General features: G+C 42.6%; 7 protein-coding genes across 14 annotated transcripts in view; 4 read left to right on the top strand and 3 right to left on the bottom strand.

Moving 5' to 3' along the window:
* pde4ba (phosphodiesterase 4B, cAMP-specific a) overlaps positions 1-15,932 on the top strand; it is a 221,403-nt gene extending 205,471 nt beyond the window's left edge. For 3 of the 5 annotated variants that reach the window (XM_079575595.1, XM_079575596.1, XM_079575597.1), the window contains 8 exons: positions 7,906-7,999; positions 10,598-10,890; positions 12,458-12,622; positions 13,116-13,215; positions 13,305-13,459; positions 13,548-13,670; positions 13,971-14,153; positions 14,272-15,932. In XM_079575595.1, coding sequence (XP_079431721.1) covers positions 7,906-7,999; positions 10,598-10,890; positions 12,458-12,622; positions 13,116-13,215; positions 13,305-13,459; positions 13,548-13,670; positions 13,971-14,153; positions 14,272-14,682 — 1,524 coding nt within the window. In that variant the 3' untranslated portion in view covers positions 14,683-15,932. Of the gene's footprint in view, positions 1-437; positions 584-6,806; positions 7,129-7,905; positions 8,000-10,597; positions 10,891-12,457; positions 12,623-13,115; positions 13,216-13,304; positions 13,460-13,547; positions 13,671-13,970; positions 14,154-14,271 lie in introns of those variants that run through there. The other 2 variants (XM_079575598.1, XM_079575599.1) reach the window with 2 other exon arrangements.
* Positions 15,933-46,145: 30,213 nt separating this feature from the next.
* On the top strand, positions 46,146-95,847 carry sgip1a (SH3GL interacting endocytic adaptor 1a). Of its 4 annotated transcripts, XM_079575587.1 has the most exons (24): positions 46,146-46,306; positions 47,090-47,134; positions 70,864-70,927; positions 71,973-71,994; positions 72,503-72,565; positions 72,831-72,894; positions 73,192-73,367; positions 77,238-77,249; positions 78,636-78,657; positions 78,768-78,855; positions 79,003-79,085; positions 80,370-80,450; positions 81,295-81,363; positions 81,654-82,355; positions 82,599-82,720; positions 83,180-83,327; positions 89,047-89,106; positions 90,793-90,904; positions 92,069-92,224; positions 93,736-93,871; positions 94,796-94,998; positions 95,097-95,161; positions 95,374-95,538; positions 95,676-95,847. In XM_079575587.1, exons 2-24 carry the CDS (start codon positions 47,125-47,127, stop codon positions 95,696-95,698), a joined length of 2,646 nt encoding a protein of 881 aa, XP_079431713.1. In that variant the 5' UTR covers positions 46,146-46,306; positions 47,090-47,124; the 3' UTR covers positions 95,699-95,847. The 4 variants fall into 4 exon arrangements, with proteins under 4 accessions (XP_079431713.1, XP_079431714.1, XP_079431712.1 ...); XM_079575588.1 differs by lacking the exon at positions 77,238-77,249; XM_079575586.1 differs by lacking the exon at positions 77,238-77,249 and having other exon boundaries at positions 73,192-73,379.
* A 7,262-nt stretch (positions 95,848-103,109) lies between these two features.
* On the bottom strand, positions 103,110-106,176 carry insl5a (insulin-like 5a; the record flags this gene model as incomplete). Its single annotated transcript, XM_079574420.1, has 2 exons — positions 103,110-103,249; positions 105,999-106,176. The coding sequence occupies 2 exons, from the start codon at positions 106,174-106,176 to the stop codon at positions 103,110-103,112; spliced, it is 318 nt and encodes a 105-aa protein (XP_079430546.1).
* A 5,608-nt stretch (positions 106,177-111,784) lies between these two features.
* On the top strand, positions 111,785-115,808 carry pars2 (prolyl-tRNA synthetase 2, mitochondrial). The gene is made up of 4 exons (XM_079575135.1): positions 111,785-111,908; positions 112,316-112,628; positions 113,762-114,007; positions 114,891-115,808. The coding sequence occupies exons 2-4, from the start codon at positions 112,329-112,331 to the stop codon at positions 115,770-115,772; spliced, it is 1,428 nt and encodes a 475-aa protein (XP_079431261.1). The 5' UTR covers positions 111,785-111,908; positions 112,316-112,328; the 3' UTR covers positions 115,773-115,808.
* Positions 115,809-117,403: 1,595 nt separating this feature from the next.
* ttc4 (tetratricopeptide repeat domain 4) lies at positions 117,404-121,437 on the top strand. Its single transcript, XM_079575071.1, has 10 exons — positions 117,404-117,641; positions 117,771-117,891; positions 118,175-118,336; positions 118,430-118,507; positions 119,783-119,907; positions 119,991-120,077; positions 120,166-120,410; positions 120,836-120,920; positions 120,990-121,072; positions 121,293-121,437. Exons 1-10 carry the CDS (start codon positions 117,543-117,545, stop codon positions 121,390-121,392), a joined length of 1,185 nt encoding a protein of 394 aa, XP_079431197.1. The 5' UTR covers positions 117,404-117,542; the 3' UTR covers positions 121,393-121,437.
* A 1,924-nt stretch (positions 121,438-123,361) lies between these two features.
* Positions 123,362-124,206, bottom strand: LOC306976487 (cornifelin-like; the record flags this gene model as incomplete). Its single annotated transcript, XM_079574419.1, has 3 exons — positions 124,111-124,206; positions 123,838-124,025; positions 123,362-123,556 (listed from the first exon to the last, which is right to left on the bottom strand). Exons 1-3 carry the CDS (start codon positions 124,184-124,186, stop codon positions 123,362-123,364), a joined length of 459 nt encoding a protein of 152 aa, XP_079430545.1. The 5' UTR covers positions 124,187-124,206.
* A 2,048-nt stretch (positions 124,207-126,254) lies between these two features.
* LOC306976486 (cornifelin-like) lies at positions 126,255-131,953 on the bottom strand (the record flags this gene model as incomplete). Its single annotated transcript, XM_079574418.1, has 4 exons — positions 126,255-126,320; positions 130,176-130,361; positions 131,605-131,792; positions 131,878-131,953. The coding sequence occupies 4 exons, from the start codon at positions 131,951-131,953 to the stop codon at positions 126,255-126,257; spliced, it is 516 nt and encodes a 171-aa protein (XP_079430544.1).
* Between the last annotated feature and the right edge of the window lie 12,226 nt (positions 131,954-144,179).

Here is a 144,179-nt window from a genome sequence, read left to right as displayed (position 1 = left end):
ATATAAAAAAATCGTCTTACAGTTGTGCATGTTGGTACTTTTTTCATCAGTGTCAAGTCTGGGGTGAATTCCACCTGTTTGGCCTCGATACCAAAAGGTACAGCATTATCAGCCACAGTGAAGCAACACTGCTCGCACAATCTACCAGCGCAAAATATGCTTCTTTTGTCACGCCTAAACTTTCACCCAGATCCTTTCTATATTTCTCCTCACACTCCTGCCTGGAAACCCTCCACAGCTACGCTCCGAGATTCAGGAAGCACCAGCATCTCTGCAAACGAGCTATTGACAGTGCACACACACACACACGCGCGCTGCAGACGTGCAACAGGCGGGCGTCCCATCACTGAGGGGAGGGCGGAGCTTACCCCCACGAGGCCCGTTTCTTTTTGGACCGCCCCCCTGGCTCACAAGTCAAAGCGCAGGGGGACGGAGTTAGTCAGTGTGGCTCTAGCACTTGGTCCTGGCTTTGTGTTTTTCAGACCCATGTGGTGATAAGAGGTTTGAACTTTTTTCCAACATGGGAGCCTGCTGTTTTGACAAGAAAGAGAGGAAACTAGGGAAGCTCAATGGCTGGAGAAAGGTAGGTTTGAAATGTTGCACAATAATATATATATATATGTTTTACTTTGCCATGTGGTTGTTGTGCAGTTTGGTGAATCGGCGAAACGATCCCAGAACTTTGCTCTATAGTTTGGGGAAAGGATTCTGTCCTGGGACAAGTTGTGTGTTGTGACTTTGAAGCGCGTTTTATGGACAATCACTGTATTTGAACATGCATTTTTATATTCCGGGTTTTGAAGTGTCACTATGGGCTCACTAAAGTGTGGTTGGACGGTCAAACTTTTCAGTAGGGTAAACTTTTGTTGGAACTTTGAAGCACTTTTATAGCAATTTCGGCGTATTGTGAGAATGCTGCGGACCATGCTTTGAACACTCAACTTTGATGAGTTGAGAATAGGGGAAACTGATGGTTGGAGGTCATTTCCTGGGTTTACTGTAAGAAATTGTCGTTTTCGTTAACCTTTTGGCAAAACTGCATTTTTTGCATTTCATTTACTTCCAATGTTTGACTTAAAAATAATGCAGGAAGTGTTTGTCTTTCGGGAGTAATAGTGCAAACAGTGGTCTGAATTCTCTTGGGTTTGTAAAACTGGGCAACCAACTGTCAATCTGAATCCAGAGAAAGAGAAAGATATAGAACAGCACCAGCCTACAGGCCCTCAGGTATGAATCATACTGTACAGAAACATTAGCGCGCTCGTCTCCTTTTTCTTTTCTTTTTTTCTGGTTTTGCCTTATTGCAGAGGTGAAGGCGCACAGACAGGGTGTGAGTCACAGGGAGAGCGGTCTTAATGCCGTTTCAGTAAAGATATAACTATATAGACTTTAAAGAGTCAGCCGACATACGCACAATGCATGCGCAGCTTTCCAGATCTGTACCCGGCCATGTCATTCAAGGCCCCGGTATTACTTTCGAGGGACGTCACCAAGGTGAGCTCGGACTGGAGCGCCAGCTGCCGACCAAGTTATGAGTTTAATTTGAGTATATGTAAAGAAAAAAGCATAGAAGAAGCTTGTTGTTTAGGTACTCAGTTTCCCCTGTGCAAAGGTTTTACATGGTTGTAGTGGCAGAGAACTTGTTTCAACCCAATTGGAAAAGAACATTGCTTCCTGATATATAGTCCAACATATCACTAGGTCATTTTTGACAAGGCAACTTTGTGAAAAATGTGTAAAACCTCAACTAAAATTAACTTTGATCATTTACTGATGCTTCTCATTTGATTCATTTCATTGTTTCTGTGTAGTTTTGTTGCCTGAGAAAAGTATTTTTTCAAAAAGCACAGCAAAATACAGAAATGAAGAGTCAATACGCCGGCGGCGGTCGATATCTATTTGAAAAGGTCCATGTGTGGGACAAAGAGATTCCAGTTGGAGTTCTGCGCTCAGAGTCGGGGGTTAAGCGGGTCAGCCCTGCAGTCTCGCTCGCTCGCGACTGAGCAGGGAGCGCCCACTAGTGGCCCCAACGCAGCATAAAGCTTTCACCCACCTCCGCATCCCTGCACAGGCATGTTTTTTTTATTTTGCATGTGTGATATCGACAACGTCACATGTTCCAGTCTTTCATGATTCAGTCCCATGATGTCACTGAATTAGCTTGGGATAATAATGAATAAACAGGAAAACTTGCTCTACATTTACATAGAAAAGTGCGGGAGGTGTTATGGCAAAGAGAGGAGTACTTTCTTGACAGTTTGTAGCCAAGCTTCATCGTATTGGCTTAAAGGCTCCAAAACGGTGCTCATCGCTCAATCATCTGTGTGTCCTCCTCAGTGTGCACATGTGCCAGCCTGTGCTTGTGTCAGAAAAGCCCTCTCCTCCTCCTGCTGCTGCTGCTGCTAGTGCTGCATGTGAGCCGTTTCTCCCGCCTCTGGGGAACCTCTCTTCCAGCACGGCGCGCAGACATCCCCCGCTGCCGTCGGGTTTTCTGCTTTTTTTTTATGTTTTATGCAGCTAACTCTTATATAAAACCCCGCCCCTCTCCATGTCTCCTCGAACTTCCCATCTTCTGACTTGTTCCTTCTTGTGGGAGGATCCTCTGATGTCTGCCCTCCCCACGTTTAAAAAAAAAAGAGAGAGAGAGAGAGAGGGAGGGAGAAAAATATTGGTTCCCACATTGAGCTGCATGATGTTTACAGTTTCCCATGGATGCCACTGCGGATTTTGCGCGTTAGGTGGTTAGAGCTCACGCCCACTCAGTGAATTTGTGTTGCTGTTTTGCATCGTCCGCGCGAGCCGAGCATGGTAAACATAGGGGCTCACTGAGTGGGACATCTTTGCTAAACTGACTGTGGTGTGGGACACATTTATGGACAGTGCTTTGTAACCAGCATAAGCTTACATATCCATATTTTACCCGCTGCTTACATGAGAGACTTCCTCAAACATTGCCGGGTTTGGGACTTAAAGCCACACTGCGCAACATTCCAAGAAACATATGCAAAACTCTTTTTTTTTTGACTTGGTTATCAGATTATGAATCTAAACCCCATGTTTGGCCACTTGTGGTCAAAGCAAAGCTGCAATGTCTCCACGGAGATGAGCTGGTGACGTCCCGCTCCCGGCAAATGAATCATTTAAGACACATGATTTTAGATACATTTCACCGATAGATGCACCTGTCAGGAAAGTCATTTGGGTGTTTATATTTTGAAACGTTACACAGCATGGCTTTAACTGACCATCAGTTTGTTTACATGGCGGAAAATGCTTACACTGCAAAAAGTCATTTTGAAATAAATACAATTTTCTTGAAATAAGTTAATGCGTCCTTGATTTGAGCAATTGATTTGAAGAAAAAGGTGTTATTGCACTCTAAATCAGATTTTTATTTTTTTTTCATAAATTTTCTTGAAATTTAACAGATGTAGTTATTTCTCAAACACTCAAATAAAGGACACATTGATTTATTTCAAGAAAATTTCACTTATTTCTAGATTACTTTATGCAATCAATCCAATCGAATAGGCTTTTTACTCACACTGTCAATAAGTAGCATTGTTAATCATCAGGAAATACATATAAAATTATGAAGTCATTTTAAATTGTTATGATTTATGCATAGACCTAATTTGTTTTCTTGCTTATATAAATATGCCGTATTTTAAAGCTCGTGCTAATGTAACAGTCTTACCCTATAGTCCTCTTATACAGCATCTCTTCAAATCATCACACACTGAGGCTGTTTTCATAGTCGAGCCGCATTGTCTGGCATGGGGGAGGGGGGGGGGGGGGGGGGATCCCACCAAACCAAACCTGCGTCGTGACTGCGCTGCCCGAGCGTCAGGGCGGCGCGCATCCCACCGACTGTACTCGCAGCGACGGGGGCTACCTCGCAGCGCCGCCGCCAGGTCGGCCTAGCCCCGCGCCGCCTCAAGGACGACCCATTGATCGCGGCCGCGCTCGCAGACAGGCAGGGGGATTGATGACAGTGTTGGCGATCGTAGCGGGGCCGGGGGGGGAGAAATTGACATGTAAGTGGCAGGGAGAGATAGCGGAGGGAGAGGAGAGGAGGGTGGGAAGCGGAGGGGGGGGTGAGGGGGGACAAGAGGAGGGGAGGTGGGCGACTGCAGCACTGGGCCGATGCGAGCGGTGGCGGCGGAGTGTGGCGCATCCTCGTGACAGCGCGGGCGACCCACGGCACATGTCTGCCTGGGAACAACAGAGGGGGGGGGGGACGCCGCTTTGCTCACTTCCAGCTGCAGCTCTTAGATCTATTTTACAGAGTGTGCGATGGGTCTGCTTGAAAACTGTTTCATAAATAACATTTAATAACGCTTCATCATGCATCTTATGAGGATGGCCTTTTCATTCATGGCATCAACAAACAACACACACTTAGTGGATTGTTCATGATGAATTAAGTGTTAACTCATCATTTATTAAGGCTCAATAAGGTGTTGTTATAATAAAGTCTTGCATAGGCCTTTCATATGATCAAATACAGGAAAATAGAGCAACTTTCGTCTCATTTAAGAACCCAATCGACTCCTAACTAAGGGTATGCAGATGACGTCACAGTACGGCAACTGAAACAAAATGAGTCCAGAGCATTGAGGGTTTTGTTTAGGGTGTCGGGGGGTCTCATTCTACTGAAGTTTTCGACTTTTTTTTTGGGGGGGGCCATGTAGTCAGAAACTCCCTGTCCTGTGGAGCTGTGAGCACCTTCCGCGGACCCTGCCCCAGATCTCGGTCTCTCGGTACATGAGCTCGTTGTGCATGTTTTATTCTCACTGCCCGATGAATAGGCAGGATTCCCACTCCATGCGACCATAACTTTACCGCACAGGAAGACTGGTGCTGTTGCTATGGCGCCCGGTACGAGGCACAATTCATATCCCCTCTCTCCCTCTCTCTCTCTCTCTCTCTCTCTCTCTCTCTCTCTCTTTTACTTCGATTGAGAAAAAATAAAAACAATGAACACAATTATCTCCAGTGTCTCTCTCCGCCTTTCATTCTTGCTTCTTCTTCTTCTTTTCCCTCCCTCCCATGCCCGTGTGTGTGTGCGCCTTGGCGTTTAAAAATAGCCCTGCGCAGACACCCTGACAGCGTCTAATATTGTTGTGGGAAGAAGATAATGAACAGGCTTATGAGTTCTCTCCGCCATGGAAGGCGATAGAAGACTCCGGAGAGGGGAGCGCGGGAGCGAGGGCGGCGAGGGGCGGACGGGTAATAGATATAATGGCGATAAAAATGCCGTTTCGGAGAGCAGGCACGGCGCTCCAAATGGGCTCCCCGTTTACGCCCGCCCCGCTATTGTTTTATGGAGGGGGAGAAGAGCTGCACGGCTCAATGGCATTCCGCCACAATGGTGCATAAAAAGACGAGGGATTACAGAAGAAGAAGAAGCAGCAGCGGTGGAGAAGGAAGACTCGAGCTGGAGGACGTTGCAATCAAAAAATAAAAGTAGATTATGGTTTGATGGGCTGAACATGCAAAAGGAAGGAATTCCCTTTTCGGAGCATGTCGGCGTAGTGTTATGTAACATAAAGGCACATGCTTCATATGCTTACAGTAAATCCCACCTAAGCATAGCCCAACATGATACAAAGAAGCCCCCAACTCTAGTTTATTTATAAGAAATCTAATCAATTTTGTAAGGAATCAGGGCTGCACAACATGAGGGGGAAAAAGTACGCACAAAAACCGCCATTCCAATTTGCGTAATGCATTCGAACGGTGTTTCCTACCAGCAGCTCACGGGCGCAGTCGATGCGATTCGAGGCCGTATGCGAGCTTTCTCACGTCGATGCATCACGCCGTCAGTGTGTCGCCAGAGCAGCTGCAGGAGGTTACGGAAATGCGCAAACGCTTGATCCTTTTAACAGACCGGCTAATTCGCATCGAGCGTTCCTAAGCATTCGTACAGTAGTGTGGGAACTTAACAGATGTCGGAAAGACTGTCTGTGGCAGCACTGTTTTTGTCCACGTGTGTAGATTTTGTCCCAGTTATCAAGTATAAGTTGCAGAAATATACTGAAATGACTGACACTGCAGGTGAACAGGAGGAAAAAAAAGACATCAAATTCAGAGATATCAAACCTTTGCTGTAGATTACTGTCACAAACATGAGGGAAAAGAAATGCATTGCAAGTTTCCTTCATTTGTTGTTGCTTATATTTTGCGGACAAAATCCGAATAATGAACAGAGCCAAGTTTGAGTTCAAGGCATTATTTTGTATATCTTGTTTAGTTTTTGAACGAGTCATTATAGAAAACATCCATAAAAATTGAAATCGAAACTGTTTTTTTGTGTGGTTCTAAGTCCATTAAGTCAGGTTGGGTATTACACATTGAAAACTGGTCAAAGATCTGAAAATGGAGCATATGTAGTTTCCCCCTTGTGTCATTGTAAAGCCATCCCACAAGCCATAAAACATGCCAAATGGTGAACTAGAACCAACCCCTCCCAAACACACAATCACAATCCCAAAACAACGGCAGCAGGAAAAAGCAGAGAAACCCTGTCGAATGTATTGGGTTCAGGCTGGTGCGGCAGCGGAGCTTGAGGAACCCCCCCCCTGCAGATAAACATCACTGCCCTCCCCTCTGCCTCTCCTCCTCCTCCTCCTCCTCCTCTTCTCTGCCTCTCTCTGGCTTTCTCCATTTTTCATCAGTGCGCTCCGAGCCTGCCGCGGTTCCAGTCCAGCTGCCGCTTCCTCGGCCCCTTATCCACCGAGCCGAAAGCCGCCGCTGGCCGGACCGCCCCGACACCGCCACCGTCACCGTCCGCCGCAGGGGCAGGAGACGACCGCCGAAAGAAGAAGAAGAAGAAACAGCCATGGAGCTTCAAAGACACCATTCCAGTTTATTTCCCAGCGCGGAGATGCAGCCGATGGCACGCGATCGCTCGGTTCACTGCTGAAGAGGGGGCATTTTATTTATTTATCCATTTTTGTCTTTTGCCGTTGAAGAATCTTTTCTTTTTTTTTTTCTTTTTCGTTTGCGGTTTCCGGTTTTGGACCTCATTGGATTACAGTTCTGGCTTTGGTTAGGAATCAACGAACGGGGTCCAAAATGCCTGAAGCAAATTACCTGCTGTCCGTTTCGTGGGGCTACATCAAGGTACATCTATGTCCTATTTCGGGATCCCCTTCACCCCCCCCCCCCCCTTCCCACTTATCTATTCATTATCTGTCTATCTTTTCATCTATCCAGCTCTTTGCCTTAACTCCTCTGATTGCCGCGTTTTCTCGGTCTTGATAATGATGATGATGGGGTACGGGGGGGGGTAGTGTTTTGTGGTTTTGGTCTCCATCTTGAGCCCTCCGCCTGAGCGCCCCGTGTGTGCGTATGTGCACGCGCTCGCATCCCAGTCATAAACAGATGCTGCAATGTCTGGTCCACTGTGCACTGTCAAATGCATCTGGTTCCTTCACGTCTCTTCTGAATCCCCTCCTTCGCACGGTCACAGGCGTCAGAGGGATTTCATGATGTCGGGACGGAGTGTGAGCAGTGACAAATTTAAGGGAATTTCTTTTTTTTGCCAATGACGCAGCCTCCCCAGCGCCGAGTGTTTGGCTCATTGTGCTGTTTAAACGCTCGCAAAGAGGGGAGTGCGGTGCATGTGTGCGAAAGGTGACAGCCCCCCCCCCAATGTTAACACAAATAATTACGCACGCTAATGGGTTTAATGGAGCGCAATGTACGGGGGCCCCCCCACTGACTCTGTGCTGTAATTATGGAAATGCTCGCTGCGCACTCTTGTGTTTTCCATGAAACGTGGTCACGTAATGTCTCCCAAGTCCCAAACTGACGGCCCGTGTCCCCCCCCCCCCCCCCTTCTTCTCCCTCTCTACCACCCCCCCCCCATCCTCCCCACCTTCTGCTTGTGTCTTACAGTTCAAGAGAATGTTGAACCGGGAGCTGACGCACCTCTCGGAGATGAGTCGGTCGGGGAACCAGGTCTCCGAATTCATCTCCAACACCTTCCTAGGTAAAGAAGCGAGCGAGTCACACGCACATGCACGTGAAAGACAAGCTCACTGTTGCCCTCACATAACACACCACAAATGCTCCAAACTCGACCACAAAACTCATCACACTCATCAGGTTGGATGTTGGGGTTCCGTTTTTCGCATTGCCGTGCGAGTTGCTCCCGTTGGTGTGGGGGCGTACGGTAAAATACTGCGCCATCGAGCTCTTTCTAGAAGCTCGAGGCGAATGGTTGAGGGGGGGGGGGGATTGTCAAAATGCGATCAAAATGTCAAAGAAATGTCAAATGTGTTCAAAAAGTTGCGTTTTCCGTGACTGTTTCGTGGACGTGATTGACGGGCGAGTTGGTTGTCCTGAATCGGAGGAGTGGCCTGGGACAGCGCTGCGAAAATGGGAGTTCTTGAAGAGAAAATACTGGACAATCCGCCAAAGAGCGTCGACGATTGTTGGTGCAAATGCGGGGTATCCTCTAGAAGGTTGATTCCCCACCCCCCCACCCCTCCAACCTGCGACGAGATCCCGGGCTAACGAACCCAGGGGGAGGACGTGCAGGCACAAAGCAGCAGCGAGCCCTCACAGTCTATTTTTAGGCCCCTGGGATCGATCGGCCACCCTGCTCTCCTGGCTGTCGCCGATCCCTTGTCCCTCGCAGCTCGGAGAGGCGAGAGTTTGTTTTTTTTTTTTTTTTGGGGCACTGGCAGCTGAGCAGAGCGGGTGACTCATCCCAATGTTAATGTATGTCTATCAGGCAGGGATACCGCGGAGTTACCCCCCCCCTTTTCCCCCGTGAAAAGGCAAACCCCGGGAACCACTGATTGACATCGCAGAGATAAGCCCGCCGTTAAGTGTTGGATATACAGATAGTGTAGGACGGAGAAGTCCAGGGGGGTCTTAGTCTAGTCTTATACCAACCACTGTATCATGTTCAGCAAGAAGAGCAACGTGCGGGGTCATGAGGACATATTTGTACACTCATACTGGCTTTTTTAGCATTTTAAAAAATATTTAGCAATCTGCCTTTAACCTCATGCTTAATAATTCTGTAAAATACCCCAAAATTAAACGAAAATGCAAACTATGTGATATCCCATGCCCCAACTATTTGGCACCATGTTGCTACCATGAAAGGTTTGTGGAGCTACTAATAGGAAAGAAACGATTAAGCTCTATTTTGATCATACTGCAAATGGTAAATGGTCTCAACTTATATAGCGCTTTTCCACCTACATTAGGCACTCAAAGCGCTTTACAGCAAGGATCCACTCACCCATTCATACACCAATGTACGCAGACACTGGGGGCAATGTGGGTGAAGTGTCTTGCCCAAGGACACAACGACAGTGTGCACTTTCAGGAGGTGGGATTCGAACCCCTGACCTTCCGATCATGAGACGACCCTCTCTACCATCTGCGCCACTGTCGCCCAAATGACTTTGTAGCGTTTTTCAAGTGCCCTCTAAATGTTGCATGCCGTATTCAATCTTCAAAAGGAATTAGGGAAGATGAGGCGTTTATATATTTGAAATGATTAGTATCACACAGTCCGTATAAGATTGTATTGAAGTACATACAATCACACTGTAAAAGCTACATCAAAATCAATAAATCATACAGGATTAAAGTAGGGGCAGGGAGGGCCAATTCAACATTTCCAGCTGTCAGACACACATTTGAACAGAACCGTTTTCATCCCAGGTTTGAGCATTGTCAGAGCAGAGGCCTTGTCTCACATCTAGATGGGTCATTTGTCTTCAGCATAATTAAATCTGGAAAAAAAAAAACCTGCTGTTTTGACCAAATATGGCCTTTTTCTCACGTGTCTCTGACGGCCCTGCATAATCCGGCTGTAATTGTCTTTGATGGGCCAGTAGTAGCAGCAGCAGCAGAAAAATAAAATCGGAAAGAAACCATTCTTCTCTGGCAGCGCATCTGCATCACACAAGAGGCCATATGGAGGAGGATGAAAGGGTTGGGCAGGGCACAGCTGAGAGGAGACAGAATAAGCAGAACCTCAAAAAGAGCCAAAAGTATTAGCGAGAAAGACGAGCGTAGACACAGCTGAAAACTTAAGAGGAAAGGAGAAAGTAGTGGAAGAGGGCGTAGCTCTGCACAATACATAGCAATGTATATCAAGCTATTCCAACCAGAGAGTTTCCAGTTCAAATCCCTGTTGTTGTTGTTGTGTGTCCTTGGGCACGAGTCGACACACATCTTAGTCAAGAACAGCAAAAAGTTGGTGGGAAAATGGCTGCTCTGTTTGGGTTTTTGAAGGTCTGGCGGTCACAGCTGCACATTATGTCTCTAAATGTGCCACCAGCTGAGCGCAAGAAATCATAGCAGACATTGGAGGGAAGGCGGGAGTGGGGGGGGGGGGCGAATGAATGAAAGCTCGCAAACACGCGGGACACATGATGAATGGACGGTTGCTCTTCCCCAGAGGAAGTCACCCGCCACGCTTCATTTTTTACGGTGCACCTGGGATCCGGCCTTTTTACGAGCACCTTTTTAACAAAGCACACACATGTTTGTTTGTTTGTGTTTTTTTTTTTCTTTTATAACAGCCTCTAACTCATACACCCCCTCCTTTCCCCCCCGGCAGACAAGCAGAATGAGGTGGAGATCCCGTCGCCGACCTCCAAAACGCGGGAGAAGAAGAAGCAGCAGCAGCAGCAGAAGCAGCAGCTGATGACCCAGATCAGCGGGGTGAAAAAGGTGTCCCACGGGCCGTCCCTGTCCAGCAGCAGCATCGCGCGCTTCGGGGTCAAGACGGACAAGGAGGAGCTGCTGTCCAAAGAGCTGGAGGACCTCAACAAGTGGGGCCTGAACATCTTCACCGTGTCCGAGTACTCCCACAGCCGGCCGCTCACCTGCATCATGTACGCCATCTTCCAGGTAAAAAAGAAACCTATGCATGTCCTACACACAGACGGCCTGTTGCGGGTGTTTGTGGCTGCACGGTCGCCAGTTTATATCTGTAGCGCTATGTTAAGAAGCCACAACTTGTCACAAATTCACTGACTGGTTTTTGCAGTGTAAAACAAATTGAATTAAAAAAGAAAAAGCTCTATTTTAGTCATGATTTTCCCAAGTTACTTCAGCTTTAGCCTTAAATCGGTCCTGACGTAGTTTTTTTTTTTTTTTCCCCAATACACTGCGGTGTTAATTTCGTCGACTAAAATATTTAGTCTTCATTTTAGTCAAAGTGATATTTTTGACGACAAAAATTGGACTAAAACTAAATTAAAAGTTTTTCATGAGACTAAAACTATGACTAAAATGTCCAGATATTTTAGTCGACTAAAATAAGACTAAATAAAAATGAAAAGGAGAGACTAAAATCATCCAAACTTCTATTGAGCGTCTGAAAAAGCCTCATATCATTTACAATCACTGCCGAAGGATCAGCTCTGAGCTTTGTTCACGTGGAGCAGCTCCATGAAGCAGAGGAACAAGATTAAATATGATTATAATGAATATTATCAGTGCAAAGTCGACTACATTTAAGAATTTAGTCGACTAAATTTACTTGCAATTTTAGTCGACTAAAACTAGACTAAAATTAAAAGATATTTTTTTGACTAAAACCAGACTAAAATCGAATTACATTTTTGTCAAAAGACTAAAACTAAATTAAAATATGTTGTCAAAATTAACACTGATACACTGGTCTACGGAATGTTCCATAGCAACATGATGCTAACTTTCTAGGGTAATGACAGTTTCCTCTCTTCGTTTATTCCTCTGGAGAGTTAGCCATGTCGCGCTTAATACAATTTGTATTCAAACAGTACATGGCGGAAAAGTAGTTTTTGTATGGACAACTTTACTCAGGATGGAAATACTTCACATGTAAGTGTTTTAGCCTCGACGCTAAAGCCTCACGTTAATTTACCGCCAATCAATAGAAGGAAGGTATAGAAGGTATAGAATAGAAGGTAGAATAGCTTCAACGTCTGAACACATTTTTTATGATACACATTTGGCTTGGCGTTTAAGTTTTATTTAGAAATTCCGTTAAAATCTTGACAGGAAGTAGCCTTTACCCCACATTGGCCAACAGGAAGTTAGCCAAAAACACTAGTTAGCTGTTCGCTTACGATATTAGCTTGACATTTAGTTGAATTTTTTGATAGTCACAGATTGAAGCTACGTTTTCTGAGGAGATACTTGGTTGGAACAAAAGAGCAACAGTTTGAATCATGCCTCCTACTGGCTGCATCTTACACATTTCTACCTTTCTACCTTTTCTAACTACACATGGACCTACTTTGCCAGATCCTACATACTACATCCTTCATCTCGTGTACTTTCATGCGACACATTGTACAGTCCAACTTTACTCACTGCTTCCTACTACCTCCTACATACAGTGTTACCGCATCCTACTAAACACACTACCCACATTATACTGTACACTCTAACCTTTGTTTTCTTTCTTTTTTTTTTCTTCGTCTTTTAGGAACGAGACTTGCTAAAGACCTTCAAGATCCCAACGGACACGTTTGTGGCCTACATGATGACGCTAGAAGATCACTACCACGCGGATGTGGCCTACCATAACAGCCTCCACGCCGCTGATGTAGCCCAGTCCACGCACATCCTCCTCTCCACCCCTGCCCTAGACGTAAGCATCCCCCACCGCCGAAGCTGTTTAAACCTTAGTAAGGGAAACGGGCGAAAGGAATAGTTCCATTTATGCCTGACGTGCTGCTTGTAGAACTCCCCCTTTGCCTGTCTCCTGCACGCATCAACGCGACTGGGGGAAACTTTAATTCCGGTTGTTAAATGATTTCCTGGATTGTAACGGAGCTTCCATAGGATTTTCCACATTCTGTCTACCGTTTGCGTGACGAAATGTCTTGATATTTTTATTAGATTTTCCTCTTGCAGTTTTCTCCCTGTGTTGCAAATTTGACTGGAGTTAAATAAAACAATATGTCTAAATTACGGGCTCAGCAGTACTGCCTTAAAAAAACCTCTTTTCGATTTGCTAATCATCTGCGCAGTCCAATGAACCAAGCTAGAAATCTGCGGCGCGTTTCACCACTGACACAAAATTCTTGGCCGTCTAGCATTACCTGGCACGGATTAACCGTTCCGCTTTCCTCTCCGCACAGGCCGTCTTCACAGATTTAGAGATTTTGGCAGCCATCTTCGCCGCAGCGATCCACGATGTCGACCATCCTGGAGTATCGAACCAGTTCCTGATCAATACCAGTGAGTCGAAGACGTACACGATGAGCTTCGGTTTGTCTGCCTGGCTTCGGCCCGTGCTAAAACCCGTACGTCTGCTGCTTCCCCTGCAGATTCCGAGCTGGCGTTGATGTACAATGACGAGTCGGTGCTGGAGAACCACCACTTGGCCGTGGGTTTCAAGCTGCTACAAGAAGACAACTGCGATATCTTCCAAAATCTGACCAAAAAGCAAAGGCAGTCGCTGAGGAAAATGGTCATTGATATGGTGCGATATCAGACACTTTACTTGATTTTCGTAAGCATTGTTATTTTGCAGCTTCTTAATTTTTGGAATATCTTGGGTTTTTTTTTAGGTTTTAGCCACTGACATGTCCAAACATATGAGTCTGCTGGCCGATCTGAAGACAATGGTGGAAACGAAGAAGGTGACGAGTTCGGGCGTGCTGCTGCTGGATAACTACACGGACAGAATACAGGTATGCGCACTATAGAGTGTGGGGGCGATGCATAAAATGAGCCCTTCAGTGCTTTAGCTGTTTAAACGGTTTTCAACGATGTGATCAACACTCGCTGTTGATGGCTCCAAGGGCAAAGGTCATCAGCCCTCCTCCACCTCCCACATGAATGACCTCTGCTCTCCTGTCACTGTTTCCCCTCACCTCATCCATCACTTTCTACGTGGACCTAAACTCTCTACTAACTACTAACACCATGGATAGACACTAGCTGCATGTAAGCCCTATCAGCTGTATCTAAAGAGGTTTTTTTTTTTCTAGGTGCTTCGAAACATGGTGCACTGCGCAGATCTGAGCAACCCCACCAAGTCCCTGGAGCTGTACCGACAGTGGACGGACCGCATCATGGAGGAGTTCTTTCACCAGGGCGACCGAGAGAGGGAGAGGGGCATGGAGATCAGCCCCATGTGTGACAAGCACACAGCTTCAGTGGAAAAGAGCCAGGTATGCACAGCCTCCTTCAGCTGGCACAGAGATGGATGACGTGGCCAAATATACTGCACATATGGTTGGTTTGTGACTAAAAACGGCTAACGAACTGTGTGACCTTGTTCTATTCCAGGTGGGCTTCATCGACTATATCGTGCACCCGCTGTGGGAGACATGGGCCGACCTGGTGCATCCTGATGCCCAGGACATCCTGGACACGCTGGAGGACAACAGGAACTGGTACCAAAGCATGATCCCGCAGAGCCCGTCCCCGCCCTTCTACGATCAGGGCTCACATGGACTGCCCCAGGGGGTACAGGGAGGGGGCGAGAAGTTCCAGTTTGAGCTGACACTGGAGGAAGAGGACTTGGATGGGATGGATAAGGACGGGGAGCCAGAGGAGGAGGAGGAAGAGGAGGAAGAGGACAGCCTGTCCCGCTCTCCTCCTCTGGACTATCTGGACAGTCAGGAGCAGGAGGATAACATGGAGCCTACCACTGCAATAGAGATCGTGACACACGAGGCGTCTCCCACCGACACATAGGGCCCACAGCCTCCTCGTGGCTCTGAAAGGTTTTAGAAAAAGAGGGTGGATCCTCTTGCAGTTGAGCTTTTAACAAGCCCACAAAGGCAAGGCCTTAGTTTTAGCCCACACGTGGTCGTCTTGCACTTGGGTGTTTGGAGCCGGATTGGAACGGACTGTCTTAGAATGGCGGCTTCAGAGTTCTCAGGAAATACTTACTGCGAACATTTGGTCTGGGTGGACAGAAGACTGATGGCGAAATTGAAGGATTTTGGCCAGTTTGGGAAATGGTTATTTTTCTTTTCTGGACTGGCATTAATGGACATTGACACTACTGAGAGATGTTTTGTACTTTAAGACTTTTGTACGGACACAATATGATCTAGAAGTAGCATATAGTAAGATCTACTGATGGAGAAGTTTGTATAGCAAGAGAAGTGTTTACTTTTTCCTGTACCATTTGTCAAAGGACTTTTGTGTGCCTTTTTTACTATTGTCTTTATAATAGTTTTTTATTTATTGAACACTCTAGTTTGTCTGTGAAATGTTTTCTTTTCTTATCCGAGAGAGCAGAATCTTTTTGTATGTTAAATACCAGTCTTCCATGTATTGGGCAATAGAGAAATCCAAACAACATCGACAAACAACGTTAGGACAAATCCATTGAACAGACAAACCATCGGCATGTGTGTCATCGTATGTTTTCAGTCGAGCACAGTGTTTTTGTGGTAGATGAACTGCAGTCACGGTGTTCGCTTTCATCTGAACCTCATGTAGTTGTGTTTGTTATAAGGTCTGCAACCACCGGTGCTTCCAGCCTTTTCACACCGAAACTCAATCTTTGATGCAAACTTCAGAGCAAAGTAATAATCCATAACTTCAGCACCATGTTTTTGTATATCTGCTGCATAGAACAAACCACAAGTGAATGTGAATTTTCTTTCCTTTTGGTGTGAAACGGGGGGAAGGCCATTTCAAACATTTACTTTTCAAGCCAATATGTTAATATATAGTATGCGCAGCTGTGAAGAGCATCCGAGCTTTAACCCAAATCACCGCTGAGGCCTGAAGGTCAAAGGCACACGACATGAGCGAGTATTTTTAGCCCACACGTATATGCTGCACTTTGAATAATCCTGTTAGATGTAGGGCCCCGCAATGAGAGGTGCTCTTCCAGCTGCTGTGTGCGTGTGGCTGCGGCCCTCATCAGTGAAGCCCACATGGTTTACAGACCCCCCCCCCCCCCCGGGCCCCACGCACACCGACCCCAAGACAATCAGGACAGCTATTTCTTCCACAGCAGAAAAATCCCTCAAGTGCTGCTTTTGCCCGATGACGTCAATAGAAGTTCCCCTCCTCCGTTCATCAGTATCAGGTTTCCAGGACAGTGGAGTTTTTGGGATCAGGCACAAAAGTACACAACATGCTGCATTCAGCACACTTTGACCTGCATGTTACAAAAGATGTTGCACTAATCTAAAGCAGAATTCATTTGAGAGTGAAAAGAAAAGTGTTTGAAATGGTGTGCAGACCTCCCAGCTGGTCGTGTTCATGTTGGTTTACTGGGTAACTCTAAGGTACTCCATAGTTCAGATCCGCATGCTTCAGTCTTATTGATACCATGTGAATGCTGTCATCTGAGTGTTCAGTGTGTCTGACGTTTCAGCCTTACCCATCACTCCACCTCTTGTCTATACTGTTTGTCGCTAGGAGCTCAAGTTGGTCCTTTTTGCTGTTTATAACAGTGTGTATTTATTCTATACTTTAAGCTTGTAAATAAGAAATACTGGTTCAGTGTAAGATCTATTTTAATTTATATGCACTTGCATTACCTGGAAGTGGTGGTGTCTAATGTGTAGAAGACTCTAAATGAGTCTTTTTATATATGTATTATATATTGTTTTTATATATAAATATATAATTCTAAGTATATTCACACAATATTTTTGAGTGCCCAGCAGAGCAGCAGCTAAACACTGTGCTGCTGCCATGTCAACACTTGCTCCACAAACTTCAAGTTGTCATCTTTTTATCTGTACACTTATCTCTGTGTATGTAAACCAAAACCCTACTATGTTAAGAAACATTATTTATTGATATGGACATCTGAGCTAATTGCCAAAGTTTACTTCAGTGGACCAATTCTTCTTTTGGAGCTCCAGAGTGTGGATGTGACAGCAGCGCCGTGATAACCCAGAGGCAACATAGAGGACATGTTAAACTGCATAGACTTGGATAGAACTCACTGCAGATCTGTCAAGCTTTCTGCCTAGTGTTACACTTACGTAGTTTATTTTGTCACAACCTAAGCTTCCTCATCCAACAGTTTGATTGCAGATTGCTAATATACGAGGCCAGACACAGTTCGACAGACACATCCTTCACTTAAGGCACTTCATGTAAAAGTAGTCAACACAGCGGCGTGTTGGTAGCATGCTACAATGCGCCCGGCACTAACGTGAATGAACAACTAAATCGTATGTATCTGATTGTGCTAATGTGTGAACTATCTGACCAAACTTGTTAGCAGTTTTGAAATTCAAATTTGTCAGTATTAACATTGTTTATCTATGTTTAAGCTTTTTTCGGTCCTAGTTGTGTCCAAATGGTTAGCCCGATTTAGCACTATCTGCATGAAAGACGGGGTTTTTATTGTCAATAATATGTTCAAATCCGCCAGGTGGGTTCTTCAATGTTTCACACAATGTATGGTAATATATTGTATATTGTGTCCAAAATAAATCTGAAATACTTTTTCTATGAAGTGATTAAAAGCATGAATCTACTTCTGTGTTTTGGCCTTTTCTTTTCCTTTCTTGAGAAGTTCTCATAACGCTTGGTTGAACAAAAAAAAACTGGGTCAGCGTGCTTTTTCTTCTGGCACTTGTCTCATCATTTAGCAATTACAGTGCAGCGTCTAAAGCAGAATTCACTTTTTCTTGTTCATTAAGCAGTTAAATATTCAAAAGATTCAGTTGCGTTTCAGGGTCAAAATAAATGTAATAAAAAAAAGAAAGAATTCCACTTAGAAAAAGTCATGAATCAGCAAACTTATAAGCAAGGTAAACAGTATGAGTCCAAAGCTGAGACCTGTGGAACCCCTCTTACCAATGTGTTTACCAATGTTATTGCACTTTCTTTGACCCAAATATCTGCATAATCAGTCAAACTATACAGCATCTCCATATTGCATGGCTAATAAGCTACATTTGTAGAAAAGCAACATGGCTATATGCTGCTGTGTGGATAAAAGAGGGTCATCTGTAAAGATATCACAGCGACCAATCGGTCACAGTGACTCAGCAGCACACAAAAGGACTTGAAAGGCTTGGTTATGCTCAGGCGCAGCGAGTGCACTTCTTTTAATCGATGATAATGCGCCTGATGGATGGGTTAGTTAAATGGGCTGTTGCCATGAGAACTGCATTCATGTGTTTGCCACGACCCTGGAGAGTTTGACGGTCACTGAGGTATTATTGATCAATGATTGAATGTCATTTGGTGCCAATGCAGTGACGTCCTCAAGAATGGATTTTTCCTATATTACAATCACTTTGCAAATTATAAAACACATTTCCTTACAAAATATGGATCTGGTTTTGCTTATGATACTTTTTAGAGTCCTTCTTTTTAGGCTATTTTTATGGTACCATTTACAGTGTAGAAAATTGCACATGGACGCCGCCTCATCATATTTCCACTGGGAAAGAATTCTGATGCCCGAGTTCCCAACATGAGATAACCTTTGACCTTTCATTACAACTTGTTCCCTGCATCTTGGCCAGGACACTCTTGAAAAAGAGTTTTTTAATCTCAATGAGTTTTATCCTTGGTAAATAAAGGACAAATAAAAACCACAGAGAACAGCGATAAGATGTTTTCGTGACTTTGTTATGAAGCCGATACACTATGCATTTAGCTACTCAATTTTGATATTGTGTATTTTTCCACTTATCGTCACGTAAAACAGCATTATTATAAGTTTTACCAAACAAAGCAGATGCAAAGTAACTGTAGATGATTTTCTCTGGTGAATGTTTTTGTTTATGGTGTGTTCTTGTGGGTTTTTCTACGATCCACTTTGCTACGACACAAAAGTGCTTGAATTCAGTGCACTCATAATTTCCTCTTCATAACTGGAAAGGATCTTCTTTACCAGAAAGCAGCATAATGCTAAGAATCAAACTTGTTAGTCTAGACCTGTGAGGGCCCTTCGCAAAACAACCTTTTTGTATAAACACTACACTATAAACAAAAATGTATTTTTATGATCATTATCACAATTAGCCTATTATTTTGGTTTTGGGTTTAATGTGGTGAGCAGATGTCCTCTTAATCAGTGTTCCCTCTTTCCTATTGAAGGTGAAGGGCTGGATTTCACTCCACGAGAAAGGCATGTCTTTAAAGGAAGAGGCCACAGTATCTGCAAACTGAGATATGTTTTGACCTCAGCGTTGACGAGTTGATGCGTACCTGTCTGTTTTTTATGCGTGCGCTCAGGCACACAAAAAGACCAAAGATGTTGTTAGCATTCTCTCCTCTCCACTATGGGGCTAAAAGGGGGTGAAGTTAGAAGCGACCAAGCTCTTCCATGTTTCCCCTATTCCCCCGCTGTAATATCTTCACTTTACTGTGCGGACGTCGAAGTGCTCCTAAGGTGTAGAACCCCTTTTATTCGCTTAGAAAATCCATGTTTAATTTTGTGTAAGTATACTTGGATCGTGTAACTACTTACGTAACCGTATTTAAATAGGGACAACGTGGACTAACTTCACCCCCTTTTAGCCCCATAGAGGAGAGGAGGAGAGAATGCTAACAACATCTTTGGTCTTTTTGCGTGACTGAGCGTACTCACAAAGACCAGACAAGTACGCATTAACTCGTCTAAGCTCAGGTAAGAACATATCTCTGTATGGTCCAATGTATGTGTGTGGGAAAACCATCATGCTACGTTTTTGAAAGCTTTTATATTGACTCAAAGCAAAGGCTCTTAACAAAATATAGACAATATTTATACAGGGAGAGATTTTTCTTTTAACAAAATGTGTGTGTCCACTGCACCACAGTGAGTCACCTGGGTGAATGTAGAGGACTGTTGGTCATGACCGAGCATGCATCATCGCAGCTCCATCTCTGTTCTGCTGAGAAGGGAACGCAGTGTAACATGGGCTCAGTGGTGCAGCAGCCCACACATGAGCTGACAGGGCTGTCCCGTTGTGACATAACCTTCACACCACAGCACATACAAAGCACCGACATGTTGTCAGAATGTACGCACGCTCCACACCATGCACTGCACATATGGAAGACATTAGCTGAAGCTTAGTTTAATGGAGGACCTCACTCCCTAAGGAGGAATATTCGTATTAAAACTCCATAGATCCCAGTGGATTCGTTCCATTACTCAAAAACTTCCTGTTTTGGTTCCCACAAGGGCTCATGCAGAGTACGCAAACTGTACTGTTTGAAACTACTGTTTTCAGGCTCATTAGTGCACCCATTTTCTTGTTTGTTTAAAGAGAGCAGTGTGTCTTGGCTGTCTTTTAGGTCATCACAGGCTGCATAAAGACAGTACGAGTATATTTTAAAGGGATCAGACCGGGTTTAGTTTACTTTACAAGAGAGTGAATCAACCTGCTGATAAAACTTCTATAATGTAACCTCGCTCTTGGGTATCCAGTGTTTTGCCTGGCACACCTCCTGTGGCCATTTCCCTGTTTCTCTAACTACAGCGGATACAGCCGCTGAGCTCCCAGCGTTTTATTGGAGCATTATTAACTCTGGTTATTAAACGTGCGGGACGGCTCACAGGAACAAATACCTAATGAAGCTCTCAGGAATTTTGCTATTAAACCAGTCACCAAGAATGCTCCCGCTGTGACTCTCGCTTTAACTATGGAAATGTCCTGGAGAAGTTTAAGGAGTGTGCTCTGGGTTATTGGCCTTTTACAACAGCTTGACAAAAGCATAAAAAAAAACCTGCAAAGACGTCACAGGTGTTAGATAGAGTCAAAAGAGATTGGGTCCCACAATCAGTCCGTCTTTGAACCTCGTCGTCCACAAAGAAACGTGGACTCGGGCAGGACTAAGTTGACCTGTGGGTCAGATATACAGCACCACAGTTGGCAATGACCATGTTAAACCCCAGATCCACACTGTCAAAGTGACCTTGCATAAAAATGATGTCCACTTCTACTTCTAAGGAGATCGTTATTGTATTCTCTGCCCCCCAAAATAACACGACAAGAGGCTTGTGTAATAACCCTCCACGGCCTTTGATTATCCAGTTTCATAGTAAGAGGCTCGGGGGCTGTCTGCCCTTGAGCCGACTCCGATCACACACTCTGTAACAAAAGGATTTATGTCAGCAGGGCCAGGCATACTTGTGCTTTTTAATACTGAAGCTCGACGGCCATTTTACAGTTTGTGGGGCAGAAATAGCTCAGTTGAAGAAGAAGAACTTTATTTAGTTGCTAAGTAGTCTCCAAGCGATGGGAGTGTCTTGGGATTACAAAACTGTGGCATGAAATGGCCAGTAAGCAGTGAAAAGAACCAATGCCGTGAAACTTCCCCAAAACTTTGGTCTTAAAGGTTGACTAAAGCTCTCCAATGCTTTTCATTTTTTTTGCAAGTGTGCAGAGGTGTTCCAGGCATGTCCTAGTGGGACAAGGCCTCGTGGAAGGCAGGACACTCTGGTGGGACTATGTCTCCGAGCAGGGGCGGACTGGGACTGAAAAACAGCCCTGGACTCTGACCAGCCTGGCCCAAATTAGCGTAATTGTGCACTTCCACAAATACATATTTTAACCTCTTACCACCCGCCTAAACCAAATGCATTCTGTCCTCTTTTGGCTGTGTAACACCTCATTTGAAAGCTAAGACCCACAAAACTGACCTTTTTCCTCGCGTTGTTGCTATGTTGTGTCACCTTTTGGGTTTTTTTAACTTATTTTTTTTTTCATTTTTGTCACATTTTTGTTGCATTTTTCCCCAAGAATCTTTTTGATTAGGGTAAAGCCAAACTGGAGAAAAGGGGATCCGTTCAGGCGGGAGTTAAGAGGTTAACCTCTTACCTCCCGCCTTAACACTAACGAGTGCATTTTCCCCAGTTCGGCTTTTTATCATTATTTTTTGGATTGGTATCATCTGTTGTTTTTTTAATTACTTTTTCTATCATTTTTTGTTGTGTTTTTTGTAAGTGTTTTTCTCATGTTTTCATCCTCTTTTTCTCGCTATTTTGATGCTTTTCTTTTTAGCTTTTAGATTTGCCAGTGGCCCTTCTGTGCTCTTCCAGAATGGACATATGGCCAGTCCGCCCCTGTCTCCGAGCTGGCCTGGTGTCGCCTCCGGGTCCCCCCAGAACAGCTGGAGGAGGTGTGTGTGGATCGGGAAGTTTGGGCGTCTCTGCTGAGACTGCTGCCCCCGCGACCCGGCCCCGGATAAAGCGTAAGAAAATGGATGGATGGATGGAGTGTGCAGTGACATATAAACAACTTTTTTTTTCTTGGAAATCTCATGCTCTACGGTCCCAGTGGAAGGCCGGCTGTTGTATTACTCAAAAACTTCCTGTTTCCCACAACTGCCCAAAGAAAAGCCCTTCACTTTTTGAGGCTGATCTACCACATTGTGTTCGTTTGTTTGTTTGTTTAATATGCAGAGCAGCATGTCCTTCCTGGGCCTCCATAGGCGGTCATAAAGGACATTGAGGTGTGGAGACAAAAAAAGCAAAAACATGCACTGATCAAATTTCATAACAACGTCGTGCTTTGCCTTATTTACCGGCTATATTCTGAAAAAACATGACCTCCAAATCTTCTCATGACCTCCTTGTCTCCAATCGAAAAAAACCTCTAAAGGCTTCAGAACTCTAAATCATGAATGTGAAATACCTTAGTTAAATGGGACACATAATTCAATAGTTACACAACACTCTCGTACCATAATGAAGAGAGGACACTGACCCGCATCGTGTAGTAGTCCTTCGCTGAATACATTTCAGTTCAGCTGGCTCTGGAAGTATAATACCGCCCCTTGTATATGTTATCACAGTACCATCTGCCTTTGAAAATGTTCCAGCTTTTTATTCTTTATTCCGAGTGAATCATAGACTCCCGTGTTTGGTAAAGGGATATTAGCAATGAATTTCTTTCTCATGCCCCCTGTCAAAAAGCCTCTGCAATGTCAAAAGATTCATTTTTTTATACCAAGATCTTGTCTCGATGGGAGAGTGTGGTCACTGCGAAAAGCCTTCTCCAGCACACCTCAGAGTTTCTCAATGGGGTTAAGATCTGGACTCTAAGATGGCCAATCCATGTGTGAAAATGATGTCTCGTGCTCCCTGAACCACCCTCCCACAATGTGTACCCGACAAATCCTATTGGAATCCATGGATGGATTAACCTGGTCATTTGTAATGTTTCAAATGATCTCATTCTTTGGAACACACTTTGCTGAACCTGGACCTGACCAACTGCGGCGACCCCAGATCAGAACAGTTCAAAACGACCTTTCCTTTTTGTTCAGGCAGTGCGCATAACCAGCTCTGCCTCGCTTCCGAGTTTCACTTCAGACTTGACCTCCACCTCTCCTTGACTCCTTCTATTCATCCTTCTCGTCTAACGCGCCGCTTCCTCCTCGCGCTCATATTCCCTTCGGCGGAAGTCTCCCCTGTCCTGCCTCTGAAACCGCTGTAACATGCACGGGAGATTTGATGGCCCAGTGACGACAGTATGAAACCAACACTGATACCGAGAGATTTGAATCCGGGACAGTAATGCTCCCTCGACACATTATTTTGCAGAGGAGTACAGAAGTTATCAAATAGAGTTCAAATCCAGGCAAGCAAGGTGACACCCGTTTTTCAGCTATAGGATTATGCGCAAATTCAAGGTCGACCAAACTCTGATAATCGTCTCGGATACAATGTTATGAACTGAACATCATAGACAGGTAATAGATACACTGTATGTAGATATATCATTTGAAATTTCCATTGGTTTAACATAACACTAACTGAATATGTAATGCAATCCCAAATTCTGTGGGCCCAATCGCAGCCGTAATGGACCCGAACAGTCCCGCCCACTAAAATCGATCGCAAATCAATGTTATAGTGGGTGGATGCCTGCAGGGATCATTGGACCTTTTCAAGAAGCGTGAAATCAGACATTTTTTGTTTTGTTTTGCCTGCTCTCAATGGGTTGGAAGTGGACCAAGTGTGCCCACAGCGAGAAGGGGCCACAGCCCACACCGCCAGGAGCCTTCCCCGGGCAAATGATCTCCATAAGAGGGGGGCGTAAACTGGCCTGCGTGCTCGCCTGATTGAGGTAGTATCATTTCAAGTTATCTAAATTCCCGTTCGTGATGATTGTCCACAAACACTTGAAGACCTACAGAATAATGTCTGAACCAAAAGCGCTTATATATATACGGTCAATATGCTGGAAAGAATATGGGCCAAAATTTAAAAGATATTCTTTTAAAAACTGGGCCCAAGTAACTCTCCAATGTTGTGTGACAGACAAAAAATAGGAATTTTGAAATGTGAACAGCTTTGTTAAATTTAATTTTCACGAGGGAGACGCCACACCCCACCCTGCACAATGAAAATATATAAACCCATTAAGTTTTGGGAATTTTCTTTCATTTAAAAATATTTATGCAATGTTTAATACTCGCTACCAGGTTAGAATTAGTCAAAATGTCAATGTAAGAAATGAATAAAAATGTGACTACTGGAACCGGAGAGGGGTTTGGCATATTATGATGCAATGAGCTTTCAAATCTGTTTAGGATTTTACTCCTAAATGCATTGAAAGACGTTGAAAGACTCCATTGTAGCGAAGTAAAGTGACCTAAACACTAACAGCATGTAGCCTAGAAATGACCCTGGTGACACCACTTGAGATGAACAAAATGAAGACCATGCACCTCAGAGATCATTGCAAATGTGTTTAAAGCTTAAAATAACGAGGAAAACTGCTCCTGGAGTTGGGGAATTAGCACGATTACCTCTTCTTGAATTGCTTTGGACAGAAATCTTTTGGAGAACAGGAACAAAGGCAGTGGCTGATGAGACAACCTGAACGGAGCTGAGTGGGCCAAGAGCTCATTGAGAGGCTGAGTAACTGAATTCAAATCGATCCAGGCCATGTGTATTGTCTAAAACAAGGACTAAAACTGAGTCCAAACTGAACCCATTGCCTGACCGTGTCATAATAAGCACGGCGGCTCAGCAGTGACTGTCGTTCTCCCACTGAATTTGCGCTAACATTGCAAGACACACTACTTTTTATGTTCTGTTAAATACATATATGACGTGTATTAAAATGTATTTGTGTACAATACATACAAATACCATAGAAATGACAAAAAGGCCTTCAGCCATCTGAGCCTGTTCCTACAAACGCGCATATTTTATTGGCTGTCAAATCCCCGATACCTGTTTAAACTTCCCCATACAAATAAATAGGGAAGCACCGCCCATGCTCACGTGTAGGTATGTTTGTCCTTTTCATGCCATTTTCATAATTTCTACGATTTATCTTTATTCGTATCCGACCTCACAAAAAGCAGAAAACTTAGTTTGCATTTAGAGGACACTTTCATACGCTAATCAGTATCTTAAAAGATCTGTACATTCATGACTCGTGTTTTTCCTCACTGTATATGTGGTCGATGGGTTGACAACAGCTGAAAACATCTGGATCGTTCATTTGTTTTTTTATTTTTTCAAACTTTATTTATTAAACTTTTTTAATATAACCCGACATACAGTTGCAAGATTGTAAATATAGTGTGTCACATTTCTTAGAAATTAACTGCATGTAAAAAAAAACTCCACCCACCCTCCTCCCCAACCAAAGGCCAATCAACCAATCACACAAAACATATACACACACACACACACACACACACACACACACACACACACACACACACACACACACACACACACACACACACACACACACACACACACACACACACACACACACACACACACACACACACACACACACAAACACAAACAAAAACACACTTCCTTAAAAATACAGAATTTAAATTGAATCTAGAAAAAGAGGGGAAAAAATATATATAAAACAGAAAGAAATAAAATAAGTAAATAAATAAAAATAAAATAAATACCAAAATGAAAAAAAAAAAAAAACTATATGTAGGTACGTACACACATTCTAATCATCCTCAAAAGGAATATTCAAAGAGTCAATGTGTCGCAAAAAGGGATCCCATGTGTCGTAGAATGACTTTACTGCTCTATTGAGCGAAAACCTCAGCTTTTCAAGCTTCAGATTATACAATACCTCTCGTATCCAACGAACATGTGATGGGGGACAGGGAAGCGTTCATTTGTTTTGGTAGCTAATGCTGGCTACTGGACTCTGAAAAGTATCCCGGACGAGCCTACTTCTATAACGAAGCCTCTGAAAATGGCCATGGACACAGTGCTTTGGAGAAGAGAGGCACAAAGGAAGTGGCTGATCTAACTGCCTCTATATCGAGCTGAACGGCCCAGACGCTCATTGAGATGTTGAGTAATTGAATTCCACAGCTCTCCGGCTCAGGTCTTATTTCCCAGCTTTCACACAAAAAGAGTTCTTGGAAGGCGCTCTCTGTTATTGTTATTGTGAGCGGCGGGCGCTGCAGGTTCGCTGTTTGTTGCAACCGGAGCCCGGCCGCTTGAATCAAACTTTGGGTGTCGACGCAGTCATTGCATAATAGCGTGTGCGTCAGCGGTAACTCGGTCGCCATGTTTCCCGGGGGTTGGTCAAAAGGCTCAGATTACACAAGATCATCTTTTCACAAACTTTCTTGCACTGTTCGATAGTTTTGAGTGACACATTCAAACAAACTTAGGCAAGGGGGGGCGATTTCGACAGAACATCGGCGTATAGAATTCTTGGCTTAGTTACGTCACTGTAGTTTTACGGCCGCTCTAAGGTCAGCCGGGTCACATACTGTGGCGCTCTCAAGGGAAACATGCGACGGCCTTTCAGAAGCACTAAATAGCTCGTCGTACACGGTCGGGAAACACAATCAATCTCAGACGTCTGCATTTTTTTTGACCATAAAGTAGAACACAGTGTCAAAATGGCCTGTCCGCCTGTCAGGAGGGAGAGCGTGCCCACGTGGACGCATTAACCTTGAAACAAATCAGCCCCGCCATGGAAATGCAAGGCTATTTTTATCCCCCGGACCAATTAGAAGAGATAATGAATTAGAGGGTAAAGTGAAAAGCCTGGCACACCCTGTTTCGCACGTACGTCATTCATAAAGTGTAGTGATGGGATTTGTGGCGATTACAGAGCGAAGGGCGCTGTCGGGGTGCGCAATTAAAAGCAACCCAATCAAGGTTTGAATGGTTGCATTGGCAAAGACTGTCATTATTTACGCAACACAATATATACAGTGTAGTTTAGGCCTCATGCTCCGAAACGTGTGAAACTTTTGCTCATTTTGGCCTTCTCTCACATGTTATTGCTCGTGGACATGTTTGAATGTGCTCTATCTGAAAACATGAATCACAAATCAAATTGTAAATGTCAATTTTTTTCCATTTTTTAAGGCGCACTCTGCAACTTTTTTTTTTCAACTTTTCTTTTAGTGCGTATTTGACCTTTCAGTGACCCAGCAGCTGTATGGGTGGTTAGCTTGGCGCCTTTACTTTCCGTCTCGGTGGCGCCTTCAGGATCAATTTTATTTTTCGTTTTTTTTTTTTTTACCATTTCTACTAGGTTTTCGGACTGTAATGTGTATGTAACCATGGATACACTTCAATTAGCAGTGAAAACCTAAAAAAAAAAAAAAGATCCTGGAGCGCCCTACAGGCCATCGGGATGGTAAGGAAAGGCGCTATGTTAACCATCCAAGCATCCGTTGGGCCACCGTTAATATCAACAAGTTGCATAGTGCACCTTTAAATTCTGCCCTACTCAGAGGTTATAGCAATTGTCCACGGCTCTAAAGATCACTGTTGAGTTCTTGGGCAAGACACCTGACTGATGTGAGAGTCAGAGATAGTGGTGGTAGAAGGGGCTGATGCATTAAAACTAATGAAAAAATATATATATATTGTGTGAAAAGAGACCAATATCCGTCACAATATGGACTATGAGCTACTTTCATTCTTTAGCAGCATTGGTGTTTAAAAGCTGTTATGTCCTAAATCATGGGATATGATGTAGAGAAACAATAATCTCCCAGGTTAGGTGTATTGTAATATTGTATTAGCATGTTCTTGTGGTGTTCAGTAATGGGATTTTAAATGATGTATTTGTACATGTAATGATGTTTTGTGATATTTTAAATGTAGCATTTTCATGGGATCCATTAATAAATAACCAACTGACTGCACAGTTCATTTAAATATGATTTTTTGTTTTAAGCTGGTTCCTCTAGGCCAGGGGTCACCAACCTTATTTCAGCTGAGGGCTACTTTAAGAGCATTAAGTTGTTCGAGGGCTACCAGTTAAAAACAAATCCTGAAGACTTAAACGTACACTGTTCACTTATAGGATATTGACCCCATATTATATTAAAATAGCTTTATTTTAAACTCATACTGAGTCACAAGAACCGAAATAACTGTAATTTTAAGAATTAGATTCAAGAAAATGAAGTGTTTTACACTTTAGAAAAAGTCCCAATGGCTACTGGACATGCCCCAAAGGGCCCCTGGGTGCCCACGGGCACCACGTTGGTGACCCCTGCTCTAGGCCATGTCATATTTTCAGTTGGAGCAGGACCCTATGCATCTCAATGGGATAAAAAGTTTTGGGAAGAAATCTCCAAACAGATAATCCCCAAAGGTTTTCCCTTATAATCATTTGGAAGTGACCTGCCACATTCCTCTTTTGGTTGAAAGTCCTTTTTATCGGACCAACATGAAGCACATGTAGTACTTTTCTTTTACTATACAGTCACCACTTTTGGACACCTTCATAATACATTCATTTGATCTCAAACTTTAAGATTGTTTCATGTGGATAGGAGGCATCATCAATAAAACAAGTTGAAAATTCAGCACCTGGACAGTTACTTACAACAACGTGATTTATTGTGACGTACGCAACCTATTGCAACAGGTATATGACCCTTTTTTATAAACAACCCTTAAGGTTGTGTGGTTCTATCATTAGAGTATATTTTTAACAGTGCGGTGCTGTAACAAGCTGTGGTGCAAAAAACACATGGCTGCGTGTTCAGTCTGACAAAAACGTGTTCCTCACGATCGCTCACGTGATCTCTATTTCCGAGGCACTTATGACAGACCCCCCTCCCACTGCAACCTACACAAAATCGATTTCCTCAGCAAAGTCAAAAATATGTGTACTTCACTCTTTTTTCTTTAGTTCGTAAAGAGCTAAAAACAACCTGTTTGCTTGAAGATATCGAACTCTCTAAATGCAATTAGCCGCTCAGGTGGACTGTCTTTGAACCAAGTGGCGGCGCATGTGAGCGTGTGCAGGGCTACACGTGCAGAAGAAGCCAGCGCAGAGGTAAATTAGAAGTTCAACTAGGTCCTCCCTCACATGGCATCAGAGGGACCACCGAGCCCTCCGTCGATGCGGTTTCCCTGGTAACGGCGGCAAAGCGGAGACACGTTCCTGAGGCATTTCTCGGTACTGTGTAACATCTTAACTGACATGCAGCTATGGCTCACGTAGCAGGGGTCAACTGTGAGGAGAACAACATGTGCGGGCCAAGTTAGTCGTGAGGCTCGTTAAAAAAGTCCAGCCGTACACAAGAAAAACAAGTCAGGAAATGTTCAAAATAACAAGACATTTGACCTAAAGTCTAATCAACCCTGACTTTCAATTAAGAAATGAACAAAAAAAAAAACAGTAACCTGCAAAGTTTAGTCTAAACAAACCCTCATGCTGGTAGAGAACGTGATGGGGGCCACACACACATCTGGAAAAGGCTGAGATTCATAAAACTTGAAGACTCTTGTACTTGCAAACCAAAAGGTCAAATAAAAGACAGGATTAAAGAGAGGAACTTTGGGAGACATGTGACCCTACAGCCAAAGAAGAGTCCTACAGAGACTATCTCTCGTCTATGAAAAAGAAATATGGTTCTGGGTTACACAGAATGTCCAGAATGTGATAAAAACCAACATAAATGAAATGGTATGAACATGCAAACCCGAGCAACTGTAAAGGCTTATGCAATTAACAGCATTATTTATAATTGATAATAATCCAATGTTAAAAGTGAGAGAGTTTGAAACTGTTCTCCGATCATGCACTATAAAATGTTTTTGAGGTTTTAAATGACTGGAATTTTTGAACTCGTAGTAAAAAGTAGCCAATCATGTCCGGCGATGTGTGCCAAATCAATAAGAAGCCCGAGGGCCACCAAAAGCTGGTCTGAGGGCCGCATTTGGCCTCCGGGCCCCACTTTGGGCCTCCCTGACTGAAATGGTTGTTCTGCTTAAAAAAAAGTAAGGAATTGACACATTTCTAGAGTAGCCTACTTCAACAGGCATTTCATCTGTGGTTTGTGTAATAATATTCCTCAAAATCACCTTGTGGGCCACAGGTTCGATGATGGAGGGCCATAGACTGTAAAAATAATGGACGTCTTCTGCTCACTCCTCCCCGTTTACGATAATGACCACGGTCGAGGGGGGATTCATGGAGGATTTACAGACTCCCCCCCCCCCAGCTCGGACGAAGCATGTTCCTAAAAAGGACATACGGGCGGGGTTTTACTCGGCCCTTGCGTGACGTGTAGCTCGCGCTGCTCCAATGCTAACAGTCCGACCCTCATTAAGTACAAGATTTCAAAAATTCATATTACGAAAACCAGCCTGGTTTCATATATTGTGACTAACCCAGCGTCATCTCAGGAGGAAGATCTAGCCTAGTCTAGTGTTGAAAACATTGAAACCAGGCGTTAAAGTTGTTTTTAAGGCGTCTAAACTCCAATGCTTTTCAATGGGAGCCTAGTGGCGATATGGAGGTACTACAGCAATGGCGGAGCAATGGCGGCCCCAACGTTCGTGGTCAAAAAGGCCTGACGTCTTCTTGATAATGAATAGGTTTAAATAAAGTATCAACAAATATGTCAAATACACAAATTGCTACATATATTTCTGGCTGAAACTAAATAGGATGACATAAAAAATGGTCTCTTTAGAAAGTTTAGATGACCTCTTAACCCGGTCAATTAAGGAACACGTCACTTCCGGTCGGCTCAACCAAAACCGAACAACAAGCAGCGTGAGTTTTCTTTCCCGTCGATTTCACGCAAACTGTTTCAAATAACGCAATACTTCCGGAGAAATGGTACGTTTTGTTTTGTCCTTTCAACCAACGCAATGACACGACATGTCCTGCCGCGTTTTCCCCGCGCACGAATCGCGAATTTACAAACTTGCTTTTTCTTCACCAGATTCTATTTTTTGTTTTTTGTTTTACTCCTCTACACCGCATATGTCTGACTAGGCCTGCGGAGCTGATATTCCTATTTTCACCTGGCCATGATACAAAAAAAAAAAAAAAAAACACCTGCCACATACGATGCTTTATTTATCACGACCGTGTTATTCTCGGATCTGTCCTGATCTTCTCTGGAATTTACCAATGTCCCCGTTACCATGGAGACGCGAGCAGGAAGAGAGGGGCGCATCCGAGAAATCCAACTTTCCCCTAAGTCAAGTTACAACACACACACTAGACACCACTTCTTATCTATAAATAATAACTCGGGTTTGAACAGGAAGTGGCGGAGAGCTTTCATTATGCAACAACTTTTCTGAAATCTGGAAAAACCAATCTCCCAAACTAGAAACCAACGAGGCCAAATAGTAGAGCTCGGTTTTCATTGTGACTGTGCGGTGTCCCGCCTTTACTGAGCACATTTTCTCCAGTTTGGCCAAACCTAAAAGCTTCTTGGAATAAAGCGTTGAAATAGTGACAAACAAAAAGAGAGACATAACTGAGGATGAGGACGCTGTAAGAAAAAGCATAAAAACAATGACAAAAACAGGCAATGAAAAAGTGATGAAAGAGCAACAAAAGAGCAACAAAAAAGAATAAAAACGCAGCAAAACAGGCGACGAAAAAGCAACCAAAAAATAAGGCTGAAACAAGTAATCGATTAATCGACAACTAATCGATTACTAAAATAGTTGTCAACTATTTCAGTAATCGATTAATCGTTTTCTAGTGAACACAGACTAAAATAGAGCAACCTACTTTATTTTTAAAGTGAGGGTCTGCAGTGTTTTGTACATTGTAAATTTCATAAATATCTGTCTTTGCCTCGTCCAATCAGAAAGCAGAATTAGCACAAAGAGCCTCCTACAAATGTTTACTTTAAGTTTACTCCATCAACATGTCCTCAAGCGCCGCCACTTTAGCTTTATGTGGTCAAAAAATTGAAAAAATACAATTTCCGTGCACCTTTCACAGCCAAGCGATTAATTGTGAAAATGATAGGTAGATAAATCGATTATCAAAATAATCGTTAGCTGCAGCCCTACAAAAAAAACCATAAAAGCATCAAAAACGCAGCAAAACAACAACATAGAAGTAATGAAACAGAAGAGCATAAAAAAAAGGAACCAACGCAACAAAACAGGCGACTATAAAGTGATGAAAGAGCAACAAAAGAGCAACAAAAAAGCATGAAAATGCAACAAAAACGGGCGACGAAAAAGCAACAAAAACAGCGTCAAAAAAGCAGCAGAACCGCAACAAAAGAGTGGCAAGAAAGCATTAAAAAACGCAGCAAAACAGGCGACTAAAAAGTGACGAAAAGCATCAAAAACGGCGACTGACGACTACACAGCAGCAATGTGAGGAACAATCTTTTAGTAGCTTTTAGATTTGGGTAAAGCCAAACTGGAGAAAATGTGCTCCGTTAAGAGGTTAAGCTATTTCAAACTTAAAGAGGGGGTATTATGCTTTTTTCAATCCCATAGCACCAGTCTATATCACACTACAATGATGACCAAACCTTCTGTCGGTCTGTAAATGCAGTAAATTAGAATAACTGCCTTGTATAAAATGTCTCTCTCAAAATGGCTGTAGTGAATGTCTTGAAATAGGCCTCTGTCTCTTTAAGAACCTCTGAGCCTTTAGACACGCCCCCTCCACGCACTGTCTGTGGCATCAGTGGGGAGGGGGTTCTGCTGAGGAGCAGTGGTTGGCTACTCGGCTGGTGACGAAAGCTCGGAGGCGTCTCCAGGAGGTGGGGGCGTTCCTAGGAGGACTCAGGCAAACCTATCCCTAAAATGGCCGCCATCAGAGTTTTTACAGATAACTCAAAAATACGTGAATGTGCCAAGGCAACACTTCAGGCATGTTTTTAATGAGGGAATGACTTCATAACATGATGTAAAGCTTGAAAAAGTCGATTTTGCATAAGACCCCCCCTTTAACAATTATATATCACTAGGGGTGTAACGGTACGCTAAAATTGTATTCGGTTCGGTTCACGGTTTTGGAGGGTTCGGTTCGGTTAATTTTCGGTACAAATAAATAAGAACTAACAAAATTTTTCTTTTGAAAAGCTGCCAATACACAATAGAATTCTTGCATAAAATAAATAAAAGTGACCCATTTGGGTGATATTTTAAATAAATTGCACTCTCATGAGAACCATGTGGATTCAACTCAACAAAAAGGCCACAGTGAACGGCTTTTTACTCTCGTCTACTCGCCAAACTACTGTCCTGATACTCTAGACTCACCAGACACAGTAAGAAGAGGGTTTAAATGAGAGTGAGGCCCAGAGTCTGCGCAGAGAAAACATGAGAGCTGCGCCCGGGACACAGGTGACATGATGCAGCCGCGGAGGAGCCGCGCATGAGGCGAAGCGAGCACCGGGAGACAGACGGCCGAGCGGGACACGAGCGGAGAAGCACTCGCGCTTTGGATGTGACAGGGGGAAGGCGGTCGGTCTCTCCGGCTCATTCACTTCACCAGACTGCTCCGTTTTGGTGTTATATGTGGCGAAGTAGGCGGAGAGTGAGTGCGCGCTGGAAGAGCCTGTCCCCGTAACAACGCGTTGATTAATCAGTGAAGCAACACTACGCACCTTGCGTAGTTTGCGTATAGGAAGAACCGGCTCTGAGCGCTGGTGTAACTTTTTGGCTGAAGTGCGGACGTGATGGGATATTGTAGCGAGGCTCAAGACTTTTAATCAAATACTTAAAGCCAGCGCCTTCAACGACTGTAGTTTCTCTCGGCTACTCATGCAGCTTCAATGTACGTCACTCAATAGCGTCCGTGCGGAAACTCGCGTAGGAACTTTGTTCCGCGGCACTTAATATGACGCTAATAATAAATTTACATTATTTAATGAAAATAATACACCGAAACGGTACGCAAGTGGACCGAACCGAACAGGCCGAACCGAACGGTTCAATACATCCCCGTGAACCGTTACACCCCTATATATCACAGTTTTTTTTACGCTGGATGAGCAGTTCACATGTACACAATGGGGATGAATGTGCGTGCCCTTTGCTTGAGCCTTAAAGGCGCATTATGCAACTTTTTTACGTGGAAAAATAAAGTTGATATTTGTGGGTGTTTGACCCTGTAGTGACCCGGCGGCTGTGAGTGGTCAGCGTGGCGCCTTTCCTTTTCATCACGGTGGTCTCTAGAACGCTCCAAGACCAATTGTTTGGATGGTTTTCACTGCGGACGGACCCTCTCCCCAGAAAACTGACAAAACAATTCATCCTGGAGGCAACCGGGATTGGAAAGTAAAGGCGTCTTGCCGACCACTCACACAGCCACTGGGTCACAACAAGGTCAAATACGCAAAAAAAATATCAACTTTTTTTCCCCACATAAAAAGTTGCATAATGCGCCTTTAAGGCTCAAGCAAAGGGCACGCACATTCATCCCCATTGTGTACATGTGAACTAAAAAAACTCTGATATATAATTGTCAAGTTTGAAATAGCTCAACCTCTTAATGGAGCACATTTTCTCCAGTTTGGCTTTACCCAAATCTAAAAGCTACTAAAAGATTGTTCCTCACATTGCTGCTGTGTAGTCGTCAGTCGCCGTTTTTGATGCTTTTCGTCACTTTTTAGTCGCCTGTTTTGCAGCGTTTTTTTATGCTTTCTTGCCACTCTTTTGTTGCGGTTCTGCTGCTTTTTTTACGCCGTTTTTGTTGCTTTTTCGTCGCCCGTTTTGCTGCATTTTCATGCTTTTTTGTTGCTCTTTTGTTGCTCTTTCATCACTTTATAGTCGCCTGTTTTGTTACGTGGGTTCCTTTTTTTATGCTCTTCTGTTTCATTACTTCTATGTTGTTGTTTTGCTGCGTTTTTGATGCTTTTATGTTTTTTTTTGTAGGGCTGTAGCTAACGATTATTTTGATAATCGATTTATCTACCGATTATTTTATATAATAAAACACCAGCCGCTCCAAGCAAGCAAGCCACAGAAAAAGAAAGAAAAAAAATCCTATCAATTTGTGAAAACCTTTTATATAACTCACTGAGCGCGAAAGTTGTTTACTTTGCCCGGAACAGCTCGTAATAAATGTTTCGGGAAGGGGTAAAACAAACATGTACAAGAGCTATAAATGGCCCAGTAGCGTGGTCGTGCCTGGTGGAATACCAACAGTGTAGCCGCTGCTGGGAAGGCCGTGACTCACTCACTGCTTGTCCTGTACACAGGGGAAGCCGACTGAGCGTGTGCGGAGGAGCGGAGAGTTTCCTGTCTGCATGAGGTAAAAAAAACAAAACACCAAACACGCTCCCACCTCTCCACCTGTCCACTGCTGAGTAATCATCCACTGGGCCTGCACCATATGCGGGAAAATATTTGTGTTACGTCTTTGCCTTTTCTGATCAAGGGGAGACACTACAGGCAAAACTCAATTTTGGGCCAAATTGGTCTCTGAACATATAAGCTTTCTCCCGGAAACAGAAAATATGCCTAATCTTCGCAATAACATTTTTAAATATTGCGCTGATTCAATGTTCCCCCATAGACTTATATGGGACAATGCAATTTCAAGGGCCTTTTTCTCAAAACACATTTTTCTGACATTGTAGCGACACCATCTCCACGTCAGTCGGACCTAAAGACTTCACATTTTCCAGCCTTGGACTGAACAATATTTGGAAGATTTTTTCAGAGGAATTTTTTATTATTTAATCCCTTAAGCCCCATGTATTGAGTTTTGAATGTCAAAAAATAATAATAAATTATTTTAAAACTAAACAAGAAATCCTAAATCCCCTCTGAAAAAGTCTTGGCAACTCATTTATCAATAAAATGGAACCATAAATTTGAATGTAGCTCTATCCATTATTCAGATTTCGTCGCCGAAAAGATGGGAAATTTGGGGCATTTTTAGGCATAAAACACCTTGTTCTTATATGAAAAGATAAAATGACAGAAAACTTGCAATGTATTTTTTTCTCACATTTATGCCAGTGATTGACAGCAAAAGTTTCAAATTGATATCTGTAAATATACATTTTTTCCCCATTCACCTGCAGTGTCTCGCCGTTTTTACATACTGAGATATGTTCTTACCTTAGCTTTGACGAGTTCTTTAGGACCTGTCTGATCTTCACCCGTGCCTTCAGTCACGTAAACACAGCACAGACGGCGTTAGCATTTAGCCTCTCCCTCTCTCCTCTATAGCTCCAAAACAGGTCAAGATAGAAGCTACCAAGCTCTTCCACGTTTTCCCTATTTAAATATGTTTACGTGAAGTGTTCCACTACAAAGTATAATTACACAAAATTAAACAATGTGGATTTTCTAAGCGGATTTTCTAACGCCGTCTGCGCTGTGTTTACGTGACTGAAGGCACGGGTGAAGACCAGACAGGTCCTAAAGAACTCGTCAAACCTAAGGTAAGAACATATCTCAGTATGTAAAAACGCTAGCCTATTCCTTTTAAGGCTAATTTCTGTTTCTTTCACCGTCATTTTTGCAGTTTCCGAATGATGTAGCCAAACACCGTCCCTCTAGCTTCTCAGCCTACACGCATGGTATACAAGAAGGTGAGAACACAAAGGTCATATACGACACACATGTTTTTGTTATTCACATTCGAAATAACATAAAAAACATTTAAAGACACTGCCCTCTTCTTCCTGTCTGTTTCTCATGGACTACCACTGCAGTGTTCCCTCTCTGCTCTTTTCAGATTGGGAGTTTTCCAGAAGCTTCCGCACGGGTAGGATTCGGATGAGCTGAGTCTGCGTGGGAGAGCCGAGGCTTGCTGTGAGGGGAAAGAAGCAGTACCCTGCGCTCTCATATTTGACGGCTTTTTTTTTTTTTTAAAACAGGTGAGAAACGAACCAAGCAAGTCTTTTTTTTCGCCAAGTCTAATCCAAACTTGCTCAGATGTCACGAGGAGAAACATATGTTGTGGTAATTAGGATGAGCCAAGGAGACGGGACGGTTTGAGGGGGGTGATGGAGGCTGTCTTTTGGGAAAAGAGCCTGCTACTGAACATATCGGCGGTACACACTTGATTAACACCTTTTTTTTTAAATGTAAATTGGATTAATGAAATTGCCTGGTCCTATCTGAAAACAGTCATTTCGAAAAATACTCATTTCAAAGAGAAGTGGCCCGTTATGTTTTGGCAAAAGAACAGTTTGTGATAAAAGCGTGAAACTTGGTGCCAATGAAAAAAGGTTAGTGCTAGATCGTATGCTCCGGAGGGACGGTCTGCTGTGAGTTTGTATAGATCTGTGAGTTGGTTTGTCTAAAAGTACAAATAATCCTAATCCTTAAAGTTAACCCCTTAACTCCCACCTGAACCGAGCACATTTTCTCCAGTTTGGCTTTACCCCAATCCAAAAGCTTCTGGAAAAAAGCTGTGAAAATAGCAACAAAACAAGGATGGAAATGTGACAAAAAAGTGACGAAAACATTGACAAAAAAGTGACGAAAAATTTATGAAAAAGTGGCAAAAATGTCACAAGAAATTGACAAAAAAATGACACAAATGTGACAAAAAATGTGACGAAAAATTGACGAAAAAATGACAAAAATGTGATAAAAATGACAAAAAAAAACAAAAAAGTGACAAAAAATGTGACAAAAAATGGACGGAAAGAGTGACAAAAATGTGACAAAAAATTGATTAAAAATTGACGAAAAAAGTGACGAAAAAATGACAAAAATGTGATTAAAAATGACAAAAAATTTACAAAAATGAGTTGAACACCCAACAAAAAAATGTTGGAAAAAAAAAGTGATGACGTGAGGAAAAAGATCCTCTCGGTTCAGGCGGGAGTTAAGAGGTTAACCATTTCCCTGGCCCTAACCTTAATTTGTGTCATGATATCTCACGTTTTCACAGCAGACTGTCCCTCCGGAGCAGACGATCTAGCACTAACCATAAAAAAATGTACTGTTCCACTTGGAATTCTGTGGCGGCCATTTTCCGGACGGCCAAGATAAAACAGAATGCAGCGCAGTCTGACTCTGACGTTTGAGATGGATTGTGTGGATTGTATGTTTGCGAGAGACTTGCTTTCTTGAGAGAAGTGTTTGCATGGAAATGTTTTTGTTTTCCTTTCTGTCGAGAGTCAGTGGAAGCATTTGGGTAGCATGGTGGCACAGCGGTTAGGGCTTTCGTCAGACAGTGTTTTGTGTAGGTTTTCCGTTTTGCCTGAAAAAGAGACTCTTAAAATCTCAGTGGGACTTTTCTGGTCAAGTGAAGGTAAAACTATATGTTAATAATATAATAAACCAAGTGAGGACTGATCATTAAAGACACATTGAGCTATAAATCTAATAAAGTGAAGGCTTATATGAGCCCCATATGTTGGCCGAATGTACGGTAATAAATAATAATCGCATACTAGCCTTTTACATCTGTCTGTGCCCTTGTGCTGTGCTGAGGGCTTTATATGAGGATTTCATTACTAGATTCGTTGTCTGCAGGCAGAGCCTCTCCATCCTCGTTCTAAAGCAGCTCCCAAATGCTTTTAAAACTGGAGCATGTATTGAAAAGTGGCCAGTAGAAGGACAGGATAACCATTTCTAACTGGCCTGAATCACAGTCATGCTCGGGAGTTGCGTACACACTCCAATCACTTCCTGTTGCTCTTGACTCACGACTTATGTGACCGCATTGGAGGGTTTCATTGTTCGAACTACTCCATCTTTTCAAGCCCCAAACTAAAAGTCTGCTCTCCTATTTTGGGCCTCCTCATGAATTATGGGTATAGTATTGAAATGCGTCACAGGGAGGCCTTTCCGGGCTCCCACCAGCACGTCACAGCGCTCACACACGTAACCTACATTAGCAACAGTGTTGTGGGTGTCCAGCTACTGAAGTGAGCAAGTGAGCAGCCGTGGGCATGCCTCCTTACTGGCATTTAGGCCAAAAACAAGCCAGGATTGTTTTGTTTTGTGTGTTTTTTGGTGATATGAGCTCACAAGAACAGAATATAAGCTTATAATGTGTGGTTGGTTTATGTTGGTGTGCGTGTGTGTAACGTTACTTGCTTTCATTGTGTTCAAACTCATTCTCCACTTTCCCGAACACATCCCAATTCTTCACGGGGATGAGTCCATTTCACAACTTTCAGGGTCACTTTTGTTTTTGTACTACCGTCTTAGTTGTAGCACACCTTGTAGTGAAAAAGTAGCCCTGGTAGAAAGAGCAGTGGGGGGCGTACAGTATATTTGTTCAATTTATGTCAAGAGAGCATCAACATGTCTTCATGCAAGTGCTATTTTAGTGTCTTTAAACTGCTCCTTTGGAAGTCCCAGCAGTGAGCTCATCCGGCTCCATTCTGTCATCTCGGCCCGGCCGTCCGAGCTACGTGCCGTCCTCCTGGGAGTGGCCTAATTTAAACGGCCTCTCTGTTTGTAGATGGGAGCCGATAGCTGTGTTGGGAGTGTCTATTTAGGCCTGCGCCCTGTGTAGAAATGGTAATTGGTGTGAGAAAGAGGGGGCAGATTGGACCGGTGTTGACATCCAGAAGACCATTAGGGAGCCGGAGTCCGAGCGGGCCAGGGCCAGAGGAGTGAGCTCATCTTTTCCACAAGGCTGAGGTGACTTGGGGTTGAAGTCGCTGCTAAATACACAAATAAGTTGAATAAATATGAATGTCTTATCACTGGTCTCAGACTCTTAAGCTGCTCATGTCACTCAGTGCGTTTACATGGAGTATTCAGAGTAGGCTCGCTGTCTGACGCCTCTGCAGGGAAGTGGTCAGATAACTCTCATGGAGGCGTTCTACATGCAGAAACACACATTTGTAGCCCAGGATAGTTTCAGTGTGTGTGTGGTGAATATTTCATTGGTTATCATTTAGTATTATGGATTGTTTCCCAGTGCTAAAGCTTTGTAACCCCAAATGCAACGAAATCTGGTTTATGTGCTGAGTGAGGGTTGCAAAGGAGCGGAAAATTACAGATATTTTTTTTTCCCTCAGAAAATTACAGAAACTGTCATTTGGAACTTTAGCTTGGAGAATCTGGGAATTTTCAAAAATGTCAAAATGTTTAAATAAACATGATATTTTTGCGTACTATTACCTACCCATGTATTATATTTTTTGGACCATAAAACAGACACTTTTCTAAACCTATATTCTGCTGAATTCTCTTTCTAATGAGTGCAGCAAAGTTTTCTATAATTATTTTGTTCGATCGTATTGTGAATGGTTGAATTCTTTCTCTAGCTCGGATCGTGACTAATGCTGATCATTACTGTGCGAGGAGCAAGTTGCCATTTTTAAAACCTATTCATTTTCCGTGAGAGTAAATACTCCGCTGACAGAAAAGGCGAAAGGAGAGAGGGATATTGTGCATCCAATGACACAATGTAAATGATTTTTTTCCACTCCAACTTGGCTGTTTATACTGTTTACGTGGCGCCAGCCTGCAGTTAGCTTTGCCCGTTAGCCTGTTAGCTTCTTTTTTTTCAAGAGTGTCCTGGCCAAGATGCAGGGGGACAGCACACACAAGTTACATTTGTACACAGATGATCATAAATAAACATTGCATCTGTGACAGACTTTGTTTCTAGATTTGTCAATAATGATTTATTTGTTTTTTATACGTGAAACTCCTTTAGTTGATTCCAAGAGTGCGGTGCAGCAAATCTAAAGGCCTAGTAATCAGGAGAAGGGATCAAATCACACCGCCGCTTCAGCCAGACGGTGTTTTCCTGTCTTGGAGCGCGCCCCCCCCCCATGAGTCGAGCTGTCCCGGTAATAACAACGGCTGGCTTTTTGGACTTGGGGCATCATGAGTGGCTGACTGGCACGTAGGCACTGGCCCTGGCATGCCGCCATAGCCCCGCCCTCCGCGTCTGAGTGGAATTTTGTTTTGGTCTGGCCTGCGCTCTCCCTCTCCGCCGCCTAATCGGTGGGTGGATGATTGCAAGGCTAAAGTTAATGGCAAGCTAATCAGTGTCCCTCATCAGGACGTGCAGAAGGCGAGGAGGGGAGGGGGGTTATGGGTGCACGGAGCAGGGGGTTTGTTTGCTTTCTGTTGCTGATGCGGGACTGTAGACGTCCCATTTATGGACATGACACAGCACACAATCAAAACGTGATGTTGCTGTGATGCTGTGATGTGTCTGGTCAGTTGATTTCATGATATTTTGGAGGAAAAAGTTGATCTGCCCCTTGTCCTTATTAAGAGTCCTGTGGCCACGTTTCCATATCTCCATCCCGCACTCCTTGATCACATGTATCGAATTGTAGCCATCGTATTTTTATATATATATTATTTCGGATTTGCACTTACACTCAAAACACCCACAACCACCATCTGAGCACCCTTCTTTCTTAGTTATAGAAAACAAAAAAAGGTGTGACTTTAAGGTACATAGCCATACAGTTTGAGGACACTTGTTTCCAATGGGAAATGCCTCAATAGGTTAAATTGGTCTCCTCACGTGCGCCCAGGCTTCCCGAGCTTCTTTCTGCCCTCAATTCTTGTTGATGTAAATGGAAAAAATCTTCTGTGCACATTTGTCAAGCCAAAATGGTGCCACTGCTCTGCTTCTAGGGCATATTTTTGGCTGTTACTTTTTGTACATCATGTACATCTTTAAAAAAAGCAACTTGTTTCTCTGTACCAACACCTCAGCTAAGGCAGGATCATGATACTTTTTACTGTTAACCTCTTTCCACCCCACCTTAACCGAGCGCATTTTCTCCAGTTCAGTTTTACCCAAATCTAAAAGGTTACAGCCTATAGGCCGCTTCATTTGAAAGCTAAGACCTGCAAAACTGATCTAAATGGATCTTTTTCCTTGCGTTGTAACTTGTTGCCGTGTTGTCATTGGATTTTGCCACTTTTTCATTGCTCTTTTGTTGCTTTTTTTTTAGCTCCTTTCATTGCTTTTTCAACCAATTTTTAATTTAATTTGGTCACTTTTTTGTGGAATTTTTTTTATCGCATTTTTGTCACTTTTTGTCACGTCTTTGCCACTTTTTTGTTGCTCTTTTGTTGTAGATTTGGGTAATGCCAAACTGGAGAAAAAGTGCTCGGTTCAGGTGTAATGGATTCAAATCTAAATAAAAAACCAAGCCAACAGCTGTTTGGTTAAACCAGCACCATTTCCAGCCAGCCTCTCTGCAGCACTTGCCAGCAGTTCTGTTTTGTACCTCAGCTATATCCAGTGCCCTGCCCAGTGCATTTGTGCAACGTTGCTATATTTGTGGTGGAAGAAGGGAGGATGAAACTGGAACGCATTTGATAAATGTTGAGTGATTCCGGAGCCAAAAGTGGCCTTTCCATAGCTCATCCCGCGCTCCCAGTGGCTCCGTGGCTGCCAGCGCAGTCACCTTGTAGATGAATGCCGTTCTGTGCCACACAGCCGCATCTGCAGCAGAGCTGAAGGATGCCCCACTTTAATGGACCTGCTGTTGGCAGGCACAGGAACGCTTTGTAGCAGATGTTGATCAGAGCCAGAGCGCCACCTGCTGGAGAGAAAATAGTGTGGAGAAACTAGGTCAGACAGAAGTGCTCAGGGAGGAGGTGGGAGATTAGAGACTGCTCTTGAGTGATGACCTACAGTTCTTATGAAGCATCAGTCATCAAATACTTCTGTCGCAGCGAACAGAGATCGATTAAAGCATAATTAAGGCTTTTTAAGGAATGTGTTGAGGCAGAGGAAGTCATTAAATGACACTCATTAAATCAAACCTGCTGTGAATGGCTGTTACCGTACGGAAGAACATTACAGCCTGTAGCTAATTAAAGTTACAGAGGCTAACCACTGGGGTGTAACCATGCACCGTGCCACAAAAATCTGACAATATGCACCGTACGAAAGTGGCGGTGCAAGTTTTAGTCTGTATTTCTCAAAATGTAAGCTCTGGCATGTGTGTCATCATCACTTACCGCTAAACTGAAGGCTGTAGACTTCCACACCTGTACCTGTTCTCCTGCACTTTGTAATCGTTTCTCCTGACCAGGCTGCAGTGAATGATAGATCTAGTGCACTGTGCATCGTCAGAGGCACGGACAAATGCGGAAAGTCAGATACATACATAGTCTGGCTAAAAATGTTTTGTCTCCAAAAAAGTACAAGCATAATGTTGTCCAACAACATCCAAAACACCAGCCGGGAATCAAACGTGCTGCTCGGTGAGTGCTTTGGCTCCGTCTAATGAAAGCAAAATTGAAACTTATCAATGAATAATTGCATGGCCTACATTTTTTATTCTTTTTTTTAAGTTGTTAGAGCACAACCATTTTGTTTTGTTTTGCAGAGGCCCATTTTATTATAAAGCAGCTTTGAAAGCTTTGACAATTTTATTCTGAGATTACAAATACTGTTTTGAGATGGAATATTTAGGCTGTTTTGTTTCAAAACTATCTTATTGCTTTTTATATTGTACTTGCACCGTGATGCATCGAACCATGTGTCCTGCACTGTGAACCGTTACAGCCGTACTAACCACTGCTTCACTTATGACTGCGAAGTATCATCACACTGGTTATTACAGAAAACATTACAGGTCAAGTCATGTCTTTCTCTCTAGTTTTTAGATGATATAAATTATCATTTTATCATCTATCATAAATAAATATGGTTCAATCAGTGGTTTCCAGATGGCCCACAAAAATCATATTTTTTGCACATTTGTGTTATTGATCACACTCTGTAACTTTGAGCCTTTGTTGAAGTACACCAGCTAAAGTTACAGGTAGTGTTCACCAAAACACACACATGCATTTAGACAATAGAAGGAACAAAGGAAGAACAAAGGTAAATCAGGGAGGATGTGTAAGGGTTATGGGCCTAATCCACTTTTATCAGTGCTGTGAAACTGGCTTGACACTAATAATGTAATAGTATTATTGCATTTTCAGAATGAATAAAGGGTACATGCTGTATTAAAGGAAACAAATCCCTGCACAAACCAACAAGCGCATGAGATAACTTACTGATTGAGCACTAATCAAAACCAGCAGTAGATGGCGCCAACATCCTGTGTATTCATTGGTCTTCTATCAACATGTAGAGCCTATATGGAAATGTGTTTTCATTCGTCCCATCCTCAAACCAGCGCCTCAGAAAAACCCGTTAGGAGCAGTGGTGAACAGCAGTGCAAACTTTCCAGATTAATAAAGGTTGTATTGTGACTTTCTACTTGGGCCGCAATGTTGCTTTTGCCAAGTGAAGAACATTCACGTTTTCAGCAACTTGCATCACAATGGCTTTGTAGAAGTGAGCAGCAAACATCATTATTACATCACTTCATGCATTTGTGATCTGCATTAACCATAAGGTCATGCCCGTTCACCGGGGTCACTCTCCCACGTTACTCCTCAGCTCGTGCTGTGCTCTCGTCTGCAAACACGCTTGGCTTAATGCGGCTTCCTCTGTTGAAAAGTCGCCCTTCCTCTGCAGTCACACATCGTCCTCATTTTATCTTTTTTCCCTTTTTTTCGGCAGGAAAAAAAAAAACCCTGTCCCTGTTTGGACCCTTACTCCTCTCACGGGCTTGCGTTGCATGGGTGAAGATTCAGGACGTGGCCCACGGGATGGTCTCACGTTGTTGCAGGTATGTGATACTTATCCTCAACCTTGCTTTACTTTTGAGATTGTGAAATGGACCGTAGCTGTCATCTGTGGTCAATGTAACATTACAATATAGAAGACAAACAAACAAACAAACCAAAAAGATTGTTGTTCCAAAATTGGCGCCGGCTGATACTCCCACAGGGTTTATGCTACTTTTGTTCTAAACTTATGGCCACTGACTGACCACTCCGAAAGCTAACTGAATAGTTCTCTAAAGCTGTAATACAAGCGTGGTACACTAGAGGGCAGTGCAGGAGAACATGAGGTCTGCATAGAAATGGAGTTAGATAAGACCCTAGCAGCATGAGCAGGTGTAGCACATAGAGCAGCGCTTGAGTGCCATGAGAGATGAAAGACTGGCATGGGGAGGGTCTCTAAAGTCATAAAACGGGCAGACCAGGGGGGCTCGGCCTGGGGGGGAGGGCAGTCAGAGCTGGGGGGTGCGGGTCAGAGCCTCTTTCTGGAGCATCTGCTGAGTGTAAGTGTGGGAGTAAAACGACATGAGCATGAAAAGAGGGAGGAGGCCAGTGACAGAGGCAGCCACATGGAGACTGAGCAACAAAACAGCGCAGTACAGCCCGAGCCGAGGACCATGTGATAAATGAAGAAATCATTTAGCAGGGGAGTCGCCACGGCACGGCTTTTAGGGTGAATCTAAAGGAGCAATAGGGCACCATTTAAAGCATGAAAAACACATTAGCCAAGCAGTTTTCCCACACTTTTACCGACAGATGCATGTTTCTTGTTGTTGCGATAAACACACAGACACACATTGACCATGATTTTGTTGATTTAGTTCGTCACTAAGCTAATTCAACTTTTCCAGCCCATTGTTTTTTTTTCCAAATTCCAAAACAAATGATATGCAATTGTTTATAGTATTAACAAGCACTCTTGATCCTCCATGTCCTCATTTGAAGAAAGTGTCAAAGTTATGAACCAGAAAAGTAACTTATCTTATTTGATAATGTTTTAGATCAACCCCAAAAAGCTGAACACTGCATTGTAAGCCTCATAGTGCAGTGTAGTGATCAGTAACTTATCCAAAACCAAACAAAGTGACCTTTTTTTTACTTTTCTAGCCATAAGAATCGATCCCCACAGAGTAATGTTTGTATTTGCCCACCTCCTCACTACTTGTTTTGGCATCTCCCCCCTCATTAATATTCCTCTCAGGGCTTTGTTTTGCCCACATAAATTGTCACCCACTGCTCTGTGCCTGCCTGGCCAGCCTCTCGCTTGAAAAAAGGACCCCAGCACCACCCTCCTGTCGGGGGCTGGTCCCGCCGCTGCCTCCGTCCCTGTCCTGTCCTGTCCTGTCCTGTGCGCGCGTGTGCAGGGGTCGACGTCACGGCAGTCGATCGCAGCGAGAAAGCGCAGGGACGGGGGGTTGGGGGTGGGGACCGAGGCAGAGGGGGCGGAGCTCAGAGTGCAGGCTCAGAGAAGGCAGCGGCCACTAAACAGAAATAGTCTGTGTGTGGAGGAGAGCGCGCAGACACTCCTGCACGAGCAGAAATAAGAAGAACAAAAATGGCCCGGGACTGCTGCAGGATTTTTCTTCCGCACGGGATTTACTAATGTCATCCACTCCCACGCCGGCCCTGCGCTGACTTAAGGTACGCTTCCAAAAAGCCCATGCCCTGTCTGTCATTTAGCTTATCCCACGCCCCGTCTGGCCCGAGCGCCGGAACCGGCCCGGTAAGTCTCCGCGCGCACAGTCACTCGCCTCAACCCGAGCGTGCTGTTCCAGTGTGTCTCCCAGGCAATGGTGTCAGGAGATTTCAAGCTGCATGCCATGTGACTCTGCCCGGGCCCGCTCCGGTTGGCTAAGCCCCCGTGTGACCTCATCAGACAGCCTCCGCCCCCTTTTCCCCCCCTCCCCTCCCCTCCCCGCTCTCCCATCCCTCTGGCTTTTCTGTTATTTATTTATTTGATTGCCTCCCTCCCCTCCCCTCCGCCACCACCACCACCACCACCTCCTCTCCTCAGCATCCTCAGCTGAATGAGGACCTCGCTCGGAGCCGCAGCAGCAGCAGCAGCAGCGTCGGTGGCAGGCCGGGGAGCATCCATGGCTTAAGCCCCCTTCAGTTTGGACATCGGGTCGGAGAGGCTACAGCACAGGCGTACCCCCCCCCGTTACTCCCCCTTCTCGCCCTTCTTCCGTCTCTACCTCTCCTGGGCCGGTTGACAGGCGACGTCTGGGGGGGCGTCACACACACGGGGGGGCACCGCTAGCCAGGGCGTTAGCCGTACACGCACGTTCTACTACACCCAGCGGCTCTGCACGTCCCCAGCTCACCGGGGGCTGCTTGATTTTTGTCTTCCTCACCCCCCCCCCCCCCTCCACCGGCCTTCGCTACATCTTTCTTCTTCTTTTTTTTTTTTTGTTTGAATTCCAGGCTCCTTGGAGACAGAGGAATGCAAAGCCGCAACCATGATGGAAGGTAAGATGACTGCTTCTGGATGTCTCCCCACCTTTTTAAAAAAAAATTCAGCATAATCCCTCTTTTTGTCCTTGCTGTAACGGGGGGGGGGGGATTTGACGGCGGCTCGTGCGCACATGTGGGGGGGTTCAAGTGTCATAAGCCGCATTGCTATTTTGAGGGCTTTACGTTCGGGTGACTTGCGAGTTGTGGGAAAAAGAAAAGGAGAGAGAGAGAGGGCCCCGGCAGTCACTTGACGTCTCTCGCGGCGCTCCAAAGGCAAGGCTAATTGAAGTGTACCTTTGTGGCCCTGTCCGCACACCCCCCCCCTCCACCTTCTTCTTTTCCCGCTCCCCCCCCACCCCACCCCAAGGATTATTTGGATTTATTGTGCACTAGGGCTTATGTGCCCAGCTGGCTCGCTCGTATCAATTGTCTTTGTATTTTAAAAAAACGCATAAGCACACTTGACATTGCTATGTGCGGGCTCACGGCGGGATTGCCAAGACACCCAGGCGTTCACATATGGATGACATGGCCCCCCCCGTGGTTTGGCGGATGCTGAGGCAAAGGATCGGGCCGATGCACCTCCATGTAAAGTGATAAGGGAACAGGAAAAGGCAATAGTCTAGTGGTTGTCCCTTTAATTGATGACATCAGCAGGACGAGGCCAGTGATGGAGCGATGACTCTCTTTGCAGCTGCAGCTTGGTAGCAACTCTTTCCCCCCTATTTGTTTGACTTCGTTTGACCTTTCGTTTTTCTAGCAGTTTGGCAGGCGTTTGTGCAGATGGATGGCAGGGTTGAAATAGAGCGTTTAGGAATGAAGAAAAGATTTAACAAGCTCTGTGTGTGTCTAAACGTGTGCATGATAAACTTCAGACCAGAACAGTAAACGAGTCTGGTGATTCCCTATTCAGTTCAAAATTCAACAAACTCCTTTAAACCAGCTGAATATTCGTAATTTACCTGACCTTTTTTTTTTTTTTTTTTTTTTAACTGCAGGCTATTACTTTTAAAGAGGCAATTGAAAATCGCAATGCTTTCTTACTTTTGAAGACTCATTGAGCAGCAATAAGATGTCAAGCTAGCAAAGTTTGGACTGCTTTGTGACATTTCTCATAATAAGGTACTTCATTTGTGAGCTACTCTCTCAAAAAAATCCTGAATGTTAATGATGTTTATTCTGGAGAATTTTGGAAACAAGCTGATGCCAGTTTGTCTGCTGCCAAGGAAGAAACCCATTAGCTTGTTATCTCCTCTTGATTGTGCTGTTGTTGGTTGTACAGAAGCCAGTTTGACATGATGTTTTGATATAGGGTGGCACACTTTGGAGAAAATATCTGTTTGCTGTTTTTCTGACAAGCTTTGCAATTACTCAATAATCACAGTTGGGTTTAAAACGGAATATTTTCTACAGGCTTCTTACACATTGCTGAATTAAATTGATCAAATATCTGAAAGTGGGCTGTAACGGTGATAGATAGTGCTGTGTTGTGGCAATGGTGGAAAACAATGTCTGTCTGCATTAGCATGGCTAGCACAGGCTTAGCACGGGCTGTGTGAGGCCAGGATTACAGGCAGGTGTTAAAATTGGACTCTAATCCTGGTGAGCACTACTTTTAGAAGCTTCCGTGCCGTGGACGGCGTGGGTGTCTTTTCTTGGTAACACGCTGTAATTACTCTCCTCAAACAGACCAAGGAAACTAGAAAGAGAAAGGATGCCTAAAATCAAGCCATGCTGTGTAGCAAAGAAATAGAAAAAATACAAGCCTTTTTCTTTTTTTGATGATTATTATACCTATAAAAAGCATCTTTACTCTGAGTGGGCTTTACTCTGAGTGTTTTCAGCCGAAATGAGTTTCCTTCGCAGGTTGGCTGGGCGCATCCTTAGAGATAGGGTGAGGAGCTCGGAGTAGAGCTGCTGCTCCCTGACGTTGAGAGGAGCCATCTGATTTGGCTCGGGCATCTGTTCCAAATGCCTCCTGGTCACCTCCCTTAGGAGGTGTTCCCGGCATGTCCTATTGGGAGGAGGCCCCTTGGAAGACCCAGGACACACTGGAGGGACCATGTCTCTGACCTGGCCTGGTGTCGCCTCGGGGTCCCCCCACAACAGCTGGATCAGACTGATGTCTCCTTGACCCGGCCCCGGATAAAGCGGAAAAAAATGGATGGATGGACATTTGACTCAATAATAATGCTCAATTCAAAGAATATTTACTCTAACTATGTAGACAATTTAGATACTGAAATGGCAGTTCTTTTGTGGAGCATTTTGTGTTTTATGTTTCTATGTCATGTCTAGACTGTGGCATTCTGTAATTAAAGGAGAATATAATTCATGAGTACATTATAATCCTTGGGGAGTATTTTGAACAAAACTTGCTTGCTTTGCCTTTGAATAGTTTTGTGGTGAAAATATGGAATCTTAACATGTCTGTCATGTCTGAACAAATTTGCTTTTGAAATTGCCACAAGAAGAAAAGATATGTGGAAAATGCCCTTGTAGTAGAGTGTAAAGACTGCTCGAATTAGTAAGTCCAATACTTTCCACAATAGAACTTTGCATTGAAAGTACTTCCACCCTTGCAATGTGGCTGAAGTGTCTTGCCTAAGGACACAGTAACAGTCGGGGGTTTGACTTGGTTTTTACCATGACTGCAGATTGGTGAGGCATTTGTAACGCGTTCAAACCTAGTGCTGATAAACTGAAAACCCTTGCATGCTCCAGCTCAACTCCCAGATGGGCTGACGCGCCATATGGTTTCCCGGGTAACAAGCGTGTGCCTGAGTCATGCCTGTGTTAGTAATGATGAGATGACCCCTGAAGCTGGCAAGTGCCCCCGACCGCCATATTCTTTATTCCAGCCTAAATGGGTTCTTTCTCTCTCTCTCTCTCTCTGTCCAGGCGCTTTTCAAAATACATTTCCTCCTCTGTACATGCTGTTCAAGGACTTGCGGATCTTCTGAGCAGATTGTCTTTCCGGAGGTGGAGCTGCTATACCTGCAATCATTTATTTGAACTGTGAGCTCGGAGCTGAACTGCTAAACTAATACAAGAATCGCTTCAGTGCAGTATAGCTGAATTATCGTTATTACAGGAAGCCACAATATACACTTACTCAGCCTAAGAAAAAATATACTAAAGCCTTGTTGTTGAAATGATTCTGTATAATAACAAACTGGCCTTCCCTTGGCTTAAGGAATACAGGCGGTTTTGCTAATTGCGCCGATCAAATTGCAGTTTTATTTGCAGTTGCAGTTAATCTTTTAGCCCTACTACTTATCATCTCATATTTATTCAAGACAAAGAAAGAGGAGCTGACAGGCAAGGCTTGTGTGTGAAGCGTGAGTCATAGCTTTCCTCTCTAGCATCATCATCATAATGTGTGCATGTGGGCCGACTCGCCGATAGACTGCAATGTCAAAAGCTTGTGTGCTAATCTATATATAAAAATGGCTATGTTGATTTTTGGTCACACTCTGCACAATGGGACGGGGCGCTTTGTGGACACGCTTGAATGCAAGTTTGTCAAGATGACTGAAGGCCAAAACACACAAACCAATGAACACAGGGGTAAAGGAAGTCCATAAATGGTCTGTTTTCTTTGCAGTTGTGGTTTGACCTTAGTGATATGTCAAGTCACGGGGGCTCTTTAGATTCCACTCACAAGCTTACGTAATGATGCAAGAGATACAGAGGCAGATAAACCCACATGTTTGTGTAATCCAGTAGCCTCCGGGAAATAACAAGCCTTCACAACAGCGTGGTCAAGCCTGATTTTCTGAATGGCGTTGTGAGGAGGAAGCAGGGCTGCACACTTTTGGGAAAAACGCGGTTCATAGTGCACGTTTGAAACATGTTCTGAAGCCTTCGTGTTTGAGAGACGAGCCGAAGTCTGAACTGCCAAGCGATTTCAAGAATTTCACGCATTTCGAAACATGCTGGAGGAAGTTATGTGAAGTATTTCTTTTTTACCAGTAGGGGTCAATGGGATGTTAATAGTGCATGTTAATGAAAAGATCCTTAAGTGTAACGCATTTCACCACACAAACCCCTGCCTTTAACACAACAAGCCACATTACTGTGACTAGAGTCAGCAATGAGGTGATGTGACTTACCAAAGAAAACACGAGCATTCATTTCATCAAGACAAATACGAAAGTTTGAAATTCTAGGATTGCTTCAACTGCGAGATGTAAGTAAAGCAATTCAGCAGCGTCAGCGTTGAGCTTTTCACGGCTTTCCTCTTGACCAGGGGTGCCCAAACTTTTTGTCTCCGAGGGCCAAAATGAAAAAGTGGCTCTGAGTCGCGGGCCAAACACGGCGATGTCAAGCACGAAAAACACATATAACTGCAAATTATAAAGTTTCTTTATTTTATTTTTTCGATAGCCTACATTTGCATTTGTTTCTATCCATGTAAATAACATGCTATATTAAAACAAATGGTAACTATGGCAAAAGCCTAATTTTAGTAAAATAGTTGTTACTATTGTAACAATTTAGTGCAAAAAACCCCCCAACAAAACCTGTATCTACAGCACCTACAGTAACTTTACCTCATTTGTTAACTGAAAGATAATGCCACACTAGATTATTTTGAAAGTGTCAGTTCAGCATCAATTCTTTTATCAGTCAGTTTTTAACATATACTGTTGTTGACGTCAACAACCTTTGCAATAAAAAACTGAAAAACTGTGAGAGTTGATGCTACAACGCTCTGTAATTGATAAATACCAAGACACCACAACAGTGTTTCCTTAACTTTGTGAAAGGAGTGAAACAGCGCCCCCAATTTGACGCTCGTGGTCAAAAAGTGTACTGCATCCAAATTTACCATTGAGAATGAATGGAAGAGAGTTAGTATTAACCACAGGCAGCGCAAAAGTAGGTCACTCTCTGGCGGGCCAACAGAATTGTTTCGGCGGGCCAAATTTGGCCCGCGGGCCCCACTTTGGGCACCCCTGCTCTTGACTCTGCTCCATTACCAGAGGAAATCTGGGGAGATCAAGCCCTCGGGGGAGTTGGACGTTGTATGGTGATATCCAATATTGATGATATACAATGGATTCATTCCCAAGACGGCTGTTAATGTTTATCAATTAAACAATGCACAAACGTGAATCCAAGTCTGTAGATCACTTTGACCAATCGCATGAATTTGGTTCATTTTGGTTTGGTTCATGCAATACGAATAGAAATGGGCAGATCAAGGCCGTGGGAACCCAGGGTGCTGAGGGCGCCGCAGCACCCCCTGGTGGATAGTTTGTGAACTGCAGGCAATATCAACCCCTTAACTCCCGCCTGAACCGAGCACATTTTCTCCAGCTACACCCCAATCCAAAAAGCTTCTGGAAAAAAGGTGTGAAAATAGCGACAAAACTGAGACGAAAACAAGGATGAAAATGTGAAAAAAGTGAGAAAAAAATGACGAAAAAGTGACAAAAAAATTTAAAAAAATGACAAAAAAGTGAGAAAAATTTGACAAAAAATGGACGAAAAAGTGATAAGAATTTGACAAAAAATGCGAAGAATTTGACGAAAAATTGAGAAAAAATGGACGAAAATTTGACAAAAATGAGACGACTTCCCAACAAAAAAAAGTGATAAAAAAAAAATCTGATGTGAGGAAAAAGATCCATTTAGTTTTGTAGGCCTTAGCTTTCAAATGAGGTGTTACACTGGCCTACAGGATTTGGGTAAAGCTGAACTGGAGAAAATGCTCTCGGTTCAGGCGGGAGTTAAGAGGTTAATAAATAGGATTTATGCACAGAAAAAGTATTTTGGGGGTAAATTTTGTCCCTCAGCGCCCCCTAACTAAAATATCTTCCCACGGCTCTGGGGCAGATTAAATAGAAAATATCAAAATTGAGATTGATGTGTTGCTCAGAAAGATAATTGATTTGAATAAACTCCAAAATGTGGGAACATATTATACCTTCTTTTTTTTTTTTCAAACATTTTGATATCATCTTATAGGCAGTGTATTGTCTCCAATAGTTGTAATTGTCCAGTAATTGTCTCCACATTCAAAATCTTATGACTGACCCAATGGAAATGTATTTGTTGCACATCTATCAAATGTGGAATACACTTTAACTCAAATATTACTCATCGCAAACGTACAACCTCTCCCACATCGAATTAACAGATTGTAGCTTGTTCTGAAAAAGGTTTGAGAACCACTTTGTACCCCTCCATTGGAAACACCTGTGACCAGCGTTCTGCTTTTTCCCCACAGCCTGAGCTCCTCACGTGTGTTTTTGCCCCTGCGCGGCCCCGACCCAGAGCAGTGCAAACAGCTGTCCGCTCGAATCAGCGGAGGATGCACCCGCACAGTGACGCCGGGGAAGAGATTAGCGGCGTTTAGATTGATGATGCCGGCCGCGTTGGCACAAGGAGGGACCGGACCGGAGTGGTTTTTGGAAGAACCGGAGATGCGGTGATTCATGGACGGGTGGGAGGGTCCCGGGGCGGGGAAGAGCAGCCGCGGTTGAAAAATGTTTACGACGGACTTGTGTGACGAAAGCGCCGGGATTTAGCGTACGTGTACTTTACTGTACGTCGGCTCGCGGTTTGTGTCGGGACATGTTCGGAGAGGCAGACACAATAACATTCTTATTCAGCTGCCTCATATTGAGTTTTAACCCTTTGCCAGCACTAGGGTGAGAGATTGAAGTCCTCCCACCTCTTGCTCGCCTTTGCTGTGCAGCTGTTTTAATAAAAGAGAAGGAGGAAAAAATGGCTATGTCAAGCTATGTCAAGTGCTTTTACTCTACGGTAAAAGGAAGGATTAAAGGGATGTTTCAGGATTTTTGACACAAGGCCTAATTTTCTAGTTATCCAGAGTGTTTTTTTTTTATTCAGTCATTTATATTTGAAGAGTTTAGTGGTGCTAGGCTAATGCTAGGCTAGCTCTTTTCTACATTCACAGCTAGCCTGCATTAAAAGTCTGACCCAAGCACAGTGCACCTGAGGCAAATCACTTATGACGCCAGACTACCGATATAAATGTCTGTGTTGACGGAATAATTTTAACCATTTTGCATTTAAAAGAACTTACATTTGATCGACATCAGCTTCGTGGTTGTAAGCGAGTGATCTGCTCGAAAATAGTCCGTCAAAATGCGGTTATTCTCGGGACGTTTTTTTAAAGCAGGCAAGCTTTAATCTCCAGAAATCAACACCACTCTGGATAACTAGGAAATGAGGCCCCTATGTCAAAAATCCTGAAATATCCCTTTAAGCTTCGCGAGTGATTGAGAATTGAGGCAAACATTTCCTGGATGCATCGGTCCTCAAGAGGAGCATTTTGGAAACGAGAGCTTTTTGTGTGCTAGAAAACCCATTGCAAACATTGTAGCAGGGTAGAAAGCTCTGAAATGTTGATTTTTTTGTGTACCTTTTAAAAGATATGGCACCTCTGAAGCTCTCCATGTTATAGGAGTTGACAGACTAGTCTATTTAAATGCTTTCCAAAACAATTGCGCGATGTACATATTCCACTGCACAAATAGCTTCATTTGTTGCGTAACTGTTTTGTGGTTGATTGCAAAAGATGCTGAGGAAGGGCCCCGTCCCGCAGCGCCTCTGAACCGGTGACTCATGGCAGATGGGATTTCATTAGCTGATATCAGATAGAGCTGCCATTGATTTTGACCCAAGCAGCAGGGAAACGCACAACCGGAGACCCAGGAGCGGGGAGCAAGCAAGGAGCCATCTACACGGGAGCTCGAGGCACGCCGAAGACGAGGGAAAGTGCACATCAGTAAAACTTAAACCTCGAGGCTCGGAGCAGCTGTCATCCCTCTGGTACCTCTCTGGAAAGCACTTTTAGTCAGTAATGTACTTAACGGCGATTGCAGCGGAAAGGCGCTCTAGGACCTCCCGTTTGTCGGTGATTTGTTTTGGAGTTGCTAATATTGTAATGTGCTGTGTTTGTGATTGACCCTCTACATGTCGTCCGGCCCACGCTTTTGCCCTTTTGGATTGGATTGGGGGAAATGCAGCATCAGAAACCCTTCCCGAATTGTGTCTTGCCAGTAGCTACCTTTTCTCTCCAAATCTTGACCATTGACGACTGGTGAAAGTGTGCTGAATTATGTGAATAGACGGGTCAATTCCAGACACCCATCTCCAACAGCAACAGGACATTTGAACCCTTTGCAGCTTGGACCAATTCAAGAAGACAAGTTGTAGTACAGGAAGTCCTTTTCTAAACGTACTGTAGTCAACCACTGTAATTTGTGAAATTGCGCACCAATTTGAATACTTCCCGTTCGTCAGTTTCTATAAAAGACCGGTTTCTCAAGCTTGATCCAACTGAGCTTGTCTTGACATTCTCTGGGGCCAGTGCTAATGTGCTCTGAAGGAAAACGCACTGTCTAACAGGCTCCTCTGTACACAGGCTGAGGGCTGTTTGCAAAACAATCACAAGTTTGTCTTCGTCGTTAGGCTTTTTGCAAAAGTTTTTGTTGCGCACATCTCTGTTTGTCCTTAAAGCTAAGAAGTAATGGAATTAACAGTTGGCTTTGCTGAAGGCCCAAACTATGCAATCATCACTTATTTGTATAGTGTTTAAGTTATGTCGAAACCCTTTTGATAGTGATAATGGTTTTATTTGCTTTTGCTTTGAGAACTTGATTTGCCGAGGGTTTGGTTTGGTCGTTTTTCTTGACGGATTCTCCATGTGAGCCTAAATGAACCGATTCTTCATCGCTTGAATTGGCTTGGTTGACCTTAGCGGAAACACTTTCTATGAAAAGTTTTTTACTTCCATCCTTTCTCCTTGCGAGTTTCCCCTCTTCTTATGTTTTGCTTTTCCAAACAAGGCCTCCACTGGCAGCTCTTGAGCTGCTGTCCCCCTGCATTATGTAACGCCAAGAACAATGCATGCGTTTGGGCACTTTTTGTGGCGCTCAAACAACACACGCACTTAATCTTAGCAACGAGTTTGCCTGTGACATGAGTGTACTACCAGATAAAGTCACGAAATGCTTGAGCTGGCACCACAGAGAAGAACAATGCTCCGTGACTCATGCACTCATCAACAGAGCAGATGCACGTGGACAGGCTTGTGTTTTGCCTACTATATATATTTTCAGGCATAATGACTGTAATGAACTCTTGGACTAAACATCTTTTCACAGACATTCTTCTCAAGCGTGCGAATTCGATAGATTGACATGACTTTTTCCAGTTGGTTTTGCCTGTCAAAAATCAATCTTCTGTTCTAGCGTCAGAATATCTTTGGTTAACTTTTGTGCGTAGAGTTGTGGCCACCCGGGATAGCTTGTGTTGGTATTAGGGTGGTCTGTAATTTACCCGAAAGTGGTTTGTTACGGCAGAATGATTTAGAGGGTGACGTTGGAATTTCGGTGGGTTCCCTCAAAGTGCTTCCATATCTTGTACATTGCGGTTTTCTCACCATTTCCCGGTGCTCTATACCCTCTTCCCGTCACCTCGCCTCGCACGCCTGCTTTTCCATTCACTCCCCACGCCGACCACACTTAACCTTTTGCGTGTTCAGAGTCCAGCGGGCGGGAGGAGAGGCTATGGAGATTTACATCGTAATTGTATGGAGGATTCAGTCTTTGTAAAAGCTAAAATTGCCCCGAGACCTGTAATCTGGGTGTGAACAAGGGAGGGGTGGCCCGGGCCTAAACCAGACTGAGATTAGATGCTACGGAGCGGGAGGCAGTCGGGGAGAGACGTAATCCACAAGAATTTGGGACAGCTTTTGAGGATCCTGTCGAAATTAAAAGCCACTAAGTAGAATTGCCTTTGTCTCAGAGTTGGTCTTTATCTTCTGCCGTCTCGTCCTCCCCCTCGCCCGTCCTCGTTTTCATAATTGTCCATTTCGACAAACAGAGTCATTTCCCGTTTTCCCCACGGGAGCAGGGTTGGAAGATGTTGCCAGGCTGCATGTGAACAACTGATATCAATCTTCTGTTCACAAACGGCATACGGTGCTTCTTACAAGGGCAGCCGACATGATACTCTTGCTTTAATACTGGAAGGCTTGATTAGCTTTTGCAGGTTCCATCTGGCTCCGGTCCAGCAGGCGTGATTAGGGCTGGGTACCGGTGTGTATATATATATTTTTCCGATACCGGTACTTTAACGACACTTGGTTTCAGGGGCGGACTGGCCACATGTCCATTCTGGAAGAGCACAGAAGGGCCACTGGCTCTAGGGCCACCGGTCTGGCCCCTCACTTTACCTTACCCTTACCCCCGGGCGAAACCGAGCTTTACCCAAATCTAAAAGCTTAAAAGGAAAGCATCCAAAAACAAAAATGTGCTGGAAAAGCAACAAAAAAGTGACAAAAACACAACAAAATGTGACGAAAATTATAAGACAATGTGTTCCTCATGCTCCTATTCAGCATTGAAGACTTTGCTGTTGCTGTTGTTGTTATTATTGTGTCTGTAATAACGCCATGGCTGAATAAAACATTTGAACTGAACTGAACTGAAAATGGAAAAAAAGTAAAAATCTAAAATAAAATAAAAAATAAAAAAAAACGTGATGACAAAGCAATGAAAAAAGCGGTGGAAAAAACAACAAAAACATGACCAAAAAACCCTGAAAGACAAGAGACGAAAACACAACGAAAAAGTGACGAAAACACGCCAAAAAGCCACAAAAAAGTAATGAAAAAGCAGCAAAAAGCAACCAAAACAAACAACAACAAACAAAAATGGAGCGACAACGTGACAAAAATCACTTTTCTAGATTTTAGCTTTCAAATGAGGCGTTACAGTGTTGCTCTCCAGTCAAGAAGCTTTTAGATTTGGGCAAAGCCGAACTGGAGAAAATGCTCTCGGTTAAGGCGGGGGGTAAGAGGTTAACGTATGTATTTGTGGAAGTGTCTCATGTCCGCTAATTTGGGCCAGGCTGTCCAGAGTCCAGGGCTGTTTTTCAGTCCCAGTCCGCCCCTGCTTGGTTTTCAATACCGATACCTGAACGATACTAAAATATTTCTCGTGTAAAACCGGAAAACAAAACAGTAATGCGTGGAAGATCTGCAAATTCACAATATCGGGTCCGCCTCCAATGGAAAACTGGGAGAAATTGTGGCAAAAATGAGGAAAAAATTGTGTTAAAAATGAAAATATTAGTCATTAAAAGAAATTAGCCAAAATTAGGGGGAAATATTGGGAAAATGGGGCAAACATGATTTTCTTAATGTACAAAGATGCCTGAAAGATGCATTATAAGTTAGTCTTTTAGGACAGTCTTTATTGATCTGTCTTAAACCTTATCCGCAGGGGGAACATAATCCGTGTTATTTACCTGGGATTTTGCTTCTTTCATAGAACAGATTATGCCGTGCCGGGTTTCATGGCTCTGGGTGGCTTCTCAGTAATGCTGTTTGTTTTCTCTCTCATACTTTTTAGATGGATGGAAAAAGCAGCAATTTGGTCCGAGTCCATAATGTTCCCTCATACAGGACTTTAGTAGATTTGTGTCGTGTGTAGTTTAACAAATCTATATTAATAATTACATTCTACTGTAACGGAGAGATTATCAATCCATGTATCAACGTCAGTGGAACCATAGAGTTTGATCTTGCATGTAGAAGCTCAGTTTACTTCCACAGTTTACTGTCCAGACTGAAGGGGAATAGACACTAAGAAAATAACTCTGTGTCGATAGTTTTAACGTGCAAAAATAAATGCTGGATATGAGGTGTATAGTTTTAATGACTCAGCATATTTACTCGTGTAGGCGTCTGGGATGTTTCGCTACAAACATCGAGGTGTTGAGGGTCAACACCGCCGTTAGAACATTTGATTTCATGCAGTTGTATTTGTGCAATGATCCGCTTCTTTTCCTTCTCATCCATCTTTTGTCCAAACTTTCTTCAGTGACACTGCCATTTCATATTTAATTCCGTAACAAATCGGAGCTTTGTTAAAATGTATGCTTCAATTACTTGGGCGCACACCCATTTTCTATAGTAGTAGAATGAAATGGGTTTTTTGCTTCAGTAAAATGTTATTAAAATTAGAGCTGCACAATAAATCGGAATCAAAAACGTATCGCGATATTAGGTGATTCAATCTCCGTATCGCAAGAAGCCACAATATATCGCAACGTCACTAAAGTCTTCATCTGACTGAGATCGACAAATTCAGCCAAAAACAAACAATGCATTGAACTTCTAAATGTGTGGAAGTTGAGTTTTAGTGAAACATGTCCTAGTTTTAGTCTTGTTTTGACACAATTTGCTGAAAAACTAGTTACAATTTGTGCTAGGTCAGAATTGTGTTGAAATGGCAAGATATCGCAATAATATCGTAATCAATATATTGCACAGCCGTATTGCAAGTTAGTTCAATAGCCCAACTTCAATTATACCTTGTGTGTGCGGTGCATCCGATTCTAAAGCCTCTTATCCATTGTGAAACTGCAGTCTGTCTATTTCTGTGACAGTAAAGCTCAGACTTTCTCCATCAGAGTTGTGAAAGGTCCTTAATAATCCATCCTCGTGAAGAATTGGGATGAATACTATAGATATCCAAAAGTATAAGTCGCCTGCCTTGACTCGCATGTAAACTAAAGTGATGTCCATGAGGTTTAAAATGATATAAAATGTACCTTTTTAACTGTTTTCTAACGTTGCAGTTTGTCCTTGCCAATCGAATCTCAAGTGAAGGCACACATAGACACATTTTTGTTTCGAGGAGCATGACGGTGATGCTATTGGAGTGTTTTTGTCAATCTTCTTCGGTCAATATATGATGATATAAGGCTGTTGTTTGTGGAGTTACTGCTGTTAACTCTTTCTTTTGGCTTTGTGGCAGGTCCATTGACAGCATAGTCCTTGAATGTGTTATTTGGAGCCTGAGGATTGGGGTGGGGAGTGGGGGGGGGGCTATAAGAGGTGACTATTGACACAAGATGGGAATGACTGGGAGGAAATGGAGTGGAAGAGACGAGAGCTGTAAAATAAGTCTGCTCCCAATAGACGGCAGGATGCATTTGCTGTAGTTTAAAGCCACATTTTCACCAGCTGGTTTGGTTTTCGGTTTGGCAGCTTGAAAGATATCTCTTGAAAAAGAGGGGGCAGAAAATGGTTTTGTCATCTTCACCCGTTCTTTCATAAGCGTAGGCAGGATCCATGGGTTTTGCAGTGTCTTTCCCAAAGTCCGATTCACACATAAACCCTCCTCAGGACAATATCAGGACTATGTTAGGAGATTTTCCCCTATTGGCTGATCTCTACCAAAAAACGCTGACTAATGCTACAACAGGCCAGCAAAGTTGCAGATGAAATATTCGTTGAAGAATCCGTTAATGCATTTCAAGTGCATAATGTTGCAGTATGGGGTAGTTAGATTGACAGGAGGGCCTATTCACGGTGTCACTCTGACATTGTCCAACCTCTTCTATTCATCCCAGCACCAGCAGCCCATCCACTGCATTATGATATCTGGCTCTGACCCACTTTCTCCCGCTGCTGACGTCACTCCGCTGAACCGTCTTTTTCAATCCCATGCACGCAGACCAACCGCTTCCCCTCTTCCGATGCTTTGGCGCCTTTCGCTCCTCGTATCTCCGGACACATACTCGCAGGCTGAATTGCTGAATTTGCCGTTGATGCCAAACAGTACAACCACCTGGACAGAATCGGCAAGGGTCTAAATTTAGCCACAAGCAGAAGCTGACATGGTCTCTTTAGTCTTTTCTGTGCCACGCTAATAGTACGGGTAATGGCCGACGCGGGGGATTTTCAAGGTTTTCCTCCACGTTTCTCTTACCACTGCCTCGTGGTTTCTATCAGTGCTGCCATTTGATGAGTCAGAGGACATTTCCACATTAAGTGCTTTGTCCCAAGCAGGTTATCTCCATTATTAGCCAAGGGAAGAGATGGGTACTTGGATTATTCGAGGCCACTGTTTCTCAGGAGATTGTACTGCCTAGATAAATGCAACCATTCAAATTGTGATCATGATTCCATTCATTGCACAGCCCTGTGTGTAAAAAATCTGTTAAGTCACCATGTATAGAGCGCCCTTCTGCATCCAAAGTGTCACTCTTGCTAGACTTGATCTGCGTTAATGTTTATTCTTCACTTGCATTATTTCTCATACGTACATGCACTGTGTGTGTCTTGGCAAATATTTACATTTTACATCGTTTGCAGGCGTATGATCATAAGCAACGGTATGGGCTTCATTACCCAAATAAAATATATTTCTTACATACAATGCAAAATACTGTGTTTTTGCCACAAATAATAATCGCATTTTCCGAACTGTAAGTCGCATTTTTTTTTAATCAAAGTTTGGCTGGGGGTGTGACTTATACGCAGGTGCGACTTATATGTCAAAATATTTAGTTTCACATGTTTGTTATTTTCACACTGACAGCCGCTAGATGACACTCTAGGCTTGTCAAGCAGCAGAAAGAAAGTTTGGAGTGAGCGAGAAACTTGTGAGGAACTGGAGAAAAGCGGAGGTTACTCTTACTGCAATGAAGAAAACAAAAATAGCTAATTGTGGACTAAAAGCTGGATGGCTACAGCTAGAGGAACGAGTTCGCAAATGAGAGCTTGAATGACGTGCTGCCGGGAGAGGCTTGTAAACGGCGCTGTTACGCCTCTAGGCCCAGTTAGTTGCCAAGGCTGGTGCGACTTATACTCCGGAGTGACTTGTATATGGTTTTTCCTTCGTCATTAATCATTAATGCAATGCACTTTTGGGTGAACGTACAACCACGGATCTTTAAGGATAAGCGTAAACTTAACACTTGAATGTAAGTCTCCTTTCATTCATAAAGTTCCTTTTTCCAAATGTGATGCAACACTATTGTTCTCTTGTTGCACAAACTGGTTCCCGTCTTTCTACACACAGCTGCTTCCTCGTCTCCGATCAATGACCTCGCCTCGATGAAACAAAGCTCACTCTGGCTCTTGTTTGCGCAGTAGTACTACCTTACTTTCTCTTCAGATATTACAGATCTGTCTCACTCTTTGTCTGGTTTGTCTACCCCGAAGTATAGTTGTTGTTTTTTTGGGGGGGTTTCCTCTCCAGTCTGGCTGCTGTTTTTGTCCCGACCCTGCGCCCCTCATTAGCTGTGGCCTCCTGTGCAAACCAAACCTGTCGGCCTGCCATATGCACATCCACAACCGCCCTGCCATGCTCCGCCAACCGTGACGCAAAAATAAGCAATTCCACGCAAGGAATTGTCATCGCAAACAGTTGGAAAGGCCTTGGGGGACATTTATTTCAAACTGCTGAGAAGTAATGGCATTGCTGATCGACTGCTCCGTGTTTTTTCTGGCTAAAACAATAATAAAAGGATTGTTATTATTTCCTTTTTTGTGTTAGAGGAAGATCCTTTCTCATGACACAACATTGTACTTTTTTTTTTTTTTATCTCATGCCAGACAAAAAGACATCTCTTGCCTCTGCTTACTATGCAGGGCAGCACATGTCCCCCATTCAGGCGCTGAGTGGCTGGGCCCGGCTGGCTGAGGTTGGCCTCTTCATCTCGACTCCTTTTAAACACATTGGTTGGAAAGCCTCCAGAACCCGCAGCCTGGAGATCAGACTTAAACGAGGCCTAACTGGGTGGCCCGTTGTAGTGCACTGTTGTAGGCTATACATATGTACACGCCCGTTCACGTGTTTGCGTTTACGCTGACAGCAAATCAATAAAGAGGCTCCAGGAAAAAAAGTACACAGGAAATCCCAAAGTAGGAACAGTGCTGGGGTTTAAGCAGCATGCTAGGCTTAGATGATGGCTTTATTATTGAATGTATATGAGCTGTTAATGTGTGTGTGAATTTTTGATTTACAAGATGGGACGAAATGAGTTACTCCAACCACTAGGGGTCAGTGATAGAAACTTGATTGACCCAGTGCTCACGAGCAGTTTGATGAGTTTTTAACCCAGATGCTTATGTCAAGATCAGCCACATGTGAGGACAGCGTCTGCCCACTAATGTGAAGCTTGGATGGAGGTTTCATTCCAGTGAGATATCCCTGGGCAACCCGCTTCCACTGCCTCAAAGTGTCAATAAACGCTGATGTATGATTGAGTCTGTCAGTGAATGTTTGTATGTGACTACAGATCAGAGAAATCAACCTTAAAGGTAGAGGATGTGTAGTTATATGTTTACACACACGGATTCGCTCTTACTACCAAACCCCGAGCCTCTGTCCCTGTCAAGTTCTATTTAGTTCTAGTGGAGGCCTGCAGTAGTTAAAAGTCAGTGAATTCCAGAGATTCTGATCTTGAGGTTTGGTATGTCCTGGTTCTTGTGTCCATGCCGCTTAAGGGCACCCAGGTTGTTGCAGACCGAACATACACTTTAAGATGCAGTTTTTGTTTACATACTGTGCATGTTCCTGAGATAAGTTTGTAGCACTTTGGGGATTGAACAAACTTAATTCCATAGTGGACAATATTTTATTTATCATTTTTACTATTTACATTTAGAACATTGATTCCCTCTGTGTGTCTGTACAACTTCATCAAACTTGTTAGGATTCTTCTGTGGTCAAAACATCTCTGTTTAGCATGTCTGGTGGTAGCTGCCATTGTTTTTAGCTTTGTTTTGAAATGTTGCTCTACATTATATTCTAATTCACCATAACTTTATCCTGAAAGTAAGTTTATGAATTCATATTTTAAGTTATGCTGCAAGACATAACAAGGAACGCATTGGCCGCAAAAACGTCATTGTAACACGGACCCGTTTCAACAAACTTTCTTAGAAAGTCACTGCAATAATTGTTCTGCGAGACTGGGAAAGTCCACGCTGAGAGGCTTCTGACCCTCCAGCCCAATGCGCACTTTCTCCCGGGGCATGGCGGGGGTGGAGCATGCGCATGGGATTTAATAATGGCATGTGTAATTACAGTGCTCTGAAGTTGGTTGTGTTTGCCAGGGCCAAGTTTGGGGCAAACCGCGTGCTGCAAATATAAAGGTGGACCAAACTCAGCTGTTATCATAACACACGGGAGAATGGGAGAATGTTTTTACTGGGACACTGTCAGAATTTAGAATGACTCTGAAAAAAGGTACAAAAATATCCTTTTAAGCATATATTGAGGTTAGATTTGTGGTATGATAAATGAAAAAAAAAAGTCTTTATTTTGACCTATTTTTACCTATTTTATTATGACCTCCATAAAACACATTAGTGATTTACTCATTTTCAGGAACAAATTTAAACAGGAAAGTAGCTACTAGCCCTTGCATGCTATTACCGTCCATTGGACGCTTTAAGTCGTATAAATCAAGACTCAGACATCCAGGACCGTTCTTATTTGAGGATGCTAAGCTTTCATTCAAAACTGATGTAGGGATCTAAACAGAGTTAGCAGCTGGATTGTTGAAAGGGTTAGCTTATTGCTGTCACTGAAAATGCTAAACCTTTTTCCCCCCACATACAGTAATGTTATGTGGACATTACTGCTACTTGCACTCTCACCTTAGGTCACCTTGTATTTGGCTACGGTTGCCATGCTGCCTGGCTTTATGTCCTCCTGTTTTCCTGCTTAGTACAATTACATTACTGTGTCTTGAGGAGAAGCTGCTAATTCCGTTAGCACTTGGGCTAGCATCCTCTGTGCTCTGAACGGAAGCCATTAAGTCATTAAACAGTGTGGAGCATCGTTTGCTCCTTTATTTTGCCACTAATGAACTACTTCCATGTGCAGTGATACACAAACAATGTGTGTTGCTCTTAACCTTACACCTATAGTTGAATTTTAGTGATCAGAATGCATTTAATATTATTGGCATCTATGTGCAATAGTGAGGGTGATTTACCAAGGGGGTCATTTATCAAGATGGGTGCTGAATGGCAAGTGCCATCCATCTATCCATCCGTTTTCTTCCATATGTCCGTTGCCGGGTCGTGGGGGCAGCTGTTGGAGCTGCCCAAGTCTCACTGGACAAGCCCCCTATGGCTCCTCCTACAGGTGCTGGGTCCACGGACGGACGGCCTCACGATTCTAACTAGAGCTGATAAAACAAATCTTTGATTTTCTGATACCCCGATTTACGTTTAGATTTAATTTTTCGGTTGATTACGATTAATTGATTACATGAGGTTTAGTGGAATTCAACCTGGATAGACTCAGACAAAAGCAGTGATTAGGAAGATTTATTGACATGTATATTAGTTTTGGCGATCAGACCCCGGCGGTAACATCGATGTATGAAAGTCAGTGTGGATAAACAGCTTGTAGTTAGGGATGCCTTCCCCGGAGCCTGGACACTGGTGGTGGTATAGGAGACCCGTGAAGCTGCAGCAGGGAGAAGCCGTGGATGGAAGAGGCGGAGATGGGGTGGAGGCGGGTCGCAGCACAGCTGGGAAGCGAACGAACCATGATTGCTGGGGCCTAAAAGCGGGACCGAGGCCGATGATTGGCTGCTATGGAGGTGCGGCTCTTATGCTGATGGCTGAGGTGGAGGTGTGGCCCTCTCGGAAGCGATCATTGGCTGGAGCTATGTGATGCTGGAAATCGTCTCCCAGGTTGAATTAACGCCTAAGCTTCATTTAAAAAATATTAATCAAAGTTAATCACATTTTACTTTAGCGGCACAGACATTTCCTTTTTCTGTCCAGATTTTGGTTAGGAATGAACACTTCGTAAAGCCAAAAACAATATTGTTGTCATACTTCACACAGTTAAGCCGACATAAACTTGTTTGGAACGGGCCTCACATCTCCACTCTCCACAAATAAGTTCAAATGTAGGATAATACAACAAGATATCTATGATAAACCTAGAATAAATACAACCCCTAAATAAATAATGCTTCAATACCATTAATGTGACTAAGTGACTGCAAAGGCCATAATTAACAAGTCCCACCACTAATTTAGACCATTCTCAGTCATGTGACATTTGGTTGGCAATGGACAAATTAAATAAAAACATAACAGGCACTCTGTAGTGGTGAGTGGAGTTCCAAACAGCTGATTGCCAGCCAGAATGATAGACTGAGAATGGTCTAGGATATATTTATTTTTTTTAGTCCATAAACAAACCCAAAAATAGCAAAGGCAATCACTGTAAAACAAAAATGAAAAGTCATTGTGAAGAGTGCAGTTTTTAACAAAGAGTATTCAAAAAAATGTATCAAAAATATGACTCTCTATGACCGTTGGTCTCTCATAAGGGGCTTCTGAACTGCTCTTTGTCTGACCCGTCTGACATGTTTTGTTTGTCCTGGGAGACCCTACCAGGGACACGAAGTCCCCGACAACAGAGCTCCCAGGATCATTCGGGCGCTTAAACCCCTCCACCACGTTAAGGGGGGCATGTTGCATCTAAATTACATTGAGCAAGCGCTTTGGTAAGTGTCAAGTCATTTGGACATTTTTACTTGCTCTTCTCTCATTTACATATCAGAATCAGTTCCCTAATACTGTAATACATGCAAATTAGATTGGTAAATTAGGTGCTGCATGCCTACAAATAAGCTATATGCGATTTCCCAGCTTGCACTCGCTATTTAGTAGGGCTGAAACAACTAATCAATTAATCGACAACTAATCGATTATTCAAATAGTTGTCAACTATTTTAGTAATCGATTAATAGTTTTCTAGTAAACACAGACTTAAAAAGAGCAAAAATTACATGTTTTTCAAGTTAGGGTCTTTAGTGTTTTGTACATGGAAAATTTCATAAATATCTGTCTGTGTCTCATCCAATCATAAAGCAGAATTGGCACTAAGAGCCTCCAAAAACACTCACTTTAAGTTTCCTCCATCAACGTCCTCAAGTGCTGCCACTTTAGCTTTATGTGAATCAAAAAAATGAAAAAATACCATTTTCATACACCATTCACAACTAAGCGATTAATCGTAAAAATAAACGGTAGATTAATCGATGACCAAAATAATCATTATTTGCAGCCCCACTATTTAGCTCCTGTCCTGGTAAATTATCCCCTATAGTTTTATCCAGAGCTGTCGCCCAGGTTTGATTGCCTTGATATTGCTTTATCAATGCCTTGGCAGACGTTTTCAATTATAGACACGGGTGTTTGTCAAAGGAAAACATTGGACTTCTGCTCAAAGTGGGAAAACGGGAAATAAAATATCTCAATTTCTGTACAAAGAGGTACAAGAAGTCTGTTGGTTTAAGGCGACACAGCGTTGCATGTGTGTAAGAAACCCACAAACCCCACTGTTTCATTAGCGCCATAGTAAAGGTGTCAAGGGCTAACATGAGGACGGAGGTGGATTTACAGCGAGAGGAAAAAGCCTCCGGGCACAACGAGAGTGCACTGAAATACCAAAAGAAGACGTGACATTTCGGCCTGTGATGTGTTGGTGTTTGCTCAAAAGAGCGTTGAAAGGAGGATAACGCGGGTAACACCTCTGTCCGTGCATCAAAGGAAGTTTTTACAGAAGTCTGGCTCAACATTTTTCATGCCATGAATGTTCCTGGAGTTGAAATGAAAAAGGACATCATGCAAAATCTACATTCTTGAGCTTGTAAAGTTGCTTCTTCAAAAACATTGCTGCGTTGTTTTGCTTCATTATCGTAATCCAGTTTACTTACAGCACTACTTAATCTATATTTCCTGGATTTTATTTGCGCAATAGTCAGGGCCTGGAAGTTTTCAAAGCCCATGACTCAACTGCTTCAACAGGAATAGAGATAGGCACAGCGTTTTGTCGGTGATTTGTTTGACGAAATAACATTTTAATACACTATGTGAAAAAGCGATTGCTAGATCCAAGTTGGCCTTCAGTCACAATAACCAGAGGGAGCATGACGAGGATGATTCTTTTGCCGTAATGAGGTGCGTTTATGAGCTTGTAACACCGCCGCGGACCTGAATGCAGCTCTAGCCTGTACAAGGACAGGTCTTTGTGTTTCTGCTGCGATTATGTAAGAGCTTTGCTTCTGCAGTCGAGACTGTTACGGAGGCCGGGACAGTGACAAAGGCTAACAGGAAGACACATTTGGGCTCAATAATGGGCTCAATATCGGGAAATAGTGATCGCCATACTTCATACTTTGCAGCTCTTTGATTTGATTTGTAAATATAATACGGCCTCCAAGACACTAATATAATAGATCGAGCATTTATAATATATATTTTTAGTTTCATGTTCCATGTTTTTCTCCTTCTCTAAACTGTCATTAAAGCAGTACTAAGTAGCGTGTTTACCTTAATAAATCCTTTTCGTAGTCCCTGTGGGGGTAATATAGTTGTTTATGGGATGATTGGAGGGTCTTTCATCTCCCCCGGTGTCTCTGGCCAGAAAACCATGTTTGCAACTTGACTGCCACCGGACCGGAGCCACCAATACACACTAATAGAATCACGAAGAAGCTAACTGCGGGCTAACGTCACTTTAAACAGTATTTACTGCCAAGTTAGAGTGAAAAAAATGATTTCCATTGTATAATTGGATGCACAATATCCCTCTCTCCCTTCGCCTTTCCTGTCAGCGTCGTATTGACTCTCCAAGACAAATAATAAAAAATCGTAACTTGCTACTACACCCGCAGTTGCGCTTATGGCCTCTAGGGGGAAGAGTTACTTAGTACTGCTTTAAAGCCCATGTTAGTGTACTTGCATATATAACATATTTTTTGTTATGAAGCATTGCTATCATTACGCCACTAATAGCCGTGCTGCTAACTCGTCATTTCAATAGGTTTAATTCTCGCAGTTGCCACCAGAGGGCGACATACACATAATTAAGTTGTTTTTTTTAGGATGGCAAGAGAGAGATGACCTTCGTAAAATATCACATCATTTAAAATCCCTGTCCTAAAGCTTTGATCTGCCAGCTTCTATGATGGCATCTGTCATGTCCCTAACTCGCGGCTCGGCACGGGTGTTGAACTTGAGACGCGTGTCGAAGCCCTGGGATGCGTGTGCGCGTAGTTGACCGGGCTGCTGCTAGCATCGGGTTGCCTCTCTGAAAACTGCTGAGATGAGCTCAGTTGGTTGTGGCAGGATGTGGCGAGCGTGTGACCAGGCTCAGGGGAAGTATGAGAGTTAAGGAAATATCGCAGAGGACATGGAGGGAGACAACTGGGCTTTCATTGTGGGTAAGATGTTCTTTATTTTTCTGGATGTTGTGAGTATTCCCATCCGAATATAGCTTTCGCTGGCAGCTCTGCGGTCTGGATTGTGATACATGGTTCTCACAATGGCAGCACTTTTTGTTCTCTAATGCAATATTTATGATGAGTCTCTAAATTGCACGTCCATCAATCTTGCCTTTCCTGTTTTGTTGTGAACCTTGCTCTACTGTCAGTTTTAACATTCTACCAAAGAAAACGATCGAAGTTTTTCTTCGCTTGTGTGGCCGTGGATGATTGCAAAATTAAGAAGAGTAAAGTGTACCGCATATAGCTCACTTGGACATTGCATGTGCGTGTTTTTGTTCCATGGGAAGTTGCAAATATTCATTGCACTTTAAGGCTCTTTAGGGATCGTGCACATTTCCTTAATTCGGCACACACTGCAAAAAGTAACTAACTAGATCAGTAAAAACATCTCAATTTGAGCATAATAATCCACATTTTAGTTGTTTTGACTAGTTAAGAAGTTCTTGGGCATTTGTCCTAGATTATTTCACTTGTTCTGAGATGTTTCTGACTCGTTTCAATACATTTCGTCCTTATTTCAGGTCATTTTCTTTGCCAATGGGGTAAGAAAATTGGTCTTATCTCATTGGCAATTTTGCTTTCTTATTTCAAGCGAGATTTACCCTAGAACTGGTCTGAAATGTCCTCAAACAAGCAAAGTAAACTAGGTCCGATCAGGAAAAGTGTCTAAATGAGTGAAAACCGCTCAAAACAAGATACATTTCCTCAATTCAAGTCATTTAAGCCAACGCTTGATATTCACTTTTTCCAGTGCAGTAGCTTTCACGCGCTTGTGAAATCAATGGAGTGTGTGTGCAATGGCTTTCTTTTACTGAAATATGAGTCTCTCTTTTGGGGAATGGCGGAATGGACTATGATGAATTTTGTTGTAGTGCTTTTGTAAATGATTTTGTTGTAATGAGTTGGTTTGGGCTATATACGAACCCTTCGATAACGGAGATGTATTTCGACTTGGAGACATTAACGGCTTTTCCTAACTCCTACACGAGTACAGATTTAGATTTCTTTTTAGTACTTCTACTTCACTATTTTAGAGCAGATTTATATACTTCCTACTCGAACTGGTTTAAAAGTAAATGCATTGAATTCTGGTTTAAGCGCTTTCTACTTTTGCTGAAGCTGCAGTAAAGTTCTGATCAGAAACCATGAAGTCGAGGTCACAAAGCCTGATCTAAAAATTGTTATAGAAATATTCATTGAGATAGCCTACATTTAGCACTTTCCTAAGTTAGAAAATGCCACTGTTTCCGCATAAAGTAAAGAAATCTCCAAATGACAATATCATCTGTGGCTATATTAGGCTCAATCCATAGTTGTCTAAAGTTATTGTTTATTTATGCTCCATTGATCCTTCACTAATGTATCTCAAAAAAGGTGTCTGGAGTTTTACAAGGCCGTCAATCCACTGTCCCGTCCATGAGCGCAGTTTTAGCTCCGAAGTGTTTTTGGCAGCACAATCAATGCGGAGCTATAGCTGTTCAATAATTCACGATGCCCATGCTTTTATCTGTCGGATGATGCCGGACGGCTGCCGAATCTAACCTTTACTGCACCACTGTGTCTCACACCTCCAACAAAGTACTCGTTACCAATGGCAGTAATTGATCGTTTCCTTGCACTTTTGCCCCTAGGATTGAAAAAACGTACAAGGAAGGCCTTCGGGATACGGAAGAAAGAGAAGGACAATGACTCCACGTGAGTAAAGCTTGCAGTGAATGTGCAGTGCGTGTATTAAGGCTGTGATTCTCCAACTTTTAACAATAGGAAAGGTCTGATTAAGGTTGAAATGTCCCAAGAAAAACAAAAGAGGAGAATCTACTTGTGAGCTTCACACCATGTTTGTGAACTTTTTAAAGGACTGGCATGTATCTGATAGACAAATTTAGTCATGCCTCGTTGTGCTGTATCCTCTATAAACAGTTTTAACCCAGACTGATATTACAGTGCAAATATGTATGTAATATGTAATATGTAATATAATATCATGAGCACAGTCATATGAATCCGGACAGACAGATATTTGCAGCTGTTTGGATCAAGCGCACCTCATTTTAGCCACTCAGTTAGTCTCAAAACTAGAGTTTGACTGATATAGATTGTTCATTTCATTTCATTGGGGTAAAGGTATCATTAGCATGTTTTGTTTTCTCGAGTTGAGATTTAGCCCAGAGCTCTTCTGCTCCAAATGCAGCAGAACAGCAGAGCCCAAGCATATGCGCGACACCGTGTGTTTTCCCGCCATCACTGTATCGTCAGTTTGTCAATTAAAGTGCAAAATGTAAAACCGCTCACTTATGGCTGTACTGCATCACGATTTGTCCGGCCGGCTGATTTGAGCATGGACTTCAACAGAAAATTCAATCCAACTTGCAGCGCAAAGTGAATAAAACGATTCTATGCCTTTCCTAGCAAGGTCTAAACTACATTTACAAAGTGCATTAGGTTTTAAACTGATAAACACCTCCGAGTTCAAGTCCTAGCACCATCATTTCAGAACTAGCACAGGAGTACGTGGTAATGACCTTTTATTTATTTTGTCTGCATTTAATTTTTGCTTTGCCAATCGAAAGATGCAATCATTTCCCCGTCATTTTGAGTGAATGGCCTATTTAAAAACCTAATTGCTTTTTAACAAGTGTTTTTTTTTATTCAAATGCTTTGCCTGAGCAATTAGCCGAGTACTTGGCTTTAAATGACACGCTAACATGTTCTAATTCTCCTCTCTCTCTCTTTCTCGCAGGGGGTCCCCAGACAGAGATGGAGTAAGTCACACAGAATTATTTCAATTCATCATCCAATTCATTCATTACGAAAGCCTGACAATTTTACCTTCTTTCCACACGACCCGCCAGGAGCCTCTAGAGGCGGAATCGGTACTGGAGAGGGGCTCTTATAACGAGAATAGATTTTAGATTAGAAGTCTGCCCTGCTTACACTGACCGTCACTTTAGATTTTCGTGTGCATTATTCAGCCCCTAGACTATTATAGAACACCAAGGAAGTAGCCAATTTTCCTAGACGTCTGCTCATGTACAATAAATTAAACAATATCGCAGTAGCAGTAGTAGTATGAGTTGACAGTGAACCCGCCTTTCCTCCCGTGTACATGAGAGTTTGAATGAGTGAGTGTGTCCTTGATGTAAAGCGCTCGTGGAGGTAGAAACTGTATCATTGTGACCATTTTAGTTGTGGTAGCGATGAAAACGGCAGTCTTTTATAGCTTATAAACAGCACTATAAACCGACACTAAATATTTTTCTTCATTTTTAGTCTCAGAGGAAGGCGAATGGAGCCCCAAATGGCTTCTACGAGGATATCGACTGGGAAAGATATGTAAGTGAACGCAGTGTTGTTGAAAACTATAACGATATCATTGCAATGACAGCGACGAACTAAAAATAGCTCTTTGGCGACTAAAAGGCGACGAGACGTTTATGAGTTAATGTTGATGAGACGAAAATGGGAGAAAGGACTTTGTGAGGTTAAAACTTGACTAAACCTAATGCATAGCTTGACAATAACTTTGTTCTAGGCTGTTTCCTGTATTGGCAACGTGAAACCCTATGTTTAAAAATCCTTTGTACTGTTTTTTTTCCAGAACTCTCCAGAGATAGACGACGAGGGCTACAGCATAAGACCCGATGAAGAGTCTGAAGAGGGAGATATCCTTCACTTTTGATGCAATTCAGGCTCGTCCCTCCCAAACCAGGAGGGATGAACCTGAAAAGAGAACTGGATTAACTTTACCCCTGCGCAATGACAGAGGACTATAATGAACTAGTCAGTGAGTTTTTAGCTTAAACACATATGGTAGAGAAGGAGATGGAGAGGAAAGAGAATCTGAGGTGGCCGATCGGAGATGAAGCGCCAGGTTGGAGGAGACGAAACTCGGTCTCCCTGGTTAAATTTGCTCTTCAACTTTAGTATTTCGATTACTTGCCTTAACCCGGCGTTCCTACCTGTCCCCAAGAAGACGCACTTCTTCTCCTCGGATGAGTCGGAGGAGGAAGGGGAGCAGAGGCGAAAGTTCAAAATCAAGATCAAGCCGCTCCCACCGGACTGCGTGATTGCGGCGCCCACTGTGGACGAGCTCAAAGCCTCCATAGGCAACATAGCTTTGTCCCCGTCACTTGTGGTTAGTAACACCGTACTCTTGTGTTCGGCTTCGACTGTGTGGCATCTTTCTAGCAGGCTTTACTTTGCATTTTTTGCCCAGCGACGGGGCTTTGCATGTTTTCCACTGTGTTCTGTTTTAACTCTGAAGTCAATAACTAGAGCCTGTTGAGCATCACTCTGCAGCAATAACAATGCAATGAACAGGGAAACCTTTATAATTTAAACAGGCCGGACAGAGGAACTTGCCATTAGCACTTGCAATCAACAACGTTCAGAGTTGATTTAAAATTGTCACTGTCACAGAGTTACTGCTGGACTATATTTATCGCAATGGTGCTCTCATAGTATGTCTCTGGATTTTGTCTCCCCTTATGGATTCAAAGTCACTGCTAAAACATACATCAGACTGTTCCGCTAACAGTTGTACGTTTGTAGTATTTAAAGTGATAGTCTGTAAGTTTGCAAGAGTGTAAGTGAGGAGAGACAGAGGGAAAGTTGAACGTTTAACCAGAGGGCCCTTCTTAGTTTGCAAAGTGAGGCGAGCAGGAACAGAATTTTCAACAGTAAAAGATCAAGCTCCTCCCCCTCCCTCCTGATTGGACCTGAGAGGCTGGTTCACAGGAAAGGCCTGTCTCATTGGTCAACACGGGAGGATACTAGGCTCTGATTAGTTGCTGAGATTCAGGAAGGAGGGACTTTATGAAAAATGATATATACGTTCCTACTTACTTTACATCAATATGTAAGACTGGATGCTTGATTTTGCACATTTTATAAAATTATGGAATACATTTAAACTTCCAGACTATCACTTTAACCATATACATTCGTGGTCTTATTGTGTAAATATTTAGATCATGGGTTTGTTACTTTGACTTGAGTAATGTCAGTGAATCTAAGTAAATGTAAAAAAGGTTATGTTCACGAGAGTAAAGTTTTTGACTACTTTAACCACCTCTGATTGTGGTTCTGTTTTAAGGGGAGCCTTTTTTGCCATCACTTCAGTCAGATTCCATAGATTCAATAACGTTTTTTAGAAAGCAACCGTCATTTCTTCAAGCTTCGCTGAAACAGAGCAAAGGATCATGGTCTATGTAGCTCCCTCTGCTTTTACCATGCTGCTGCGACAAAACAACGGGCATAGGTGCTTGTAATTCGGTGTTGACGGTCTTTGATGTCACCGTGAGAACAAATTTGCAATCGTAATAACCTTTGTTTCAAGACTCTTCTTCGTTTAAGCCCAGTACGATTTCAGTTTTTTAAGCCGCTCGTTCGTTTGTCGCCTTTGTCCTCGCCGGGTTTTTTAACACGAGGCAGATGTCCCACCACGACGCGCAACCCATCTGACAAGTGGGCCCGAGCCAAATAGCAGGGTGTGAAGCTCTGTTTAAAGTGACGCGGCTCCATTGAGAAGTCCCGGATCCAGGCCTTTCGCCGCCGCGTTTCGGACAGGCTGTCCTCGACAACAATGGGGGAGAGAACGCGCCTATCCTTCGCGTCCTGCTCCCGATTCCTCTATTCTCTAGCGAGGAGCCTCAAGCTTGGGTGTCCCTCCGTAAATAATTCACGTAGGAAAGTGGGCACAATAGTCGCGTGTCAGCCGGCCGTGCGTTGCGAGATTGTTTGTGGTCATTCGAGCCCCTGGCCTCAATAATTCAGTCCGGTGGCCATGCTAACCTACCCTACTATGAGTTGTGTCCAATGGTCAGACTCTGCATGCTTTGTTTCTTTCAATTCTTTACTGTACAAAGTTCTGCAGAGGGACTTGGCAGCGGTGAATAAATGCCCTGGGTACATCTTGCCCTTTTTAAGAACGTTTAAGTCCGTTTTAAGGTAAACGCTTGTGTAATAATGAGCATGTCCAGTCCAGTCCCTCTCATAAATCTTACCATTCACACGGTTACTCCTCCTAGGCCACTCACTTTAGATGCTAAGCAACCTCAGCTGCGGACTGCTAGTAAAACTCTCAGATGAAAAAGAGAAAAGACGACTAACGTTCCCAGGCCTCTTAGAGTAAACAGCGCCTTTTTTCCCCAAAGTTTTCCTCCACGAAATCTGCCGTCTCTAGACTAAACTGACTTTGCTTTTGATTTCAGCCCACGCACTGCAGGAATACGATAAATGTCATCTGTTTCTTGAAGATACTGTTTGTACCATGTATAATTAGCACGTAGACACATATGTTATGCATGTATTTCAATGTATTTTTTGCTGTATTACAAAATGACGGCTATTTTTTCAGAAAGCTACTTTGCAAATCTTAATACTCTAATGCTCCTGTCTAACAATCCTATTCTCTGTTTGTTTTTGACCTGTCATTCTCTTGCTGTCGCTAACCCTGCTAACCCGTAGAAGAGTCCGGTAAGGCTTGCTTTGCTCGTAGTTGTCGTCATTTTCTGAATACTCAAATTCAACTTGAACAAATAGACATGTGCTAAACACTCAGAGATGATTACTTTTAAGTGCACATTTTTCTACAGCTCAAAAATAATGTCTCTTGCTTGCCCCAATGCCTGTTTGTTTGTTTTTTCAGTTCCTGTTTACAGACATTACATCACACACAATCCATCCAATCAAACGACATGTCCTCTCATCGAGCATGTCCCGCCCCTTATTGCGTCACTGTAATCATCCACGGCTCACTGCCCAACTGGAACATGAGCAGGGAGTCAGGGAGTCAGGGAGCCTGTAATGCTCGCAGATATTAGCAGACGCCCGGCTAGGAGGCCAAATGATGTGCAAGAGAATAACAATGCAGATTATAATATTTATGTGGTGAATACAGCGTAATCATTACTGTGGGGTTGTTAGTGCAGTATCAAAAGGGACACGCTGCCATGTTTGAGTCATTTTGGTGAAGACAAGCAAGTCCATTATACGCTCCTAATGGATCCGTAAACTCTCTACTTTATGCAAGATCAACTTTTTTAAGCTTTTACATACTGTATACTCGTCATCAACCGCACCTGGTTTGTTTGATTTGCACATTTTCCCCGTAATCCTTATGTTCGTCTGTCCCCAAAGCGCATGCCAGCTCCGATTTGTTAAGTCTGTGCTAGTGATGGGCAGATGAAACAGCTTCCCTGATTGTATCACGCTGTATCAGACAGCTACATTGTATAAGCGCCATCTGGTGGTGAAAAATGTATTATAGCAGTGTGCCGGAAAAATGTGAACTCAACACTGGCTTTAACTCTCGTTCAAAAATGTGAAACCAATCGTCATGAATGTACCTTTTTTTGAGAGCGATAGTTCAGTAAGAAGGGAACTGCGCCGAACCAAATGAATGAGAGACTACAATAAAGTATCGGAATTACAGCGATCTCAAAAAGAAATCAATGACCAAGACTGAAGAAAACAACAACTTCTGCTTGAGACCGTGATAAAGCACATGTGCGCTATGTTTTTTTCCCAGTGGATGTGCAGTCAAACGAACTACTCCCCCCTGCTGCTCGCTGCGTGTGACACAATATGATACAAAATGACACAATGAAAGTGACCTTTCTTTAAATGACACGCACAGTGACACAACTCGGCTGAGGTGTTGCTTTCTGTGCTTGATAAATGTGTCGGTACCTTGTTCTTTTAGCCCATCACTAGTCCGTGTTCTTTCACCAAATTGTTATAATCATGTCCCTCGTCAAATCACCGCATACCTCTCTTTTGCCTTTCGTTCAAGTTTTTACAGCTAGAGCAGTTTTATTTACAATTCTTTTTAAGATTTTCCCTCCGCACCCATTTTTTTTGCGAATGAGGACAACAAAGTGACATTGTGAGAGTGGCGATGTCGTCCCCCAGCCCACAGTCGTGTACAGTAGTGTATTTGTAATGACTGATTTGTGACTCTCTGACCAGGTGTCTCTTCTCTCTTCCTTTTTGCTGGTCACAGAGACGCAGCCCGGTGAGTGCCCTTACGATTTCTCCCCCTGATACTGCATCACACTCTTCTTCTCTTTTGCTTCCCTTTAAATGTCATTTCTTGGGTTTAAAAGCAGAAGTGATGGTTTCAAACTGTTACCTAGTTCGAGCTCTGGATTCCCATTCAAAATACAAGACGCTGTATCCGTCAGCCTGTCTTCTATGCTGCTCGTGTGAGGTTTTCACGTGGAGTGTCGTGGTCTCATTTGCACTTTTGACAGCTGGCTCTTTGAAGTCTCACCTCCCTGTAGTGTTGTTTCATCTGCCTGTCTGGTCCAATATCCATCTTTACTGATGTGGCCTGTTTCTTAATGGCTTCACTCACTAATGTCTTGAGTTTTTGGGCTCCCTGATTTCCAGTTTTCCTTCCTGTTTGAAATGTTGTTTTTATATGCAATGTCAGTGTTAGTTTAGGTTAGATTTTTTAGATACAAGTGGTGGTCCAGGCAAGAATGTAGTAACAATTGCATATAAAAGGATTGATTATTAGATGGTTTATTGAAAATTGGCTAGTGCTAACTGACATTACACAACACAGTATGACTCCGACTGCTTCTCATTGTCTTCCAAAACCGTTAAATGCTTTAAAAGTTCAATCACTTAATTACGTCTTAGTGCAGCTGTGCTACCACAAGCACGGAAAGTTTCAAAACAGTTGCACACTATTTTTCAGTTCCTCTAAAAGTATTTATATTGATTTGATTTGATTTGATTTGATTTGATTTGATTTGATTTGAGCAATTATTTACATAATTTACATTATTATATTTACATTCATGTCACATGAAACCAAAGAAAATTGCATCATGTTGTGCTTTTTTAACTGAATAATGAGCTTTATAAACCATTAACTAATATTTTCAAAAGTAACACAGATTAAAGTGACAGTCTGGAAGTCTGAATGTGTTGCAAAGTTGATCAAATGTGCAAAATCGACCACCTATTCTTGCATTTTGATGCAAAGTAAGTAATAATATATGTCTATTATTTTTTTGCTAAATCCCTCCTTCCCGGATCTCAGTAACTAATCAGAGTCTAGTATCCTCCCGTGTTGACCAATGAGAGGAGCTTTTCCTGTGAACCAGTCTGTCAGGTCCAATCAGGAGGGAGGGGGAGGGGCTTGATTGTTTACTTTTGATAAGTCTGTTCCTGTTCTCTTCATTTTGCAAACTAAGAAGGGCTTTCTCATTAAAGAGGGGAGGAATTTCATTTTTTACTTCACTCTATTCAATTTCACTCTATCCCTTCCCTCATCTTCATTTTGCAAACGTACAGACTATCACTTTAATTTGGATATGCTGTAATATGACACTAAAGGCATAAAGAAGATATTTACACCTTGCACCTCTTTGTCTATTTTCTATCACAGGGTTTGAAAAGAAACACTTCCAGTGAGTATGCCTGGATATTATTTTATGTCACCAGTTATGACCAATATTGCTAGCATTTATTAAAAAAAATTAGACATTATTCTTATTTTCTTTTATTTCTTTTTCGATAGATGACGACGACATTGTCCGACCGAGGCGCGTTGTCCCTGTTGCACCTGTTGTGGCGGCGTCACCAGCTCCTGCGCCAAAGCCACCCAGGTTAGATTATTAGTTCATAATTAACGTTTGTAAATACGTTGTCATCTAGTCATGATTTACTAATTGCTAATCATCACTGTAATATTTTTGTAAAGTGATTCCTTTACGTTTCATTTTATAATTCCAACTTTTGTCCACCCTTTGCAGCCGTCAGTCTCCAGTCGCTGAGGACACTACCGCCTTATTTGGGCCTCCGTTGGACACAGCCTTTGGAGAACAGAAAACTGAAGGTATGCTAGTTTAGTTGCATTGCATTTTTTTAAAGGCGCATTTACAACTGCTGCATCTTTAGCTCGGAGGTCGAAGTTTACGGTAGCACCCAAAGGCCTCTGCTAATCGCCACAGTGCCCCTTGTTAATATGCAGATTCCTCTGTCACCTACTTTTACCCGAATCCTGTAAGGTTTAGCGCTGCAGGCTGCAGTGAGGCTCTTAGCTGTTACGCAACCGCCATGTCAGGCGTAGCTAACAACATGCTGACACAAATTCATGCTATCAATCCGTTCAAGAGCAGCAGCATGGCACATGACTCATAGTGTGTGTTACTCAAAGGTATAAATGCGCTTAATGTTTGTTGACAAATTCTGCAAGATGTTAGGCAGTGATTGTCGAAGTATTCACACCAAATACCAAGCCGTGAGGTATTGAGTTGTCTGAATACCATCAGGACTAAAAGACGGAAGTACAATTGGAGTGAAATAGGCGTTAACCCGGATTGAATTGGCTTGTTGCACGGTGTGGCTATGCTAATTCCTCTGACCTGAAGGTGTGAGCGCCTGGACTTCCTGTCTGTTTTCTTTTCCTGGAATAATAATCATATTTTCTAAAGATTATGTTGTGGGCGGTGAGTTCCCGGTAGACGATCATTTACTGTGTGTTCGAATCTTTATGTAACGAGTTCGGATCAGAGATGACTGTGATCATAAAGGATTGATAGTTTGTCTTGAAGCTAAAGGCTAACATGCTATAAAAAAAAAATATATATAAAGGCACTATTTCAAGTTGTGTAATGCATTAACCCCTTAACTCCCACCTGAACTGAGCACAATTTCTCGACGAAGACAATGATGGAAATGTGGCAAAATGTCACAAAAATGTCACAAGAAATAGACAAAAATGTGACAAAAAAGTGACAAAAATGATGGGAAAAAAATCCTCTCGGTTCAGGTGGGAATTGAGAGGTTAAATTAGCTTTTAGCTTCAAGACAAACTCACTGATCCTCACAAACATAAACGTCTCCTCTATGGAAATATTTCTACCAGGAACTCACTGGTCGAAGCTAATCTTAATGGAAATGAACACGAACAGGAAGTACTAGCGCCCACAGCTTCAGCTCAGAGGAACTAGCGTAGCCACATTGTGCAACAAGCCGATTGTTCATATTTTCCATTCGTATTACTTTGTGTGTTCAAGTCACTTTTTGTAATCTCAACGGTGATTTCATAATATTAACCCCATTGAGAGCACAAACGGGGACACTATGATTGACTTGTTCTGTCCTCCCTGAACACCAGGGGCTCTATCAGAGTCTGACGTGTGGGGAGTTCCTCTGTCAGAGTCCAATTCCTCTTTGAGCAGATCCTTCCCGACTGGAAGTAAGTCGCTTGACCGGTGTCACATGACCCCACTCCCATGGAATGAGTGCCCCCCCCCCACCCTCCAGCTCACCTCATGAATCCACTCATCGTCCGGTTAGCCCCGTACTGGCCACGCTGACAAACCATTCAGGACGGCACTAACCCTGTCATCCGCCATCCCACGACCAAAGCGGGTTCAACGTGGGGCGCCCCCTCCTTGCATTTGGCATGTTGACTGCCTGTATTGTGATGCATGACTGGGAAGATGTTGTAATAATTCATTTTCGGTAAATGTGACAATGTCCATAGAGCCGTTTCTTGCCATGAACACCGATAACATTCACAGCGTTTCATTTTATCATTTTCTCTTTTTCATAAATTTTGCTTGATCATGTAATTTATTTATTCATTATTTTTATGCAAATCTCTGGTGGCGTATTTGCCACTTGATTGGAGCTCTATGGTCAAACTTCCTTCTGGTGCCGGAAGAAAAAATCTCTATAGACTTTTTAAATTTTATTTCGATAAATCTCTCATTTAAAATGTTTTGTCCCTGAGTCACAACATAGGTGATCAGCTGCCATTGTTCTTTCAAACTTTGTTTTGCTAGAAAAGTCCATGGAGATTTTTTAATGACATTTTGACTTCCGGCACAATCCAGGAGGCGCGACTGTGTTTATTTTTATGTGTGTCGGGCCCTGAATTGAAAGAAATGGCCCTGAATATAAGTTTGCATTTGACCTTAGTTTTTATCAGCAAGTTGAATCAAACTATTATTTAAAATGTTTTCCTGGGAATGAAGTTGTCTGAAATATATTACGTTATTGCACATCAAATTCATTGTTGTTTCTTTAAATTTCAGCTCCACCACCTCTTCCTCCCAAAAATGTCCCAACAACACCTCCGACCACTGGCCCCACAGAGAATCCTGGTAAGAATAATCTCTCCTCACCTTTGCTTTATGACTTTTCTGACTTAGCAACATTTTATTCCTATTTTTGGTTTGAAAATAATCCAGAATCTTTGGTTTTATAATTGTTTATAACATCAGTTGACTGTTGTTAAGTGTCCTTCTTCCATACGCACTAAAGCTGGATATTGGGAAGACTTGGCGTATATAAAATGTTGCTCTTAAGAGTATTACCTCTGCACATAAATCACTTCCTGTCGTCTCCCCCAGCACGGCCTTTTCCCCGTCTGGTTAATGCCGCTCTGTTCCAGATTCATCGACGGAGGCGGACAGCTCCAGCAGGAAGCCCTCCATAGCAGACCTGGACAACCTTTTCGGCCCAGAGCAGGCGCCCCCTGCTGGTGAAGAGACCAATGACTCCTGGGTGTGCTTCAGCGAAGAGGCGCCAGACCGGCCACAAAAGGACCTTACCCCGCCCTTACCCACCTCACCCCCTCCACCGCTGTCCTCCCCGCCTCCACCTGCCCCCACGCCTCCACCCCGCCCAGAGGAGCCCGCTCCCCCTCCTCCCGTCTCCCCACCCGCGAAAGAGGACTCGCTACCCCGCTTACCCACCTCCCCGCCCCCCTCTGAAGAGCCCTCCATCCCGCGCGTCCCGTCTTTAACATTATCTACGTCTCCTCCACCCAAAGACCTGGCGTCGCCCGCCGCTACGTCCCCCCCAGTGCTCTCGCCCACCAGCCCCCCTCCCCGAATTACAGCCCTGCCTACAGAGCTCCCACCCACGACACGCTCCACCCCTCCGCCACCGCTGCTCCCCCCCGTGGCCCCGTCTCCAGAAGAGCGGCCCAAAAGTCCAGAAGCGCCCCAATCCAAAGAGGACAGTGTGGAAGCTGTCGCCCCGCCCAAAGACTCAGTGCAGGACGGGAGCAGGAGCACGCCGCCCCCGCCGCCTCCCCCCACGTACAGGGCGATGGTGTCATCTCCAGGGCCCACGCCAGGCACAAATAGCGGTGAGTGTGGAAAACGAAGAAGTTTCTTTACGAAAGTGTTCCTAATGTACAGTATTGGGCCTTATATAGACTTTTTAAGACCAATTTCAGAACATTAAGGCTTAAACTACAGCTTGAGTAGTTTTTGTACATGTTGAGTTTTTGTACATGTTGAGGCCATATATTATCTAACTGCAATTTGTTCATATATTGTTTGTGAATGTATATTTATGTTTTTTCTGCATTGCTCTGCGTTTTGTGCAGGCTCCTCTTCACCCGTGAGACCAAGTACACCCACATCAGTAAACCCCACTCCCCCGCCACCTCCACCACGGCCCCCATCACGACCAAAGCTTCCTCCAGGGAAGCCCACTGTTGGGGATGTGGTAAGTATGCAGCAAAGAATATGCCATCTCTTTTTTTAAACATAACATGCATTTGTCCAAATGGCAAATTGGCAACAAACAATGGCAATAAAACCAATTCTGATTGTGATTACTGTCAGTGTGGTGTTTCCATGCCCGTATTTTCTTCCCTCAATTTACACTTGCCACAAAAAACAACAACATAATATTTGGTTACAGCACATTAAGCTTTGATTACAGCAGACATTGGCATCGTTTTAAGAATTCTGCCATGTCAAAAGATCCAGTATTAGATTCATTTTACACCAAGATCTTGTATTGATGGGAGAATGTGACCACTGTGCAAAGCCTTGACCTGACCAACTGCAGCAGTCCCAGATCAGAACAGTTCAATCCATGTGCCGACTTTTTTTTTTTTTTTGATCAGGCAGTGTAATATCAATAGAACATGAATCAAGTTTATTGATGCTCTCCCTGCAGAATCGTCCGTTCAGCCCCCCTGTGCACTCGGCCAGCCCTCCCCCGGTGGCGCCTTTGGCCCGGGCCGAGAGCACGTCCTCCATCTCCTCCACCAACTCCGCGGCCACCACGCCGACGGTGAACAAGGAGCTCTCGGTGTCCGTGTCAGGTGGGTCCCTGTCCGCCATGTCTGCTGTCTGACGTGTCTGGCAAAACAAAATGTGTTTTATTTGTAATGTTTTTGTCATTTCATTATTTCTTTGCTTTGTGTTACATTTGCGATCAAATAACTATTTTGTTTGCTTTCAGACACTTTCATGCATTGTATTGATGTATTTTAGTACAGTTTAGCTGTAAAAAGTCGTCTGACTAAAAAGTACACAATGACCAATTTGATAAAGGATGAAGCGCCTTAAAAATCAATGCTGGTTCTCTGGTAAAATCCTCATTTTAGAAATGAAATACTATAGAAGCAATTAAGATACTTTGTGCATTTCTAGTCAGTTGCAAACTGTGTGTGGGTGGTTTGAATAAGAATGAACTCCTGAGCCTTTAGCACAAATGTATAAAATAGTTGAATGAGGAGGAGCAGCGTTGAAATAGCCTGAAGAATAATCGCTGATTCTACTGTTTACCCTAATGTTTTAAACCATATGAAAACTAAATACACTAGATCAGGGGTCTCCAACAGGCGGCCCACGGGCCATATCTGGACTGATAGATGATTTGCAGAGTACAAATTCCTAAGTCTCTAGCCCATTCCTGTGCGGAGTTCTGAATTGTTAAAGAAATAACCAGAATGCTCACTCCAGCCACTAGGGGGCAGCTTCAATAAAGAAATGAAAGAATAACGCACATGTCCAGCAGAGGGCACTGACATCAGGATAAGATCAGGAGATCAGGATATAAACAACACATTATAATCACGTGGTAAAGGGACAGTCTGCCCCTGGGCAGCTGTGGCTACTATTGTAGCTTACCACCACCAAGTGCTGAGTGAATGAATAATGACCACAGCGCAGCAGAGACTTGTGCAATACAAGTGTAGCCGAGGTTACGGTCCTGTCGGGCTCATTATTATTCATTCATTGAAAAATGTTTCCTCAATAGTATTTTCATAATCAAAGCATCATTTACTGGAGCTATTGTGATATTTTGGCCCTCAGCGAAATCTACTTGGAGACCCCTGCACTAGATGTTCAAACTTCAGTGGACACAAGACAAGAGCATGTCAACATTACACATGACTTATTTTCCCCCCACATTATATTGATTTTGTTACATTGTGGAGCTTATTCTTGCCTCAGTTTGATCACGTTGCTTTTTTTTTGCTTTCTTTTCCTTTGTTTTGCCGTTTGTCCGCTGTGTGTTATTGTCCGTTGGCTCGTCAGAAGACGATACTTTTATAGACAAACTGCCCAACTTTGAGAGACACTTTGAAGCGCTGGCAGGTAGAGTATAGATGCCCTCAAGGGAACAGCAGTGAGATGGTTTGGGGGGGGGTTTGGGGCGTGCTGTTTTTGCAGTGTACGTCTACGCTCTTCACCCAGAGTGCTTTGCTTCAGGGTAAAGGCGAACGTTGTGTGATCAGCAATCACACTGTTGGGCATTAGGGGAGTGACAGAAATGACATCCACGCACCTTAATGGAAAAGTAATGTGACCCTTTAATCGTAAATGTTTCCTTTTTGTTGTTGAAGTGCATATGACTAGGTTTTGTCATAACAAATTTAACTTGTCATATGCACTTTAACTTATTACTAAGACATGCTATAAGTAATGCTCATATTATGAATTTCATTAGAATTTTGCTATTGATGCATTTGTCTTATACACTTTTCTGATCAAAAACACTTCTATGCTACTCTACTGAAAAAATCAACCTTCCAGCTCTGGTCCCAAACTGCACGTGACATGAAACATTTGCACAATTTCCTGTATTGTATTCAGTTTGGCGAGTTATTAACCGCTGAACGAGCGGGTTCATGGATGTCACTGCCCTAATGCGCATCTGTTTTGAGACTCAGGGACATTCCACATAACCTTTTTCTTCTGTTTGCCCCTTTATGCCACTACACGTCCCTTTCTCGCCACATCAACATCGGCATTACCATCGGTTCATCCTCGCACTCCTCTCTCTGTCCGTGTGCCAATGGCTGTCTTAACCGTCACCATGGCAACCCCTTGTCTGAGAGCGCCTGTGCATCTTGTCCCCCCAAATACCTTCACCGGGGGGGGGGGGGGGATCTCCTGAGCGTTTGTGTGCCGTGTTTTCAATGACCGCGATCTGATCTTTCAAAAATGTGGCCCATGGAAATTTCTTTTTTGTTTGTTTTGTTTGTTTTTGCTTTCACACGCTCTCTCTCTCTCTCGCCACTCGGGGGCGTTTAAGTCTGTGCATAACAACAAGGATGAGTTTAGAAGCATCTGGTTGGTATTCAGAGCGGGGCCGGAGTAGCGTGACATAACCTCAAGTTCGACCGCTCGTGAGCTGAACTTGAATCCTCTGTCCATGCCCCTCCTCCTCCACCCCCCCCCCCCCCACCCACAACCTCCGCCACTTCCACCCGACCCCCGAGCACTCGCCCCCACCCATACCTGCCGCATAGTGCCCTAGTGAAGCTCCTCCCATCACACTTGTCTCTGTGGCGCGCTGCACTCTGCTCTGGTTTGCACAGTGGCATGTCGGTTACATGTCGTCCATACCAAGTGCTTATAATATTAACATAGATACTATGTGGGCAGTGTTAACCTGTAGTGCCAAATGCATCATGGGAAATTATCGAGTGCGGATTCTTCTGCCTTTTAACTTAAAGTTATTTGACGCAAATATTGATATTTTTCATCAAATTAGACTTAAATTATGGACAATGGTTTTGTCAGTGGTGGAAGGAGGAACATAATTGTCTTGAGTAAAAGTCTAGATACAAGAGCAACACATTTACTTAAGTTATAGCAAAAGTATCAGATAAAAACTACGGCTAAACTCGAACTAAATCAGGACTAAACCAGGGCTAAACCAGGACTACACCAGGGCTAAATCAGGACTATACCAGTGCTAAACCAGGACTACACCAGGGCTAAATCAGGACTAAACCAGGGCTAAACCAGGACTACACCAGGGCTAAATCAGGACTATACCAGTGCTAAACCAGGACTACACCAGGGCTAAATCAGGACTAAACCAGGGCTAAACCAGGACTACACCAGGGCTAAATCAGGACTATACCAGTGCTAAACCAGGACTACACCAGGGCTAAACCAGGACTACACCAGGGCTAAACCAGGACTATACCAGGACTAAACCAGGACTAAACCAGGACTATACCAGGGCTAAATCAGGACTACACCAGGGCTAAATCAGGACTACACCAGGGCTAAATCAGGACTACACCAGGGCTAAATCAGGACTACACCAGGGCTAAACCAGGACTATACCAGTGCTAAACCAGGACTATACCAGTGCTAAACCAGGACTACACCAGGGCTAAACCAGGACTATACCAGTGCTAAACCTGGACTACACCAGGACTAAACCAGGACTAAACCAGGACTATACCAGGGCTAAACCAGGACTATACCAGTGCTAAACCAGGACTATACCAGGACTATACCAGGACTATACCAGGACTATACCAGGACTAAACCAGGACTATACCAGGGCTAAACCAGGACTATACCAGGACTAAACCAGGACTATGCCGGGGCTAAACCAGGACTATACCAGTGCTAAACCAGGACTATACCAGGACTAAACCAGGACTATGCCGGGGCTAAACCAGGACTACACCAGTGCTAAACCAGGACTAAACCAGGACTATGCCGGGGATAAACCAGGACTACACCAGTGCTAAACCAGGACTAAACCAGGACTATACCAGTGCTAAACCAGGACTACACCAGGACTAAACCAGGACTAAACCAGTACTATACCAGGGCTAAACCAGGACTACACCAGGACTAAACCAGGACTAAACCAGTACTATACCAGGACTAAACCAGGACTATACCAGTGCTAAACCAGGACTATACCAGTGCTAAACCAGGAGTACACCAGTGCTAAACCAGGACTATACCAGTGCTAAACCAGGACTATACCAGTGCTAAACCAGGACTATACCAGTGCTAAACCAGGACTACACCAGTGCTAAACCAGGACTACACCAGGACTAAACCAGGACTATACCAGTGCTAAACCAGGACTACACCAGTGCTAAACCAGGACTACACCAGGACTAAACCAGGACTATACCAGTGCTAAACCAGGACTACACCAGGACTAAACCAGGACTAAACCAGGACTATACCAGGGCTAAATCAGGACTATACCAGGTCTAAATCAGGACTATACCAGGGCTAAACCAGGACTACACCAGTGCTAAACCAGGACTACACCAGGGCTAAACCAGGACTACACCAGGGCTAAACCAGGACTACACCAGGTCTAAATCAGGACTATACCAGGGCTAAACCAGGACTATACCAAGACTAAAATAGAACTAAAGCTGGGTCTACATTGGGTCTAAACTAGGCCTAAACCATGACTACACCAGTGCTTAACCAGGACTAAAACAGGTCTAAACTAGGATTAAACTGTGTCTAAACTAGGACTAAATCAGGACTACACCAGTGCTAAACCAGGACTATACCAGTACTAAACCAGGACTACACCAGTGCTAAACCAGGACTACACCAGGACTAAACCAGGACTACACCAGTGCTAAACCAGGACTACACCAGGTCTAAATCAGGACTATACCAGGGCTAAACCAGGACTACACCAGGGCTAAACCAGAACCACACTAGGGCTAAACCAGGACTACACCAGGACTAAACCAAGACTAAAATAGAACTAAAGCTGGGTCTACATTGGGTCTAAACTAGGCCTAAACCATGACTACACCAGTGCTTAACCAGGACTAAAACAGGTCTAAACTAGGATTAAACTGTGTCTAAACTAGGACTAAACCAGGATTGTACTAGGACTAAACCATGACTTCACCAGGGCTAAACCAGGGCTAAACCAGGACTAAACCAGGTTTAAATCAGGACTAAACCAGGTCTGGACCAGAAAGAGGTCAGTGTAAACATGTGTCTAAATCAGTACTTTTACCTCAACTCCAAATAAAAAGTATAGTGGAGTGGAAAGTACTTTTACTTTACTTTACTTTTTAAAGTAAAAGTACCTCAAATTTGTACTTGTACTTGTGAAATGTTACACACTGTGGCTTTAATACGTGACATATACGGCTGAATTTGTTCAGGATCATTACTATTAGTGCTTTATGCGGCCCATGCCTAGCCTTCAGCAGTGATGCCCCCTGCAGGCCATCGTCAGGCATGTTAACATGCTGTTGCACAAAAAAAAAAAACATGGAGCAAGCTAAAGTTAATTATTTATATCTCTGAATCCTAAAATAGTACTGCAAAACCAAAATGGGCCGGTTAGTGAATGTGCAGCTTCTTATTTTGCTGGCCATGTCAGAGGAGGTTTTGCCGAAATTGTAGAAATGACAGTAGCTAAGTAGACCCCACCCACATCCCCCGCTCCTGCATACTCTCAGATAAGACGTCCAGTCACCATACTGTACCATATTGTCCCATATTGTCCCATATCGTCCCATATTGTCCCATGATGTCCCATATTGTCCCATATTGTCCCATGATGTCCCGTGCTGTCCCGTGCTGTCCTGTGCTGTCAGATGTTGTCTTCTGCTGTGCCCTGTCCCGGTGTGCGGTGTGTGTGTGTGTCCACTCCACTGTGACCGAGCTGCCCATGTGAGACTCACGCTGCTGTCCTTCTCTCCTCCTCCTCCCCCTCCCTCTCCTCCTCACCCCCATCCTCACCCTCTCCTCACCCCATCCTCACCCCACCCTCCCCCCACACAGAGAATGACCAGCCATCCCTGGTTTGGTTTGACCGTGGGAAGTTTTATTTAACATTCGAAGGTAAGTTTGCGGACGGCTGCTGCTGTAGTAGGAGTTGTAGTAGTAGTGGCTTGTGTGGGGCTCATCTGTGCTGGCTTCACTCCTGCCCCTCGCCTCCTGCTGTAAGCCCCCCCCCCCCCCCCCGTCCACACTTCTCTCCTCCCCCTCCATCGCCGCTGAAGCCATGCTAACTCCCGGCTGAGGCCTCTCACGCGCAGCTTTCTTCCTGACATTGTTCTTTTCTCACTTCGTCACTCCGGTCGGCTTCCATTCTTTGACCGATCACTCTTTACTAACATCTTTGTGTCCGGTTTGGGCTTGTCTTATCTTTCTTCTTTGAATGTTGCGATTCAGCGCAAAGAGGATGCTCCAAGCTAGCATGCATCTATCTGTCTACTCTGGCTTCTTTCAATTTTTCATGATCTTTTCTTAGGGCTTGGTGTATGAAAATGATCTATAGCATTGTTAAGTAGACAACACTGACTGTGATCAAATACCGTATAGAACAAAAGGTTGCATTCATAATGTTTCTCTAGTTTAAAGGGCCATTTATTTATTTATTTTTTATTTTAATCGGTTGCTTGTTTTACTTTAAGGTAGTGAAGCAAAGCAAAACAAATTCCTTTCCACCACTGGAAAAAACGACTATGGAGCCTTTAAAGCGATAGTCTGTGTAATTGACTTGCAATAGGTCATGTTCACGTGACATCACAACATTCTAAAGAGACTGAAAATTCCATGACAGTAACTTTGGTAATTGTCGAACGGCAAAGATTTTGTCTTACATTTTGGTTAATATCTCTGTCATCACTGGGAGAATCCACATGAAAAAAAACACTGTCTCAAAGTTTATTGTCTTCCCTGTCTGCACATATAAACTAAGATCCAATTATTTTCTCAAATGAGTCCTAAAGTGGTGACAATATTTAAATAATGTGGCGGATGTGTGAATCCAATCAACACCAAATAATAATGAGGTACAATATTGTACTATTTTTTGGGGGAGATTTCTTACATAAACGGTGTCTGTCTCATAGAGCTGTATTGTACTCTGCCCTCTTCTATTACATGAATGTAACCTATTACTAATGCAAGTTAGTTTTTCTAAAATCCCTCCCTTTGCTGATCTCAGCAACTAATCAGAATCCACGGTGCCATCACTTTGACCAATAAGACGAGCTTTCCTGAGAACCGGTCTGTCCGGTCCAATCAGAAGGGGATGGGGAGGAAGCTTGATTGTTTACTTTTGAAAATTATCCTTTTTTTCACTTTAACACTGAGGCACATGTCAGCATTCTATGGTAGACTTTACAGTATTACAAAAATAATGACATTATTAAATCCCATTAATGGTCTGCTGAGATTAAGGCAACCTGTTGCTGTTGGCTAGTCTAGTGCTATTTTTGCTTGATGTTCAGTTGACGAATCACAACACATTTATGTGATTCTGTACTCAATAGTTTTATCAGGCTTTGTGCAGAGAGAAAGGGTGTTTAGGACCACCCAGTCCACTGTCGCGTTGTTCATCTCACACTAACTCATTTCTGTCCAAACTGTTCTTTCATTTTGAGTTGTTCATTACTTCATCTTTTGCATTTTGTCCTCCTGCACTCTGTTAGGAACAAGTTGTAGATGTGAAACTAAAATCAATACAATTTTTGACTCCTGCGGTGACACTGAGAGCCTTTGTGCCTGTGTCCTTAACAGGCTGCTCCCGGGGCCCCAGTCCTCTGACCATGGGGGCCCAGGATACACTTCCTGTGGCCGCTGCCTTCACAGAGACGGTCAACGCCTTCTTCAAAGGAGCCGACCCCAGCAAGTACGTATAAGATATATATATATATATATATTATTATTTTTTACCTCTTGGTATGCTGGTACAATAGCAAAATGTTGGGGCTCATATAAAACATATAAAGTGGCTTCATAAAGTTTTAGACCCCTTTAATTATTTATATTTTATTATGTGGCAGTCCTGTCGTTTGGTTAAAAAAAATTCTCCAGAAGTACATCAAAATAGAGTTTGGGATGAAATGTTAAATTAAACGTTACCATACATCATGTTAGGGGGTACTAGCAAACATTGTCCATAGTGTAGCATTATCTAAATCAATTTATAAAAGGTAAAAAAAAAAAAGAACCATGGGACAAATACATCTAACACAATATAGTGTCCCAATGCTTTGTGTGAACGACAACAGTATTTTGCATTTGAACATCTACATTGGTTAAAGTGATACTCTGGAAGTCTAAATGTTTAACAAATGTTATAAAATGTGCAAAATCAAGCATCTGGTCTTGCATTTTGATGTAAATTAATAATATATATATATATATATATATATATATATATATATATTTATTTATTTATTTATTATTAAGTCTCTCCTTCCCGGATCTCGGCAACTAATCAGTGTCTAGTCTCCTCCCGCGTTGACCAATGAGACGAGCTTTTCCACTGAACCAGCTTGTCAGGTCTAATCAGGAGGAGGGGGAGGGGCTGGATCCTTTACTTTTGAAAATTCTTTTCCTGCTCTCCTCATTTTGCAAACTAAGAAGAGCGTTCTGGTTAAAGAGGGGAGGAATTTGATTGTCCTCTCCTCACTTTGCAAACTTACAGACTATCTCTTTAATAATTATGGAATGCACCAGGAATCTGATAAGATGCACTTTCATGTTGACATACAAACCCTACACTACTGCAGAATAGATCCATGTTTTTAGATTAAAGCCAAAATGTGAACATTATTAGCATTATTGTCATACCATACTAGCATAGGAATATATAGAGGAGTTTGAATATGTCCTGATTTTCTCTTATTATGAACAGCAACAGTCTCTATTGCTTATTAACATTTTCTTTACAAATCACAATGAACATGAGATAAAAACGAGCCTACATCAGTCCGCCTCCAGTGATGCATTCATTATTTGCGCTGACCGACTGCTAGCCGTGAGTGACATGTTCCCTGCTCTCTCTTAGGTGCGTGGTAAAGGTCATAGGTGAGATGGTGGTGTCGTTTCCAGCGGGGATCACGCGGCACTTTGCCACTAACCAGTCCCCCGCTGTGCTAACCTTCAGCATAACCAACTACAGCCGACTGGAGCAAGTGCTGCCTAACCCTCAGCTGCTGTGCTGGTAATGACTGACTCACACCGCCCCGACAGTAACACAGTCCCCATACTCACAAACTCACTCAGGTTCACGCTTCACTGTGTGCTCCATCTAGGTTTATTGTTTGAATGATATGCAAATGTCTAATTAAATCCCAGACCTGCTCCTCAAGTCCAGATTTCATACATAGAATTTACCAAGTTGCACGAAAAATAATATAAAAAGTGTCATTTGTGGTTGATGTAAAAGGTACAAGAAGTCTTGGAATCTCTGTTGACTGGCTGCTGCCTCCGCGACACGCCCCCGGGTGAAGTGGAAGAAGATGGATGGATGGATGGATGGATGGATGGATGGATGGATGGATGGATGGATGGATGGATGGATGGATGTCTCCTTTGACATATTGCGAATAACGTTATTCATTAGCGTCTAAACAGTTACCTTTTATAAATGCAGAACTAACCTCTGACAAAGTGTGCACATCCTTCATAGTAATACAGTTTTTGCCTTGTTGGTGATATTCCACCAGTTCTTTATTGTCCATCTTTCAATATTTATTTCAACAAGGCTCAACTACTTCCCCTGAGGACTAAAACAGAACAGTGCATTGTGGGGCATGGCCAGAACAACAGAAAGACGTGGGAGACAGTGTCTTTAAATGAATGGTGGGAACTAATTTGTTGAGATTAGGGACCGACCGATGTGGATTTTTTGGGGTCCGAGACCAATACCGATATGGAGGGGGTTGGTCTGACAGAGAGATATATTGGCCGATATTTTAAGTAATTTAATTTGATGAAGTTGTTTTTTTAATCATAGAAATATATCTAATACACCGATAATATTCTTTTTCTAAGGCTGATGGCGATTATTTGGGATTTTGATTGGCCGGTACTGATGTGCACCACTGATATTTTTTGAAACTGTCTTGTTTATAATCCTGTGTATGAAGTTTTAAACGTGCTAGTGTAACTCTTATAGCAGGGGGCGCAGTAGATTTTATGATAGAAAAACACATAAAATGTATAAAATAGGTGGCTGATTTTCACAGCAGTGTTTCTCTGCTCACCTGAGGCCAAGTTCTGGGAGGGCACTTTCGGTTTCAGAGATATTGACATTGTTATTGGCCAATAGCCGATATTGTAATATACCTCATATCGACCCGATATATCTAGTTGAGATCCGTCTGTGTCAGTGTTCTGCCAATATTCACTTTTCCAAAACAACACTTTAATAGAGAAATACTAATCTCCAGTGTTGTAGCAGTTCGGGCAGATGAGTCAGACCCGTACAGGCGTTTTAATGTCAGCTGCTGGTGACTCACTGTGAAGTCATGAGAGAGAGCTTAGATCAAGTGGGAAACTTTGCACTGCCTGTTGTTGGTCGTCTTTTCTATCTTTACACTTTATTTTCAGCACTTTTTAAAGACAAATAAGATGTGCATTAAGTGTATGTTTAATGATAAGTGCTTTGTTCTGGTGTACCACAGAACACAGTGCAGGGCTTTTCTAAACGCCGGCTCTTCTATCCCTCAGTGATAACACCACACAAGCCAAGGGCGATTCCAAGAACTTCTGGGTGAACATGCCAAACCTGATCACGCATTTGAAGAAGGTGGCGGAGCAGAAGCCACAAGCCACGTACTACAACGTGGACATGCTCAAGTATCAGGTGAGAGACCAGAGCCGGGTAGTACTCCGTTACATTTACTCAAGTACACGGACTCTCAGATGACGCAAGACAAGGTCCAGACTTTGACTTTATGTTTTTGAAGTGACACAACAGCTCAGTTGTTACGAACACTTATTGCAAAAACTGACGATACAAGTACTTAAACTGTACTTTGATACTTTCTCAATACCTTTACTGCATTAGTAAACAGAATGCATTCTACTTTTTTGAGCTAAAACAGCCGTTCATCTAATTGTTTTGAAGGATTTTATTAGTCCGTAGCCTATGGCAGGACAGTTCTGGGTGAAAGGGGGTGAAAAGCAGGGAAACGCATCCCAAACCTTTTGGACTGTGACCTGTATAATCATCAGACCAACATCAGTAAGATATATGTGGCACAAAACAACAAAATCTGTTTTTTGTATAAAAAATATGCAGTTTTCCATCAAAAATACATTAAATATAAAGTTGCCCATGTTAAAAATATTATCTTGTAGAAATCCCTGCACTGGACTAGTGGCTGCATTGTTAAGTTGAAGGACAAGCAAGTTGTTTCTTTAGTGCTGTCTCAAAACATTTATTTTTCTCAGTGTAAAACTTGTACCTTTTAATGATCCAGCTCTAAAAAATATAGTGAAGAGCACTTAATTTAACTATCTAATGTCAGCTGATATAGCTGACATATATACAGTTATACAGAATAATATCATTTTAGGAATATATAACAGGGAAATGCTGATTGAGTGTTCCCTGCGCATGTGTGAAATGAACACGTTGTGCTTTCTGCTCCCGACTTGGTGGCCAGTGATGAAATACAGCTCCATCTCACCCAAAATGTCAGTGTACTTGATGCAATACGCTGAGATTCTGGAGGGTTATTATATCTGTTATTTTTCACTTACTGTGCACCATTGTTCTGTGCAGGTGTCTGTCCAAGGCTCTCAGTCCACTCCCCTGAACCTGGCGGTGAGCTGGAGGTGTGACCCCACCAGCACTGACCTGAGGATAGACTACAAGTACAACGGCGAGGCCATGTCCACGCCCACAGCGCTGCACAACGTCCAGTTTCTCGTGCCCGTGGATGGCGGGGTCTCCAAACTCCAGGCCGTGTTGCCTCCTGCTGCGTGGTGAGGACCGTTTCTCATCCAACTTGTAGGAAATCTGGCTGGGGCGGCTGTGCGTAGTTTTTTGAATAAATCTCTTGAACGTCACTTGTGTCCCGCAGGAACACAGAGCAACAGCGGATCCTTTGGAAGATCCCAGATATCTCACACAAATCAGAAAACGGAGGTAATGAGGTCCTTATAAACGGTTATCAAAGTAATCCCGCCTTTGTGCCTGAGCCATTCCTGATCAAATTAAAAATGGAACCAGGCTGTGTGCGCGCCCTCTGAGGAGAAGTCGGGCCTAGATACTTGTTTAATTGATCCATTAGAAGACGGCAAAGATGCTAATCAGATACAGCTCAGCCATATCCCTATTTGAAAGTTCTGCATTTTCAGGTGTGGGCTCGCTGTTGGCGCGCTTCCAGCTGACGGAGGGTCCCAGTAAGCCCGCTCCCCTGGCCGTGCAGTTCACCAGTGAAGGCAGCACTCTGTCGGGCTGCGACATCGAGCTGGCCGGCCCGGGCTACCGCTTCTCCCTCATCAAGAAGAGGTTTGCTGCAGGTCAGTGAGGCTTTTACTAATGCGCCACTTGGCTGGGAACGGTTTAGTTACAGCATATAACCTTGAATGTTCCACCATTGAGTCTCAAAAAGATGCCAGTGCCAGTGAGGTCTTACTGTTGTCGATTCTTCTTACAGGAAAGTACATGGCTGACAACTGAAGGCTACTGTCGAGCCGAGAACTGGGGCTGGACGCCGGCGAACGGATCCGAGCTCCGCAGTCTGCCAGCAGTATTATCAAACCACCGTCGCATCGTAGACCCGTTCCTTTTCTTTGGTCACATCCCCCATCGTATTTGAACTCATCCAACGCATCAATGGGCTCTTCCTTCCTCTTCCGGAGTCTGTGCCTCTCGTCTCCATCTGCTGGTCAAAACGTGGTAGTGCCTGTAGGAGTCTCACTGCAGCTGCCTGGCTCCAAAACATTCCCACGAATCGACAGTCGGTCTCTGATAAATGTTTAGAACGCAGGACCAGATTTGGAATCAAAACTCACTTGCACATTCAAAAAGTAAAAGAGTCGCGCTGATAATCCATGCGTGAGGTTTTAAGTTCGGTGGCCTTTTCCAACAGTAAATACGCCTGGAGTGTAGGTTAGGGTCTCTAGAGTCTGGTACTACAGGGTCACTCATTGCTGCATAGTTGACTTCAAACACATTAAGTTACTGCATGTATTACAGTTGGGCAGCTGCAATGATCAGCACTGAATCCTGCAGAGATCAGAGCTGCTTTCCTTCAGAACAAACATTGTACAAAGTGTCATTTGAATCACTACTGTAGGTATAGTATGTAAAGGGTTTGATGTTCCTCGTAATGTCCCATAGCCTCCTGTTGTTCCCATGACAACAGCGTTAGCCTCCAGAGAACATGACCGCATCTATTTTTATTTATTGACAATGAAGACTTGTTGTATAAACGTGTTTGTGTATATGTATAGAGTTTGAGCGGTATCACAAGTCCCTTAAAGTATAAATATTTGAACTTTTTGTTATCTGTGTAGTTGGTAACCTGTGTACAGTATAAGGTATAATTTTTGAATTTATTTCAGATATAATTTTTTAACTCAAGTGCAACAGAAGATTTGAGCTATATATGGGGCGGGCGGGGGGTAATTTAAAATGAGAATATCTTTCTGGATGCTGTGTTAATGCTTTGTGAAAGCAGTGTTACTGTAGAGTTAGCTATATTCCATGGACAATGTCCATGTGTTTCTCATACAGCTGTGATGAAGTGTGGTGACCGTGCGACCACTGGAGCGTATAGTTTGTTACTAAAACCAGCTTTTTATTTTATTCAAATGACAAAGCTGTACATTTGTCTATTTATTGTACTTTATGTAGGTCACCTCATGCTTCTGAGCAAAGTCAGGCCTGATACTGTTCACCTCAGTGAGGCGTAATGGACTAAAGATGTCCTGTCATGGCTCTTCTTACTGGTCATTCAAGCGTCTTCCGCCCAAGCTTGTCTCTACTGACCAATCATAACTATTAAATACAAAAATGGGCGGACATCAAGCGTCTTTATTGGTTGTAAGTTGCCTTGTTTTCTGCATTCATATAACTCTTCCCTGTGCTCCTTCCATCTTCACTCACCTGTCTCTCGAACACACCACTCGTAGTGAGTCATTTGGGGCCTCACTGATTTGAGCAGAATCCTGGCCTTACTGTCTTCATCCAACCAGCGCTTGTGTTTCATATTGGTCTCTGTGAGATGACATGAGTTGAATGCAAAGTGAACCAGAAGTCTTTTGTTTTGTATTTGACATTTTACGTGTGCTCCCGGGACGAGTCAGTCCTCTGTTGTTTAGCAGAATAAGCTGAATATTTTTAAACGCCTACAAAATAAAACGTTCGACTATTTATTGTGAAAACACTGTGCAAATGATTTTCAACTCCTTGAACACTTTGACCGTCAACCAGATGAACAAAATTAAAACAAAAAACTGTGTTAACTCCCTGGACACAATCAACCACTTTAGCCCCATTTGTCCCAATTGGCTTTACACAAAGATGTCTAATCAAAAACAGGAGCTTTGAGAACCATTTGCTGTGATGTGAGCGGTTGCTTCACGCACAACACTTGGCGCAGCGTTGTCTACAGCCGACATGCCCTCCACCATGCGACCCGTCTACGCACCTTTGGACTTCTGGCCGTCTCTGGCTGGTGGTTGTAACATGGAGCATCTCGGTTCTAGGCAGTGCTGCTGTTGACGCCATGGACCGGTTATTTTTTCCACTGAATGATTACAGATGTTTAAGTCTATGCAGAACAGAGCAGGCAGTGTTGTGTGTCCGTGTGCGTTTGGTTCTGTACACACATGCAGTCCATTTGTAAAGTACCTAACAATGCTAAGACCAACTTGGAAAATTAGTTTGCTTCTTTCCAAAAACCAATAAAGGTGATACATGTACAGTGTGGCTCTGGACTGGCTCTTTTGTTAAGCTGCTTGACATAAATACTGTAGAAAAACAAATGTTTTTACCTAAACCAATGAAATATTTTACACTCTTGTGCAGGACATGTCCAAAAAGGAAAAGAAAAGGAAAAGCAGGAAGCTGTCTTCATCTTCAAGTGAGGATGACGATACTATGGATAGTATGAAAGTGGCTCTAAATTTTCTAAATTACTAGCCTGGAAACTTAGAAAGCAACAAGCGGAGAGAGCAGTTTGTCAAAGACAATGAAACAAATACAATCGAAATTAAACAAAATAAAATACAATCGACCTTTGAATCTTTTTATAAAAAAATGTTTTCTAGGGTGCAATTAAGAGGCTATAAAAATAACAAGTCACCAGGAAGTGATGGCTTCAACTCAGAGTGGTATGAAGCTTTTAGAGAGGAGCATACCCCCCTACTCTAAACCACCTTTAATTGGGCACTCAAAAATACCCGGATTCCTCCAAGCTGGAAAGAAGCTATCATATCACTAATACCTAAAGAAGCAAAGGATAGACTTGAATGTGGGTCATATAGGCCTATCTCAATCCTCAATGTTGATTATCGTATTTACACCTCAATAATGTCTAAAAGAATGGAAAATATCCTACCAAATCTCATAAATAATGACCAAACAGGATTTATAAACAAACGACAAACTCAGGACAACATTAGACGAACCCTACATATAATGAATCATATACAAAAATGCAATGAGAAAGCAATGATTATTAGTTTAGACGCCGAAAAGGCATTCGATTCAGTTAGTTGGTTTTATTTATTCAAGGTGTTGAAAAAATTTGGTAATAAATAACATCAAGGCTCTTTATGACAACCCAACGTCGAGAATAAGGATAAATGTATATCTAACAGACCCACAGACACTGGAAAGAGGAGTAAAGCAGGGCTGTGCCTGGTCCCCTCTGCTCTTTGCTCTGTATTTGGAGCCGATGGCTCAATATATTAGACAATCGAAAATGATCAGTGGCATCACGATTAACAAAGTGGAACATAAAATTGCGTGCTACGCAGATAATATAATTCTATTTTTGACCAAACCTGAAATATCAGTACCGGAACTGATGCAGTTCCTTGATAGTATGGGCCCAATGTCTGGTTACAAATTAAATATTGGAAAAACGGAAAAAAAAAACTCTCTTACTGGCAACCTCCTAATCATTTTAAGAAGAAATATCGATTTAAATGGCATACAGACTCTCTGAAATATTTAGGTGTAACACTCCATAAAGACTTATCGAAAATGTTGGAGAAAAATTTTAACCACCTTTACTCAAATATAAAAAAAAGATCTTGAAAAGTGGAATCTTAGTTTAACGGTGAGGATTGAAACCATAATGATGAACGTTTTACCCAGATTTCTTTCTTCCAGTTTACATCCCAAATCACTTATTTGCTGAATGAGACAAAGCAATTTCCAGATTCATCTGGAAAGGACAGAAGCCTCGTATCCGTTATAAAACAATGCAGTTGTCAAAAGAGAGAGGGGGCTGGGGACTTCCTTGTCTTAAAAATTACTTTATTTCAGCCCAAGTTCGTACACTACTCTATTGGTGTGGTCCAGAATACGTTGCTAAATGGAAGGATATAGAATGCAATATGCTTTCGGATGTCCCTTTACAGGCCATAGCAGATATGAAACGACTTGAATCAACTGACAATTTTGGGAATATATGGCTCGACTCTCTATTTACAGTTTGGAAAGAACTGTTGAAAACATACCATTTGCAGACTGATATTAAAATGCTGAGTTGGCTGGCGTATGATCAAAACTCAATAATTGTGGGATGGATTGATTGGGATTAGTTAATGTTAACAAAATATCATATGCATAAAGACATTAGAGGATATCATTTCAAAGCTAATCTTTATGCAGATGATATTTTGTTAACATTAACTAATCCCAATCAATCCATCCCACAATTATTGACTTTATTAGAACTATTTGGCAAAAATTCAGGATATAAAATTAACTGCAATAAGAGCGAAGCAATCCCACAAAATCAGTATATATTCCCATCCCATCTAGGAGCTGCACCTTTTGTTTGGAGGTCACAAGGAATGAGGAATCTTGGTATAACTATTAAATCACCAATCTGCATCTACATACTCAAGACTATTAAAGAAGATATTAGGAGATGGACTGCCCTGCATTTGTCTTTGTGGGGAAGGGCCGAGGTAATAAAAATGAACTTATTACCCCGGTTTACTTTTCCAATATCTGCCATCCCACTTAAAGTCCCTCAAAAATGGTTTAAGGAAATAGACACACTTTTTACACAGTTCCTTTGTAATGGAAAAAACCCAGAATCAATCTTAAAAAACTTACTATGCCCAAGGGAAAATGTGGGCATATACCTAGCATATACATGTATTATTTAGCATTCAACGCAAGATATCGTCTGACACGGGGTTACAATGAAAAAAATCATTTTACACCTGGGAGCTGGGAGGGATTAGAGAAAAGTGTTTTATACGAACACAATGCAACAACTTCTTTTACATCTCTATGGTACAACCCCAAATACCAAGCTAAGAACAAAAACAATTAATTAAATGTTTTTGTGAAATTACAAAAGCTATACAAAAGCAATTAAAAACAACTGGTATATGATTACCATCATGTCCAATATCAAATAATTATTTAATAACTGTTGGTGGTCACACACTCCATAGCGCTTTTTTGTCAGAGGATGTCAACCGGATGGATCAACTGGTAAAGGATGGACAAATCAGTCTTAAAATCTTGATATAACCTGAAAGAGTCGAAGCTATTCCGACACCTTCAGTTAAAATCAATCATGAAAAGTTATCTGACAAAAGGAATCACACCTGCTTCAAAAAATATTCTAGAAGAAAAATTCAAAACCGCTGTCAATAAACGAGAGACAGTCTCTGTTATATACAAGTTGCTGATCCAGTCACTTCCTGACAGCACCACATCCACAAAACTGCAATGGGAGAAAGACATTGGCTCTCCATTAACTGTTGAACAATGGGACACAATTTAAAAAAAATCCAGCTGCGTTTCAAAATGTGTACATTATAAAATTATCCAAATGAAAATTATTCACAGAACGTATGTTACCCCCGTAACTTTGAAAAAAATGAATTTAAATATCTGGTATTTGTGCTGGCATGGATGTGGCCGGATCACCTGCTGTGGGCTTGTCCTAATGTAAGAAAAGTCTGGGCGGCCGTAACTGCTTTTATGCAAGATCTTTTGAATGTAGAAACACCCAATCAATTTGATGTTTGTGTCCTCGGAAATACGATTGGCACCAGGTCTAAAACTACACAGAGGATTGCAGCTTTAGGGTTCATGTCAGTAAAAAGAATCCTACTTAAAAACTGGAAAGTACGTAAAGTAGACTGTTTTGACCTACATGGGTGAAAGACTTTATGAACTTATATTATCGATGGAGAATGTAACAGCGCTCCTTTGCGATCCCGGCAAAAGCCAAACAAATGAAGTGACACTACAAGAAGTGAAGAATGAACTACGGAAGAAACTGATGAACTAAAGGAAATAGACTGCTCTTAATATACTGTATAAAAGCAGTTTGTTGTTTTCTGTTTTGTTTTGTCTTGAAATGAAATGGACAAGCTTTGTTGTAATAATTGTACAAGGAAAAAGAAGGAAGAAAAAAAAAGTGGGTTTTACATTTAAAACTCAATCGTTTCAACAAAAAATGTAATAATTAGAAGACAGGAAAAGAACTGGCCAGTAAAAAAAAACAAAAAAACATCAATGTCAGGCCCTGAGTAAACAGCGTGGAAACTATTCAAGCACCATTAAGTCAATGCTTCTCAAACTGTGTTACTCAATATGATGACTATCACCCAAGAATAAAAAAAAAGATAAATAAACGGTGATGGTGACAACAATAATAACACCAGAATAAGATTTGTTGTCACTTAAAAACAAACATGTAGAAGTATTAAAAAGCTAAATGCAGTATTGGGTGATTGTTTGAGGAGCAGTGTCTGCGTGTGTTGGTGTGTGAGTGAGAATGTGAATGGAAACCTGCTGTAAAGCGTTATGAGTGCCTAATGTTGGTGGAAAAAAGCTCTGTAAGTTCAGACCATTTGCCGTATCTTGAGCATGTTTTTTTTTTCTTTTAAAATTATTTTTTCTGAACTGTACCACAACCCTCCCTCCCCCAATTCTTTCTCTTTTTTTTCTTTTTTTTTTTTCTTGGTTGTTTGTTTTGTTTTGTCTTGTTTTGTATTCTCTCACCTATGGTCATGAGATTTGGGTCATGACCGAAAGGACAAGATCGCGAATACAAGCGGCCGAAATGAGTTTCCTTCGCAGGGTGGCTGGGCGCACCCTTCGAGATCGGGTGAGGAGCTCGGTTACCCGGGAGGAGCTCGGAGTAGAGTCGCTGCTCCTTCGCGTCGAAAGGAGCCAACTGAGGTGGCTCGGGCATCTGTTCCGGATGCCTCCTGGTCGCCTCCCACGGGAGGTGTTCCAGGCATGTCCTGGTGGGACAAGGCCTCGTGGAAGACCCAGGACACGCTGGTGGGACTATGTCTCCGAGCTGGCCTGGTGTCGCCTCGGGGTCAGAACAGCTGGAGGAGGTGTGTGTGGATCGGGAAGTTTGGGCATCTCTGTTGAGACTGCTGGATGGATGGATGTATGTTTTGTATTTTTGCATTGTGACTTTTGTGTGTGTCATGTATTTTTTTTTGTTTCTGTCATGTCTGCAAAATAAACATAAATTAAAAAAAAAAAAGAAGAAGAATTGTTTTACCCTTTTTCCGATTTGCGCAACAACAAATCCTTCCAGGATATGATTAGCATAATGATTAGCATAATGGCTAATCCTTGCGTGACAATCACAACAGTTCGCCATCATTTAAGCAAGAACATTTATTAAGACCTCATTTGATAAAGTCCAAGATACTACATCCTGAACACCACAAGAGGCTACAGACGTACATTTATAGGAGGCGTAGCTCCAGTAAACATGTTCCTGGACACCCATGAAGTTGTATCCAAACACATACAAAACCCCAAATCCCTCAAAACACTTGGTCAAAAAATAATGACAGAAAAGTAGGTGTGGCACAGTATGCTACATTGTGTGTGCGTGTGGTTGTTAGGACGGTCCTCAGCAGAGCAGGGACAGGTCGCTCTTCCTGCAGCCCATAGTGCAGCACACGGAGGTCAGGATGCTGTTCATGTCCCGCCGGCGCCTCAGCTCCGCCCCGGGACCCCAGATCACCAGGCTCTCCGCACTTTGGGACTCTCCTGTGGGGGAAACGGGCAGCAAAAACACCGTCAGGGGGGAATTGTGAGGACTAACTATTCCCAAAGCCCCCATATCGGCTCGAAGTCCCAAATTTGAGTTACTCACGCCATTCAAAAGATGAGCGGACGACTTTAAATGACACATAAAATAACAATTAGTATTTAGAAAAGACTGTAAATATAAAAGGTGGATATCACAGATGCATATAAAGATCTACACTTCTTTAATGTATGATTATAACTTGAGTTAACCTTTGAACCCCCACCTGAACGGAGCACATTTTTCTGCAGTTTGGCTTCACCCAAATCTAAAAGCTTACAAAAAAGCATCAAAATAGCGACAAAAACAACCACAAAAAAGTGACAACAAAAGAGCAATAAAAAAAGTGCCGGCAAAGCGACAAAAAAGTGACAAAAACGGAGACGAAAACAGGCCAAAAAAAGCAATGAAAAGGCAAGAAAAACCCACAAAAGCGTGACGAAAACACAACAAAAAGTGTGAAAGAATCTAAAACTTGACCAAAAAGAGACAAAAAAGAGTAGACGAAAACACAACAAAAACACATAAAAAATGTGACAATAACAAGGCGACAACAAAGTTCCGATCACTTTTGTAAGTCTTAGCTTTCAAATGAGACATTACGCTGTTGCTTCTCCAGTCGAGAAAATGCGCTTGGTTGAGGTTCAGTCCTGATTTTCCTATTGAGCTCAATTTTACCCTTGATTTTGTCCCGTCCTTTGTCTTATGTTGACACTTATATTTTGCTTAAATTGAATGGGATTGCCTGTGTTACTGTGAGGCATGATACAAGTTGTCTGTATGTTTTGGTCTTTGTCTCCCTCCTGTGTTTCTCTTTTGCCTTTTCCAGACATGACTCTTGTCCCGTCCACACATGGGCTCACACTTTGGCCCACTTAAATCAAGGTTAATGGTAAACTATTCTCCTTCTTCTCTGCTTTGGGATCCGAATCCACATCATATCTGTGGCTGAAACAAAACAGTTCTCACAATATTCAAGGCTGTCACATCCTGCAGCTCTAACGCAGCCCCTTGTGTCTAATTCTGGCTGGTGATGATCTCTTTGGACATCAGTGGTGCACATTAAGGCAGGGCCATTTGTCTTGCACATGTGCCACTGCTCTAAGTAATGATTGTACCTGAACACACTAACATGGTTTGTCCCGTAGGAGGGAGGGGGAGAGAGAGAGCAGACGTCGCAAATGAGCATCAGTCTCCACACGGGCTGTCGGTCTGGAGTAAGGACAGTATATCGGCCACCATGGAATCTGATTATGATGACACTGCTGCTCATAATGTTTCTAAATAAGAGTTAGGGGGAAAAAAACTGTTAATTCAATTGATTTATTGTTTGGAATATGTGTTTCTTGTTCCTAATTGAACCCCCTAAAACTACTACAACGGTACACATGTTACACTTACTACACTACTTAGCCTGAATTGTCGAATGGATTTTAGTTTAATTAAAAACATTTTTATAAATATACAGGGTGTTCGTCATGTAATTAGAATATCATGAAAAAGTGCATTTACTTCTGTTATTCAAGTTAAAATGTGAAACTAACAAATAATATTGACTCATTACATGCAAAGTGACATTTGTCAAGCCTTGTTATAATTTTGATGATTATGTTTTACAGTCCATTTTTTAAATATATATAATCTGAAAGGAACAGACGTCTTTAACAAACCCAGGTTCAATTCTAAAGCAATGGAACGAACTGTTTCAGTGACAGGAATCAGTTTATGGAATAAACTCCAGAAAGAAGTTAAATACAGTTAAAATACACATAAAAGCTACAATGTTAAAAAAGTATGAAGTACTTGGACGTGACTAATGTGGGATATTTGATTTGAACAAACATGAAAACGACGGTTTGTTTCTTATTGACCATTTGTAAACATTCAAGAATAAGAAGGTTCTGTATTTTAAAACTGAATATAAAATACAAAAACATCTGTTAATACTGTAAATATATATATATATATATATATATATATATATATATATATATATATATATATATATACATAAGACTGTAAATATATATATGTAGACATAAATACATACCATTTTCCAAAGGACAACAGTGTGAAGTGTAAAGTGTGAAGTAACAAAAGGGGCAGATATTATAAGACTTGTTCTTCTCCTCTGCTCCGTTTCATTCATACTGTGTTGGCGGTTTTATTGTGATTGCATAACATCACTTTTGAATGAAATAAATAAATAAATAAAATGAAAAAAATGAAATGAATATTCTGATTTTCTGAGATTTTTTCCTTGTTTTTTTTTTTTTTTTACAAGCTGAGCCATAATAACCAAAATGATAACAAATAAAGGCTATACATATCTCACTTTGCATGTAATGAGTCTATATCGTATAGTTTCCCAGTTTAAGTTGAATAACAGAAGTAAATACACTTTCTCATGATATTATAGTTACATGATGGGCACCTGTATGTATTGTAGACTATCTGAAAGTTATTTTGTTTTAACATGAGACATTTGGAAATGACAAGAAACAAAAAAAAGCTATTAAATATATACAAGAACACATCAAATATAGAAAATCCTTAAGTTTCTCACGGGATAAGCGTCATAATGAAGAATATAAGCTTTCATTTCTTTCATTCTAAACAGAACCCCCTTTCCTGAGTGTCAAAGCAAATGGCCACACATGTCTTTACTCAACAATCACACTCATAAAAAACGAAAAGATGTCCCCTCACCATCCACGTCCTCTGCGTCGACGTGCGCCCGCCTCCAGCGCGAGCCCCCGCAGGTGTAGACCACGGCCCGCAGGAACTCTCTGCCGCACAGCTTCACCGCCTTCACCTCTGAGCGCACCTCCACAGAGCAGAGGGCCACGGCCAGGAGCAGCGCAGGCAGCAGGGTGGACACACGCATCGCGGACGCTGGGGGGGAAGGTCTTCTCAGGCAGAGCGGCCCACGGGACTCTTTATATAGTCCTAACATCAAGGCCTGTCCTCATCAGAGCGGGGCTGTCTCCTCCCCCTCAGCGTGGCCCTCCCGTCACGCAGCACACCACTCCAAGATCAACTCCACAGGAAATGGCTGCTGATCTGCAATTTTTAAAGTATGACAAAACGTACAAGATTGCCCCCCCCATCTTAGTTGGTTTTATAAAGGTGCTCCGTCAATACAAAACATGCACAATAGGTTCATCTTCAGTTCAGTTTGTTTTAGTCACACAAAATTCAGTTAATGTGAGACAACAACAGGCGGAAGCAGAGGGCTCGTGCATGCATAAGTATATGTACAGCAAATATCAGTTACCTTACGTCAGGGGTGTCCAAAGTGCGGCCCGGGGGGCAAATGCGGCCCTCAGACCAATTTATGGTGGCCCTCTGCCTTCTTGCACATCATCAGAGACAGTCCTTTTTATTTGAAATGTAATAATTCTACACAATTCTAACCAAACAACTAACCTTGTACTGTGAGACAGAGCTGGCATGAAGGTTTTGAGCATAAATAAAGGTGTGGGGCGCAATTTAAACCTCTGCTAGTCAAAGGTTTTGCAGTACTAACCACCGATCTATGGCCCTTCACCCTGTGTACGCTTCAGTATGCGGCCCCCCATGAAAAAAGTTTGGACACCCCTGCCTTACGTTAATTACATGACTTTTGTGAAGAGAACAAATACATTTGTTTTCACATCTCTCGAAAATAAACTGGGAGAGTATATATTTTTTTGGTCTTTTTGGCTCAATGCACTTACAAAGGTATCTTGAATCATATTTAGTATGCGGATGCTTTCATGTGTTTTTGTTTCTGTTTTTCCCCCATTAAAAACTGTCATTAGATTTTGCATGAATGATATTTTCTAGCGACAGGCGTCTAAACGAGCAGCAACCTCGCTCTCTCTTGTCTCTTGGTACAGCAGCGTTTTTGGCCTTTTCTCCTTTCCTTTCTACTGTTTTTGTAGTTTCTGTTCTCCACATTGTTTTACTGGATACTTTTGTACATCTTTGCTATGTTTTTGAGAGGTTCAATGGATCTTTTTACTTCAGAGAGTCTGTACTAGCCATACTAGCCGTACTGAAACACTGAAGAGGCACCAAGAGCCCTCCACACCTGCAGCACAGTGGATGCGTCACACGATGGGTTACAGGAAACAAAAAAGGGACAAACGAGAAGAAGATGGTGAAAGACTGTTGTGGAGCGGAGGGAGCTGCGCAGGAGGAAGATTAAGGAGAAGGTGGAGGAGCTGAGCCGTGCAGAACACCACGCTCTGAAACAGGGACAAACCCAGGAGGCGCAGAGGATCAGAGGAGGACAGAAGGCAGCCAGCCGGGTTTCCTCCAGGTGTTACAGTTTCCCCTCCTACAGTTTCAACCTCACCAGCAAAAACATGCTAGTGAGGTTGATCCACAATGACGGTGGTTCAGCCGCAGCGGCTCAGGACTAACCTAACACCTGAATGCAAGTTCCTTGTACAATTGTACAATGAGTCAATACAACTTTAACTGATAACCCTCGTTCAAGATCTGGAGATGGTTCCACTACTCCAGGCATGTTGCCCCTTTGGTATATGCAATTACTGTTTGGTACATGTGAAATTACAGGAAATAATGAGTATTTCCTTCCAGAAAGTTTTGTGAAGAAATGTGGGTTGTGGTTGTGCTTTGTGGTTTTGGTATTGATGTCCTCAAGAAATATTATACATTTTGTGATTGTGAGAGACAGACTTGAAATCCACTTTGGCAACCACAAAGTTTCTTAAATCAGTACGTCCACCTTTGTACAATTCGTTTCATTTCAAGGAAACCCCAAACTTCCCCCATGAAATGTTTATAAGATAATGTAATATTGCCTGGTAGCACTGAATACACAGACATTACTCCTTACTGTGTGCTTCCGCTCATCCCACCTTTCTCATTTTCTTGTAAAACCCACCATCGCACTCGCACTACTGCATGGATAATAAAAGTGCTGCCAGGTCCTGCCCCCGGTACACGTGTTTACCACCGCTGATGGCCCATTGACTTTCACTTTTACAGCCCGAGTCAATGTTGACCCTCTAAAACTGCGCTCATTACAGATGTGCTGATGGCGTGAGGAGATACTACACCTCTCATGTATGTACGCTATGAAATTGTAATGTCCGGGTGAAAATGTTTGCTTTGACCAAAACAGCCTGTGACTCTGTGGGTGCTTCCCCCGCTTTCTGACACAACTGTTAAAATTAACAAAGCTTAAAAAACATGTGGAACTACAAAATGAGTCACAAGAGTCTGCCATTTTCAGAGACAAAATATGGACTCATTCAACATTCGTCATCGAGCTGCGAGGTGATAATCTACCACAGACATCATATCGACATTTTGGGCCTATATCTTTATGTATGATAGTTTACCTCTAATGCATGTCTTTAATACTATGGTCCCTGGGTTGGGTTTTACGTTTATCAAGTGGCATCAGCAGAAGGCCGTTCATTCACTTATCCAACAGCAAATGACGCACTAAGATATTACCTTGGCCCCTGATTCTGTGCTTCCTGCATTTACGACTAACACATGATCATTTCATTTGTGAAGCTTCTGTCACTGTTAAGAAACTCTAGAAGGTTGTATTGTACATTGTGTCATAGTCAAGACCAAGAGATTATCAAAACGAAGAACATTAATGGGGAAAAAGATGAGGTGATGAATAGAGATGACTCCACACGTCATACCTCTTTAGTACTCACTTTAATATACATCGTCTTACGCCTTTCACACAATGCACTGCATGGAGCTTAGATTCCCAAATGTTCAGAAGGTCGTTTTTCTCTCCTCATTTTGGTGTTGTCTGTAAAGGAAAAGCACAGATTCAAAGGACATTGATATATGCAGATGGCTAAGGATACTGTATGGGCGGGCTTTTTGGAGTGCCATTTTATTTTGCATTATTTTGCTCAAACTTTTACAAATTCTAGTGTGTAACACAGCTGATCACTGTGCTTTCCCAGAGATTTTCTAAGAGAATTGACAATATTTTTGGTATTCAGGATTAATAGATGTACAGATATTCTGGGGGCCAGAGGATACAGATTGAAGTAAGTAATGAGTACGACTCCCAGTTATGAGTTTGCTGAACGTCTATCTTTCACATCTTTGAACAGGATGTTACACCGTGTTGCAAATTATTATACAAATTGATGTATTTCAGTGTCAAAAAGGTACAAAAAAAAGTGTTTCAGTTAAACTCATGATGGCATTGTGTCTTAGGGCTCTTTGAATCACTGACAGCGATCTCAGGGATGATTAGTTGCCCTGTTAAGGGAAAAACTACTGAACACGAACGTTCAGTTCTTGTTCAGTAACTGAACGTTCTTGTTTGTGTTATAGTGTAATAGTTAGAATGTAGAATGCATAATCGTCGTACTGTTAAGAGATTTGTGGCTGATTCAGAGCACACACGGGCTTGTGCAGATAAAGGCACAATAAGGACGGTTTCAGCCAGACAAATACTTCAGATGAATAGAACAGCTGCTATAAAGCAGCAGACAGGTATTTGAAGCTGTTGGTGCCTCTGGACTTTCCCAAACATCAAGGTGTTGGACCCTGCAGAGGCTGCAGTTGTGCATAAACTGTCATAAACTGTTCATTGAATGCTCATGAACATAGATGCCTGCAGTGGGTCAGAAATAAATGAAGACTCATTTTCAAACAGTCTTGTTCACTGATGGATGGAGTAGTGGATGGTTGGTGAATGGCCATAATGTTCCAACAAGGCTGTGACGTCAGTAAGGAGGTGGAGGAGTCATGTTTTAGGCCAGAATCATGGTGAGAGAGCTGGTCGGCCCCTTTAGGCCCCTTGAAAGTGTGAAATGATTTCTGAAAAATATGTGGAGTTTCTGACTGACCACTTTTTCTTCTATGGTACAAAAAGAATAAGTGTGTTTTCCTGAACAAAATCATCTTCATGCATGACAAGTAATGCACCATGTCCTGCTGTACATCCTGCAAAGAAATCCAAGCAGAAACTCTCCAAAAACGTTTAAACTTATCACTGGGAGGTTTTTCACATTGAAATGATCCTCTAACAGTTAAAGACTTGAAAATTATGCTGACTCTTATTTAAGTTGACAGTTTAGAAAATCAGAGAAAAATGTCATTTGCATAATAATTTGGAACGCGGTGTATACACTGACCTGTTTGATTCATTTAATTTAGTTTAAAAAATATTTGTTGAAACTGACTTTTTATTTTATAGATATAGTGCTATTTTCTGTAAATCCTCTTTCAGTTGAACACAGTGAAGCACAAGGTCAATAGTAATTGTGTTGCATGGTGTAAAAAGGCTAAATATAGTTTAATGTGCATTTTCCAGAGACCTCTGATGATGTTAATCCAGCAGAGTCCCGGAGTGTGTGTTAAGATAAGGTTTGGCTGAGGGGCATTTCTTTAAGAATTGATATCTCTGGACAATTTTACCTGAAAATGGGCTGCTGCTGCTGTGTGAGCTTGACCTCCATTTGGGACCTGCACAGTCAGATGTCCTCCTGCAAGACAAGAGCAGGGCAGTGTGTCATCTGTGCCGTGTCAAACAACCAAAGTGTCATGTTATTGACCTTTTCGGGGAATAATGGTTTGAAATGGATGACATTTGTTGTTATAAAAGCCAGAAAGAGCACATTACCACAAGCTGAAGTTCAATATAATGTCAACATAACACATGATAGCGAACTCATGAGATCTATAAAAAGGATCAATATGGAGATGGCTTTGCCAACCCATACTTTATGACAGGTAATAAAGTTGAAATATACTTACCTTTTTTAATCAGGGGATATCCAGTGGGAGGATAAAGTGAGAACACAGACAATGACCCAAAGCACAAAAGCAAATCAACTTCAGAATGGTTTCAGAAGAAACCGTTCTGGAACGGCCTAGTTTAAGTTCTGACCTAAACCTGATTGAGATTCTGTGGCATGACCTCAAGAAAACCATTCACACCAGACATCCCAGGAAAGAGGAATGGTCCAAGATTCATCCTGATCGTTTTGCACGTCTAATCTGCAACTACAGGAAACGTCTGGACGAAGTTATCGCTGCCAAAGGAGGGTCAACCAGCTTTTGAATGCAAGGGTGTACTTACTTACACCGCGCTTTCCTGTGAATGTTTACATGATGTGGCCAATAAAAATATGATCAAATGTGTTTGGGTGGTATTAGTTTAAGCAGACATTGTTTACTCACTCTTATGATTTCAATAAAGATCAGACCACATTTTATGAGTAATTTAGGCAGAAATGTCAGACATTCCAAACGGTGTACTCACTTTTCTCACGCTGTATAAACAGCATGAAAACAAGTAGCTTCATCGCCATCCTGTGGTGACCCCTTGCATTGCAGTCCCCATTTCTTCGCAAAGTAAATGTCTGTAAATTGTAAATTGCATTATACTTTATACAATTAAAATTGTAGAGAGACATTGATGTTCAGACAGTAGTGAAAACTGCATTTCTGATCTGGCAACACACATCGGAGCGGACAGAGTGCGCATGCGCCGCGGTGCGGTCCGTCAGGTTTGTCCGCTCTCTGTTATGAACTTGTGCTGGTGTAAAATGTACTGGATTTACAATTAATCCCGTTCATAAAAGAAACACCACGGCTTCACTGTTCGACCGAGCGGTGAGCACTTTGAATATCTATTTTATCTGCGTTTGTGAAGAACCGCCATTGTTGTTAGACCCCAAGGGCAGGAGGAAAACGTGCAAAATGTCCTGTATTCGTGGGATACGATGGTCAAGTAAAGACGTTTGCACTTCTGAATAATGGATTTCTCCTCCATTGGATAAGTGCATCATGGGACCTCTCTTATGATTGGATAAATAAGACGCCTTGTTGATAGTCTTGTTAAAAAAAAAAGGAAAAAGATCAGAATTTCTGGTTAACTTTAATAATAATAATTGACAAGTGAATCAATATCGCCTGGGAGATGATTGATCCTTTTAATAAAGCATCCTGTGTGTTTCATTGCACCAAAACTTCTCAAGCTCTGAATTCTCATTTTTCTGCTAATCTTCTCTTGTCTTCAGTCGTGGATCCACCATGGAGCCGGTCCTGCACTCGTTCTGGTCCAGAGCGTGGCAGTGTCTCCCCAGGCCTCTGACTCTCACCCAAAGGAACAAACACCATGCCTCTGCCCACGGGAAACACCCCAGGGCCGTGCCGCTGGTGTCCCGCCTTTACCAGCCCTTTAACCTGCGGGACTTGGGGCCGGACAGCCGCCTGCAGGGGGAACAGACCTGCAGAAGTCAGAGGCTAATGCAGCAGGCAGGGCTCATCTACCCCTCCAACCCAGGCTGCTACTACTACCTCCCCGCCACTGTGCGCTCCATGGAGAAGCTGGTGAGGATGAGGCCTGAGAAAGAAACCTCGTGGGTCCATTGATAGTTAAAGGAATAGGCCACCGTTTTTACATACTGAGATATGTTCTTACCTTAGCTTAGACGAGTTCTTTAGGACCTGTCTGATCTTCACCCGTGCCTTCAGTCACGTAAACACAGCGCAGACGGCGTTAGCATTTAGCCTCTCCCTCTCTCCTCTATAGCTCCAAAACAGGTCAAGATAGAAGCTACCAAGCTCTTCCACGTTTTCCCTATTTAAATATGGTTACGTGAAGTGTTACACTACAAAGTATAATTACACAAAATTAAACAATGTGGATTTTCTAAGCGGATAAAAGGGGGAACTATATTGTAAGGCGTAACAATACCAGGAGTAGTTTGGCATCCGCACAGTAAAGTGAAGATAACTGTGCAGTAAAGTGCGCGGATTTCGAACTACTCCTGGTATTATTACGCCTTACAATATAGTTCCCCCTTTTATCCGCTTAGAAAATCCACATTGTTTAATTTTGTGTAATTATACTTTGTAGTGTAACACTTCACGTAACCATATTTAAATAGGGGAAACGTGGAAGAGCTTGGTAGCTTCTATCTTGACCTGTTTTGGAGCTATAGAGGAGAGAGGGAGAGGCTAAATGCTAACGCCGTCTGTGCTGTGTTTACGTGACTGAAGGCACGGGTGAAGATCAGACAGGTCCTAAAGAACTCGTCAAAGCTAAGGTAAGAACATATCTCAGTATGGAAAAACGGTGGCCTATTCCTTTAACGTTGAAATTCTTAGTTAAAATGGCTTGTCAGGAAAAGGATGTAAGCCTATTAAATCTGGACAATTTTGGCTGATTATGTGCAACAACAATGGCATTGAAAAGACACAGATGTGTGATCTTTATGTGTGATCCTTGGACTCTGACTAAAGATTAAAATGTTTATACTCACGTATATATCATGTAATGAGATATTTTTAGAATCAAAATAACATAATTCAGCATATTTTGACAGAGGGAAGGCTTTTATGATAGCATGATACTTTACAGAAAATACCTGAGCTGATATCACGCATTTTGAAAGACAAGGTGGCCAAATAATATTAACCATTAACTAATAGACTAACTAATGTCTCCATGTGCCCCACAGGTGCAAGTGATAGACCAGGAGATGCAGGGGATCGGTGGACAGAAGCTGGACATGCCCAGCCTGTGCTCTGCCGACCTGTGGAGGAGCAGTGAGCGCTGGGGGCTGATGGGGAAGGAGCTGTTTCGACTCAAAGACCGACACGGAGCGGACTACTGCCTGGGCCCCACACACGAGGAGGCAGTCACCACACTCGTGGCCCATCAGACCACACTGTCCTACAAGCAGCTCCCTCTGCTGCTCTATCAGGTACTGCAGGTTTCATGTTGAAATAAGCACAAATATTATTATTGTTGTTGACAATGCATGAACGGGGCAGTAAAGCTCAAGTGTTTGGCACAAGTATAGGATTTAAGTTATACTTTACTACTTTATTGATTTAATGATACAGTGGTGGGCAATGCCTACTGTTAAGTAGCATTACCACATTCTCTACAGTCCCATTTTCTTAAACAAACAGGACTCAAAATGCTTTGTTTTTGTTTGTTTAACCTTATAATTAGTGGTGAGACTCGATTAAAATTTTTAATCGAGTTAACTATTGCCTTTGGAATGAATTTATCACATTTAAGCATAATTTATCCCACTAAACCTTGTATAATTCATTAATCGTAATTAATGGAAAAAGTCCCGGCCTTACTTATAATATCCTTTTCTTTTAACCCTAGAAGGTAACTTATAAAAAACAGCATGACTTAGATCTATGTATTACTTCACTATTCCAAGGTTAGACAACAATAGAACAATTTGGATGCATTTCTTTAGACAAACAAGGAAGTAATAAATAAGTAAGTTACCACTTCCATGTTTAACATCCACAGGGTTCCTGCGCATCTTAAAATGTCTTGAATTTCATTTTGTAAATTTAAGGTCTTAAGACTCTAAATTTGGTTAAAAAAAAATGCATCATAGGTCTTAAATTTGAAGTAAGTGAATTTTGGACGACTGGTTGTTTATTCACAGGCGCCCTAGCTGAGGTTTCTGTTGTTTTACGCCCACTAATCACATATAATCATATATAATTTCATCGCAACATGCAAAGATCCAACATTTGTGCATTTGTAGTGTATATTTTTTACTATATTAAACTACAAATTTCAAAGGAAATTGAAAATCATCTGTGTTTTAACAGATAACCCGCAAATTCCGGGATGAGCCGAAGCCGAAGTTTGGTCTCCTGCGCGGGCGAGAGTTCTACATGAAGGACATGTACTCGTTCGACGTGAGTGAGGAAGCGGCCCATCAGACGTACGAGTCAGTGTGCGAGGCCTACACCAGGCTGTTCGCTCGCCTCGGCCTGCGCTGCGTTCAAGTACAGGCCGACACGGGAAACATCGGGGGCACCCTGTCTCACGAGTTCCAGCTCCCGGCAGACATCGGTGAAGACAGACTTTTAGTGTGTGGGACTTGCTCCTTCTCTGCTAACGTGGAGACTTTGCCGCCCGATCAAACGGACTGCCCCAAATGCGAAACGGGGACACTGGAAGAATCAAAGGGTATAGAGGTTGGCCACACTTTTTATCTTGGTAAAAAGTACTCTCACATATTCAATGCTGCATTCAGCAACACCCAAAACAAGCCTACTATTGCAGAGATGGGCTGCTACGGTCTCGGGGTCACTCGTATTCTTGCTGCCGCCGTTGAGGTCCTGTCTAAAGATGAGGAGATTCGCTGGCCGGACCTTCTCGCGCCCTACCAAGTGTGCGTCCTCCCGCCTAAGAAGGGCAGTAAAACGGGAGAGGCCTCAAACCTAGCGGAGGATATTGCCCACAGCCTTGGAAAAACTCTCCCTTGTCTGAAAGGGGAGGTTGTCCTGGATGACCGCACACACATGACCATCGGGAAAAGGCTGATGGATGCGAAAAGGCTGGGGTATCCGTATGTTGTTGTGGTAGGGCAGGGGGCGCTAGAGGAACCACCCATATTTGAGGTCATTTGTCAAAAAAGAGAGGAGACAATGTTTCTTGGAAAAGATGGACTGGTGGATCTTCTTCGGACTGTTGAAACTGTATGAATGATTTGGATCATGGGTATCATGTGGGAATGGGGAAATAAACAACAATGCTGATTGTAATACCTTTCTGTTTCTATGGAATTTTCTTCAGTTTTTAGGCAGGTGGGTGGGGTATTAAAGTGCAGTGAGTAAAAACACATACAAAGGCCGCATTTTCCCACACAGATTTATACATTGTCAAAAAACATGTAAACAGAAGGGACCAAAAATATCTACCCGGATGTAACATTCATAATTCAGATGCTTTGTTTAGTTGGAGAATTACCTGTGATACAAATGAATGCCTGGTCCAAGAAGGGCCGTGAAGCTGAAGACCCCACAAATTCTATCTTTTGGAAAGAACTGGCCTGGGCACACAGTTCTCTCCGAGAGTAGCCAGAGAAGGATTTGAGTCTGATATTACTTAAAAGGAAAAAAAGAAAATCTGAATGAAGTTATGTCGTAATTTACTGGTAACCTATACACATGTCTTAGAAATATACACATGGACGCAGTGTTAATTTCGTCGACAAAAATATTTTTGTCTTAATTTTAGTCCAAGTGTTATTTTTCCATCCATCCATCCATTTTCTTCCGCTTTATCCGGGGCCGGGTCGCGGGGGCAGCAGTCTCAGCAGAGATGCCCAAACTTCCCGATCCACACACACCTCCTCCAGCTGTTCTGGGGGGACCCCGAGGCGACACCAGGCCAGCTCGGAGACATAGTCCCACCACCGTGTCCTGGGTCTTCCACGAGGCCTTGTCCCACTAGGACATGCCTGGAACACCTCCCGCGGGAGGCGACCAGGAGGCATCCGGAACAGATGCCCAAGCCACCTCAGCTGGCTCCTTTCGACGTGAAGGAGCAGCGACTCTACTCCGAGCTCCTCCCGGGTAACTGAGCTCCTCACCCGATCTCGGAGGGTGCGCCCAGCCACCCTGCGAAGGAAACTCATTTCGGCCGCTTGTATTCGCGAGTGTTATTTTTGACGACTAAAATTGGACTAAAACTAAATTAAACGTTTTTCATGAGACTAAAACTGTGACTAAAATGACCAGATATTTTGGTCGACTAAAATAAGACTAAGTAAAAATGAAAGGGAGAGACTAAAATCATCCAAACTTCTATTGACAGTGTGAAAGAGCCTCAGATCATGTAAATTCTCTGCCAAAGGATCAGCTCTGAGCTTTGTTCATGTGGAGCAGCTCCATGAAGCAGAGGAACAAGATTAAATATGATTATAATGAGTATTATCAATGCAAAATCGACTAAATTCGGCTTAAATTTAGTCGACTAAATTTACTTGCAATTTTAGTCGACTAAAACTAGACTAAAATTGTAGATATTTTTTTTGACTAAAATTAGACTAAAATCAAATTACATTTTCGTCAAAAGACTAAGACTAAAACTAAATTAAAATATGTTGTCAAAATTAACACTGCATGGAAGTACTGCTCATGCACTTATTTAGGTATAATGTATTAAGTTCTGTATTTATCATGAAGAATTCCCATAGCCTCAATGTTCCACTTTAATTTGGCACATAATTCAACTATTTTCGCAGAGGAGAACCACAACATGGCAACCTAAGCACGGAACTGTTGTGTCTCGCTTTGTTTCCGCACGGACTTTAACGCCGCCCTCACAGCAGCTCACGTGTGTACGCAGCGCATCAAAACCAAAACACAAAACTGGACAGGTTTTTATTCGAGTTAACAAGATAAGTTCTTGCAACGAGGTTCAACAAACACTTACGTTTTCTTTGTAAGAACCAAAAAAAAGAAAAGAAAATGGCGGACGACAGCGATGAAGACTTTATGGACGCGTTTATGGACAAATTCAAGACTGAGAAGTATGATAATGCATTCAATGAGGAGAACTGGGAGGAGGTGAACTCAATATTATTTAATTTCACAGGAATATGTGGCTAATAGAAAAAGATGACATTTTTAAAAAGATCTCCAGAGACAATAGTGCAATATTCTACACCCTGACTTTAACACTGTCCTGTTTTCCAGGAGTTTGAGAGGATTCCCATGTTCATGTCTGAGGCTCCACCAGACGATTTTGACTCCCAGAAATACCCCGAACTCGCTACTCTGCAGGCGATTCTCCACGATGAAGACAGAACCCCACAAGGTCTAGCCTTAGTTTGTTATACCTTTGTGTATTGTACAAAAATGTATCACCCATCAGTGTGTCAAAGTCAACTGGCTTATTGTCATCCTTTTACTTGTCCTTTACTTGTCATGACTATGGAATATTACCTGTTTATTGTTTATGTACAATTGTAGAGTAATCAGTGTACTATGCTATAAAATATAATTAAAATAAGGAGGTTGTCCAAACTGTATAATGCTGTATAATGTACATGGCCTCTGACCGCTGAACAATACATAATCACTTGTGTCTTTATTTCTAGAAAAAGCTGAAGATCTTAAAAACGAGGGCAATTCCTACTTTAAAGAGAAGAAATACGAAAAGGCCATAGTTTCCTACTCCGCGGCTCTGTCAATGAAAAGCAGTGATGGAGACTTTAAAGCTGTCGTCTTCTCCAACCGCGCTGCCGCACAGTTTTATCTGGGTAAAGCTCACTCACATTTTTACATCAACTAAACGAGCTTTGTGTTTTGTTTAATACATTTTAAAGTGCCAAAATATATATATGTTCATCAAGGCAACATGCGGTCGGCGCTAAAAGACGCTATGGCAGCGAGGAAACTGAAGCCAGACCACCTCAAAGCCTTGATCAGAGGTATGTAAAGTGTCTTGGTGATGTAGTTTGATGTGAATTTGATCTGTCCCTACATATTCACCACAGCTTCTGCCTTCAAGTGTGAATTATTGACCCACTATACCCAATAAAAAGGGTGAACAGGGACTGAAATATTGTTGACAATTAAAAAAAAAAAAGTTTTTCTAACTGCAGCAAGATGTAATGCGAAACAAAAAGTTGATATTTGTGATATTTGATCTTGTAGTGACCCGGTGGCTGTATGAGTGGTCAGCATGGCGCCTTTGCTTTTGATCACTGTGGTCTCTACAACTATTTTATTTTTTACAACTTTATTCTTATAGAGTTTGGGAAAATCCAGTGTTACCATGGAGATCCGCCATGTTTGTGGGTGCTAGCATATACTAACATTAGCTATAAACAGTATAAAAAGTGGAGAGAAAAAATCTGTGGGAAATCTCACTTAGCTGTTCACTGGTAAATACATCTAACTCACTGTAGTGTCCAAGTGTTTGATGTGAACAAAAACTCCAGTGTTTTACCTTTTCCAATCTCCATTAGTCTATTATTGCTGCTGATCCCATGATGTTTAGTGATATGACATCACAGTCCTGAACTCTATAGATGCCAGCAGGAGGAGCCCCCGTCAAGATTTTCACCAGCTTTTCCACCTGCATTTCATTCTGACTATTTAACAGAGACATATTTGCAAACTATAAAACATAAAATATCAAAGTTGAGGCTCCCAATATAATGTTTTAAGTCTATTTTGAAGCTATTCTCCTAACACATCCATCACAGGGATGAGTTTATGAACACTTCACAATTTGCTGTGGCACTTCTCAGGGTGACTGTCACAGAAACAAACCTGCAAGTTCTCACAATAAGAACGCTTTACACTTGGATGCACACTGTGTTTTGTACAAACTGCAGAGTTTACAATATACTGATTTTGTTCCACTAATACAAGAAAGTAATAATTGTGTTCTGCTAATATGAAACACAGGTATGGGACCTTGCTTGAACCTCTTAACCCAAGCCTTAATGCTTTATACATAGATAGTGGACATTATTCTAACTTAATAATTGTAAACTACTTGTAAACTTTGTAATTGGACAATTGCTGCCATTTTGATTTGATATTTGATATTTCCATTTAATCGCAATTCAAACGGCAACCCCAGTGTGAACCCTGCTTTGCATTGGACCTATCCCACCATTCAAAACTGCATTTTCTCGAAACTTTAGTCAGTACATGGTTTTTGAGTCTCTATTGACATGTAATCATTGCCTCAGGGGCCCAGTGCTGCATAGAGCTGCGTTGCTTTGCTGAGGCCATCAAATGGTGTGATATGGCTCTCAAACTTCACCCCACGGACAAGAAGCTGCAGGAGCTCCGGGCGGCAGCTGATAAACAGAAGGTGAGGTTTCCCCGTGTGACTATAGATTTGTAACACATGTTTTTTAGTTTTAATAGAAGCTGTTTTTGTTGTTTGTTTTGTAGAGAGCTGCAGACAGAGACGCTAGAAAGGCCAAAGCTAAAGAAAAGAAACTACTCGCCGAGAAGGAGGCTCTGCTCAATGCTATAAAGGTAAATAGATTGATCATTATGGAGTGAATGCTAAGAGTCCATGCTAGTTGAAAGGTAATTGATAATCTGTGTGTTTATTATAATTCAGAACAAAGGAATCAAGCTTCTACAGTCCACACAGCCGCGGCGTGGCTCCGACAGTGACGAGGAGGAGGATGAAGGCTCCTCTCGGGGTCTGTCTGAGCTCAGGCTGGACGGTCTGAGTTCACAGGAGGTCACTGGGGCCCAGGTCTTTATAAATCAGGAGGACGGCGCCCTCTACTGGCCTGTACTCTTCCTCTATCCTGAACACCAGCAGAGTGACTTCATCTCTGCCTTCTGTGAAAACCACTGGTAAATACACACATGAGAAGGTGACGCTTTTTATTACATGAAGGTCTGTGAAAGCCTTAAGAGCAAATGATTAGCTCTTGGTGTCGCTAAAAGAAAGGCCAACATTGAAATGGTCACTATAATAATGGGTTATGGTTCCCTTTTACTCTTATTCTCATTGAAAACCCTGTTGTAATTCCATTTTTTTTCCTCTGCCACTTGCAATAGGGTTCAAACCTTGATTCCAAAGTGCTTCATGCAAAGACAAATTGCGTTTTTTAATCTCTGAGCTCCTTTTCTGTAACAAAAATGGCCCCTAATGCTTCATACTAATGTAGAGCGGTATAAGAAAAGGTTATAGGGAATGTTTCTCAAATAAATACCGGTAAATTAAGTATCGTTACTCATTTCGCCCAATTTAATAACAATTTTTTATGTTTTGTCAGCTTCTCAGATCACCTCGCAGTCATGTTTGGAGAAGAACTTCCTCCTTGGGACGCTGAGCAAAAGTACCATCCTCCAAATCTGCAGGTTTGTCCGCTGAAAGGCTTTTACATCTCTGTGTAATGCAGTGATTCTAACCTTTTCATTTCTGTTTAGTTGTTTTTTGAAGATGAACAGAAGGAGACTCTTTTCCAGGTCGACCCAAAGAAATCCCTTCTGCAAGTTCTACAGCATCAACGGTGAACTCCTACAGCTGTTTTTAAACTTCTGCTTTAGTTACTCAGTAGTACTTCATTGAGAATATCACAGGCAGTTTAACGTTTATTTGGTCCATGCTTGAATAAGCAAAAGCTGGTGTGCCCACGCAGCAGGAAGCGTCATGCCATGAATAAGATTGTTCTCACTTCCTGGTACATTTTTCCGCATTCATTCTGCTAAATGGTATCTTGTGTTTTTCAGGTTTTTCGTCAAAGCGGGGACACCGAGTTTCATTGTTTTAGTAAAAGACTCGCCTTTCTGCAAACAGTATTTATCCACAAGCAAAGTGCAACGGCTCTAAGTGTAATAACAGACTGGAAATATGTGTAATATAATAAGATAGTGTGCGGGGAGGAAGACTCAAACTGGGCAAGTTAGTCAAGATAAAAGGATTTTTGAAAATTACCACTTTGTTTTTTTGTTTTTCATCATAAAAGCTACAAGACTTTGTGCACAGCTGAGCAGAAGTCTCTCTATTATGAATTTATAATCAGACATACATATAAGGAAGACACTGGAAACCTCCAATTTTCTTAATATATTATAAGGAATAAAATCCACAATGAGTAATTTTTAAGACTTGCAACTGTTTTGATTTTAAATCAGTTTAAGTGCTTTAACGATAACTCTTATGTCTATGGTCTGGTCCTGTGAGTAATAAGGATTGTTTAAGATGGTGAAGTTTGTTTTTCCTAAATAAAGTTTACATATATCTTGATAATGTCCTCGGCTACAGAATCCTTGATCTATAGTGAAAGAAAACTACTACTTGATTCACTCACTTTGAAGTAAAACAGAGCGTTCATCTAAACCGTACCTCGACACCATGTTCACGAAGGAGGCTTTGAGCAAAGGATTTTCTATAGTTTTAAAGGTAAGTGGATTGTGGATTTCTGTGCAATTTTATCTCGCCTTGTTTTATTGTTTTATTATTTTATTACTTATATATCATCACGATCATCATGATTTATACTTTTATCATATTTATGCTTCGCTAGACATATAAAACAAAACAAAAAGAAGTGAAACATATTTGCCCCACATTCATCTTGTTATAACTTGGTGTAAATGATACATGTCACATTTATAACTGGCTTCACTTGTTACAAAGGTGAGACTAACATTCACATTTTTGTCTAAGACTTATCAGTTGCACCTGCTAAAGTGGGACGGGCCAGAGAAGAACCCCCTGGGCCCCAAAATATCTCAGTATTCTGGCCACTGGTCAGTGATCAAGTGTCAGGTCAAGGACACAAAGGAGCCTGTGGCAGAGTCGATATTGGGGAATAGGTGAGTTACACATTTATCCATTGTACACAAGGTAAACCGTATACTGGGAGTAAAGCTATGAGTAACACGCTTCATGTTGGCACATAGAAATGTGAAGTTTGTTTGGGTCATTACTTTTTTACTTCTAATTATTATCCACCTCTGCAAAACAAGGAGAAATGACCACAGATCCTCATTGCATATGCTCAGATTTGTCATTATCAAACAGGTTTGATTTTACTTTTTCTATTTTTACTCCTGTAAAACCAGAGTGTCTAGTGAACGGTAGTATTTCATTGGGGAGAAGATAATTGTGCGGATATGCTTTCCAGCCACGCGTGAGGCTTTCTCTTTCTTTCACTACCGCATACCTGGCATACCCATGTACTGTGTAGTTGTTTTGAGACAAAGGATGTGCCCTGGTGAGGAGGAGATGAGGTGAGTGAGTCAGTGGGATCAACTCGTCTAAGCAAAGAACATAATTACTTTCATTTAAGAAAAATGTTAACATGTCAAGTGGGGAGAATATAAAAAAATCTTCTGAATAAACCAGCTGGATCATTTAGATGCCTGCCTCCTAACAATGGTTACTGATACTATAACTCCCAACATTTTACACCTTTACATTTTTCTGCCTCAAAATAAAGTGATTGGAGAGTTGAATGCACCTGTAGTCTTTTCTCATATTTGATAATTTGCTCAAATATTATCTCTTATGACCTGACCCTCTGACCAGGCAAAGCTCTGGGCCCCCAGGTTGGGAACCACTGATTTATCGCATTGCAACAGGTGTGAGAATAATCACAATTTGAGTTTTTAAAATGGTTGTCATGAACAAAACATCTCCTATAGTGATCAGATGACCTTTATTAATTTAAAATAGTAATTATAAACCACAGTCACACTGAAGCAAATGACCAAACATGTAATGCCATGTGTAATTCACAGCTTTGGTGAATGTTCAAAGGACACATCTCTTTACTGGACACACACTCTTGGCTTTATTTGAAGGTCAGAGTTTGGTTGACCGTCGGGGCTGCGCTCATCATCATCACAGGAGCCGGCTGCATGTTGACCACATTAGTCACGTTGACCACGGTTGGAGATTTGTCCCTTAGCCTCAGCTCCCGATGCATCTGACACCAGGAGCACCACATGCAGAAGCACGAGGCGCAGATGTCCCGGCACAGGTTGCCCTGGTGGAAGAGGCATGTTGCAGTTTACTCAACAACATGACATAACAATATTGAAAATGTTTAGATTCCTTTAAAAGCACAAACAGGTCACTCAGAAACTGTTCTACTCTCACTCCCCATTGCAAATCCGCCACATGTCTCCTGTGCTGCTTGAGAACATCCTTTGTGTGAATCGCAGTCCCGCCCACTTTAGTTAAGAAGTTAAACTCCCATTCATAATTCTCATAGACCTTTAAAAAAAATAACCATATCAGTGCATCACAGCGTATTTCTAATCATACTTTTATTTTGTATCTGTTCCTCATGGCCGCCCTGAGCCCGAACACGGCGGGTGGGACGAAGAGCGGGATCCCACAGGCGGCGAAGATGGCCGGGGTGATGATGTCGCACAGCGGGAGGCAGCGGTTCTCCTGAAATCGACCCGAGACGGTGCAGGCGAGGCACGGGCAGCACCAGAAGCCATAGCAGCCTGAAGGTGCAAAAACCGGGCACAGAATATCGACTAAAGTGAGTGAAATGACAGAATATAGACACGAGCACTAGTGTGTACTTACAAGTTTTTGAGTCTTCGAAACAGTCACACAGGCCACTGCTCCACTCCACATGGTCTGCCTTTGAATACTTGGCCATGTTATGGAAAAAAAAGTAGGTGAAGTCCAAGTCGTTGTACTGCACTCCAAATCTGTAAATGTGTTATTCCTTTCAGATGGTATCACTCAGTCCACGCAGTCCAGTTTGAAGAAAGTCAAATCAGAATCCTCCCTTGAATTGCACAAGTGCAGAGCTGTTACCTGTGGGTCTGGACTCCTGGGCTCACCCTGGGACGACAGACAGGATCTCTGTGGCTGAAGAGAGCGATGATGAATCGCTGCCAAAAAGACATACCTGCAAAACCAGAAAGTATGGCTGCAAAGTGAAAATAAAAGCATCGTAAGTAATTTCAATCACTACTTCCTCTTGGAGTGATTTTTATTACTATACTTACTTCTTTACTTACTTTAAAGTAAAATATATATATTTTGTAACTGTTTTCTTACTACTCAACCCAATCCTTCAGATAGTATTAAGTGGCAGTCAGGGGATTGTAAATAAAAGTAAAATGAAGGACAGCTTCCTCTTACTACTTTTGTCTATCGAGAAAATAAAGTACAAAATAATAATGACGCAATAATGAGCCAGTTACTGTAACGCCGAAGGAAAAAGTAGCTCTGTAAAAACTACAACTACTACTATAATAATGTTAGCGCTAGTGTTCGTTTTGTCGACTAAAATAAATTGCCGTGATTTCAGTCAAATACATTTGCAAATCGACGTGTTTAATCTTGTGTGACTGTACTTGGATCGTGTAAACGCTCACAAACGCTCACATATTTAAAACGTGGAAGAGCTTGTTTGCTTCTAACTTCAGCGCCCCATAAAGGAGAGGCTAAATGCTAACAACATGTTTGGTGTTTTTTGCGTGCCTGAGCGCACGCATAAAGACCAGACAGTTACGCATCAACTCGTCTAAGCTCAGAACATAATAATGGTGTGGATCATTTAGATGCCTGCCTCCTAACAATGGTTACTGATACTATTACTCCCGACATTTAACACCTTTACACTTTCCTGCCTCACACCTGGTTTTCAACCCCTGAACTTGCTGTGTGGTTCTGGCTGTGATGGACACAGAACTACTGGCGCCATCAAGTGAGCAAAAGCTGAATTACAAGAATGATCAAGGTCCAGACAAATGAAACATAGGATGAGGTTGATGTGTTGACACGTGGCCAAACTTCTCGAACCCGGGCAGGGTCACAATAGCACAAGATTGTATCAATAAAAAATATTTCTCACATGTTGTTTGTCTTGCTGTGAAATTTAACAAGACAAACTAACTAGTTTGCTTTCTGGGGTGTTTACTCCTAATGTCACCTACGTGAGTCAGTCCTTGGAAAGTGTTAAGATTGGGCCACAGTTTGAGTTTCAGCGCATAACTAACATGGAACCCTTTCAGTAAAACATGTTTTGCAAGCTCAGGCGTTGCCCCCTCGGAATGACCAGGGAGAATCACATGTCTTTTTCAAGGTTTATTTTGAGCTCATAGCATTACAAAAAAAAAAGGTAAACATAGGTCCCACGTCCCACAGGTGTAAAACAGCTTAGGCCACGGCCCACTACTGCGCCACAGCTTCTCCTCTGAGGCTGTGGGCCCATAGACTGTAAAAATAATAGCTTCTTTAAACTAGCTTTAGCAAGGCCACGTGATGAATGCGCTTCCGGTTTCAATTAATAATAAAAAGGCAGTGTTTAACATTAGCAAAAGAGATTAATACTGTTATTTACAGTGAACCATTTCCCAACAATGATAAAAAGAAAGTGCTTAAATACTTGTACTAGTACTGAATACTAATGGGCTGGCAACATATTGTTATTATTATTACTATTATTATTATTATTACTATTATTATTATTAGAGATAGCCTATTATCTCAGTATGCAAAAACGGTGGCCTATTCCTAAGTGTAACACTGAAATGGTTCCACTTACAATTTTTTCAGTACAGATGAATGTAAGTCAGTGTCAGTCTCCTTTAAAAAATCAATAAATAAACAAACTCCGCAAATATCCGCCCACCCACAGCAGCGCCGACTAATCCCAGCGTATTAAGACTAAATTAAAATCCGTTGTCAAAAGGAACTCTGGTGAGATCTTTCTCTCACACTTCGACTGCCTCCGACTCCAGCCAGACCTTGTAGCGTTGGTTGGGCGTCTCCTCTCTGTGCTGAAAGCCAAAACTTCGACAGGATTCAGAGTTCTGTCATTCTTTCTCCTCAGTGATGATGTGTGGGCTGGAAGAAACTAATCTCCACCTGAAACCAAACTTCCCATAGCACTTACCGCCCCAGAGGCTACCATGTTGCACTTTAAACATTTTACAACTCATTTTAAGCTGAAAAAAGAATCATATTTTTTTATTTTGTGACGTTCTGAAAGACTACTACTGCTAATACTATGTGATTGTGTTGAATTTGAGTATGTGTCACTTTTTAGTTTGAGTTTTTGTCACTTTTTGGTTTGAGTTTTTGTCACTTTTTTGAGTTTCTGTCACTTTTTAGTTTGAGTTTCTGTCACTTTTTGGTTTGAGTTTTTGTCACTTTTTGGTTTGAGTTTGGGTCACTTTTTAGTTTGAGATTGTGTCACTTTTTAGTTTGAGTTTTTGTCACTTTTTGGTTTGAGTTTTTGTCACTTTATGGTTTGAGTTTTTGTCACTTTTTGGTTTGAGTTTTTGTCACTTTTTGGTTTGAGATTGTGTCACTTTTTAGTTTGAGTTTTTGTCACTTTTTAGTTTGAGATTGTGTCACTTTTTAGTTTGAGTTTTTGTCACTTTATGGTTTGAGTTTTTGTCACTTTTTGGTTTGAGTTTGTGTCACTTTTTGGTTTGAGTTTTTGTCACTTTTTGGTTTGAGTTTTTGTCACTTTTTAGTTTGAGTTTGTGTCACTTTTTGGTTTGAGTTTTTGTCACTTTTTAGTTTGAGTTTGTGTCACTTTTTAGTTTGTGTCACTTTTTGGTTTGAGTTTGGGTCACTTTTTGGTTTGAGTTTGGGTCACTTTTTGGTTTGAGTTTTTGTCACTTTTTGGTTTGAGTTTTTGTCACTTTTTGGTTTGAGTTTTTGTCACTTTTTAGTTTGAGTTTGTGTCACTTTTTGGTTTGAGTTTGTGTCACTTTTTGGTTTGAGTTTTTGTCACTTTTTGGTTTGAGTTTTTGTCACTTTTTGGTTTGAGTTTTTGTCACTTTTTGGTTTGAGTTTGTGTCACTTTTTGGTTTGAGTTTTTGTCACTTTTTGGTTTGAGTTTTTGTCACTTTTTGGTTTGAGTTTTTGTCACTTTATGGTTTGAGTTTGTGTCACTTTTTGGTTTGAGTTTGTGTCACTTTTTGGTTTGAGTTTGGGTCACTTTTTAGTTTGAGTTTGGGTCACTTTTTAGTTTGAGTTTTTGTCACTTTTTAGTTTGAGTTTGTGTCACTTTTTGGTTTGAGTTTGTGTCACTTTTTGGTTTGAGTTTGTGTCACTTTTTGGTTTGAGTTTTTGTCACTTTTTGGTTTGAGTTTTTGTCACTTTATGGTTTGAGTTTGTGTCACTTTTTGGTTTGAGTTTTTGTCACTTTTTGGTTTGAGTTTGGGTCACTTTTTAGTTTGAGTTTGGGTCACTTTTTAGTTTGAGTTTTTGTCACTTTTTAGTTTGAGTTTGTGTCACTTTTTGGTTTGAGTTTGTGTCACTTTTTGGTTTGAGTTTGTGTCACTTTTTGGTTTGAGTTTGTGTCACTTTTTGGTTTGAGTTTGTGTCACTTTATGGTTTGAGTTTTTGTCACTTTTTTGGTTTTTTTTAGGAGTCCGTTTTCAACTAGAGCTGCTAAAGAAGACTGAAAAACTCAAAGAGAGTTAGAGGATATTTCAGAACAACTACTGAAGAAACCCTATGAGGTTATGTGTTTTACAGAAGTATTCAGCAAAGGCTCAGTATGACTGTAAAATGGTGACCCTTAGAGGCAATAATACCTCGAACAATTAAAACAACACTGGCTCTATCTGGTGGGAGCAGAACACAGGTCTGCAGCATTGAGAAGTGTATTTTATGGATCCACAAATCAATGGCCTCTAGTCTAGACCCACAATACTGCAGATCAACGGAAAGTCCCCGCTGTCCCACCTTAGTTCAAATTAGCATGGTCACAATGACTTTCATGAAATCTTTATCAGCACATATTTCAGTCATCCCTCTTAAACCCCACCTGAACCGGCTTCACCCAAATCTAAAAGCTTCTCGAACAAGGCGTCAAAAACAAGAGTAGCTTTTTTTTGTTGCATTTTTGCTGCGTTTGCGTCACATTTTTGAAGCATTTTTCTCTCTTTTATTTAACCGTGTTTTCATCATGTTGATATCACTTTTTTCTTGTTTCTCTCGTGTTGCTTTTTCATCACTTCTTAGTCATGTGTTTTGTCGCTTTTTCTTGTGTTTGCCACTTTTTTCAAGATTTTTAGATTTGTGTAAAGCCAAACTAGAGAGAAAGTGCTGGGTTCAGGTGGGGGCTACGAGGTTAAAAGGCCCTGAAAACAGTTGTAATTTCTTTTTCTTAATGACACCCAATTCAAGTATTTCAGAATGTTTTACTGCTGTATATAACTGTTGCAATGACTTGATTTATTTGGAAATCTCTCTTCACCTAAAGAACGCCATTTCACTTCTTTGAATGCTATGTCTTTTTATCAAATGACACAAGTCACCCAAATGGGCTGGGCTCATCTCTGAACAAGCGGCATTGGGGAATAGCCTGCTGGTCCCTGATCAAGAAAAGGCTTAATAATGAACTATATGCACATGCAAACACATTTGGTAGCATACATGACAAAATAACACCCATGAAGAGACTAAGAATAACACTCGTCATAATATCACTCATTGTTTTTAAAGAATGTCGGTCGTACAATATAACAAAGATTATTTTGACAACTTCATCTTGGCCGGCTTCATATGCCAACATGTCTGTACAAACAAAAGACATGCCCTGAATCTTTTTGAAGTTCTGTACAAAGCGCCTGGTCAAACTAGAGTATCAAGTTCAATGACATTACGGCGTAGGACAGTAATGATTGCTTATACATTTCTTTCACTTTCGTTTACTCTACAATAAGAGAAATTCCAGGAAACAATAACCAACCATCAAGCGCAGTAGATTTAGTGGTTAAGGGTTTCAACAGAAGCCTAAGTAAATGAGAAAAGAGATTTTTATGTTTTTGGTAACTGTAAACTTGAGCAAATACAGAATTATATCCAGTTCACTGAATCATTTCAGAAACATTTATCAGTAGCCACACAGCAGAGTTTGGTGGGATTTGTTTTGCGTACAGCACATCATGCTCCTGTGTCAGTTACATACATACAGATAATAGAATACAAGACAACACACAAACACAGGTTACTTTAGGGATATGATCTGTTTAGTGTCCGCATGCTTCCAGTTGAATGTGTTTTTGATGTGCGTCCTGAGAATTTGAAATTGTCCGTGATGGCTATGTCTTCAGGTGTGGGTGAGGTCAGAGGTTGAGATACATCCTAAACCCTCTGGGACAGGAAGCTGCTGATCCAGAGGCACAGAGAGGTGTCAGTCCATGAGCTTATTGGGTCAATGGTGTTGAAGGTGGAGCTAAAATCAATATCAGCACATGGGCGTAGGTGTGAGGGGACCCGAGCTGGTGGAGTATCCTGTGAAGCCCTGCATGCAGTATGCACACTGTCCTAAGGGGGTGGTGAGTTCTTTGATGATGCGTTCAGCTGATGTGAAAGCGACTGGTCTGTAGTTGTTGTGACTCTATATTTGAAGGCTTTTTGGAACTGGAACGATGACCGAGTCCTTTAAGCATTTGGGTGCAGTGACTGGCTGAGGGAGCTGTTGATGGTGTTGGTGTATTTTAGTGATAGCTGGTATGAACAGTGTCTCAGAACTGCTGGGTTGACACATTCACAACCAGCTGTTGTCAAAGAATCAAAGTTGTTCTCACCTCCACCTCCTGTATGTAAAATGTATATTATATTTCCTATTTTCATTAAACAAAGGTGATGGCAGTTGAACTTTGTCTGACGTTCACAGTCTGGTTGACCATCGGGGCTGGTCTCATCATCATCACAGGAGCCGGCTGCATGTTGACCACATTTGTCACATTGATGATGGTTGGGGTTTTGTCCCTTTGCCTCAGCTCCCGATGCATCTGACACCAGGAGCACCACGCGCAGAAGCAGGACGCGCAGATGTCCCGGCACAGGTTGCCCTGGAGGAGACAACTTGAATCAATGAATAATATCTCTATTCGGAATATAAAAAAATGTGTACCTGCCACGAGTGAGGCAGTTGTGAGCTCAATGATAAAATGTGCAGCTCAATACATTTACAACTTGAGACAAACAAAAGAGAAACTGAACATTCTAGTTTTGAGGCAAGTGCTGTTCACTCAGCCGCCCTGACGTCCCAACAGTGTGGGTGCCATTCGGCGCTAATGTCCTAACTGTCCACTACAAAAAGGAACATCTTTAGTTTAAACGGTGTGAACCGTGTGTGTCACTTTTTAAAGTTTTGTTTTATTCAAATGCACTGTATAGATCAATAAGAGAATCTTGGCTATTATGTCCCTGAAAACATCCCTATTTCCGTCTGTTTTGACACAAACAGACATTTCCTAAAAGCTTGTGGTTTCTTGTGTCAATTTAGCAGTTGATATTTAGGTCTGCTTTGAAGCTCTGTTGGATGTGAGCATTGATTTAAATAAAGTTTTGACTTGCAATGTTGTATCTACAGAAATATTGCGAGTACGGTAGATTAAATGTAAACCAGCGGTAACAAACTGGTGGGATTTGCTTAAAACGCTGTTGATAGTCTGCCTCATAATAATTTCAAACTTGTTGAACGTGATGCATGGGCAGTTTAACATCAACAACATACTAAAACTAAAAAATGTCCTGAAGATCAGATTAATTATTATATTTGGATTTGAGCTGGTCATGGAGTAGCTCCTAAATCGATACCAGTTTAGAAGCACAGATTTAAAGCAGTGCTAAGTAACTCAGTCATGCCCCTAGAGGCAATAAGCACCACTGCAGGTGTCGTAGCATGTTTACTCATTAATCATCCGTGAGAGCAAATACTACACTGACAGAAAAGACAAAGGAAGAGAGGGATATTGTACATCCAATTACACAATGGAGATCTTTTTTTTCACTCAAACCTGGCTGTAAATACTGTTTACGTGGCGCTAGCCCGCAGTTAGCTTTGCTCGTTAGCCTGTTAGCTTCTTCTTCGTGATCCCATTAGTGTGTATTGCGCCTCCGACCCGTAAGGCAGGAAAGTTGCAATTGGGGTTTTCTGGCCAGAGACACCAGGGAAGATGAAAGACCCCCCCCATCCTCCCATTAACACTTGTATTACCCCCAGAGGGACAACGAGAAGGATTTATTCAGGTAAACAAGTTACTTAGTCCTGCTTTAAATCATTGATTAAAATGTTTTTTTCTTTTTTACTTTTATTTTGTATCTGTTCCTCATGGCCGCCCTGAGCCCGAACACGGCGGGTGGGACGAAGAGCGGGATCCCACAGGCGGTCAAGATGGCCGGGGTGATGATGTCGCACAGCGGGAGGCAGCGGTTCTCCTGAAATCGACCCGAGACGGTGCAGGCGAGACATGGGCAGCACCAGAAGCCATAGCAGCCTGAAGGAGCAAAAACCGGGCACAGAATATCGACTAAAGTGAGTAAAATGACAGAATATAGACATGAGCACTAGTGTGGACTTACAAGTATTTGAGTCTTCGAAACAGTCACACAGGCCACTGCTCCACTCCACATGGTCTGCTTTTGAATACCTGGCCATGCTAAGGATTGTTTTTTAATGCACCTACAGTAAATCATGTACAGACAAAAAAGTCATTTACAGAAACTCATGTGATTTCTGCAGGATATCCTATAAAAGTATATCATTTTTTAAATATTGATACAATTAATTAAAAGCATTCTTATTTGTTCATTTAACATTAGTCTAAAGATGACTCTACTGCACGTCACATCTGTACATGTACTGTTTCTACTTTAGTTCAGTGGAAGTCAATCTACATATGCATAACATTTAGAAGAGTAGACATTAGAAAGTACTATTTCTAAACACTTATTGCAAAAATAGCTATTTCAGCCAATCTCACCTAAATTAAATGAAGAGAATTGCTGAAGAAGAGCAGTTACCTGCTGTGGGATCGATCGGACTCCTGGGCTCGTCTGTAGACAAGTGGCAAGTGACTCTGGACAATGAAAGCTATGAATCACTTCTGAAAAGATACTTGCACAACCTGTACACAGCTTACCGTAAACATAAAAGCTATTAATACTACTCTATAATTAGAGTCATTACTTTCTGAGAAACAAATTTAGTGATTGTAAGACAAGCTTTTGGAATTGGCTTTGCATCAGCTTAACTCAATAAGTGTTGATGTTTCCAACTAATCTTTACTACTTCACTCTAAAGATAAGTAGGAGTCGATTTTATGTAATAATGTATATTTAATGTAAGTCTAAGGGCTTGCAGGCTTCATAAAAGTATCGAGCAAAGTATTGAGCAACTGAAAATACTGTAACCAATTGTTACTATTTTTCTTATATGTATATATTTATTATTTTGTAAAAAGGATTGTCATTGTGACCAGATTTGTAAATGATGTCTTAAAATCAAGAATCCGTTCTTGGTGCAACTTTTAAACAAATATCGAAGCAAGACCCACGTACACATTTAAGTGTGTGGGTGTGAGTGTTGCACTCTCCAACAGAACTGGCACAAATTTGAAAGTTTAGCAACTTTATTTAGTCCAGTTCGACATTACATTTGAGGCACGCTAGGACAAGCGTCACCATGTGAATGAGCCCCACGACTGGACTCCACCCATCGTGGGGTACTTGATCGTATAGTGGATTATTTTAACACTTTTTAACCAATAATAATTTAACAGTGATTATATATAATCATTCTGAACATAACGTAAAGTACAGATAATCTGCAAACACATAGACACAAACAACTGACTCACAGATAGACAGTCACCCTCAGCACAGAGGAGCAAGACTGGGATAAAAGGAAGTCACCAGCTGGTTTTACTTCTTTGTAACTGGAACAATGGCAATAAAAGCCTTTTCTTTGAGACAACTTATATCTCCAGTGTCTGCTTTGGCCATATCCAAATAACTGTTCTCGCGTGATACAAAAGAACCAGATCCTAACAAACCCTAGAACACTATCGCTCAAACTCTGTTCTTTGACAGAGTAATATGGACATTCAGGAAGAAAGTCTTATATAAATCTATTAACACATATCTGTAGGAATGAAATCTTGAATCTTTTAACTATACTGACGAAATCAAAGCACAATAACACGTAGAAATCCAAACTTTAAAGGCAAATGTGAATATTTATTCAAAATTTGAGGTCACACATTTAAGCATCAACATTATTAAGGTTTAATGTATAACAGGTCTTAAATGGGGTGAATGACAATTACAGTAGTTGATGGAGTATCTTTGTTACATTGGTCTAATTAACTTTAATACGGTTTGGCCTGATCGATTTACAAAGGGTTTTTAAAAGTAATGTAATAAAAATTGTCAAAGGTAGCCTGGTCTTACCTCATACTCATTTCATACAGAGGGTCTGGATCTTCACAATTGAGCTCCATTTTCAGGTGGGAGGGGTGAACTCCTTTCATAGTTTGAGACGATTGGATCTGATTTCACGTAGGCGATGTAATGCGCCCGAGTGAGTGAAGTGAGCGATCAAATGCTACACCTACAAGCCCCGCCTCCCCTGCTCGCTGATTGGTAGGTTGAAAATCAACCGATGTAACGCGGCCACTGAGATCAGACCCACACGAAACAAACAAGGGAGATAATCATTGGCCGGAGTTACGGATGGCGATGGCGAGGTCAAAGGGGACATTTTGGGCAGAGCTGGAGGAGCCTGCGCTCAACACCAAGCCGACAGACACCGCAGGATGGAGGCGATCTTTCACCTGGAGGCCATGGAGGTGGACAGCACTTGTTTTGGAGGACGGGTTTGGCACCGTGGTGGTCAGCCTGGTGGCGCCCGAGAGGAGCCAGGTGCGCCTGGTTTGACCACTTCTCTCCTTGTGTGGGTCCCCAGAGGCTCTCCAGTATACTCGCTCAGGCCCAGCGCGGGTACTCTCGTGGAGCCGCGCTGAGCTGCTCTTTAAAGCTACTGCGGCCGGCGCTCGGTCGAGCCCGTCCAGGGCTTCATTATGTTGCAAAAACTGCTTTTAACAATTGTGATCAAAAAACAGTTTCCCCTCCCACTAAAAATGGATGGAATTAGCCCAAGGCTGCAATCCAGTGTGGCATGTTTACATGCACGAGACCCATGTATGTTAATTAACACGCACTGTCCCGACCAAATAAACCAATAAATTAATTAATTACAAAATTAAAGACAAGATAAAATTTGTAAAGCAATTTTTTTTTACCAGGATTTGCCCCAAATGGTAAATTGTCGACTTAAAAGGAGCAGATACGATTATACTGAGCTCAAAAATGTATATATTTTTCAAGAAAAATAAATGAGAAACATGAGGTTTGAAATGGAGGGAAGACGAGCGTGGATGGTCACCACAACAAAGAGAAGTTTTATAAGAGAGATCAGGCCGTGTCTCTAAATTTGAAGGCAACATTAATACTCCATCAATTACTGATAAATATTCACCAAAGAGTCAAACATTTGTGTGACACACATAGTGAGGCAGTTAATATGTACATTAGTCACATTGTCAGTAAAGAGTCTTTGGTCTCGTCCAGAGGGTCCATGGCCAGCAGCAGCTTCAGACCTGTTTCATGAGTGTCATAAAAGAACCAAACAGTTGAAATCTGTTTCTTTCTTTGTGATAGGACAGTCTTTGCATGGAAATCCACTGTCTGTGAGGGGGAACTTTGTCTGACCTCAAACACAAAGCCAAGATGTTGGTTTCAATCCTGAATCCAGAGGAGTGTGGCTTTTCAGCAGGAGGTTAACAGCTCAAGGAAGTTGTCCAGCTTTGTGAATGAGTTTTAACATCAGTTCCTGTTTCTACTTTTAGCGGGTTCCTTGCTATCCCAGTGGGGGTCTTGCTTCTGGCAAAAGGAGAAACATAGGATTGCCAGTCTGGAGAGGATGGAAGTCGTCCATCTTGTTGATTAGATCCTAGGAGTTTAATTCTAAGTTCAGTCCCAAAGAATTCATTATGCTATGTCATGACTTGAGTAGAAGCATCTTTGTAACTTCAAAAATATGACAGTAAACTTCTGAAGACGACCCAGCTCCTGATCACCTCGAAACATTTGTCATACGTTCTTAAACTCTGTACAGTTTGGGTAAGAGGGAAGGAGTGATTAAACTCACACCAGCTGTTCCCCTTATTTCCCTCTGCAGGCCTGAGCTCTGAGGCAACACGTGGCCGTCCCAAGAGGAGAGTGTCCCAACACAGGAGACTTGAGCCTAGACCGTTGAGCTGAAGAAACAACCTAAATGCAGGTACAAAGCGATGCTGCCCGCGACAGCAGCCACAGAACGAGGTCCACTGCAGCTGCGTGGAGCCCTGCCCCGGGTCCTGCACATGGGGGGGTTTGGTGACTCATCTGTCCCAGAGCTGAACTCAGAAAAGCTATCTTGTCGCTGCCCAGTCCGGTTACACGCAGTACCCTCACGCCCCATAATGTCACGCCCTATCCTCTCTCGCGATGTCCTAGCCCTCGCTAAAGGCCGCGCGATGTCCTAGCCCTCGCTAGTGCCCCGCGCGATGTCCTAGCCCTCGCTAAAGGCCGCGCGATGTTCTAGCCCTCGGTAGTGCCCCGCGCGATGTCCTAGCCCTCGCTAAAGGCCGCGCGATGTCCTAGCCCTCGCTAGTGCCCCGCCCGATGTCCTAGCCCTCGCTAGTGCCCCGCCCGATGTCCTAGCAATCGCTAAAGGCCGCGCGATGTCCTAGCCCTCGCTAAAGGCCGCGCGATGTCCTAGCCCTCGCTAAAGGCCGCGCGATGTCCTAGCCCTCGCTAAAGGCCGCCCGATGTCCTAGCCCTCGCTAAAGGCCGCCCGAGGTCCTACCCCTCGCTAATTTGCCCCGTCGTCCCATCCTGGACTATCAAATCTCTACGAAACTGAGCTCAGTAAAAGCAAATTTTATGCCATTGATGTGAGAGAACCCCCCCCCCTACTCCTGTAACCACCGCCCTGTCCTAAACCCCCCCCCCACTCCTGTAACCACCGCCCTGTCCTAAACCCCCCCCCCCCAGTCCTACAACAACCGCCCTGTCCTAATCCTCCCCCCGCCTTTAAGTCCTACAACCACCGCCCCGTCCTAACACTGGCCCTGTCACACCAATGGCAGCAAATTTACCTCCCTGACGACTAATCAGCTTTTCGTAGGGTCCGCTCGCCGCAGAGGCCCCTCCCACCCCACCGTGCGGGACCCTGGGGTCAGAGGCTTCCAGACGCAGCTGCAGGTCCTCGCTCTGTGGCCCGCCGTCGTTCGAGCAGCATCGTCCTTGCACCTGCATTAAGTTGTTTCCTCAGCTCAACGTTGTCTGGGCCCTGGTCTCCTGTAGGGGGCGCTCTCCTCCTGGGACGGCCGCCTGGTGCCTCAGTGCTCCGGCCTGCAGAGGAAACCAACGGGAGCTGAGATGTGTTTTTATCCCTGAGAAGAATATATTCAGATTTTAGAAGACACAGTTTTCATTTGACCAAACAACTTTTACTATTAAAAGTGGACTAATCCGTATTCTTAGTTTTTTCATTTCAAACTAAGAATAATATGAGTTTAAGTAATTTAGACCTATTTGTTGAGGCTTAGGTCTTAGTGGAACCATTTCTACAACTGTCAGTGAAGGATCGTTCAGAAATCGTTCTCGCTCATGTTGGCGCTGTTCGCTGGCTCAAATGTTTGCTGGACGTTGTCTTCTCCTAAACCCTGTGTGTTCGTCGTCTGAGGGATAAATATTTCTGATGTTCTTTCAACTTCGATGATGAGATGCCTTTCATCCTCTTTTACGTTTAAGAGAAGCTCCTCACGTCCTGCAGACTCTCGTGCGGCGCTTTCAAAGTCTTGTAACTGCTGCTCATGCAGGCCTTTCCACTCACACCAACGTCTTTCATTCTCAAATTGCGTCTCTGACCATTGTCGTTCTCTGGCATGAAAGAACGACAGCCAGAGCCTGTCACGCTCCTGTCTCCATCTTTCTCTCTGAAGGAGAACTGATCTCCTCTCTCCACTGACGCTCTCTGTCATGGAGCTCCTGGATCTCTTGCTTGAGTCGGTCTTCTTCAGAAAACGCTTCAGCTCCTTCTGTAACACTGTAGGAAGTGTCTTGGGCGTTTTCCATTTTGCTAATGTCACAAATGTTTGTACAAACAAACTAAAAGTCGATCAAAACTGTCAGAAATGTGCTGTTGCGTTTGCTAAGACGGAGTCGCAATGTGAACTAAACCAACAGTTTGGCAGAAATGACCTGGACTCACCATAGCAACAGACACAGCATTCCATGTGGAGCAGGAAGGAATGTGTCATGACACATTTTGGAATATGACCTGTTGCTAGGTTACAAGGTAGATTCCACTTTCCCAGGTCAAAGGTCATGGTACATTACACCAACGTGGCTAAAACTGAAAATTATAAATGGTCTCAACTTATAAAGCGCTTTTCCACCTACATTAGGCACTCAAAGCGCTTTACAGCAAGGATCACACTCTCATTCATACACCGATGTACGCAGACATTGGGGGCAATGTGTCTTGCCCAAGGACACAACGACAGTGTACACTTTCAGGAGGTGGGATTCGAACCCCCGACCTTCCGATCATGAGACGACCCGTTCTACCAGCTGCACCTCTGTCGCCCCTATAATAGTGATTTCTCTCAAAAGGTGCTCCATCTCAAAGCGCTACAACTCTATTAAAATGAACACTGCATGAGTGCATCTTGTAGTTGTGGTAGGCCGGGCTATAAATAACACATTTCTTGGGGGAGGACCCCCAAACCCCCCTTCAGAGTGCCCTCCCACACTTTCAATAGGTTCTGATGGTCATGTGGGGTTTTGCCAAACCCCCCCTGATCCATATGCAGCTCCTGATGTGCTCAGTCATGTAGATCGTAGACTTGCTTTTGGCTTAGAATTTAATACGATTACGAGACACTATCGCCATGAAAAGGCCCCCCAGCTCGGGACCGACCAATGTCTCACTCCAAAGTTTGGTGAAAAGTTGGCAGCCCTGTATATATTTGTTTTAGCCACAAATAAAATAGATGGGCTACATAAGCTGGAGGGTTAACAACCAATAATATTGCCTTTCGATTGCGATTAGGCAAATTGTGCAGCCCTAATGCCCATTATGTGCATTGCACTTATTGACTGCTGTGTTGTCATTGGGCAAGACACTGAAACCACCTTATGATTGTCCATCAGTTAACAATTATGGTCAGAGAAGCCCTAGACATAAACTGGGTACTGTGTTATTTGTGGTTATTTCTATTTGCAACAATGTATTTGTTGTAACACTGAACTTGAAACATTTGTGAAAGGCCAACTGAACGACCAAGTAGTCACAACGAGATTGTTCCAACTGCAGTAATACCGCACACTAGTAAAGGGTGGAACATGATGGAAAATGGGGTAAGAGTTGGATTGTGTTACAGTGGGTCCATCTGCTGGCCTCAAACGGTACTACAAAAATATGTACAAATATAACCACATTCATCTGAAGTAAAGGAAGAGGAGCTTGAGCAAATAAACAAAGAGCAATATTTCATTATGTAAATGAAGAAATTTGAGAGGACATTAAACTTCAACATTTATTTTATTTAGAACTTATTCAACACTGTCAAACTATTCACTTTTAAAACATACTCTTGGCATATGCATAATGAAGGTAATATGCAATATTACTAATATACTTGGATCTAAACCAATGAAACCTAACTGAACACAACCAACCTGCTTTGACTCAGTTAAAATTCTACTAATTACTTTAAATTACAATTTGGCTAATAGGAAAATCGCCACATTCTCCACAGCAATGGAGTTTCCTATTTAGAGTTTCGATTGACTTTAGATTTTTGGGCAAAATGATTGAAATTGAAATTTGGTCAAGCACCTATGCCATCCCATTTTCTTTTCAAATGAAAAAAAACTGTCAAGAAAAAGATACAACAACTTTTGCTGCTTTGTTTTAACCAGGAAGCCGTGGGACAGTGAGACTTTGGGTCGAGCTCGGGCTAGCAGTTGAGCAGGCCAGAGTTCACAGTGGCGGTTTGGTGCACAGTCACTTGGCCCATCGTCGTCATGGGAGCGAGCGGCGGGGGCTGCACACTCACCACGTTCTGAACACTGACAACACAAGGACCTCTCAGCTGGTGTTTCAGCTCACGATGCATCTGGCACCAAGAGCACCACGTGCAGCAGCAGGAGACAGCCAAGTCGTTCAGCAAAGACCCCTGGGAGGAAACAGGAAATCGTCCAATAGGGTTGGATGCTCAAACTGGGATGTGTCCCGCCGCCTTGAGGCAAGACTCGGGCTTCGCTGCAGTTAAAGGGAGGCACTGCAGGCAAAACTGATTTCCTTATTTTATTTAATCTTTGTTTTTCAGGTTTTGGGCCAGATCACGCAAAATCCAAAGTCATAAAAAGATACTAAACTTACAGTTCAGTGCTATGTGGGATGCCTTTTTGGCACTCGTAGCCCCGTACTGTTCCCTGCCCAAGTCCCAGTGTAGTTGATGCTGGGAAACCCTTCTCCTGTCTGGGGGATCTGGGGGTGCTTTGCTATTGAAGCTCTTCATGAGGAAGAGCCGCTAAATATGCGTGATTAATAAGTTGAGCTGCACTTGATTGGAAATCTTGCCCATGCATAGATCCTTTAGCAGTTTTCCCAGCAGGGCCTGGGGACACACTGTAATTGTACGTCAAATTTTGATTTTTGTTGATAATTCTGTAAGTCATGCTCGCTGTCAATCATGTGTGCGATCTAACAATAGAGGGGCAGCTGAATCTGTACAGCAGGCCCTAAGGCGGAGCAGAGGTGTTAAAGGCTTTTTTGAGTAGGAAATTACAGTTACAACTACTCAACAATATGAGCAACTCAATTGCACATTATACAAATACATTTTGTATAACATACTATTAAAACCATTAAACCAACTTTCTTTTTTTCCCCTTCATTTGGCCAGGGCTAGCATAGCATGCCCGGTTGGCCCTGAAGGCCCACCACAGTCTATATATTTTCCTGCAGTGTCTCACCTTAAACTCTACTTTTTGTGGTCAAATCATGCGGCGCTCTTACCCTGATTTTGTATTTGCTTCTCAAGGCCATGCGCAGACCGTAGGCAGCAGGCGGCACATGTACAGGCACACGACTGGCCATCATGGACAGACAGGCCAAGATGTCAAACAGGGGCAGGCAGTAGGGCTCCTGCAGCCTCTGTGACACTGTGCAGGAGAGGCAGGGGCAGCACCAGAACCCATAGCAAACTGTGAAAGACATGGCACAGATGTTTGAAACGAAGCAAACACTTTACAGCATATCATTGTTCGGTAAAAAAAAATAAAAAAAATAAAGTGGGTCTTACAGGCGGCTGCATCCTCAAATTCACACAAACCAGTGTTCCACTCCACCTCATCATCATCTGCCTTCGAAGACTGAGGCTGAACTTGATGATTGTATTCAGATGATGGTAGTGGTGGTGGTTGTGGGTGGTAGAGACTATAGTGGTTGGGATTCATTTCTGCTTTCCCTCCGTAAGGCCTATCAATGAAAAACAAAATATAATACATTTTGGAAAAATGTTGCAACATATTGAATTTGGGAAATGCACGGCATGCATCAGGGCATGCATTGGAAGATTGCATCTAAAATATGATAAAGACAACAACAATTTGACATAGAACAATGGTGTGAGTGAGCCTCCTGCTTGAGGGGAAAGGGGTGAATAGTCCGTGTCCTGGGTAAGAAGGGTCAGCTGTGATCCGACCTACACGCCTCTGAGTCTTGGAGAGATGGGAGCTCACACCCAATCACCACAATCACCTTCTCAGCAGCACACACAATGCGCTGTACCGGTCTGTAGCGCCGGGGTGCCACACGGTGATGGAGGAGTTGCGGATGGACTCGATGATGGCCGTGTAGAACTGCACCAGCATCTTGGTCGGCAGCTTGAGTTTCCACAGCTGCTGTAGGAAGAACATCCTCTGCTGGGCCTTCTTGATGAGGAAGCTGATGGTTGGCGCCCATTTGAGGTCCTGGGTGATGGAAGTGCCCAGGAAACGGAAGAAGGGGTGGGAGAGTCTGTCAGGGCGAGGGGGGACGATGGGGGTCTTTCCTAAAGTCCATGATCATCTCCACTGTCTTCTGGGCATTCAGCTCCAGGTTGTTGTGGCTGCACCAGGACGCCAGACGGTCCACCTCTCTCCTGTAGGCAGACTCATCATTGTCTGAGATGAGCCCGATGAGGGGGGTGTCGTCCGCAAGCTTCATCAGTTTTATGGACTGGTGACTGGAGGTGAAGCAGTTTGTGTACAGGGAGAAGAGCCCGGGGGAAAGTACACAGCCCTGAGGGGATCCAGTGTTTGCAGAGAGACAATGTTCCCCTGTTGCAAACTGTCTGCAGAGTGAGTCGGGCATGCTGAGCTGGTGGAGCTCGTCTCGCAGCAGTCCAGGGAGGATGGTGTTGAAGGCAGATTTAAAGTCCACTAACGAAGAGTCAAGACGCTCCAGGATGAAGTGGAGGGCCAGATTGACTGCGTCGTTAGCAGACCTGTTGGCTCTGTACGCGAACTGCAGCTGGTCCAGGAGGGGGGCAGGGTTGATGTCCTTGAGGTGGGGCAGGACCAAGCGCTCAAAAGACTTCACAACAGACGTCAGTGTCACCAGCCTGTAGTCACCCAGTGCTGTGATCCTTGGTTTCTTGGGAACAGGGACGATGGTGGACAATTTGAAGCAGGCTGGCACGTGGCATGACTCCAAGGAGGTGTTAAAGGGTCATTCCACCAAATCAGTGCTTTTTCAGCCCAAAAGCTTTTTAAAATTTGTTCTTTTGATATTTCTGAAATTGGCACATGTAAAGTGTACAAAAATGTATAGGGGCCAACTCGGTCTCTCTTTTATAATTTCCTGAATGGATCCTTTCCTATTTCCCTTCCTCAGAATGGTAACAGGAATGGCCGAATTTGACAAATTTGCCAATTGCAAGCTAATGCTAAATAGCACAGAAGCACATTTTGTACCCATTCAAACTAAATTTCATTTAGATATGATTAAAGAGGAGTTATTATGCAAAATCAACTTTTTCAAGCTTTACATCATGTTATTAAGTCATTCCCTCATTAAAAACATGCCTGAAGTGTTGCCTCGGCACATTCACGTATTTTTGAGTAATCTGTAAAAACTCTGATGGCGGCCATTTTAGGGATAGGTTTGCCTGAGTCCTCCTAGGAACGCCCCCACCTCCTGGAGACGCCTCCGAGCTTTCGTCACCAGCCGAGTAACCAACCACTGCTCCTCAGCAGAACCCCCTCCCCACTGATGCCACAGACAGCGTGTGGAGGGGGCGTGTCGGAAAGGCTCAGAGGTTCTTAAAGAGACAGAGGCCGATTTCAAGACATTCACTACAGCCATTTTGAGAGAGACATTTTATACAAGGCAGTTATTCTAATTTACTGCATTTACAGACCAACAGAAGGTTTGGTCATCATTGTAGTGTGATATAGACTGGTGCTATGTGACTGAAAAAAGCATAATACCCCCTCTTTAAATAATAAGAAACATGCTTGGATTTCCACATTACATAAAGGTAACAGGAATGAGGTGACATTTACCCCCTCTCCAAATGTCCATAAACCCTTCATAGAGTCAAATATAGAAGAGAGAGAGAATCACTGATTGGTTTAGATCATGGGAAAGTGAAACAACTTCTTGATGATTGGACTGTACCATTAATATGTGATGAGTTTTAGTATTATTTACTTATTTTTTGTGTATTCTTATTCATTAATCGTTTATATTACAGGGGCAGAAATGAACTTATCCTTGCAAGCATGGAGTGGGATGACTGGAAAATAAAAGGAGAATCACCCAAACAGTTATATCAATGAATGGACAAGACTGTGCATAAAAGACTTGGTCATATATAGACAGGCCCTACGCACTAAATACACATGTTTGGCAATGAATTCTACTTGCAGGTCATTTAGCCAAAATCAAGGCCTCAAAGGTCATTACAAAGCATTAACTACTGGCATCAAATCAAAACTTATTGAGACATATGACATTGTTCAACATTTTTTACTGTATAAGTTAATCAAAAATACCTAAATGATGATGGTCCAAACCTTCAGTTGCAGTTTTGGCTGAAATGCACCACTTTTTTTTTGCTCAAAGTTTCCCGTTTTATCCAATTCTCTCTCTCTCTGTTTGGTGAAACGTGAGCAAGATTTAAGAAATAAAATCTGCACTTTTTTCTGCGTTTGTGGCATTATCACATTTGACTAGTTTCTGATTCGTTCCCTCGTGGGCTAATGTCTGCGCGCTCCTTGTTTGCGACGTCAATGGAACTCAGGCAGCCAAGTTTGTACGCGTTTGATATCATTCATGTTTTCTAATTTAAACTTTGTTCCCGTAGACACAACTTCGCAATAAGAAGAAAACGTGAAAACCGTACCATGGCGGTGCAGTCCCGTCCATCTCTGAGCTGGAGGATCACGAACACGTGCAGGAAGTTGGGTTTGAGGAGAAAACGGAACTTTTCAGGCCTCAGTCACCCCTGCAGTGCCTCGTGCAAAGACTGTAGTTTCACCCACGCGCCAACAGGAAGCACGCGACAAGGTGCTCGTTCATTTGTGTGTTCGCTTGCTTTGTTTACATTTTGCAGAGTGGGATTTCATGCTTTCATTAAATTAGGAGGGTCAAGCAACATATCATGAACAAGGAAAACTTTACTGTGTTTCCTTGAAAATAACAAACACAAAGGGACATTTTCATTATTTTTCTTTTACTTGTCTTTGCCACATTGTTAAATTTATTTTGTGTATTGGGT

The sequence above is a fragment of the Gobius niger genome (genome assembly GCF_951799975.1).
Source record: "Gobius niger genome assembly, chromosome: 17".
In the NCBI taxonomy this organism is placed as follows: Eukaryota; Metazoa; Chordata; class Actinopteri; order Gobiiformes; family Gobiidae; genus Gobius; species Gobius niger.
Note: the sequence above shows the minus strand (reverse complement) of the source record. Positions and strands in the feature narration are given on the sequence as shown.

Bases quoted from the DNA above. Each gene is read 5' to 3' on its own strand.
- sgip1a (XM_079575587.1), top strand. The intron at 72,566-72,830 runs GTAAGTGAACGC...TTTTTTTTCCAG, and splicing joins ATATCGACTGGGAAAGATAT to AACTCTCCAGAGATAGACGA. The intron at 83,328-89,046 runs GTGGGTCCCTGT...CCCCCCACACAG, and splicing joins GCTCTCGGTGTCCGTGTCAG to AGAATGACCAGCCATCCCTG.
- pars2 (XM_079575135.1), top strand. From the start codon at position 112,329: ATGGAGCCGGTCCTGCACTCGTTCTGGTCCAGAGCGTGGCAGTGTCTC. The intron at 112,629-113,761 runs GTGAGGATGAGG...TGTGCCCCACAG, and splicing joins TGCGCTCCATGGAGAAGCTG to GTGCAAGTGATAGACCAGGA. The intron at 114,008-114,890 runs GTACTGCAGGTT...GTGTTTTAACAG, and splicing joins TCCCTCTGCTGCTCTATCAG to ATAACCCGCAAATTCCGGGA.
- ttc4 (XM_079575071.1), top strand. From the start codon at position 117,543: ATGGCGGACGACAGCGATGAAGACTTTATGGACGCGTTTATGGACAAA. The intron at 120,078-120,165 runs GTAAATAGATTG...ATTATAATTCAG, and splicing joins CTCTGCTCAATGCTATAAAG to AACAAAGGAATCAAGCTTCT. The intron at 120,921-120,989 runs GTTTGTCCGCTG...ATTTCTGTTTAG, and splicing joins ACCATCCTCCAAATCTGCAG to TTGTTTTTTGAAGATGAACA.